Below are 143,581 nucleotides of genomic sequence, written 5' to 3'. Positions count from 1 at the left end.
GGTATAGAGTGAAGCTGCTGTAACAATCTGGGTGTTCGAGTCCCCTAAAGGGACACCGAATGAAGCGAAGCTATTGGGAAATGAAATTGTTTCCATGCTTCCTTCCAACAGAACGCTCTCTAGTCTTTCCTCCTCCCCCTTCTCTATAAATAAGTATATCCGAGTATTTGTTCACTCATTTTAACAAAGGAGGAAAGCCTGTTTTGATCTTCTTGGGTTTGATTCACCTGGTCCAGTGACCAAAGGGAGCATTTTATATGGACGGGCGTGGGTGTTTCCCAATGAACTTATGGTTGCCGGCTCCAGGATGGGAAATTCCTGGAGATTTGGGGGGTGGAGCTTGGAAAGGGTGGAGTCGGGAGGGGAGGGCCTCAGCAGTGTATAGTGCTATCGAGTCCAACCTCAAAAGCAGCCATTTTCTCCAGGAGAATGGATCTCTGTTACCTGGAAATCAGTTGTAATTCCAGATCTCCATAAACCCTTACAGATTCAAGTCTCACAAAAAAGCTGCAAAGTCCAGAGCAGCTTAGTTTGCAAAGATGCTCAATTTTTTTTGGCAACCAACCCAGCAGAGATCTCCTGATGCTCTGATCTGAGAGGCCTAAGAGATCATGGATGGTGCCCAGGGGAGAAATCCAGCAGAGTAAAGGCAGGGCCTGAATGCAGCCTGGCGCCAGCGAGCTACTCCCAAATGTTAAGGACAGAGGAGGGAGGTGTCTCCAGTTTTAGAGTTGTGAAGCATCATGCAGATGATGCAAAACCCTGGAGTAGCACTTAGTTGTAAAGGGGCCATGTCACATTCTTTACTAAAGGCTGACCTAAACCTTTGGAAGAGGTTACGTGGTGTAGTCCTCTTGGAAGTTGCCATCGAGGGTAGGACCCAACCAGCTTTTCTCCTGGTGAAAAAAGGCTGGGGGAGGGAGGTTGTCTCAAACCATCAAAAACGGCTATGCCGAGAATATACATTATCAGTAACATGAGTCAGGTAAGAATACAGACAGGTGCACCAGAGTCATGTGCAGCTGACTAACATATATGATACAAGAAATCCAACAGGAAGACATCCAACAGGTAAGTCCAGAGATTCCAAGTATTTGAATAAAGTCAGTCAAGATTGATAATATGTGTTTTCTTTCAGGTGGAGCTGTGTTCAAAAGCTGCTGCAAAGAAGCCCACCATGCCCGACAGACCGTGCCGGCTGAGTTCCGCTGTTTCGTGTTTCCCACGTCATCAGGGGCAACATTTAACCACCTTAAACAGAAATTAATTCATACTTCCAACATGCCAAAGTCAAGGCAGTCAATTAGTGTATCGAGTCTCACACGGCATCATCCATCCAGCTGCGCATGATTCTGGTGCACCTGTCTTTGTATTCTTACCTGACTCATTGTCACAGGCTGGGCCAGCCCAAGCAGGGTGGTTCAAGTCCAAACCTTAAAGCCAAAGTCAAAGGGGAGTTCCAAGAGCCAAAAGCCAAGTCAAACCGGTGGTCAGAGCACAAGATAAAGCCAGGAGTGAGTCCAGAGTCCAAAAGCAAGGTCAGGCACAGTCCAAGGTCAGGCACCGATAGTGTCAGGTCCAAAAGCAGGCACGGGCAAGGTTCACAAAACACAGAGTAGTTGCGAGCAGTAGACACATTGCTTCCATGCCCAGCAGTTCCTCCAGACTGGCTCTTATAGCCAGGCGTGGTTTTCAGCCAGCTGCTGGGGCTCTATCCTGCCACTACTCATCATCACTCTCCAGCAGCTGGCGTTGGCTTAAGAGGCGAGCACTGCGCCGTCTCTCCTGCAGTTCCAGTCTCTGGCGCTGCCTGCGGCGTTCCTTGGGCGTGGGTGAACCTGGGGGGGTGGAGGCTCTTGGCTGCGCTGCACCTGTAGAAGTCCCTGGCTGAGCTTCCTCTGTAGTATTGGGGCTAGAGGGTGCTGGTGCCTCAGCTGCTGGCTGTAAGCTCTGATCAGCCAGCAGCTGTTGCTCCTGATTGCTGGCTTCTGCTGAATCAGGGCTAGGGCTGGCTACACAGGGCTCCTCTTCTCCTGAGGAGTCCTGGCTGGCTACACAAGGCTCCTCTCCTCCAGAGGAGACCTCACTCTCAGACTGGGCCATGACACTCATGTTACTGATTGGATTGACTATTTATGAGAGTTGTACTCCATTATAGTATTTTTGATACATTTTGTGATTACTTTGTCCCTACTGGTGTGTTTTCACCTTGCTTAGTTACCTTTACCTTTGCCAATGTGTTCCTCTTTTGTTTTTGACAATATACATTATCGCTACAATCCTAAAGCATGCTTACCAAGCCAAAATCGGTGTGACTTGGGAGGTCCCCGAGTTGAATCTGCAGTTCTTCGGAGGCTGAAAGCATTCACAGAGAGGTTCCCATTCCACTGATGTGGTCCTGTTAGTTTCTACCCCACGAAGCAAACAGGAGGTTGGAGGAAGGGCCCCTTGTGGCTGCTTTTAGCCTTGTACAAACCTGCAGGAAATCCGAACCCACCTTAACATTAATCTATGGGCCATGCTACAAGTGAGGAATGACACTTGAATGGCAAGTGAACAGACTCACGTGTATTCCTCCCTGTTCACTTGCACTCCACTTCAAGTGTCATTCGTCTGACTCCTTCAATGGTTCCGAAATCACTGGAAGTGCATTGACTCCAGCTATTACTCTAAGGGCAAAGGAAAGACAAAGGAAAAAAGGCAGGTGACACAGTTCTCTTGCTGAGAATGTGTAGTTTCAGTCTTCGTAGAGTGCAGCTTGAGGCACAAATGACATCCCTGAAGAGAAAGCTCCATGAAGCTTAAAATGTGAGCTGTCATCCTTCAAAGCAGACCGGCTTCCTCAGGCAACAATCCATGCTTCACGTTCCATAAAGTTCCTCTTCCAACTAGGATGAGAAGTCTCATTCCTTTAGCCTGGAGAATACTTTTCAGCCATGCACATGGATTTCATTTCAAGAACTTCCTTTCCCCCAATTTTTTCGTGCAATTGCATCCTCCCAAATATACAGCTAAGGCTGCAGCGCAATGCGCCCTGCTTGGGAGTGAATTCCCTGGACTTCATGGGATTTACTGTCACTGGATTGGGTTGCCTGTGTCCCTGCTAAAATTAACCCTTGGATAGATAGAGAAGACCAATGAGACATGCTAAACACAAGAGTACAAGTGTATTTGGGGCTGGAGAATGCATTTCATTCTCCAGCCCAAACTAGGTTCCGTTCAGATTCTCTACTCAGCAGGTTCCATTCAGATTCCCTATTCAGCATGTTTTGAGTTGAGTCACACTACCAGTGCAATCCTAAAAAGAGTTACTCCAGTCTAAACCCATTGAATTCTGTGGGCTTAGACTGGAGTAACTCTTCTTAGGATTGCACTGTTTGAGAGCCAAGCTACAAGTGACGCCTGACACAGGTTGGACACTTGTCAGCTTCCCTCAAGTTTTGATGGGAAATGTAGGCAGCTCGGCAGAATGTTGGACAAGTGACAGTTGAAAAGTCCATTGGACAGCAGTCGGAGAGCCAAGCTGCAAGACCAGGACACCTACATTTTCCATCAAAACTTGAGGGAAGCTAACTAGTGTCCAACCTGTGTCAGGCATCACTTGTAGCTTGGCTCTGAGTCACACCAGGTGAGATGATAGGAAATTCACGTTTGGATCTTCCAGGAGTCTTTTTGTTATGCAACAGTACCTTTATTCCTTCTAAAGGTTAATGACAATATTAACGGCTCAGTTTGCCTAAACAAGATGAGCCTGACCTAGGCACTCTTGTACCTTGTTATCTGTCTCTCAAGGTCCTACGCCTCAAAGAAGGGCTGTAGTTGAATAAGAGTTGGGAGGGAGGAAGAAAGGACCAATGAAATGTAACTTCTGGAATATTCCCAAAAGAAGAAGATTCTAATAGTTATTATTGGTCACCTGATAGAGCAGGCCAAATTCTATAACCGAGCAAGGGTCGATGTACCCTTTTTTGGCATCCTAACTTACTTGCTTTCTACCAAGCTATTCAGTTGTTAGCTCTTAGTGTACCTGTCTGTGTGCCTATGCTACAACTCAAGTATCTGCTGTATGCTCGGGAATGAAGCACCATCTAAGCTCCAGATATTAAAAGTGTTATTTAGACAGCCAACTAGCTTTCTTATTTTAGTGCTATTTCATCTGTTGAGACTGTGCTGGCAATTTAACAACTGTATTCTCCTGTTCTTCAATCAAGATTTCCATATTTTTATAGCAGTGGTGCTTATTTGTGAGTAAGACTACTTGGAACACAGGAAAGGTTTGCTAGCAGTTTTGCCTGGTTTTGAGGGAAATCGCTCAGGGTCCTAAGTTTTTGGAGCTGGGAACAACATTTCTCCTAGGGGGTTTAGCCCCCCCTCCCAGAATCACTCTTTTTATTGGTAAATAGCAGCTGTGGGCAGTCTAGGGGATTGGGAAGGCTTTTCAAAATTTGTTCCCCTCAAGCTATTTCCCCCAATTTACTACAATCCAGCTTAGGGTCCCTCCCTGCTTTGCAATAGCTCCAGTCTGACTTGTGGCCATACACAGCCATGATTTATACATTGCTCTAACCTGGATGGCCCAGGCTAGCCCAGTCTCACCAGGTCTCAGAAGCCAATTAGGGTCAGCCCGGATTAGTACTTGGATGGAGGACCATCAAAGAAGTCCAGGGTGGCTACACAGAGGCAGGCAATGACAATATAACAACAACAACATTCGATTTATACACCACCCTTCAGGACAACTTAATGTCCACTCAGAGCGGTTTACAAAGCATGTCATTATTATCACCACAAGGAAACACCCTGTGAGGTGGGTGGGGCTGAGAGAGCTCCAGAGAGCCGTGACCAGCCCAAGGTCCCCCAGCTGGCTTCAAGTGGAGGAGTGGGGAATCAAACCCAGCTCTCCAGATTAGAGTCCCACGCTCTTAACCACTGCACCAAACTAGCCACCTCTGCTAGTCTCTTGCCTTGAAAACCCTACAGGGTCATCATAAATTGGCTGTGACTTGACGCCACTTGACACACGTATGTTGTCATTAAAACTGTTTAGGCGACCCAGTCATGAATCTCCCAATGCCTTCTCTGGTTTGGCACTAATGCTGCCACGCTGATGCATGCCTACATGGGAGTAAGACCCACAAGACTACTGAAAAACAATGTAAAGGACTCAGGCCCCCAGCCTGGCTGCTGTGTGGCAAATGAAGAGTTCAGGCCAGCCTTGCCCTCAAAAGCTTATGCAAGATTCAAAATTGCCTTGCCAGGTGCCACACAAGACCCCTGCTTGGTTTTGCTGCAACAGACAAACACGGCTTCCTTTCTTGAAATAGCAACAACAAATTATTTCACACAGAGGCTGCTCTATGCATTCTTCAGAAAACCCATCCGAATTGAGCTGAGCCCATAGCGAGCTCTCTGAAAGGATTCACCCGCTCGAGCCTCTTTTGGGTCTTCATGCCCCGGCAAGTCGAGAACTTCACAGCATTCTCTCACTGAAGGCACAGCATGAAAGAAGAGCCAAAGGTTAGGTTGGTGCAGGGCTTTTTTTCAGTGGGAACGTGGTGGAATGGAGTTCCGGAACCTCTTGGAAATGGTCACATGGCTGGTGGCCCCGCCCCCTGATCTCCAGGCAGAGGGGAGTTGAGATTGCCCTCCCCTGGAGGGCAATCTCAACTCCCCTCTGTATGGAGATCAGGGGGCGGGGCCACCAGCCATGTGACCATTTTCTCTGAAGGCAACCCACTGAGTTCCACCACCTCTTTTCCCAGAAAAAAGCCCTGGGTAGGTGGGTTGGGCCTGCAGGCTCTAGGAAGTGAAGAAAAAGAAAAGTTACAGGGAAAATAGAGAAGCCAACTTTTATATTCCCATAGGGAACTTTTATGTCTCTCTCTCTCCCTATAGTCTCTTGACATTCATTTTAAACCCACCACCATCAGATCTAATTAGATTTAGCAACTCTTTCCGTTCTCCATTTCAAAACTACAGACTTTGGGATTCTCATCATGTCCTGAAATGTTTTTTATTCTCCCTCCCGTAACACCTAACTTGAAATCTCACTTTTGAAGAGACCGTTGTGAAGTGGTTAGAACACTGGACTAGGTTAAGGGCAATCTGAACTTGCTGTGAAACTTACTAGTTGACCGTGGGCCATTCATTCCCTTGCCTAACCTACCTCAGAGGGCTGTTCAGTTGGAGAGGAGAATTAGGCCTGCCGCCTCAAGCTCCTTGGAAGAAGAAAGAGATTAAAAAATGTACTAAATGAACAAATGCTTGGTAACATTTGGGTAGCTCCATAGGTGGTAGTGCCATCACTGCAGGGCAATGCTCTTACAGTGTCCATTTTACAGAAGGTATCACCAGGGATTTTTTTTCTGGGGAAAGAGGTGGTGGAACTCAGTGGGTTGCCCTCGGAGAAAATGGTCACATGGCTGGTGGCCCCGCCCCTGATCTCCAGACAGAGGGGAGTTTAGATTGCCCTCCGCGCCATGTGACCATTTTCAAGTGGTTCCGGAACTCCATTCCACCAAGTTCCAGCTGAAAAAAAGCCCTGGGTATCACCAATTATGGCTCATCTCAAGCACCATTTCATGCCGCTTTTAGGCTGATTATGCACACGTTGGATAATGCACTTTCAATGCACTTTATCAATCATGTGAGGTGGATTTTTTGTTCCGCACACAAAAAAATCTGTTCCAAATGATCTATAAAGAGGATTGGAAGTGCATTATCCAATGTGTGTGGAATCACTCTTAATTCTCGAGCTTCTGGGAAGGGGGTTGATCATGCCTGCTAGGCAGAGACTGATGGTTTTCCCTAATGAAACTGAAAACTGTTGTATGTTACTCTAATACTGCCATTAACTTGAATAGTCACCCTGTGTTGTTCCTTACCAAAAAGGTATTACACCAAAAAGGTGCATTGTTCCTTTCCAAAAAAAGTATTACACTGGTGTCGCTTTTACATCAAAACAGTTGTGTGTGCAAAGATTTTGCACAGTGGCACGCAGAATACATTTGCCAAAGAAGGCTCTGACGTCTTGTTGTGGATTCCTTGGTCTTTATATATGGCCATCTGGATGGACTCCATGTCCACAGCAGTCCCAAAATGTTTAGTTAGCAATCCGCTGCTACAAAATGCACTGATGCTCAATCATTCATGAAGCACATTAATTGCACAAAGTGAGGGGACTCTTTATGTCTGCATTGTAAAGAGAATGGAGGTCAGCTTGCTGAATGGCTGGTTATGTCAGAAATGTTTTGTTTTCTCTAGAGGCAGGTCACAGTATGGTGGGCAGAACCAAAGGGAGATGCGAGTGGGGCAGAAACAGGGCATAATGCGTGTTTATGCCCCCAGGTTTGGGGTGTATCCTCCCATGAGGGTATGTTACCAGTGGCTAGAAGCCCTCAGTACTGGGTGTAAGGCAGGACTGGTTCAAAACATTGTGAAGCTTAAGAAGGAACATCCAAGTGGAGTACACGGCATGGGGAAGCTGCCCTGATCGAGCCTCACTGAAATGAACAGGAGCTGCAACGGAGCTATGCCAGTTACTTTCTCCGTGGAAAGGTCATATCCAGGGCTTTTTTTCAGCAGGAATGCAGTGGAACAGAGTTCTGGCACCTCTTGAAAATGGTCACATGGCTGGTGGCCCCACCCCCTGCTCTCCAGACATGCACGGAGGGCAATCTAAACTCCCCTCTGTCTGGAGATCAGGGGCGGGGCCACCAGCCATGTGACCATTTTCACCGAGGGCGATTTAAACTTTAAAAAACTCCCCCTTTGTTCCAGCTGACCCAAAGTGATGTCATTGTGCAGTCCTAGGAGCATGCACACCCTTTGCGCACATGCATGTGGTACCAGGGGCACCACCTCCTGCCAAGAGTTGCCCCCTGTGCTGGAAACCCATGGAGTTCCACCACCTCTTTTCCCAGGAAAAAAGCCCTGGTCATATCTATTCGCAGGCCATATCTATCTGCCATCCTGCTGCTCCCTTAATGGTGCCCAAAATATGCCACCCTGAGTCACTGCAGAGCCTCCTTGGTACACAGTGGTTAAGTGGTTTGGCTGGGAATCAGCACTCTGTTGGTTCGACTCCCACTCCTGCCATGAGCTCAGTAGGTGGCCTTGGGTCAGCCACTCCTCTCAGCCCAGCTCGCCAGCTGCATTGAGGGGATAACAATAACACTAACTTGTTCACCAGTCTGGGTGGGGCACTAATCTGTCTAGAAGAGTGGTATATAAGCGCAGTTTATTGTTGTTGTTGTTGTTACAAGAGCTATTGGCACAGGCCTTTGTATAAGAATAGGAGTGAAGATCCTGACAGGCTGAGAATGAACTCCAGTCCATACAGGCAGCCCCACCCCCAATAGCTCTTAGCAAAGCACAGTACTGAAGCAGATTTCTTCACACTTCTCAGTGAGGTGTGAAAGAGGAGAAACAGCAGTGTGTCTGCACACAGATTTACCCCGTGCTTTCCTCTCTTGACAGCCCAGTCCTACTACCAATAACATACCAATATGCAGGGCTTTTTTTCTGGGAAAAGAGGTGGTGGAACTCAGTGGGTTGCCCTCGGAGAAAATGGTCACATGGCCAGTGGCCCCGCCCCCTGATCTCCAGACAGAGGGGAGTTGAGATTGCCCTCCGTGCTGCATGCCGCGAAGGGCGATCTAAACTCCCCTCTGTCTGGAGATCAGGGGGCGGGGCCACCGGCCATGTGACCATTTTCAAGAGGTTCTGGAACTCCATTCCACCGCACTCCAGCTGAAAAAAAGCCCTGCCAATATGCCAATAATTGTTTAAAAAACCAGCAAAAACCATTCTGACAGAAGTGGGGACAGAGGAGGGCATGCAACGTGGGAAAAGGTACCGAGATGTGGTCAGGGAAGCCCCATTCCACACTTCTTAAAACCTACTTTGGGTTCAGTCTTTCATGAAAGAGGATACCAAAGGTAGGTTTGGGGAACCCCAGAGCAGAGATGGGGGAAAATTGAAAGGTTGGCAGAAGAGCAAGGATGTCACACAGAAGCCAAAATTAAATCTGCTGCAGTTTTGGGGTGGACAGCTTGACGTTGCAGTTAAAAAAGAGTATGTGTTATTTCCAAATCAGAAGCTCCCACACCTCTCAGAATATATATATATTTAAAAAAGGATTTCTTGGAGGCTCCCAACTTGATGTTTGTACAATCAAGAAACAATCAGTCATTTTTTGAATTCAGCTACATAACTGTTCGAAGATACAAAATGTTTTAAAACCCAAACTATCTTCAACATACCTTGAGGGCTGTGTCTACCGGTACCCATATCCTTGGATATAAAGGAAAAGCCACTGGGGGCTGGACGTCAGCAAATCAACAACCTGAGGCTGCGAAAATGAGTCCAAACCTGTCAACAAATTGGAACTAGGAACATTATTTCAAATCCCAAGGAGCCAGCATCCATTTTTTAGCATCCAGGCCTGTTATAAAATCTGAAAATATTTATTATTTTTGATATCAATAAATAACAATAACAACATTCAATTTATATACCTCCCTTCAGGACAACTTAATGCCCACTCAGAGCGGTTTATAAAGTATGTTATTATTATCCCCACAACAAAACACCCTGTAAGGTGAGTGTCATGTCTGAGCATCCATGCCAATGCTAAGGTTCATGCTGTACCTTGATGTCCCATTGCCAGTGCCATAAATGTTTCTTCTGTTTAATTCGTTCACAGAATGATTGCAGGTGTTTATCTAACAAACTGTAGAAGTTTTCAGTCCTCATGACCTTGCATACTACCTGCTCCTGTTCATTGCTATGTCTTGCTTTCCAGTGACTCAACCTGATAGTACAAATATGTGAGATGTTCTCACACAAAGTGCCTGCCAAAATCATGTTTATTGTTGGGAGGGGGAAGGAGCAACCGTATGCAGGGGCGGCGGGCCTATTGAGGCCAGGTAGGCGGTGGCCGCAGGCGCGGGGTGCCGGAGGGAGCGCCGGAGGAGGCTCGGTGGGCAGGAGCGTGCGCCACAAAGCACCAGCCTCCTATCCCTCCCACCCCGTGCCGCTGCCACCGCCAGCACAAGCCCCTGGCCAGGCACAGCCACCGCAGGCAGGGATCTGCGGCGGCGCAGGCAACCGAGTGGGAGAGCTCGGAGGCCGCCCGCCGCAGCAATCGGGCCGGCGGCGGCGCGTGCGCTCCCGTGATGACGTCACGCGTGACATCATCATGCAGGCCGGTGCGCGCGTGGGGGCGCCCGGCCGGCTGGCCGGCCACGAGCGAGGTAAACCCTTGCTCCGCCCCTGACCGTATGTGTTAAAAGAAAGGGGTTTTCCACAACTTCCCATTCCTGTCAATTTCTTGCCTTGCTGCTTGGATACTTACCTTGCTTCTGAGTAATCCTATGGACATATATATGGAAATGATTTGATTTCTGAATAAAACCATTTAACCAATGTTACAATGCTGCAGTGGTACAGGGATCTGTCTGCCATAGCCTGTCATCCATAGCCTGACAGTGGGTGGGCTGAGAGAGCTCAGAGAGAGCTGTGACTGGCCCAAGGTCACCCAGCTGGCTTCAAGCAGAGGAGTGGGGAATCAAACCCGGCTCTCCAGATTAGACTCCCGCCACTCTTAACCACTACTCCAAACTGACTTACGTTTCTGGATGCTGGCACTGCATTTTAAAACATGGAATCTCAGATTTTCCAGACTTGGTAAAAACACACATGCTGTATCCTTCCCACGGCTTCCTTTGTACAGAAGAAATTGAAACGCACTAAACATCCCTCATATCTGCAGGGACATAGGCAGGGCTTTTTTCTGGGGAAAGAGGTGGTGGAACTCAGTGGGTTGCCCTCGGAGAAAATGGTCACATGGCTGGTGGCCCCGCCCCCTGATCTCCAGACAGAGGGGAGAAAATGGTCACATGGCTGGTGGCCCCGCCCCCTGATCTCCAGACAGAGGGGAGAAAATGGTCACATGGCTGGTGGCCCCACCCCCTGATCTCCAGACAGAGGGGAGTTGAGATTGCCCTCCGCGCCGCTGGAGCGGCACGGAGGGCAATCTCAACTCCCCTCTGTCTGGAGATCAGGGGGCAGGGCCACCAGCCATGTGACCATTTTCAAGAGGTTCCGGAACTCCGTTCCCCTGCGTTCCAGCTGAAAAAAAGCCCTGGACACAGGGCATGAAAATCTAAGGTAAGAGCTGAAGGTACTTGCTGGGGAATGTGCAAATTCAGATGCACGCAGTGACTGCCGTTGCAAAGCAAACCTGGATTTCATTCGGTTGTAATTCCAGGGCTCGGATTTATAAGTGCACTGGGCCTTTTATCTGACCCTCGTGCTGCTTGTGAAATTAAACATTACTATTGATTTGCTATCTGCAATGAGAAGTGCTATTATGGTAAATACGATTACAAAGCCACAACAAAGTAGCCACATATTATATTATGTATTGGAGCTCAAGGACCAAGTAGAATTACTTGGTAGTTCCCTGCTGGCACTTAAGGGGAAAAAAGGACCAAGGGGCTTCACTACTGTGGATTCTGAAGCACCAACGTGTATGTTCAACCAACACGGAAGAACAGCATGAACAAACAGCTGCTAAGGACCAGAGAGACCAAAGAAAGGAGTGTGTCTGCTACCCATCTCTTTACAGCCCACAAATCCCAGGAAGTTGGTGCCCTCACATTGGAAACGGGAGATTAATTCGATCATGTATCACATTTACATTCAAGGAGCTCAACGTAGAAACCACCAGTACAGAGAGAATCACGAGCGTCAATAGCCAAAAGATACATCGCAACATATTAACTAAACAATAAATCAATTTTCCAATATAAATGTCTTATTATTTGTAATAAACATTTTCTTATACACACAAACTGCCTTCAGTATCTATTATTACATGCAAACTTCCCACCACAATGGCTGTACAAAAAGTGCTAGTGCATACGTAAAGTCCTATGAACAATCATTAAAGTGCTAATAAGGCAAGATAAGGCATATTCAGCAGCAATTCAAAGCATAAAGGTCATAGGAGAAATGCCAGGTACAGCACAAAGGGTGTAGATGGAAGGACCATCTGACGGGCGGACCGGTTCACTTTCTTAATCCCGTTTCTGTTCTTTATCAAAGATGGTTGAAGAGCCGATGTCAGTCCAAAAGCAAGCCATTCACGTATTGATCATAAAGACATCAAGAGGTGCTCCGAAGGAAGCAGCAAAGTAGAAACCAGGCAGGATTCCCCCCTGCCCCCCCCAAGTCATGATAGGCCAAGATCACTGCTAGATTAACCTTTATGGAGGAGTTGGAGAGACCTTGATCTTTCAACTCAACCGAATCATGCAAAACTGAGGGTCAGGGACAAGCCTAGGGTTTGATTCCATTGGTATGGGCCCACTCTGAAAACCAGGTTCATTTTGCCAGGTATGACCTCCTTGTAGAAGGCTTTCTTGCTTCCAAAACTGGGGAAGAAAAAAGTCAATGTGGGGGTGACAGTAGCTACGCTAAGCTGTGAGCCTGACTGTGCTTAGGTCATGATGAAAAATGGCCCCTTGGTGGAGATCTTGAGGTAAGGGACGTGTCCTGCCCTGGGCCACTGAGACAGTGTGGTGAATCAGTCTTGCCTTGGCCACTTAAAGCACTATTATGATTGCAGAAAAAGGCCCCTTATCATTTTGTTGAGAGTAGGGGGTGAGCAGAGGGAGGGGAGGGGAAGGCACAAAAGAGATGGCCGTTCCAAGGGACCCGGGGTGCATCCTTGAGAGAGGACCTCCCCTTTCCTGCTCGTGAGCAGGTCAGCATACATTTCCTGCTGGCTCAAGTGGCAAAGAGGTCTATGGAAGGGGTATCCCAGGCAGAGAAAATGGGTTGCAGGAATTTCTTCTGAATGGACCATTCATAATTCGGAAGATGAGAGCAACTCAAGGCATCTACTAGGACATTGTTCCTGCCTGTGATGTGGATGGCTCTTAGCTTCAACTGATGTTCAGGCCGAGTCCCAAAGTGCACCTTTAAGCCTTTGGTGGTATACTTTTCTGTGTAAGCTGCTTGTACACAGAGCACCTTATGGCGTTGTGACCTTCACTCAAACAGAACAGACATTTGTTGCGGCTTTTCAATTTGGCCATCTTTGTCCCACAGCGAGAGCATTTTTTTGAAGAGAGCCTTTGACACCATGGAATAGAAGGCTGCCGTTCACATCCAGAGAATGGGGCTGAAGAGTGGTGAAAAGAAAGTCCTTCTTCAGTGGCAACAAAAAAAGAACTGAGGGAGGAAGCTGAGGGAGGGAGCCCTCCCTCACCCATCCTTTTATACGCTTAGGGTTGCCAGCCTCCAGGTGGTGGCTGGAGATCTCCCGGAATTACAACTAATCTCCAGACCACAGAGATCAGCTCCCCTGGAGAAAATGGCTACTCTGGATGGTGGACTGTATGGAATTATGCCATGCTGAGGTTCCTTCCCTCCCCAAACCCTGCTATCTCCAGGTTTCACTTCCCCAAATCTCCAGGAATTTCCCAACTTGGAGATGGCAACCCCCGCTGTGCAGTCCCACATGAGAACTGTGCATCCACAGGCCAGCCATGGACATTCTGTAGCTTCTAAAAGCGTGAGATGCTCACCACAGATGTTATCTATGGCCGTTTTTACACTGCTTACCGGCCACAGAACATCGCACCAAGCTCCCGGAACGACAGCATCTTCTGGGCGCAATTTCACTTGCTGCGGGGAGGAGTGCGTGAAAAGGACTGGCGACTGCACAGAAGCCTTTGGTGGTTATACTAGCAGTGTCCCTTCTGGAGAAGGAATAATTTCACCACTATTATCCGTTTTCTAGTCATGTTAAAATTAGATTGCACTCAAGGCGGGGCAGCCCTTGAAGACTTCCCTGAAACGTCAACTGGCCCAAAACATAGGAGCCAGATTTTTGCCAGGGACAAGCCACAGTGAATGTTTGGCCCAGTCTCACGACAACTACCTTCAATTCCACAGTTTCTGGATGCAATAAAGTGCTGCTTTTTACCTATAAAGCTATGAAGAGTAGAGCTTTGGGCTATGAGGACTGGTTATGCTCAGGGCTTTTTTTCAGCGGGAACGCGGTGGAATGGAGTTCCCGAACCTCTTGAAAATGGTCACATGGCCGGTGGCCCCGCCCCCTGATCTCCAGACAGAAGGAAGTTTAGATTGCCCTCTGCGCTGCCGAGCGGCGTGGAGGGCAATCTCAACTCCCCTCTGTCTGGCAATCAGGGGGCGGGGCCACCAGCCATGTGACCATTTTCTCCGAGGGCAACCCACTGAGTTCCACCACCTCTTTTCCCAGAAAAAAAAGCCCTGGTTATGCTAATATGAACCTGACCAAGATCAGTCTTAGCGGTTGTTGTTATTGAAGTAAGGTGTGTAATGACGACTAAGGACAAGGACTTCTTGGGTGTGGCACCAGAGCTTTAGAATACTCTACCCGGTTTGGTTTGCCTGGCCCATTCATTATTTGCAATGTTCATCATGAGAAGACTTCTATTTGTTGGGTGTTTGGTTGATGCTCAGCTGTTTGGGTTTTTACAGATTTGTTGAATTTCTCGCAGCGGATTTTTCAACGTTCTTTTGTAATTGCAGCTTATACTGTTGATTGTTTGTATCAAGATGTTCTTAATTGACTGCCGGCTGCTTTGAGTACATTTTATTTAGAAAATCAAGGAGAGAGAAATTGTTTTAATGAATACTGAAGAAATCATTATGGCACAAATGAAAGTGACAGACCTCGGCCTAAATAAGGGTGCCTATTCCTCCGAATGACTGGCTGTGTCTCCCAGAACCTTCCTTCATCTGCACTCTGAAGAGGTTTTGTGTGTCCACAAGCCGGTACGCTCCCACAGAGAGGGCCTCCTCAGGGTGCCGTCGGTCAAACAATGTCGGCGGGTGACCCCCAGGGGCACCTGCCCTCTGGAATGAATTGCCCCCGGAGATTCGTAGGGTCCCTGACCCACACACCTTTCGCCATGCCCCTAAGACGTTATTATTCCAACAAGCGGGGCTGGCCTAAATGTGTTTCAATTGAGTTGTCCTGTTCTGAGTTAAATTATTTAATATGTTTATATTTTATATCCTTACTGTTTTATATTTGTATGTTTTATCTTTGCTGTACACCGCCCTGAGTCCTTCGGGAGATGGGCGGTATAAAAATTCAATTAAAGTTAAAGTTAAAGTTAAAGCCTGCACGCAAGGAACGCATGCTCACAAAGGTGTGCATTGCAAAGATACATGCTCTAAGGAGACAATTGTGGCTTGCTGCCACAGATTCCTGTAATGCTAAAGTGGAGTGTGTTGGAAGAAGCCCAAAATCCCCTGTGAAAGATTTGTCACAGACCATAGCTCAGCATTGGTCAAACCCCTCTCTGATTATTTATTGCATTTCTATCGCATCTTTCCAGCACAGAGCCCAAGACACCATGCATGGGGTACACTGGAGGTCTCCCATCCCTGCCCTGACCAGACCCACCCCAACTTATCTTCCGCAAGGCCGCTGCAATGTGTCCCTTCTGACAGTACATTGAGACCCAAGCTGATCGCCCGCAGAGACTTCTTGCCTCCCTTTGGAGTAAACGTCAGCCACTAAAAATAGACCCACTCCTCTATTTATCACATTCCGCTGCCATGACTGTCACATCTGGAGTTCCACAAAACTGCTGATGACTTTGGGGGATGGCTTCCTGTAATTTCTCATGCCTTAATTGAAAAGGCAGAGCGAGAATAATCTGACAGCGGCTTCATTCTGCCGCTGCAGAAATGCCATAATTCTGTTATGCCGGTACTTTGTTTGATTAGCATTAAACCTCAGATCATTGGGTGGAGGGGGACTGATTAAAAGGAACGAAGCCTGCCGCGGTACTACGTGCGTGCTCATCGCCATTTTGTCAGAGGCACTCAGACCTAAAGGAACACTTCACTCGTAGGCTGTTTTCACACTGCTTACCGGCCACGGAACATCGAGCCAAGCTCCCGGAATGACAGCGTCTTCCTAGCGCGATTTCATGCGAGAACTCCTGTTCTCGTGCGAAATCGCACCAGGAAGACGCAGTCATTACGGAAGCTTGGCACGATGTTCCATGGCCGGTAAGCAGCGTGAAAACAGCCATAGATAACATATGTGCACAGACCAATTTCTCACTGCAGGTCAAACTCCGTATAGACCACAGACCTCCATTAGTATTTCTGACATCAAATTACAGGTCATGCAACTTCAATTCAGTCTGAGGTTGTGTAAGGAAGGAAGAGGATGCTGAACACTCCCACATCTGTACAGTTGATTTAATAAACCCCTCCTCGTGCATCTCACCGCCTAGAGGTTATTTTTTCAGCTCTTTTAGGAATAACAGCTGGGAACTAAGCCTTTGACCATCTTTTTTTCTGTGGAGGGCTATAAGCAGAGCAAGGGCCCCAGTTTCAACTGGGAAAACTGAGCAAAGGGTTAAACATGCTTTTCCCGTTCCCCAAGTGACCCCGGTCTGTAACTAAATGCAGATCGATGCTGAGAAAATCCAATCACAGCTGTTTAACTTGTCACTTTGGATTCTGGGAAGGTAACTCTGTGTTTGGGTGTGCCTCCATTCCAAAGGGTTAAAAAACCCCTCTTTGCATAAAATTTGACATGAATCTCTTTCTTCTCCCACACATTCACACATGCCCCCTGAGTACAGCTTCTGGATCCCAACTTCTGCATAACCAAAACCTTCCTTCCCAGTCAGTAGATTGGGGGGGGGACCCCCAGATGATTATATTGGTCTCTTTTGAGCTGCACAAAGAAGGAATTTCTGGAGGCACGCTGAAACCAGTTTCAAACCTGTTCAGCCCTCACGGCTCCCAAGCAAGAAGTTGTTAATTCCTTTTAAGAATCTACCGACATCTAATGAAGACAGCTCCAAGCAAACTACCTTTCCCAGAATTCCTTTGTGAACTCTGGATGCTCCAGGGTTTGACCCAACTATCATTTTTGACACTTTTCTTTTTTCTCAGTGTGTTACTGGAATTGGTTTCCTTGCAAGTACAGGTGTTGTTGGGGGAATTAGCACGCAAGGAAAATGGCTATGTGAGAAGCAAATCTCCACCAATTTCTACCAGGTCCCCTCTCCAAGGTAGCAGACGAGGCTGGTGCTTAGCATCAAACAACAACTTTTATTAAAGAACAAAACTGCATGCACACACACTCAGAGTTACGAGGGTAAAATAATTACACACAAACACAGACAAACACACCCACACACACACACACACAGAGTCCTAGGAGGCTAGCCAGAAGTTGGAATAGAGTGTGGGGGGAAGTATATTTACCAATCAGAGGAGCGGCATGGTCCATGGAGGAAGAGCGCTTCAAACGGCAGCATTCTTGGCCAGGAAAGAGGGAGAGACTTAGGGAAGCAACCCTAAGGGAGCAGCGCTTGGACTCAGGAAGCATGCATGATTTGAATGAGACCAGGGCTCTACCTTTATAGGCAAAATGTGCCCTGAGGTGGGAGAGCCCACCTAGCCGTTAGAACAAAGGCTCCAACGGTCAGTTCCTGGGTTTGACAAAAGGGTTGATCACCTTGATCGGTAGCTGCCATGGTGTGTGAAAGCAAATGCAAAACATGTTCTAGCGCTGTACAAAAGGGACAGTTTATTAATGAGGTCCACCAGAGCTGAGTTGATGAATTTAGGTGGGGAATGTACTTTCCCAGGAACAACTGTATATACTTACGAATGTCATTTGATTAGCTCCTCAATCAAGGACAGAAGATCTCATCATGGAAGGAGGGAAAGGAATGTGCTAAGTGGGGATGACTCTCCAAGACCTTTGTTGCACTGGATTCCTTTGGGGCTAGAAGGATAGTATATCCAATCGCCTCTCAATCACTCTGCATTCCTCTGTGGCATTCCATGCATGCCATGTTCTCCTGGGCGGGACTCAGCAACTGTTAGAGGCTCTCTAGTGGCAATACCACCGCCATTTTAACTCCACAAGCAGCCATATATAAAACTGCTATTAAAATGGCGGAGGTCGGGCTGACTGCTTACAAGTGCCACCCTTTTTGTTCAACAGACCTGCTCGTCTTCAGATAAATGGAGTGATTTGGCATTCTCTGGTTTCCAGCTGAGATGTTTCATTCCAATTGGGCAGAATCTCTCTAGATCTAGTTTTCAAAGGATCCTAGCTAGGTTACAGGTCCACACATGCCAGGTTTGATCAACAGCATGGTGCAGAGGACCTCAGCACATGTACAAAGGATTAATGAAAGAAGAAGCTACAGAATGAGTTACAAACATAACACCATACTAATCCTCAATGAAGTGTACAAACCACAACTGAGCTGTATTACTCCAGAATTTGTGCATGTGCAAGCTTTCTATATGTTTTGTAGTACAGCCTGAAGTGGTCCAGCCAAGAGATCAGTTTACTAGCACTAATTTTATCCATATATGTTTTTCAAATCACCTTTATTGTCTGTATAAACGCTAAGTGTTTAGATCCATACTTTGCTGATTCTGAGAAACCATGGGTTCTCGTTCTATAGATAAAAAATCAAGGCAGAGAAGTTGCATCTGATGGAAAAGCAGCTTAGCTTCCTCTGTGTGTGTGTTGTGTTTTGTGTGTGTGTGTGTGGCCACACAGTGTATCCATAGCTTGGATCTGAACGCTGCTCGCTGATCCTAGCAGGCACGCTTCCCCCTGCATCTGTTGCTATGGAGCTTGTGATTCTCTTCATCAGTGTTCTCAAGGAGGTATTCATCTTGCCAGCGAGAGCACTCTCGGCAGGAAATGGGCCACATCAATTCGGTCATGTAACCTACTTCGTGCCGTGGCGAGTGATCCCTTCCTTTGGCCCTCCTGGCCTTTTCAGTGCCAAGCTAGAAGTGGCAGAAGAAGGGTGGGAATCTGCATGCATTTATTTCCACATCAGCACAGGACAGGGTCCAGGTCTTGGGGACCATGGACAAGATCCATCCCCCAGCCAAGCACCACCATGCTTCGTTCTCCTTCACTCCATCTCCCACCCCCCTCCACTATCTACTTCTCTGGAGTTGACGAAGTGGGTCCAAAGGGAGCACTCATTCTCCCCCCCGCCCAGTAACTCCCCAATCAGAAAGCTGCCCCAGAGGCCCATCTGACATTGCAGGGACCTCTGAGTTGATCTCCCATTGCTGGGTGGGAGATGATGGGCAAAAATCATTGGCCAGCGGTGAGCCCTTTGCCAGGCACACAGTCCTTGGTAGGCGCCTTACCATGCCAGCCAGTGACACCAAGCTCAGGTCTGCCCGTCAAGTGATAAACAGAAGTGAGGCTGGCTGAGAGAAAAAACCCTTCAAATGTTGGAGCACTCAAAGAGTTCAGGCTGCGGAGAGGCAGGGTATGGCACCCCTCACCCACACTGCATCCAAAAGAGACGCCGTCACTCCCCATTTTCTGTGCAAGTAGGCGGATGTGTGAATAAGAACTTGGGCTCTTGCTTCCTAGCAGCTAAGGAAGCCTAGGGTGTATGTGCCACTGATGAGCCTGATCTTGTCAGATCTCAGAAGCTAAGCAGGGTCGGCCTTGGTTAGTAATTGGATGGGAGACCTCCCACGAAGACAAGGGCTGTAGAGGCCGGCAATGGCAAACCACCTCTGATAGTCTCTTGCTATGAAAACCTGTCAGCTATGACTTGAGGGCACTCTGTCCCAGGAGGGCACAGAAACAAATAGATTAGGTTAGGGGTATAGAACTGGAGTGGGATTCAGTATGGAGGGGGCATGCAGGATTGGGTCCCTGTTGCCCCCCCTCGATATATTTCAGAGGTCTCTTTGACTCAAGGTATTTAGCCATCCCAAGCACCCAGAGGCATTTTGCCACCACCTCCTGGGCTCAATCCACTCTAGCCTTATTGGTATCATGGTGGTAGGGCATCCAGGAGATAACAATGGGCACTGGCAAAGCCCAGGCTCCCCTGCTGTGCCACTGCTGGCCCAGTTGAGGTGAATCCCAGATGTGCCTGAAGCACTCTCAGAGTTTATCCTGGATTCAGGCAATGACAGGTGCAAACCATGCTCGTCACCCCCTCCTAGCTAGTTGGCAGACATCAGTGCCCTCAGTGGGCTTTGGTGCCCCAGGCATCCAACCGGGCAATGAACAAGCCCCATCGGTACTGGAATGGCCAACTTTCAGGAAAAAGGAAACCAAGCAACCAAACAGGCTCTACCTTTCACATAAGTAAGGAAAAGACAAAGTTGCTTTGTAAGAAACAAACCTGCTCCCGACGTTCCTGCATTCTGGCCAATAAGCTCTAGGATGATGGACAAGCAGGGAGCTCTTATTTTTAAAGTTTATTTTATTAATATTTAATACACACTGTCAAGATAATGATGAGTAACCTGTATTTCTGTCCGGGCTTTACTGCAGTGATCTGCACCTCTCTGCAACCTTGCATCCCCTTTTACCTTCTCACCCGCAATCTGCTGAGCATAAGACGACGACTCCAGAAAGGCAGCAGAAGTGGTGGAGATGGGGGAGGAGTAAAGGAGAATCAGGCCACTTATGGGCAGTCAGATAGTGTATCAGTGGTCGTTTTCACACTGCTTACCGGCCACAGAACATTGCGCCGAGCTCCCGGAACAACAGCGTCTTCCTGGCACGATTTCACCTGAGAACGGGAGTTCTCATGCGAAATCGCGCCAGGAAGACGCTGTCGTTCCTGGAGCTCGGGGCGATGTTCCGTGGCCAGTAAGCAGTATGAAAACAGCCAGTGTGTCTGTGTGGGGGGGGCTCAGGCTTCCCAAATCCTGCTCACACTTCGATAACGTTTTAAAAATCCATCTGCTATATTTCCAGGGAAGCCTCTGTCTTTTTAAATATGGGTTATAGGCCTCAACAGACCTGGAAATGAACCTTTAAATTTCTTTTAAAACCTGATATTAAAAATGGTTTTTAAAAAAGATTCCACAAATGTAGCACTGGGGCCTTCCATTCAGACCGCTGGGAATTCTCCATGCTAAGGGCCAAGCTCCAAGTGACGAATGACACTTGAATGGCAAGTGAACAGACTCTCAAGTATTCCTCCCTGTTCACTTGCGCTCCACTCGACGTGATCAAGTGGAGTGCAAGTGGAGCGCAAGTGAACAGGGAGGAATACTTGAGAGTCTGTTCACTCGCCGTTCAAGTGTCATTCATCACTTGTAGCTTGGCCCTAAATAAGGGTGGCATTTGCTTGTGTCTTTCTCTCATGTTTTCCACTTCCTTTCTCATAGGGCCCTGCGTTACTTTTGGTGACCTCATGTTGTCCTCTCTCTGGCTTTCTCTCTCTGTTTTTTTTTCCTGGCTAGTTTTCTGAACCTGGACTGCTTCCACACACACATTGGATAATCCACTTTCAATACTCTTCAGTGAACATTTGGAACTGCTTTTCCATGGGTGGAACAAAAAATCCACTTCCAAAGGATTGCTAAAGTGCATTGAAAGTGCATTATTTAACGTGTGTGGAAATGGCCCTGGAGTTGTTATTGATGCATTTCTTACATTTTTATCCCACTATGTCTCCAAGGCTTTGAGGGCAGCATAAATCATTCCCTTCTCCTCTGCTTTATCCTCACAACCCTGTGAGGTAGGTTAGGCTGAGGGGGGTAGTGACTGACCTGAGGTCACCCAGACAGCTTCTTATCAGAAGTGGCCATTTGATCCCAGGAGGACTCTCAGAATCTAACCCTCTAATCCCTACGCCACATAGTCTCTCTAATTCCAGCTGGAGCTACTTTCAAATTTTCCTCCCAGAGACCAGTCTTTTTTGCTTATTGATGTCTTGAGAACAGTGCTGAAGGCTAAAAGTTGATATTGATCAATGTGTGTCTCTGAATACACTGTTCCAGAAACCTGCATTGAGTTCTGAGACACGGGCTTGGTTTATAGTAAATGGGGCCCTCAAAGAAGCACATTTCAAATGGAAAGAGTAAGGTTTGAGAATATCTATCTATCTATCTATCTATCTATCTATCTATCTATCTATCTATCTATCTATCTATCTATCTATCTATCTATCTATCTATCTATCTATCTATCTATCTATCTATCTATCTATCTATCTATCTATCTATCTATCTATCCATCCATCCATCCATCCATCCATCCATCCATCCATCCATCCATCCATCCATCCATCCATCCATCCATCCATCCATCCATCCATCCATCCATCCATCCATCCATCCATCCATCCAGAGCTTTTTTTCTGGGAAAAGAGGTGATGGAACTCAGTGGTGGAACTTAAGACAACACAATGACATCACTTTGGGTCAGCTGGAACAAGGAGGGAGTTTTTTAAAGTTTAAATTGTCCTCGGCGAAAATGGTCACATGGCCGGTGACCCTGCCCCCTGATCTCCAGACAGAGGGGAGTTTAGATTGCCCTCCACGACGCAGCGCCACATTCCTGCTGAAAAAGAGCTATCTATCTATCTATCTATCTATCTATCTATCTATCTATCTATCATCAGCCATCTTTAATGACTTATTCCAGTGATCCTCAACATGGTGCTGCTATTACATTGTTGCCCCCCTGATGGTTTTCCTGGCACTCATTTGCTTCTTCCTGAAAGCAGTGAGCCAGTTCTGGCTTCCCTGCACCTCAGTGGAGTGAGAGGTGCTTCAGAAGAACCCAGGAGGCATCCATCATCTTAGGATCCACAGAAAGCACCTGTCTGGGAACAGCTGCTTCTACCGTAGCAGAAATGTCTGGTTTGCAACCTGCCAGCATTTGGAGATGGGTGCCCATTCTCTGTTCTCAAACTTCCAGAAGGGCCCATAGGCGTAACAAGCACAGGGGCCCTCTCTGCCCAGATTTTGACGGAAGTACTCTTACCCTAGAAAGTGGAGAGACTCCTTACCTGCTTGCGTGAAGTGGAACAGCAACTCTGCATGGCTTCTCTGAACCCAGTTCCCTGAAAAAGAATCATGAATGGATCTTTGTAGGAGGTGAATGGCAAGCAGGGCTTGGGGGTTTATGCAGCTCTGTAGCTCTAAACCTTGGCCCAGTGCAGACATTATACCAACAAAGAGTAATGAAAGGAAGCTCAGCTATAGCGTTAAGTGATGTATGAGAAAGCCAGACCCTGGCCATTTCCAGACGTGCTTATAGGGATGTCCCACTCATGGAATGCTGGTGGCTTTTCCTCATGAATCCAGATGTCTCTGTTTGTGAAATGATTGCAGGCTGTTTAGTTTCTGTTTTTTCGGCACCTTTTCTGGGATCGCACTTTCCCGCGGTTCCAGAAAAGGCACCAAAAAAACAGAAATCAAACCGCCTGCAACCATTTTGCAAATGGAGGCACCGCAAGTGTTCTGTGAGTGGGATGTTCCTATTAGGACGTGTGGAAATGGCCTGGCTGTAGATGTACCCTTAATGGGCCTTAATGGTTGGGAAATGGCTTTGTCCAACTTTGTCCAACTGTTTCAGTGTCTGATGGAATTGACCCCCACCCCCATCCCAAGTGAAGAAAGGAGACAAATGTGTGTGAAAAGCAGTTCTTGCGGAGCGAGGGAAAGAATAGCAAAGAGCCTTTGCTGGGAAGTGACCGAAGCTTCTTGAGTGTGCTCTTCCTTTTCTGACGATTTGATATGGGGTAGAAGGACTGCTACCCTGCAGGAGTGCCTGTTTGCCACCCTCCTGGGCTCTACTTATCAATAAAGCAAATACTAGAAAAATGCAATAAGCCTCCAGTGCCCTCTCCTCCAAAGAGAACCAACTTAGCTAAGTGCTACCCTAGGAAGTTCTCAGAGAAAAGGGAGGATAACATGTAACAGCCCTGAGTTTAAATAAAGCACGGATAGCTGTGTTTGTGTTTAAATATATCCATCTCACTCGTTCTCTTTCTTCCCCCCAAATCAAAGTTTAAATGTTAAGTTCCTTGGAGCAGGGGTCTTGGCATTCACTTATGTTGCTTTCTACAGCATGTTGATAGTGCAATAGATATTAGTAACAACTATAATAACAAAGCCCTGAACTGCATAGCCCAGGAGAACCTGGTCTCCTCAGATCTCAGAAGCTAAGCAGGGTCAGCCTTGGTCAGTAATCGGATGGGAGACCTCCAATGAAGACCAGGGTTGCAGAGGCAGGCAATGGCAAACCACCTCTGTTAGTCTCTTGCCATGAAAACCCTGCCAGGGGTCGCCATAAGTCAACTATGACTTGAAGGCAGGGTTTCATTTTTCATGATACCAAGGCATTTTACAGAATTTAGGTCAATATTAGCCCCAGCCCAAGCTTACTGAATTGGTGACGAGCTACATCAAATGAGAAACTTTCCAACCTGGTCTCAGGGCAGATCAAAACATTTTCTTGTGAGCAAATTGACACAACTGCAAGACATACCTCTGCACGGGGAACGCCTGGTGGGAGGTGGCAAGTACCTCAGGGCAGGACGGCGTTGGGGGTCTACAAAGAGAAAGGGAAAGGCTTCTCAGGAATAAGCAGAGGATGGCAAAACAACCACAGTGGCTATTGCTTGGACAACTGTGCAGCTAGCAGTGAAAACATCAGCGGCTCCCTGCTGCTGTTGGGCCCATGTTCTTGCTTTCCAGTTTACTTCTGAACCAGACTCAGATTCCATTTTGTTCTTATGGCTAACAGCTGTCCAGAGAACTCATCCCCCAATGATTTTTTAAATATACCATCAACTCCTGATCCCCTCTTGCAGCAGTCAATTTCATAAGTTATGTATGCATTGTACCAGGGCTTTTTTTCTGGGAAAAGAGGTGGTGGAACTCAGTGGGTTGCCCTTGGAGAAAATGGTCACATGGCTGGTGGCCCCGCCCCCTGATCTCCAGACAGAGGGGAGTTGAGATTGCCCTCCAGCGGAGGGCAATCTCAACTCCCCTCTGCCTGGAGATCAGGGGGCGGGGCCACCAGCCATGTGACCATTTTCAAGAGGTTTTGGAACTCCATTCCACCATGTTCCTGCTGAAAAAAAGCCCTGCATTGTACAAAGATGTGCTTTTTCACTTCTGTCCTGAACTGACTTCCCATCACATCCACAAATATTGCCATTCCCAGGCTCATTCAGTCAAAGGCAGGACTGCTGAAGGCCCCAGGCAAACCTTCCTTCTGCCTCCCCCACAGTGGAGACCCAAACATCATATATATGCAAAATACAATGACTTACCCGTCTCTATGGGCCATCAAGCTGAGCCCCAGAAATCTGTCCCCCCTCACCTCTCCTGCTTGGCAGGCTCGTTCAAAGAAAATCAAACCTAGTACTGATACCATTGAAATGTATGACTATTCAGTAGTGATCCCAGACCCCCAGTGGGGGCGGGGGATCTCCCGCCCCCGCTCTCCACACCCCGCCCCTACTTACCTGAGCAGCGGAGGGTGCGCACCTTCCTGGTGCGCTCCCCTGCGGTGCGGCACGCTCTCGTGCGCCGCAGCTGCTGGGATCGGGCCCGTTTTGGCCCGGATTGGGGCTGCTGCGGAGCGCAGGAGCACTCCTGTGCTCCACAGTGCTCAAAACAGGCCCATTTTGGCACAGATCGGGCCCATTTTGAGGCACTGCAGCGCCTCAAAATCGGGCCCGAACTGCGGAAGGACAGTCTGTTTCGGGCACGTTCTGCAGTGCCTGGGGCCATGCGATGACGTCACCCCTGAAGTGACGTCATTGCACCGGGGGGGGGGGGCGCGCTCAGCACGCATGCACCCCCTCTCCCCAGAGGTCAGTGCCAGGCTCCTGTCCCCCGCAGGGAGATTAAGGGGGCCTGACAACCCTAATAATCAGGGAAGAGGGAGGGGGACACAAAAACAGTATCATAACTTCAGTCCGCAAGACCGTGAGCCTGTCAGCCTCTCTCTCACAAAATAGATCTCTTTTTTTTTAGTATCAAATTATTACGATCACACCATCGCCTTTTCTTCTATGTGTCAACAGTTAATTAGCTGGCAAAGACAGTTCTGAATTATAGAAGCTACGTCAGACTTTGAATCCTCGTTTGGCATTTTAACTTTTGACTGGAACTGGATGCAAAGAAGGAAGAAAAAAATACTAATGATGTGCCCAGGCCGGCAGCGGCTGCTTGACAACGAGGCAATGTGCTGCCTTTAGGAGGCAGATTCTGGGTGCCGATAGGGGTAAGTAAGTGGGCGGCAGGAGGTTGGGGAGTTCTCCTGCACAATCTCCCTTATCATTAACAGGAGATGCATAACAATACGGTCCTGTGAGGGGACAAGCCATTGGATTTGCCTCCTCAGGGAATAAAATGTCTTGGGCCAGCCCCTGCCACCTTCTACTGAAGAGTTTTGTGAATGGAGGAAAATATCCCACCCAGGGCTTTTTTTCTGGGGAAAGAGGTGGTGGAACTCAGTGGGTTGCCAGCACAGGGGGCAGCTCCTGGCAGGAGGTGGTGGCCCTGGTACCACATGCACACACGCAAAGTGCGCACACGCTCCCAGAACTGCACAATGATGTCATTTTGGGTCAGTTGGAACGGGGGGGGGGGGGTTAAAAGTTTAAATTGCTTTCAGTGAAAATGGTCACATGGCCGCCCCTCCCTTCCCTTTGCCACTTGGCGCGGAGGGCACTCTAAACTCCCCTCTGTCTGGAGATCAGGGGGCGGGGCCACCGGCCATGTGACCATTTTCAAGAGGTGCTGGAACTCCGTTCCACCGCGTTCCAGCTGAAAAAAAGCCCTGATCCCACCCACTGCCTACACAATCTTTCTTGGTGAAGAATAGGACTGCCTGCTGGTAAGTCATCTTAGGGGTTGATGCCATCACTCTCTTGAGATCGCCAGAGTTCACCCAGGGTGGGGGGAGGGTAGCCTGGCCTGGCCTGGCATTGCCCCTTTCGCGCACCCTGATTGGGGCATGGGGAAGGCAGGGCAGCCTGGCCTGGTATAGCTCCCTCCTCAGTGCCTCGATCATGGCAGGGAAGGGCTGGGAGGCACACCCACCCATCTCAGCACCTGCCCTCTCTACTCCAGGGCTGGAGGCTGGGCAGGCAGGCGAGCCTTTCCTTCCACCACTGGGATCAGTCAGCAATGAAAGGAAGGGAAGCTTGCAAACCCTTTGGGCCAGCTGGCTGCCCCAATTTAGGGCCAGTGGCTTGACAGATGGGTGGGCGCTTCTCTTCGCTGGCTGATCCTGGCAATGAAGGGAAGGGAGGCTTGACTGGCTGTCGAGCTGCTTGGCTGCCCTGATTTGGGGCTGGTGGCTTGGCATGCAGGTGGGCCCTTCCCTTTGCTGGCCTATCACAGCGGCAAAGGAAAGGGAGTGGGGCTATCCTCCCCGCAAGCACGCAGACTGCGCCTGAGCCCCATAAAATGTGAGTCGTCAGGAACACAGCTCTTCTTTTATGTTTAAGGATTACATTTAAGCTCTACTTCCTGGCAAACCTTCAAACTGGGAATGATTTAAAACCCTGAAGATTCAATTTAAAAGCCAAGTGAATTTTAAAGAAAAGCATGAAAGTTAAAAGTCCTTACTTAGTTGTACTTGGTAACTTAAAAAGTCTGGTACAGGCCTTTCTGTTGTTGTTTTTTTCACAATGTACCCCCCCAAAATGCTGAAAAATGCTTTCAGTGGCACATGTGGTTTTGTGTACATTTATTTATGTTTAAAAGGCACAGCCACTGATTTACTGACAGCGAAAGAGATCAAATGGGTTGGGAGGGGGTACTTGACAGGGTGCTTCATTTTAACAAAGAAGAAGAGAAAAAAACATCAGAATCCATTTCGAAAATGCTCAATAAAATGGACTTCTTGAAAGCACCATTGTCACTAAGCACTCCCACACAGACAAGTGCATAATTATAGGTTTTAGGCCAGCTCTGATCAGGCTTTCTTGGCAATGAGATTAATTATAGATCAAAATGAGATTGTTACCACCAACCTGGCACACACAAGGAAGCTATTCATGTTTGTGTTTGCAAACTGAACTCGTTGCACGTGCACTAAACATTTGGGGGTTTCACACGGTGCTGAAATTATGGTGCCACCCTGACTTCGCACTGAAACCCCCGACAGAATAATCCTGCGCCTTGCCTTGGCTTTGGTACAACGTTAAACATCACAGTGTTTTCTTTTTCCCTAGGATCCTGTCGGGGCAGCCGGAGCTGAATGGATCCTGTTTAGCCACCAAGCAAATAAGGCACAGTCTGGCAACAGATAAAGTCGTGAAAAGAAGAGCGAGACGTTTGTTTTCAGGGCACTGGGGCCTAGGGTTGCCAACTCCAACTTAGGAAATTCCTGGAGATCTGGTGAGTGAAACCTGGAGGAACCTGGAGAAAGTGGGGTTTGGGGAGGGAAAGGACCTTGGCATGGCATAATTCCAAAGAGCCCACCCCCCAAAGTAGCCATTTTCTCCAGGTGAACTGATGTCTGTGGCCTGGAGACCAGTTGTAATTCCGGGAGATCTCCAGCCCCCACCTGGAGGATGGCAACCCTACTGGGACCTAATCTGCAGGCCCCCCCCCCTTTTCAAAATGGTGCGGATTGCGCCTGAATGCTTTGATCAGCAGATTCACTGGCGGAAGTCTGATAATTAACTGGCGCAAACCTATTTGCAGTTTTGAGGCTGTGGAACTATGGGGTAGACTCACTCATTTTTTAAGCCTATTTTTGGGTGCCATCAGCATATTTGGGTGGCAGAGATAAGACAAAAATCACAGTGACTACATGGCTAAAGGACAGTGGGGAATTTACAACGTCCCGTGCCTCTCTTGATACGGGGGTCTCGGTGAGAACAACCTGACTCAGATCCACGGCCAGTGGCAGAGGCATTGCAGGGGGAGTAGGGTTGCCAGCCTCCAGGTAGTGACTGGAGTTCTCCCGGAATTACAACTGGTCTCCAGGCCACAGAGATCAGTTCACCTGGAGAAAATGGATACTTTGGGGGTGGATTCTATGGAACTATGCCATGTCAAGGTCCTTTCCCTCCCCAAACCCCACTTTCTCCAGGTTTCTCCAGGTTTCACCCCCTAGATCTCCAGGAATTTTCCAACTTGAAGGTGGCAACCCTAAGGGGGAGGTAGTCTCTGAGGGATCAGATATGGACCCACAGCCTGGTCCCAGCACTTCACCTCCCTCAGCTTCCCAGCCCTGGGCCAACAAAAGAGAGCCAGGCACTGGCCAACTCTCCCCCCTCGTCACCAGAGGTTTGGGAACACCATCAGAGGAGGGCAGGGAGAGCCCTCCAAACCAGAAGGCACAGTGCCCGGCTAGCAGCACTAGCCGAACATCAACAGTAATAATAACAACAGCATTTGATTTATATAGCGCCCTTCAGGACAACTTAATGCCCACTCAGAGCGGTTCACAAAGTATGTCATTATTATCCCCACAACAAAACACCCTGAGAGGTGGGTGGGGCTGAGAGAGCTCCAGAGAACTGTGACTGACCCAAGGTCACCCAGCTGGCTTCAAGTGGAGGAATGGGGAATCCAACCTGGCTCTCCAGATTAGAGTCCTGCTGCTCTTAATCATTACACCAAACTGGCTCTCAGTGATGATGAGTGCTTGCAGGAGCAGGACTGAGACAGCTGGCAGGTGCACAATGCAGCACAGGTGGCCAAGCAACACGAGGCTTAAAAGCAGCAGAGAAGAGAGTGGCTGTGTGGAAACAACGTGTCCGCTTAGTATTGACTTTGCTGCTTGTGTTTAGAACTGATTTCTTCCTCTCTGACCTCAGCCTGTTATTGTGGATTTGGACACCCCTTTGGACTTGAAGCTGTGAATGTTGTCTAACCCATGCCTGAACCTTGGAATCGTGATTTGACCTGCTCCGACAACTTGGGAACGAACGAACGAACGAACGAACGAACGAACGAACGAACGAACGAACTAACTAACTAACTAACTAACTAACTAACTAACTAACTAACTAACTAACTAAAACAACAACAACAACAACAACAACAACTGCACTTATATACCTCTCTTCTAGACAGATTAGTGCCTCACTCAGAGCGGTGAACAAGTTAGCGTTATTATTATTCCCACAATACAGCTGGGGAGCTGGGCTGAGAGGAGTGGCTTCCCCAAGGCCGCCTACTGAGCTCATGGCAGTGATCTATGAGCCAAGCTACAAGTGACGAATGACACTTGAATGGCAAGTGAACAGACTCACGTGTACTCCTCCCTGTTTACTTGCGCTCCACTTTCTGCACTAGAACCCCCCCCCCCCATTTCTGCTGCAGGCATTGAGGACATGTCAGTTTCATTAGCTGCTGGGCTGAGATCACCTGAGTTTTCTCAGCTGATGGGCTGAAGACCCCTCAGGGCCAAGCTAGAAGTGACGAATTACACTTGAATGGCAAGTGAACAGACTTGCATGTATTCCTCCCTGTTCACTTGCATTCCACTTGCATTCCACTCAATCACTACGAGCGGGACCACAAGTGACGCCTGACACAGGTTGGACACTTGCCAGCTTCCCTCAAGTTTTGATGGGAAATGTAGGCAGCTTGGCGGAATGTTGGACAAGTGACACTTGAAAAGTCCACTGGACAGCAGTCAGAGAGTCAAGCTGCAAGACCAGGATGCCTACATTTCCCATCAAAACTTGAGGGAAGCTGACTAGTGTCCAACCTGTGTCAGGCGTCACTTGTGGTCCCGCTCTTCGTGATCACTACGTGATCAAGTGGAGCGCAAGTGAATGGCAAGTGAACAGGGAGGAATACAGGTGAGTCTGTTCACTTGCCAGGCAAGTGTAATTCGTCACTTCTAGCTTGGCTCTGTGTGAGTCAGTAATTGGGTCAGTCTGCATGACGGAGGCCTGCATCCTTTTACTCCATAAAGTACTGTATGCACTGATGGTGCAACCACATGAAATAAAAGGAAAAATAAAATTCTTCTTTGCTTCTCAGTGATGTTAGCACTGACGTGTTGTGATTTGGCGCACTCTCCTCTGCGCGTATGGTAAGGGTGGAGGTCAGTTCCCCAAGCACATAAAACATTGCAACTGTAGGTATATTCCCCTCCACCATTACTATGAACAATGACCTTTTAAAATGACAGTCCACACTGAAGTAGCACTTTTACAGACTACTCACGCGTTATTACCTCAGTAATCCTTATAACAAGCCTTTCAAATAGGCCATTATTATCCCCAAACTGTCCGTGTGGGATTGGTTGGCTGGTTCAGCGTTTGAATCAAGAACTTTCTGGGTGGAAGAACATGTTATAAATTGTCCTGTTTTTAATTTTTTTTTAGGATGACTTTATTTGGAGGCTCCCATTGGAACTAGAAGTCTGTTGTGGGGGGCAGAAAGAGGTGTCTTCTTAACCCTTTCCATGTGATTTTTTTTCCACTGAAAAACACCTCTCACCATCTGTTTTGGGCCGTGCAAAGGAAAACCGGTATCTTCTTCACAGCAGAGGCACAAACAACTGATCGTAGTGCATGTGTGTGTGCAAGGCTTTTTTTCTGGGAAAAGAGGTGGTGGAACTCAGTGGGTTGCCCTCGGAGAAAATGGTCACATGGCTGGTGGCCCCGCCCCCTGATCTCCAGACAGATCTCAACTCCTCTCTGTCTGGAGATCAGGGGGCAGGGCCACCAGCCATGTGACCATTTTCAAGATGTTCTGGAACTCCGCGTCCAGGGTCTGAGAGCGGGACCACAAGTGATGCCTGACACAGGTTGGACACTAGTCAGCTTCCCTCAAGTTTTGATGGGAAATGTAGGCATCCTGGTCTTGCAGCTTGACTCTCTGACTGCTGTCCAATGGACTTTTCAACTGTCACTTGTCCAACATTCCGCCAAGCTGCCTACATTTCCCATCAAAACTTGAGGGAAGCTGGCAAGTGTCCAACCTGTGTCAGGCGTCACTTGTGGTCCCACTCTGTGACACAGCCCCCGGCCTCGCCGGGAGAAAACAAGGGGAGACAGCCGGGAGGGGGCTGCCCTGCCACCCCAGCCAGCAGCCAGGGCCAGAACCTGCCCACCCCAGGGGAAAGGGGTGAAGGGCCAAAGCCCCAGAGGGCTAGAGGGGGCAGGGAGAGGCCAGCTAGTCCCACCCTCCAGGGGGAAGATAGGGGGCTGTGCAGAACAGAGGGGGAAGGCAAAGGCAGGGTGAATAGGGACCCAGCAGCAGCCCAAACAGAGCCCTTACCAGCCAAGGAGGAGAAGCAGCCACAGCAGCTCAGAGCCACGCCCCAGCCTCCACCTCAGCTTGAAGACAGCAACCTGGCTCAGGAGATGCTCAGAACCAAGCCCCTCCAGGTGGAGCTGCTGAAGGCATTCGGTGGGAAGAGCTGGGCAGCCAGCCAAGGGGCCACAGCTGGGCCTACCTTCAGTAATCAGCTCAGCCAGAGAAGCCTGGCAGCCAGCCAACATGATGCAGCTGTTGCTGATCCAGGCAGCCCAGCCAGCTACCCCAACTGCAGCAGCTTGAGACGGCTCAGGCCGATGCTGGGAGGCCAAGGAGGGGTGTGGCCTGGCAGGCAGGACCTGCAAGGAGGGTGGGGCGGTGAGAGAAGGCCCTATAAAGGTTGGCTGGGAAGAGCTCTGGGGTGGTGGATGTGAGTAAGGAGTGATGGTGTGGAGTGGAGCAGTGTGAGAGCGGAGGCTTGGAGGAGAGTTCTGGGAGGAGGAGATGATTGAGGTATAGATGGATACTTGCCATTTGGGGATAATATGCTGTAAGTTTTCTCAGGATCAGGATGGTTCTAATGTACAAAAGCTAGAATGCCCAAACTCATAGTACGTAGGATTATCTCCACGTCCATGGGTGTTCTCTCGGTGCGTATATGATGCAACTGTGTACGGGTAAGCTGGATGTTCATGTATTATGTTTGCTATTATCATTGTAAAGAAATACACGTAAAGCCAGGAGTGGCTTATATTGTATGGCATTTATTTTTTGAAATATAGAAATAGCTGGATGCCCCTGAGGAAGTCCTTATGGACGAAGAACTATAGGAAAATCTGCTGGTCTTAGTTCTGGGCACCGCTGGGCTTTCCAACTTTCATCTTTGGACCAGCCACGTACTTTTCCATCTTGGCATTTGAAAAATTTAAAAAAAGAAAAAAAGAAAAAAGCTAAAGAAGACACGTTATTTTGAGTCTTTAAAGACTTTTCCTGCTGCATTGCCATCACACCCTCAGGTCCTCTTGCAGAGGACTCTTGTTTCTATGTATTATGAATAAGATTGCTGAAAAATGTTGAAAAATGACATGATATGTAATATGATGTAATTATGTATTATTGTTAAAATCACTTGAAAAGGTTTATAAACTGTTGCACTTTTGACCACCTTTATTTAGCTACCCCAACTGCAGCAGCTTGAGACGGCTCAGGCCGATGCTGGGAGGCCAAGGAGGGGTGTGGCCTGGCAGGCAGGACCTGCAAGGAGGGCGGGGCGGTGAGAGAGGGCCCTATAAAGGTTGGCTGGGAAGAGCTCTGGGGTGGTGGGTGTGAGTAAGGAGTGATAGTGTGGAGTGAGAGTGGAGCAGTGCGAGAGCGGAGGCTTGGAGGAGAGTTCTGGGAGGAGGAGATGATTGAGGACAGAGGGGGTGAGCAGGCCAGGTTGAGCAGGCCAGCGAGTGGACTGAGAGGGAGTCTGGGTGATGTATACCGCCCCTCCTTCCGCAGAGCAGGGTCCTGCAGCATCCCCGGCACCCCTCTGACGTCAGGGCCGGCCCAGCCGGCGCCCTGCCCAGCAGCAGTGGCGGCAAGCCCTGACAGTCCTTTCCACCGTGTTCCTGCTGAAAAAAAGCCCTGTGTGTGTGTGTGTGTGGATTTTTAGTGGAACAAATAGCTCAATGGTAAACAAACACTCTTTCCTCAAGCCTGTCTCCTGATGCAAACAACTGTGACTATATTTTCCCCTGAACAAAAATGTCTCCAAAAAAAGAATCACAGAGCAACATGCGTCAGCTCTTCCTTTGGCCTTTTAGCCATCTTTTTATCCTAGATCTCCTTCAGGCTTTAGGATTTTAATGCTTTAGCAGTCAGGAGCTTAGGTCCTGCACTGCCCTCCTGCACCCAGAGCCTGGAGCAAGCTGTTGGTATAAGGAGCCACGTGAAAACTGAGGTCTGGTTCTGGTTCAACGGTGGATGGCAAACTGCTTTGTATCTCCACTAAGAAGCCTTTCTCTGCCAGTCCGTTCATCAACCCGAAGAAGTTGCGGGGGGGGGGGCGGAGGGGAGAACATGAGATTATTTTTGATATAATGTAGTAGAAATGCTGCTATACATGACATTCATTCTGGGTCACAGTTTCCAGTTGCCTGCACAACTCACACCACATCATATTGCAACACGTGCATAGCAGAAATAACATATTCTGCCATGAAAATCCTCAGGAGCTGATAGTACTCTGTGTGTCTGTGTTATGTGCCATCAAGTCACCCCCGACCTACAGCAACCCAAAATGTCCTCTCATTAACAAACTTGCTCAGATCCTGCAAACTGGAGGATGTGGCTTCTTTTATTGAGTCAAGCCATCTCATTTTGGGTCTTCCTCTTTTCCTGCTGCCTTCCACTTTTCCTAGCATTATTAACTTTTCCAGGGAATCTTCTCATGATGTGACCAAAGTACGATAGCCTCAGTTTTGTCATTTTAGCGTCTAGGGAGAATTCAGGCTTTATTTGATCTAAAACCCACTTATTTGTCTTTTTGGCTGTCCGTGGTATCCAGAAAACTCTCCTCCAGAACCACATTTCAAATGAATTATTTTTCTTCCTGTCAGCTTTCTTTACTTTCACATTCATACATGGCAATGGGAAATACCATAATTTGGATTACCTCGCTCTTGGTTCCCAGAGAGACATCTTCATCTTTAAGGATCTTTTCTATTTCCCTCACAGCTGTTCTTCCAAATCTCAATCTTCTTCTGATTTCTTCATTGCTGATAGTACTAGTGGCATCAATTGAGGAATGCGGCTTGGCTATTAGAAAGGTTTCAGCAACCTCGTGTAATATTCTTCTCAAGTGGGACAGCCGCCTACTCCAATTACTTCCAAGTCTGTATAAACACACCAGAAACATATGGATTTGGGAGCCGATTCAGACAACTGCTCAGGGAACAACTCAGTTGTTCCCTGAGCAGCTCCAAGCCAGTGGACCAGAAACCGTGTAATGGCAAAACCCAGGTACCTGTCATGGCACAAGCCAGCCATTTCCATTGTAAGTCATTCAGCTTGTAAATTATCAACAGAGCAAAGCAATGTTAGCTGGGAAATGTAGTTTTAAAAGACAGAGCCAGCAGAGAGAACTCTTCAGAGGGGTTGTCAATTTCATTTTCGCCTCCCTAAGGCTCTGTCAAGTTCACCTCTCCAGTCTAAAACTGTATGGGATCTCGATCAGAGGGCAGCGAGAAATGGAAATGGGCTGGAGCTGCCTTCCAGAGCCAGGTTTGGGCCTGGAGAAGTTATAATGGGCTGAAGTTTCCCTTCTGGCATTTCACAGCCCCTTCACACAGCTCCAGTGTATAGCCAAGCCTTTGCCCTGCTGCCGGCTCCGTCTTTTGAAACTACCCTTCCCGGCTACCATTGCATCTCCCGATATGAGATCTTCACATGTCAGATGTCTTGTGCAGAGAGACTCTTAAGGTAGATGGCCATATGACAGCAATACTGATTCTGTGAGCCAGTGCAGATTACAAGGGGGAGGGCAGAAGGAGTCGCATCAGTGCTTGGTTTTTGTGGCCAGGGTGGTGCTGATCTCCACCTTGGGGGTTGGGTGGCGGTTTTCCAGAGGCTGGTTTGGCTAGGGATCCTGGAGGTGTTTCGCCAGCTTCTGGGCATGGAGCAGGGGTCACTGGGGCAGTCGGGGGGGGGGGATTTGTGAATTTCCTGCATTGTGCAGGGGGTTGGACTAGATGACCCTAGAGATCCCTTCCAACCCTAAGATTCTATGATATATTGATCCAATTTGGTAGGTAAGTTAGGTAAGCTAAGTTAGAAAGGCATTAATTTATAGACAGAGTAAAGTAGATTAGATGTGAGAGACCTGCATTTAGGATCGTTTTTAGGTTTTTTTTTTAAAGCTAATTAGCAAACCCATGTGGCTGAAGATAGGGGAACATGAATGCATGAAGCTGCATCAACCTGCATCAGGCCATTGGTCCATAAAAGTTAGCATTGCCTACTCCAGCTGGCAGCTGAGCAGGGTTTTATGTAGTGTTTTTCACATCACCTATCACTAGATCCTTATAGCTGAAGATGCTAAGGATTAGAACCCAAGACCTTCTGCATGCAAAGCGGATGCTCTACCACTGAGCCATGCCCTCTCCCCTCTTTGCAGAGGGTGTATAACCCCTTCCACCCACATGTCTTCCATGATTTAAATTGCCCCTCCTAAGCTGCAATTAGCTCCGCAGGGCTATGGGAGAAAGACAAGAGAGGCACTGTACTTTTCTCTTCCTGTCTGTTATACAAATTACAACTTTGAAGGGATGATTTAAATTACAGAAGAGACATGGGAGGCAGGGGTTAAACAGGCCCTTCCTTAACAGCCCTTCTCAGATCTTCAGAAAAGTCTACAATCGTCTGCTCATTAGCTTAAAAAAAGTGAGATATCCTAAGCAGCTCTTTCGCAACACATCTTGTTTGACGCATAGCATAAGGCAACACCTAAGAATATGCCTTTGTTCACTTTTAAGAGAAGATATGGTTATCCACTTAGGGACAAACGCCAAATTGGGCTTGCAAGACGTCTGTTGAGATCAGATGCCGAAACTGGCAAGCCAGGGCAGTTGCTTTTCTGAGGAGATCCCGTATTGCCGATGACAAACTTGCAGACATTTAAAGCTTTCTGTGGGATGTAAAAGCAACAAGACAAACGTTTGGATCAGCAATCTATCTTTGCGTCACCAAGCGGCAACTTCCTGACAAAACTGGCGTAAACGCAGCAGTGAATCATTGTAGTGAATCACTGCCTTAACCTCAAGAAATATTCTTGGAGCCATCTGGATAGAAACTGGAGTGTTCACGTAGATCCCCAAAATCCTTTAGCCTGGAGGGTTAGTTATGGTGTGCCCCCCATCCCACTAAATGAAATAATGTGTGCTTTATCTGGGTAATCAGTTACGACCTGTCCACACAATCAGTTTTTCGATCAAATGTGTGTTGGATTCCCATTTGTAGCACATGCTGCACAAGTGCTGCACCCATGTAGAAGATAGAATGGCAGATGGACTTATCTTCTAGCTGTACCACAAATTTTGTTAGTTTTATAGGTGCTACTGGACTCTTGCTCTTTTCTACTGCACCCATGTAGAGTTTTTGTTAAGACAATATTGAGTTTCCAAACAGCCAGAGTGCAAAAATTTGCACCTGGAAAATGCAAACCCATAATAGTCTTTGAAAATGCAGGAAGCATGGAAAGATTCAATGACTGGGTTGCTCTTGGTGGTGTTGATGAGAGCTTTGATTTTGAGGAGGGATAATGGCTCAGCAGGAGCACACATGTTCCACGTACAGGCTCAGGGCCAAGCTACAAGTGACGAATGACACTTGAGCGGCAAGTATATTTCTCCCTGTTCACTTGCCCTTCACGTGCGCTCCGCTCGATCCACTTGCCGTTCAAGTGTCATTCATCACTTGTAGCTTGGCCCTTAGTCCCTCAGTCCCTGCCATCTCCGGTTAAAGGCTTCCAGGTAGTCAATGCTGGGGAAGATGGACCTTTCTCTGCCTGGCCAGCCTGGACAGCCATAGACAAGTTTCTGTATTGTCTTTAAGAGCAGGCCCATGTAACGTGCATTACAATAGTTTAGACTTGAGGTAAACATAGCATGGATCCATGTGGCCAGATCAGCTGACTCAACAACAATAAACAACAAACAACAACATTATATACCACCCTTCAGGACACCTTAATGCCCACACAGAGTGATTTACAAAGTGTGTTATGATTATCCCCACAACAATCACCCTGTGAAGTGGGTGGAGCTGAAGAGAGCTCTGGGAGAGCTGTGATTGACCCAAGGTCTCCCAGCTGGCTTCAAGCGGAAGAGTGAGGAATCAAACCTGGCTCTCCAGATTAGAGTCCTGCTGCTCTTAACCTCTATACCAACCTGGCTCCCTCAAGGTAGGAGGCCAACTTCTGAGCTAAGTGGAGTTGGTAGAATGCCTTTTTTGTAGCTGCATTAACTTGCTTGTTAAGACACCTAGTCTCTTAAGGGAGTCAGTGAGCATCCGCTGGACTCCATCAAAGTTGTGGCGGGGGCGGGGGGATAGCATGTTCCTCCAGCCCTTCCCATTCCAAAGCAGCATTTACTTCCATCTTGTCAGGATCGAGTTTCAACTTGTTCACCCTTAACTGTTTGACCAAAACAGGTTCAGGACATGTGTGAGAGTACAAGGGAATGGATAAAATGCAGGAGAAGCACAGAAAGATCTTTAACTTTGTATCAGTTTTATCTACTGAGAAAGGCGTTGTGCTGGTTTTCTCTTGTCCTTTACCTGGTTTGCTGGCATGCTGAGCAACAGGGTTTTTTTTCAGCTGGAAAGCAGTGGAACAGAGTTCCAGAACCTCTTGAAAATGGTCACATGGCTGGTGGCCCCGCCCCCTGATCTCTAGTCAGAGGGGAGTTGAGATTGCCTTCCGTGCCGCTGAGCGGTGCGGAGGGCAATCTAAACTCCCCTCTGCCTGGAAATCTGGGGGCGGGGCCACCAGCCATGTGACCATTTCGCCGAGGGCAATTTAAACTTTTAAAAACTCTCCCCTCGTTCCAGCTGACTCAAAGTGACGTCATTGGCCCTGGGAGCATGCGCACACTTTGCACACGCACATGTGGTACCAAGGGCACCACCTCCTCCCAAGAATTGCCCCCTGTGCTGGCAACCCACTGAGTTCCACCACCTCTTTTCCCAGAAAAAAAGCCCTGCTGAGCAAGAACGTTTACTCGGGTGACAGCCACAGCTGCCTGACTCCCTACAAAGCAAACCCTCTTCAGATGCCCGTGGAAGCACACTGCCATAGGCATAAGGTTGTGCTGCGGGTGATGCTACCCAAAGAGCGTCACCTGGGGAAGTGGAAATAAGCATAAGGAGGTCACCGGATCGATTCCGAGTGGCTCTTCGTGCTGCTGCAGAGACTTTTTCAAAAGTGACTTTAATCTCAACTAGAAAGTTGGGCAAAAACTTTTTCCAGGTCATCCTTTTTTTATGATCTCATCTACGTATGAAATCACAGTAACGGAGGTGTTAGGACTCAATTGTTTCTGGAACTTCTCTGCAGACAGCTCCAGGCAGAGGGCCAAGTAGTACTAATTAGGTTACAATTTATTTATGATTTAAGGTTCTTCACCAGCAAGCTAATTCTACAAACGCCTCCAAATTGTATCAGGGCATCAATTAGTCATATATCTTGTATCTAATTGCCGTTTTTTAAGAAGAAAAATCAGACCCATGCGTTTGAGCATACAAGATACATAGCGATTTCTCAGCAAGAAAAAAAGAGGAAGTTTAACGGTGTTTCCTTTCTCTTCGTCTTAATCTGGGCGTCGAAGGAGCCACTAATCATTTACAGTAAGAGACTGCCAAATCCTAGAAGAGGCAGGATCCACACAAACAGACTTGTCCTATCTTGAAAAGCTACTGCTGAAAATAAACAAACCAACCTCTCCTTGGGAATATCTATAGCCCACTAAAACTTTGCTTGATGAATTGCTAAGGTGAAATGCACACCAAAGACAAAACATCTATGTATGACAGGCAATATTTAAATGGGAATCTTTTCCCAGAAGGGAAATTTTATGTCCAGGTTGGACAATTAATAATAGTCGTAACTTTTGTAGTTATATTCAGGGCTTTTTTTCTGGGAAAAGAGGTGGTGGAACTCAGTGGTGGAACTCAGGACCGCACAATGACATCACTTTGGGTCAGCTGGAACAAGGGGGTAGTTTTTAAAAGTTTAAATCGCCCTTGGCAAAAATGGTCACATGGTCGGTGGCCCCACCCCCTGATCTCCAGACAGAGGGGAGTTTAGATTGCCCGAGATTGCCACTGACCATGTGACCGTTTTCAAGAGGTGCCGGAACTCCGTTCCACTGCGTTCCAGCTGAAAAAAAGCTCTGGTTATATTCTTAATTTTTGTACAATGATGGGATCAGGTTATTGAATGTGAAATTGTCATTTATACAATCGAATTTATAGGAGGACACATCAGTACTTAGAGCACATTGCACTTGATTATTAATTATTCAAAAATATAAAAGTTTCCTATATTTGTGGTTAATCAATTGCTTTAAATAGGTTCGCTTAAGTGCAATATGGAAAAGGTTCTTTAGCCCGGCAGGGTAGTTCCCTCTAGGAATTGTAAAGGGGAAATGCACAGCATGAACACTGCACATCTGGCAAGCTTTTGCTTGAACGTTTTCCAAATAAAGGCCCAGAAGAAGCTGAGGGGACTGTGACCTGCAACTGTCACCTGCAAGGACGTTCCTCTAGAGAACAGCCACTTCTTTCTCCGCATAAAGCAGGAGACAATGGCAGTTATTAGGGGTGTGCAAGCCAAAAAATTTCGGCTAAAGCCGAAAGCCGAAAGCCGAAAGAAGAATCTCTTTCGAATAATCCGAAAGCCGAAACGCACATCCCTAGCAGTTATTCAAGTACCAGTTTGCTCTTTCTAAAAAAAATTCTTCTCCTCTTTGTGGACCCAAAGTGGCGTATATCATTTTCAGGGGAGATACCAGCGAGTCCCCTTTTCTGAAAGACATGGTTTGTGTGGAGCCAACGGCCCAGATACCATCCAGCATATAATTTTGGAATGCCATTTATATGTTAGGTTGCGGAGAATGCTGTTTGAGAGGTTGCCAAAACATATTGAACACCATAACAATCTATCCTTTTGTCGTTTTCTGTTAAAGGATAATGATACAGTGATTTCTAAAGTGGCTGCAGAGTTTTTAGTGGGTGTGCTTAAGATTCATACAAGTTTTGTATAAATATATTGACTTCTGAAATTTATGTAATTTTATAGTGACTTGTTTGCTGTCTTAGATCTTTGTATGCCATTAAAGGTACTTGAATGAATGAAAGTATATCATTTTCCTCTCCTTCATTTTTATCCTCACAACAATGCTGTGAGGTAAGCTAGGTTGAGAGAGAATGATCAGGCCAAGTTACCCAGCCAGCTACCATGGCAGAGTGGGGATTTGAACTCGGGTCTCGCAGATCCTGGCCTGACACTCTTACCACTGCACCGCACTGGCTCGTGACAAGAATGAGTGTGGTTTATTCTCCAATTCAAATGCTCCCTCCTCCTCTGCTCACGGGTAGAGCAAAACTGGAAGGGTTCAGGGCTTAGGAAGTCTTTGGTCTAACCATAGTTTGTTGTGACATCCAAATTCGGGTGTTGCAGCATGCTAGGGCTTGTTTCTTACCCAGTACCCTGGAATCTGAACTGGGATCTAACTATGGTTTAGAATACCAGTTTGTCAACAAAAAAACCCTCTCAAAAACTACAACCTATGCCCTTTATTGACTTTCTGTTTGAGATGAAGAAGAATGAACTGATGACTTGTGGGTTTGATTTCTATATATCTGGGAAAACTAAATAGAAGGGGGACTTATTGAAAAGGTAAATTTTGGAGGTATCAAAACTACAAGTATAACATTTGTAAAGATATGATCGGTGTTGTAGAGAAAAATGGAAAATGACTTCTTAAATATTATTTTTCTTTTTTTCTTTAATTTTTGTTCTTTCTCTTGCTTCTTATTTCTTTTTCTTTTCTTTCTCTTTTCTTTTCCATTTTATTGAGTTTTTAAACTTATCAATAAAATAAAAGGTGTTCGTGGAAAACAACCTACAACCTATATTTGGACATAACAATAAATTGTGGTTGGCTTCATGCAGGCAGGGGAGCAGGCAGGGAAAGACACGATAGGCTTCCAGGCTTGTTCATGACATCGGAATACAGCTGTAGTCCGGTTCTATAGCTCATATTACAAATCGGCTGGGGCTGTGACAAGATGCAACTCAAGAAATGGAGAAATAGGATCTATCAGGACAGCCTGCTACCGCTCACTCTCACAAATATGCTGAGCTTGCCAAAACAACTAATGACAACTTAGAGCTGGTATGCCCAAGGAAATCAGTGCATCTCATCAGTGGGGCACTCCCCAGCTCTCCTCTTATGTCTTAATTTGTGTTAGCACAACAGTGAAACAGTCTGCATTTTCTTTCTTTTTGCAGAGCATTTACTTTATGTCTCCACCTTTGGTGGAGGAGACAAGGGCTGCTGGAAGTATGGATGGTACCCTGTCTTGCAAGTCGTTCATTCCTTGGTTGGTATCTGCTTGAAGGTTTGAGGGCTTAGGTAGTCCAAAGGGATAAAAAATACAAGCATCTAGAAAAATCGAAGAGTCCAGTAGCAACTTTAAGACTAACCAACTTTACTGTAGCATAAGCTTTCGAGAATCAGTTTTCTTTGTCAGATGCGAAGAGAACACATCTGACGAAGAGAGCTGTGATTCTCGAAAGCTTATGCTACAGTAAAGTTGGTTAGTCTTAAAGGTGCTACTGGATTCTTTTCGATTTTGCTACTACAGACTAACATGGCTAACTCCTCTGGATCTAGAAGCATCTAGAAAGTTTGGTGTAGTGGTTAAGAGTGGCAGGACTGTACTCTGGAGAGCCGGGTTTGATTCCCACTCCTCCGCTTGAAGCCAGCTGGGAGACTTTGGGTCAGTCACAGCTCTCTCAGAGCTCTCTCAGCCCCACCCACCTCACAGGGTGATTGTTGTGAGGATAATAATAACACACTTTGAAAACAGCTCTGAGTGGGCGTTAGGTTGTCCTGAAGGGCGGTATATAAATCGAATGTTGGTGTTGTTATTATTAAAGACCAAAATATTAAGCAGTTGTGATCTTCGATTTAGGCACTCTGTGACACAAGCAGGGATGCCATGAATTTAGCTGCACGCATGCTCGACAGTAGAACTTAACTATGTGTTGTGGCATCATTCGTGTATCCCCCTGTCCTTGCTTCACACCATTGGCTGCCACTGGCAGGATGAGCAAACACTTCAATGTGGCAGATGTTCAACAGAGGGCAGGAAGAGAACATGGTTTGGTGGTGCAGCACGCTGTCATTTTTACACTGTGAGATTAAGCCCAAAGTGACCTCAGGATCTCTTAGGCTGGGGCAGAGGTTCAGTTGGGCTCCCTTTCTTCAGTTATAAAAGCAGAGAAAGATCCAAAATTGTTTCCGTGGAGAAATGACATTATTAGGACTGTCTGAATGATAGCCGTGGTTTTAAAAATCTAGAAATTAATCTTTACAAGTGTGTTAGGCCTGCCCGCTGCCCCCTGCTAGCCTATAGCACCCCTTACTTGCGTACTCCCCCTTTGCTCATTAAATTGGACCCCCACAACCTTCTTTTTTCTACATGATGTTGGGTTGATCTGGGCTTTGGAATGGCAGGAAGGGTTGCTGGCATGACTAACTTGGATGAAAGGGATGTTTGATGAAGCAAACCGTGAGACGTAGTATGTCTCCACGGCAGATAAAATGTCACAGCAGAGCCGAGACTTCGTACTGAACACAACCCAATTCTTTTTAACTTTATGGCGTTACATTAAAAGACCAGAGTGTGCAGGCAGCTATTTTTTTTAATGACAGCTGATAAAGGTACAAATGATACCTATTCACACTACTTCGTCTCCTTGATTAAAAGCCTTCAGAGTCATCCTTTAGGGTGACACATTTTGATCAGCCGCTGGGCAGAAAGATAGCTCCGTACAGCGCACCAGAGTGGGTAGCAGAACCCATTCACAAGCCACTCGAGGCATTTGGCTCCATCAGTGGCCGTTTTCACACTGCTTACCGGCCACGGAACATCGCGCCAAGCTCCTGGAACGATAGCATCTTCCTGGTGCAATTTCGCACCAGGAAGATCCTGTTGTTCCGGGAGCTTGGCGCGATGTTCCGTGGCCGGTAAGCAGTGTGAAAATGGCCTTTGTTTCCTGTAGTTATGCATTTAATACTAAATGCATTTAGTGCATTTTTATCCTGCCCTTCCTCTAAGGAGCTCAGGGTGGCATACCTGGTTCTCCCCTCCTCCGTTTTATTTTCACAACCACAGCCCTGTGAGGAAGGTTGGGCTGAGAAAGAGTGACTGACCCAAGGTTGCTCAGCCAGCTTTCATGGCAGAACTGAGATTCAAGCTGAGGTGTTCCCCGTCTGTCCAATACTCTAACCACTGTACCTGGCTTGCCCTCATCCTGAGAGTGGTTCCCTTGGTTTGTTGCATTTGCAAGCAGGATGGAGATCCATTGGGTTTTTGCAAGTGTCGTGCCTTCTGTCATGAACGGGTTAAGCTTAAGTTTCCGCAAGCTAATGACAGCAAGTTTAGCATAGAGCCAATTAGGTGTAAGCCAAAGAAGGGGAGTTTTTATTCTTAATGAGGTTACCCCAGGGGTCATTTCATAGAAAAAGAGCTGGAGGAACTCATTAGCATAACTCATTAGCATATGCCACACCCCTTGCCATCACCAGAAATATATTATTAGCATATGCCACACCCCCTAACATCACCTATCCAGGCTGTTTTAGACCCAATCCTGGCCATTCAGGGCCGAAATTGGGCCCAAAATGGCAAAAAGGGGCTGAAAATGGCCAAAAAGGGCCCCAAAATGGTCAGGATCAGGCTGCTGCTGAGCGGGAGAGTGATCCACCACCCGTCAGAGGCCCAATCCGGGCCGTTTTGGCCCCAATCCAGGCCGAAACGGGCCCAAAATAGCCGAGGGTCAGGTGGGTGGGGCCACCTGACATGTGACCTCTTTGGAGAACTACCAGAAGTGCGTTCCTGTGCGTTCCCCCTCGAAATGAGCCCTGGCATCAGGTATGCAGAGCAGCAGGAAAAAGGGAACAAAGAAACAAGACGGAGCATATCAGAGTTAGTTAGAATGTTGTTGTTTTCCGTGTAACCCTTTCCCCCAATTCTAGAAGTAAATTTTTTTCTTAGAAGCTAAAAACACACGTGTCTGAGTTGCTTATTCTGCCGTGCTTTATTTTACTCTGCTAAAATCCAACACGGTCCCTGCCGCAAAGCATCTCTTCACAGCACACTCCCTCCAAACCAGACAGACAGCTCTCTGTACACTTGGCTGTCCGTGTGAGGCAGGTAGACGAGGGGCTGGGCTGGGCTTGTGCAGTAGGTGGCATTGATAGAGCAGCTGTTGGTCACACGGGCCAGCTGGGGATCAGAAGGCCCTAGGATATCTTGCAGGACGCTCCGGGCTTTGGACCCTCGCAGGCTGACTGCTAGCACTGGTAGCTCTTTTTCCAGCGTATAAGAAGGCGGCAGCGCTACTGTGGAAGAATGATGAAGATGAGTTAGCTAACAGAATCTGAACTATCCTGGCATTACAGTTTTGTGTCATTACCCATCTATCTGCTTCACCGTTGTGCCCTGAGTGAGGTCAGGATTCTCCACGCATTCCCCCACCAAACAGCAAAATAGAGGGGCTAGAACTTTCTCCCTGTTGTGCAAATTTTCTATTTGCATTTTAAAAAACTTCAGTGGAAACATGAAACTGAAATCCCCCACCTGCAGGACTGAAGTGGCAAAACGCCCTCTATCACCTCTGGGAATAATGCTCAAAAGAGAAGTATCAGCATTTTATTTACTTTATATTCAGGCCTTTTTTTCAGCAGGAACGCAGTGGAATGGAGTTCCGGCACCTCTTGAAAATGGTCACATGGCTGGTGGCCCCACCCCCTGATCTCCAGACAGAGGGGAGTTTAGATTGCCCTCCGTGCAATCTCCCCTCTGTTTGGAGATCAGGGGGCAGGGCCACCGGCCATGTGACTATTTTCGCAGAGGGTGATTTAAACTTTAAAAAACTCCCCCCTTGTTCCAGCTGACCCAAAGTGACATCATTGTGTGGTCCTGAGTTCCATCACGGAGTTCCACCATCTCTTTTCCCAGAAAAAAAACCCTGCTGAGAGCCAATATAGTGCCTTGAACACCAAGATTTTGAGTGCTCTCTCTCTCTCTGTCTCTCAGCTGGCTGCTACTGGCCACCATCTTGGGACTATGTTACAGCAGGGCTTTTTTTCAGCAGAAATGCAGTGGAACGGAGTTCCGGCACCTCTCGTGTCCAGTGGCCCCGCCCCTGATCTCCAGACAGAGATGAGTTCCCCTGGAGGAAATGGCCGTTTTGTAAGAGGGCCCGTGTGTTTCTCCCTCATTTCCCTCTTCAGAGTTCCACCACCTCTTTTCTCAGAAAAAAAGCCCTGATTATGTTTATAGTCCACCTTCCTTACTGTTACTCAGGGAGAGTTACGCAACGCAGGACAATGCAATGGATAAGACATCTGGTAAACAAAATGACAGGAAATTACAGAAATCTGTAAAAAAGTGTTAGATGTGATCCCTCTCGTGGATATACATCTTAATGCGGTGAGGGGGTCTGAGTGTGTCAGGGAAGTTGAGAGCAACACCGTCAAGAGCACAGGCTTGGTCAGGACTAGTCAGACTAAGATGTATCCACCTCCTTCAGGAATCAATGGTCACATCAGCGTAAGGGAATTGACTGTTCCAATGCTGATGGGAGCAGAGGAAATCTTGAAGGTTAGCTACCGGGCAGCTGCAGTAGTGGAAGGTGACACGGGCAGAGGATCTTTCACAGACAACGGCAGTAGCACTGCAGCTAACCCTGGTTAGTAATGTGCAGGAGAAGGCAATGGTAAACCACTTCTGATAACCTCTTACCTTGAAAACCCTCTGATTAGACAATCCAAAACAAAAGACAATTGGACATTTTGGAGGTCTTTCATTCATAGGGTTGCCATAGGTCAGAGGCGACTTGAAAGCACATAACACACACGTATTAGAGGTGATATGTTAACAGTGCCAAAAACCAGAACGACACAGAAAACTATGCAGTGAGCAGGATAATTCATACAGCACAAACGGATAATATACGCACACACACAAATAAATTATACATCAGTTTAGCCCACAGCCTCTTTCCCTTTATTAAAGTATCTTCCTGAAGCATTGCATCATAACATTTTATTTATTTAAAGCATTTCTATGCTGCCTTTCAACCAAACTCAGGGTCCCTGAGATGGTGAATACCAAAACATTTCGAACATTAAAAACAGCACATGATATACTATACATAAAGCATTTAAAACCAAACACATAAACAGGGAGGGGGGTTAATAAGAGTTAGTGAGGAACACCAAGCAAAATGTATTGCCTTTATCAAAATGACCTCCCGAACAATTCGCCTTTACAGAGTTTGCAGAATGCCAGAAGTTGGGGAGCCTTCCCGATCGCTTCAGGAAGCCCAGTACAGAATGCTGGAGTCACTACAGAGAATGTATGGGTAGCTGTTGGTGTTCATAGAATCCTAGAGTTGGAAGGGGCCACACAGACCATCTAGTCCAACCCCCTGCCCAGTGCAGGATCAGCCTAAAGCATCCCTGCCAAGTATTCATCCAGCCTCTTCTTGAAAACTGCCAGTGAGGGGGAGCTCACCACCTCCCTAGGCAGCTGATTCCACCTTTGGACTACTCTGACCGTGAAAAGGTTTTTCCTAATATCCAGCCGGTACCTTTGTGCATGTAATTTAAGCCCGTTGCTTCACGTCCTACCCTCTGCTGCCAACTGGAACAGCTCCCTGCCCTCCTCCAAATGACAGCCTTTCAAATATTTAAAGAGAGCAATCATGTCCCCCCTCAACCTCCTCTTCTCCAAACTAAACATTCCCAAGGCCCTCAGCCTTTCCTCGTAGGGCTCAGTCTCCAGACCCCTGATCATCCTCGTCGCTCTCCTCTGCACCCTCTCGATTTTGGCCACATCCCATATGGAAGGTGGCACCTGCAGAAGGCCTGCTCAGATGACCAAAGCCATCACGTCAGGGAATAGGGAGAGAGGCAGCCCTGTAGGCATGATGGCCCAAGGACATGGGGGGGGGGCTTTTATGCAATAGCTCATATCTTGAATTGAGCTCGGTTACTGACAGGCCGCCAATGGGCTGACTGCAGATTCAGAATGGGTGTACTACACACGCTCTACCTAGCGCGTGACGATTGCCAAGCTGCAGCATTTTGTATCAGCTGTCTCCAAGTTGACCTCAGGGGCAGACTGGGTCCAACAGGGTGGAAAAAGCGAACTAAGCCGGGAACAAATTAAAGAGTGTGGACAGAGGCTGCATTTTAAAACCACAAGGGAAGGTCCTTGTTGAAATTATCCTCATGCGTTGACCAGTGTGCATTCACCATTATCGGAGGTCGTGGAATACCTTGCCAGTTAACATCTATCCCCAGAGGATTTTTAGAACAAAATGCAAGATTTCTGAAGCCCTGGTGGATTCACTTGTTGGTTGCTGGGTCTATTAGTTTAATCATGCCTTAACCTTTTTTATTTTTTATTTTGTTTTATTGAGCTCGTAAGAAGCTTTGGGGAGGGAATGCAGCATGGTATACCTGATCTTGTTAGAACTTGGAAGCTAAGCAGGGTCAGAAGTTGGATGGGCAACCCCCAAGGAAGCCTCTGCAGAGGAAGGCGATGGCAAACCACCTTTGTTTCTCACTTGCCTTTGCTGGGGTCACCATAAGTCGGTTGCACACAGGGCTTTTTTTCTGGGGAAAGAGGTGGTGGAACTCAGTGGGTTGCCTTCGGAGAAAATCATCACATGGCTGGTGGCCCTGCCCCCTGATCTCCAGACAGAGGGCGATGCGGAGGGCACTCTAAACTCCCCTCTGTCTGGAGATCAGGGGGTGGGGCCACCAGCCATGTGACCATTTTCAAGAGGTTCTGGAACTCCGTTCCCCCGCGTTCCAGCTGAAAAAAAGCCCTGGTTGCACATATGCACGCAAGAAACTTTGAGCTGACAGGAAAGGCTAAAGTCAGGTCTACCACGGCGGCGATGCAGTCCGAGGGGTTCATTCAGGCCTCTTACCTGTGCTAGAGAGCAATACGTTGCACGGAGGGTAAAGCAGGCGGAGTCCACAGATGTCCAAACCAGAGGCCAGAATCAGCTGGAACGTGTGGTGGACGGCTACGGGGTTTCTGAGCAGGGTTTCAAACAGCAGCGCCATGGCAACCTGGGAGAGGGGCAAAGCAGAAACAGAACAGACGGTTTAAGGGCTCGGAAGGAGACAGCGACCTCCCGCTCCAGTGAAGGGCACTTTGCCAAGCTCCCTCCCGCCCTCTCATGGTGAAGCCCTCATTGAGTCCTCTGTAAAACCTTTCAAAACGTAGGAAACAAAACATAAAGAATGAACGGCTATTGTTAAGAATGCCCCAAACAATCCAGCTTTTGGGGAATTCATGACAAACGGAGCAAACACATATGAAGCTGCCTGATAATGGATCTTCAAGCCTCAGTGGGTCATGACCACCTACAGAGCCAACCTATGTAGGGGGCTCATGATGACCCCCACCATGGCGTGAAGACCGCTGAGCTAGGTTGAGACCAATATGTGTGGATAGTGTGCTCTTTGAAAGGAGATGTTGCTGGTGCATATGGGCAGAGAGCAAAGGTGCCATTCCTCTGCCTTCCTTTCTTTGCAGGCAGTCCGAGAGGACGAGCAAGAGGACGAGGCGAGATCGCTCCGGGGTGGAGTGGATTCCTCCACAGCTCTGACCCGCTCGGTTTCTTTCTCATTGCGGTAACCTGCGGCATGGCTCGTGCTCCTTGCCTCTCTTGGGTCTGCTGCCTGGCTTTGGCACCAGTGAGCCCATAACTCAAGACTTTCCCTCTTCCCATCACGTGGTTACGGTGAGCTGCCTGGGAGGTTAAAATGTGGACCCCGGTCTAGAAAGGGTTGAAGGCCATTGACCTCAAGCCAGTGGTGCAGGCTAGGCAGTGCAGTGGCTCTCCAGTGTCTCCAGCGGAGGGAGGAGGCCTTTCCCGGCTCAGCTGCTGGAGATACCAAGGATGGAACCTGGCAATTTCGGCTCTCTGCCACTGAGCCACCCCCCTCCCCACCCCCCAACTCAATCCCCATCTGGCAAATAAAAAGAAATTAAGGTTTCAGTCCCAAAATACGTAAGATCAGGGCTTTTTTTTCTGGGAAAAGAGGTGGTAGAACTCAGAACCGCACAGTGACGTCACTTTGGGTCAGCTGGAACAAGGGGGGAGTTTTTTAAAGTTTAAATTGCCCTCAGTGATAATGGTCACATGGCCGGTGGCCCCACCCCCTGATCTCCAGGCAGAAGGGAGTTTAGATTGCCCTCTGTGCAGCGGCACGGAGGGCAATCTAAACTCCCCTCTGCCTGGAGATCAGGGGGCGGGGCCACCGGCCATGTGACCATTTTCAAGAGGTGCCGGAACTCCATTCCACCGTGTTCCAGCTGAAAAATGCCCTGCTTAAGATGGTGTAAACATTAGATTCGCATCCAATGTCTCATCAGCCAGTTCACCCACTTATTGACCTTTTCCTTTGGACACTCTCTCCTGCTTCTCCTGTCCCTGCCCATTTTGTGGAGTACGGCTATGAGACAGACCAACTTTTTGCAGATCAAGAACCCCAGCTGTCAGGTGCATGCCACCATAGTAAGCATACCTGCTGAAGTGGCTATATGCTGCGCTTATGAGAACGGTAGCTCTAGGTAGGAAACAGAGCGACTTTGCTTCATGCTCTGCTTTTGAAAGTATACTGCAAAGGAGCTTGTTTGTATTAGGTCACATTAGTTTTATATCCCTGGAAAAACAACAGCTGGTTAGCTGGAGGGACCGAACAGGAATCTGAGTGTATGTCTGTGCCTGGATTGGCCTCCAAGAACCAGCTCTTTTGTTAGGACCGCAAGTGCTCAATGAGTTCATCATTATTGGGCACCTGAAATGGAGTGTTGCCAAATGCTAAATTCCTTGTAAAGGTATATTGAGGTTTGCTCCATTATAATAAACACAGTTGTAAATCTACCAAAGTAATAAAAAGCTCATTCAGCTAGAAAAATAAAACCCATTCCGCTCCATTGAACTCATGGTGATCCCTCTATATTAATCCCTTCCTTTAAAGGCCAGATAAGGAAAAAAATCTTGCAATCAACCCTAGGTAGCAATAGTAGTAGTAAGAAACAATAATGGTTAATAAGTGAGGCACGGCTAAAGCATCTGGGTTTTTTTGGTTTTTAAAAATGACAGGGGGTGATGTGACAACAGCCTATGAAACTATACAAGGTGCAGAAAAAGTGGATAGAGAAAAATCTTTTTTCTCTCCCATCATACTAGAACTCAGGGTCACCCCTGAGTTAAAATGGACAATGGGAAGTGTCGTGGCCCAGTCTGAGGGTGAGATCTCCTCTGGAGGAGAGGAGCCTCATGTAGCCAGCCAGGACTCCTCGGGAGAAGGGGAGTTCTGTGTAGCCAGCCCTAGCCCTGACTCAGCAGAAGCCAGCAATCAGGAGCAACAGCTGCTGGCTGATCAGAGCTTACAGCCAGCAGCTGAGGCACCAGCACCCTCTAGCCCCAATAACACAGGGGAAGCTCAGCCAGGGACATTCCAGGTTATGGGTGCAGCGCAGCCAAGGGCCTCCACCCCTCCCAGGTTCACCCACACCCAAAGAATGCCGCAGACAGTGCCAGAGACTGGAACTGCAGGAGAGACGGCACAGCGCTCGCCTCCTGAGCCAACGCCAACTGCTGGAGAGCGACGATGAATAGCGTCAGGATGGAGCCCCAGCAGCTGGCTGAAAACCACGCCTAGCTATAAAAGCCAGTCTGGAGGAATTGCTGAGCGTGGAAGCAACGTGTTCACTACCTGCAACCACTCCGTGTTCCGTGCACCTTGCTCGTGCCTGCTTTTGGACCTGACGCTATCGGTAACCGACCTTGGACTGCATCTGACCTAGCTCTTGGACTCTGGACTCACTCCTGGCGTTATCTTGTGCTCTGACCACTGTTTGGACTTGGCTCTCGATCCTGGAACTCCCCTTGGACTTGGTGTTGAGGTTTGGACTTGAACCACCCTGCTTGGGCTGGCCCAGCCCGTGTCAGGAAGTACTGCTTTCATGCAACATGTAGTTAACTTGTAGAAATCACAAGATGTGCTGATGGCCACTTGCTTAGATGGGTTTAAGAAGGAATTGGACAGATTTAGGGAGGATAGATCTATTGTTAGCTATTATTTATTTTTTAAAAATTATACCCCATATTTCTGCCCTCATAAGGAACACCAAGGTGGCTAACAAATTAAAAACATACATAATAAAAATCACATCTTAAAAACTACTAAAACCAATAAAACGCACATCATTAAAACAATCAAAATCAGAGAAAATACACATAAAAACAACAGTTAAAACATTGGGCAAGAAGACGAGATCAGTGAGGGAGCACCAAATGAAACCAAAAAAAAGTCTTCACCCACTGGTGGAAGCTGGCAACAAAAGGGGACAGACAAGCATCCCTGGGTAGGGAGTTCCAGAGTTTTAGTGCCACTACTGAGAAGGCCCCCTCCCCAGTTGCCACCCACCTACTGTCAGAAGCAGAGACACCCAAAGTAGGGCTTCCTACGATGGTGGTTAGACAGGTTCATAAGACAGTAAGCAAGCCACTGAGAGGTCAAAGAGAATCAATAGAATCACATTCCCTCTGTTGGTCTCCTGGGTTGTTGATATGATTTCCATATTAGCCATGATAGCTGAACAGGGCCTCTGGTTCAAAGACACAGTGCTTCTGGTTGCTGGATGCTGGGGTGGGCTCTTGGCCTGCAGGCCCTGCTTTTTGGCTTTCCTGATGCATTTGACTAGCCATTGTTGGACTAGAGAGGGGCATGTGGCATGACTGCTTCATTTTTATGGACCAGTGCACTGACTTGGTATGAGGCAACTGTATCAACAGGGCTCATTTCAAGGAGGAATGCGCAGGAACGCAGTTCTGGCAGTTCCACAAAGAGGTCACATGCCAGGTGGCCCCGCCCACCTGACTCTCGGCCATTTTGGGCCTGTTTTGGCCTGGATTGGGGCTGAAATGGCCAGGATCAGGCCTCTGACAGGTGGTGGATCACTCTCCCACTCAGCAGCAGCCCGATTCTGACCATTTTGGGCCCCTTTTTGGCCGTTTTCAGCCCCTTTTTGCCATTTTGGGCCCAATTTTGGCCCTGAATGGCCAGGATTGGGTCCAAAACAGCCAGGATAGGTGATGTCAGGGGGTGTGGCATATGCAAATCAGTTGTGCCAATGACACATTTCTGGTGATTGCAAGGGGCATGGCATATGCTAATGAGATATGCTAATAAGTTCCTCCAGGTCTTTTTCTACAAAATGACCCCTGTGTATCAATAACCTTTGAATGTCCTTGAGCTGGAAGAAAGGAACACATTATGCACATTCCGAAGCACCTTGGTTGTATAATGGACATCACACGCGGTTCTGGAATTTGTCAAAGCTCCCTACCCCGTTCCAAACCAGCTGTGGGGTTTGTGCTGTGTGTGTTTTACCTCAGTATCTGTATCACCACTCTCTCTGATGTCACTGCCGCCAGAGAAATATTTTTCATCAGTCTCTACCGTCTGCCAGTAAAACCCAGCTGGCACCGCACCGGCTTCCTCCACCGTCTGAAATGTACAAAAGAAGAGCTGTTGTTTGTGAATTATCTCAATTCTTCAAAGCTGGGATGGAAAATAAAGACAGCCAGAGCGAATGCCAAGGATGGAAAGCATAAGAGGAGATGGCGCAGCAGCGGCATTAGTCACTGACACCTCATTTCCTCAACCGACTCGGCAGATATGAGGAAGAGCCAGCTCAATCCGATGGCACGGTTGGCGGTAACTGACTCTTGGGGGCCAAGTCTGGGGCAGGACCAAATCCCATAACTTGCATTCAGAATCCTTATTGACTTTCTAACCACAACCTGTGCAAGTTCCACTGAAATGAAAGAGACGAGGATAACAGCATAACCATGATCCATTAATTACAGTGAGGTTTGCACAGGGAATTTTCCCAGTGCTTTGTGTCCCAGTAGTCAGATCTGTCCCTTTCCCATTCTGTCGCCCTTAACGGCACTCCTGATCTTAAAATAAGGCCACCTGTCTTAACAAACAGTGCTACTGAAAAAGAGATTTCAGTGAGGGGAAGAAAGTATGCATATCCCTCTGCTAAGGAGGGGGCCTCAGTTTGTCTGCATTTTGCAGAGAAAAGACATTATTTGTATACAGAATCCCCCCTTGATAAAGGACATTTTTGAGTGTGTTTTGTACTCAGTGACCTCTTCCTAAGTACAAAAAGGAATGAAGGAAACAGCCCTTAGCAAAGATCTATTTCCTTACTCGTTTTAAGAGACACACTGATTGATTTTTGTACCCTGAAGGCCCTGCCAAAAAAACAAAAAATTTAGTAGAGACTGAAAAGAGACAAAACTAATTTTTAAATATCATTAAAGTGAAACCTGGAGCCACTCTTCTGTTTGAGTCAATATCTTGAAGACAGAAGCAAAACATTATGTACAGCCATGTGGAGGAACTGCAAAGTGCAGTAACATTATAATTTTAAATGCAGGGAGGAAAAACAAAAGCCGGGAAGGAGCCTCGTGGGCTGCTTCTCACTGGAACCTGCCTGTAAATGATGCCTCTCCACCATCACTCGGTTCATGTGGAGGAGTGTATTGTATGACTCGGTTAAGAAATTATTGACACTCTGGTTTATTTTAACTATGGCTAGCTTGGGAATCCGAGATGCAGCTCACAGGTGATCCTTCAAACCCTGGTTTGCCTCATCCAAGTCTGCCTTTATTTTATTTGCACTCTGTAGGCCAGGGAGGATGTGAAGATGGTGCTGGGCGGCAAGCTAGGATGCCAGCAATCGTAGATCATGCAACATCATGGTTAAAATTAACTATGGTGAACAAATCAGGGTTTTTCACATCCTGGCGTGACAGACCTCAAATAAGCATAATTGGCAGCGTGGCCTGGGTTCAGGGGAACACATTAATAATAGGCTGATTCCGCACGGCTTACCTGAAGCTGGGACGTTGCGGAACATGCCGGAAAAAAACGTGGAAGATCGCGTTTTCTCATGCGAGTTTTGCGCGATGTCGCCCAAAACTCGCATGAGAAAACACGATCTTCTGCGTTTTTTCCGGCATGTTCCGCAATGTCCCGGCTTCAGGTAAGCTGTGCGGAATCAGCCATAGTTAAGCCATGGTTTTTGTGAGATGCCTGAAGAGAACCACAGTATGACAACAGAAACCCCATGTGACACAATGCTTTGAAACACAGTTAACAGCATGGCCAGTGTAACAGATGATAGTTATTTCTGACAGGAATTCATGCTCCAGAAAGGGGGGGGGGGCTCATCCCCACAGCTTATTTCCCAGATGATGAAGCAATCAGCAGCTGTTACTGCTTTTGGATCCCGGATTAAGTACCAACTTTTGTTAGCTCTTGTCATGGTTAACACCACAGTGCCAATGTAATGGTTCACTGGAGCCAGGCCTAGCTGGGAGAACCTGCCGTCCGGAAAGGAGTGGAGCACAGGAAGGCAATGTGACACCCCGTGGCCTGTCTCTTGTTCGTTTACCTCTGGCTAAGCAATTGGCTGGGTTACGTCTGCTCCAGCCTCTGGTGGCAAAGCCCAGAAATACCGAAGTGTGGAAAGGGTACCTGAGGCTCTGAGTGAACCGTAGTGATGTCACTTAGGCAGATGTCAGGAATCTGAGGAAGAACAGGGTACGGCTGATCCTGCAGGCAGCCGGTGGCCAGCTCTGTCTTCCACCAAATAACATCCGAGAGAGAAGTCTGGGAGAGAAATATGGAGGTCTGCTGGCAGAATAGAGATGTTCTCTGAAGGGATTCCTCAAGCTGCCAGAAGGAAATATGGTTAAAGTTGTGGCTAGAAACCAAACTCCTGTAAAACAGTACAAATGGCAGGCTGGGACTCAAAAGGCGAATTTGCTATGCACAGTGCTGTTCAGAACTAGTACTTAACTGGATTTGCTCTCACCAAACAGCATTCCTTCTAGCTGGCCCTCAAACAGTACCGGTGCTTGAAAGTAAAAGTGCCACTGTCCAAGGGTCAGGAGGCTTTCCTTACCAGGAAAGGCAAAGGTTTGGGGGAGTTTTAGGTAGAAAAGGGGGCAGGATATGAAAGAGATTTTTAAAACGGAGCATAGTGTGGAGAATGTCGGTAATGGGACCCTCATTCAAACGTTTGTGGATAAGCACAAACTGATAACATCACATGGCCCAAGCAAAGCAAGATACAGTGAAGGAGAAAAGCTACCCCACTACCCATCCCCCAGTAGAAATACATTTACAGATGTGGCAGGCAGGCAGGTTTGCCTGCCTGACATTAGGTGTGCCACCAGAGGGCGCTGCTGTGGAGGGAAGCTCAGATGAGGCAGCCAGACTTCCAGAGAGCGTGTCACAGCAGAAAGCCCAGGCTGGGATCAGGTGCAGAGAAGGTGGCAGTGCCCACCCCCCGACTTCATCCAGCTGGAATCAAGAGCAGAGAAGGTGGCAAAGCCTGACCTACGCCTTCACCCAGCTGAGATCAAGAGCGAGGAGGAGCAGAGAGGGGGAAATGCCTGCCCCTCGTCTCCTCTCAGCTGGGATCAGGAGCGGAGCAGATGGCAATGCCCGACCCCCACCTTCACCCAGCTAGGATCAGGATCAGAGCTGGTGGCAATGTCCACCCCCCCTTCACCCAGATGGGATCAGGAGTGGAGTAGGTGGCAATTCCCGCCCCCTCCATCACCCAGTTGGGATCAGGAAGGGAGCAGATGGAAATGCCCATCTCTTCTTCACCAAGCTCAGATCAGGAGCAAAGCAGGTGGCAATGCCTGCTTCCCCCTTCCCCTGGCTGGGATGAGCCATGGAGCAGGAGAAAATGCCCACCCCCCTTCACCCAGCTGGGATCAGACACGGAGAAGGTGGCAATGCCTGCCTGCTGCCCTCACTGAGCTGGGATCAGGTGCAGAGCAGGTGGCAATCTCCGCTCACCCTTTACCCAGCTGGGATCAGGCATGGAGCAGGGGGCAATACCAACTCTTCACCTTCACCCAGATGGGATCAGGAGTAGAGTAGATGGCAATGCCCACCCCCTCCATCACCCAGTTGGGATCAGGAAGGGAGCAGGTGGAAATGCCCATCCCCTCTTCTCCTAGCTTGGATCAGGAGCAAAGCAGGTGGTAGTGCCCATTTCCCCCTTCCCCCAGCCAGGATCAGGAGTGGAGCATGAGGCAATGCCGCCCCCCCCATTCAATCTGCCCTAATCAGGAATGGAGCAGGCAGCAATGCCTCCCCACTTCATCCAGCCGGAATCAGGCGCAGAGTAGGAGGCAATGCCCATCCCTTCTTCACCCAGCTAGGATCAGGAGCGGGGCCAGTGGCAATGCCCACCCCTGCTTCACCCTGCCGGGATCAGGAGTAGAGCAGGTGGTAACGCCTGCCCCCTCTTCACTCAGCTAGGTTCAGGTGCAGAGTAGGAGGCAATGCCCATCCCCCGTTCACCCAGCTGGGATCAGGTGCAGAGCACATGGCAATGCCCGTCCCCCTTCACTTGCCCGGCATCATATGCAGAGGAGGTGGCCATGCCCGCCCTGCCCCGCCCCCCGCCATCTAGCTAGGATCAGTGACAGAGGAGGAGGGAATGCCTGCCCGCCCGCCCTTCCCTTTCTAGAGTCCATTGTATTTTTCCCACAACGGGCTTTGTTGCCCATAATTGGAGAAGGTTATGTGTGTAAAACAGCGATGGATTTTTGAAAGCTTGGTTGAATCTTCAAGGAACCTTGAACTTGTCACTGGATGAAAGGTGGCCACATAAATTTATCCAGCTCCACTGTAAAATGTCCTAAGCCAAGTGAAAGGAAATAGGAGGCACTGATTCCCTAGGAGATTCTTTCCGAGATAAATCTGTCAGATTTCTTTTCTTTATGAGGTATCAATTAAGGCGTTTTTAGAGGAGGTCGCAGTGCTGAGAGAAGAATTAAATCCGAGCAGCTGATGTTTCCTCCAGAGATGCTGCAGGAAAAAGCGTTTATTTGCTTTGTGTCTTTGCCGCCACTGACATTTTGGAAAGATCTGTGTGTGTTTTCCATCATATCTGGTGTGGAGTGTCAGCTGTACAAAACCCTCAAGTGAACAAGGGCAACAGAATTCAGAGCTGCTAGAAAGGATACCTTTGTAGCAAGAGGACAAGACCAGTAGCGTACTGTTCACCCAAGATGGATGTACGGGAAATACAGGTCTTTCTATTGGATGTCTGGTTTTACTGTATTTTAGCACACTGTTGAACTGATGCCCTGTTATGGCATATTACCTATGACAACGAAACCTTTAAAAAACCCATGAAAGTGAGGAGTTAAAGCATCAAGGGACAATTATGGTCTTTTGAAGGGTTCTAAAGAAATTAAGTAAAATAAGATATAATTAAGATCTTTACTGATAATAAGAAAAGAACAACTTTAGCATAGAAATAAGGTATGATTAATAACGGGGGGTTGGAGTGCTGTTGGAAGTCATTATCGAAAAGGGGGGGAGGGGAGGGGAGGGGGAAATATACACAGGGGAATTGAAATGGAATGTATTTGTATTTGAAATTGATTATATATTGACCCATCCAATAAAAATCTATTATTAAAAAAAAGGAGTTAAAGCATCAAAGGTTGCATCAACAGCAGCTACTGGCTACAGCCACGTTAAGTCTGACCAACGCTACCCACCCCAAGTGGCAAGGCATCGCAGAAGTTTGAAGTTCATCTTCTTTTTCACTGCAACCAATCGCAGTAACAATTTCATGCTCAGCTTGTAATAAAAGTGAGCTTTATGAGATGGGGGGAATATGCCTGATGAACAGGGGTCATTTCATAGAAAAAGAGCTGCAGGAATTTATTAGCATAACTCCTTAGCATAACTCCTTAGCATATGCCACACCCCTTGCCATCACTGGAAGCGGTTCATTAGCATAACTAATTTGCATATGCCACACCCCCTGACATCACCTATCCTGGCTGTTTTGGACCCAATCCTGGCCATTCAGGGCCGAAATTGGGTCCAAAATGGCAAAAAGGGGCTGAAAATGGCCGAAAAGGGGCCCAAAATGGTCAGAATTGGGCCGCTGCTGAGTGGGAGGGTGATCCACCACCCGTCAGAGGCCCGATCCTGGCTGTTTGGGGCCAAATCCAAGTCGAAACGGGCCCAAAATGGCCAAAAATCAGGTGGGCGGGGGCCACCTGACATGTGAACTCTTTGGAGAACTACTGGAACGGCTTCCCTGTGCGTTCCCCCTCGAAATGAGCCCTGCTGATGAACCTATTCTATTCAGACATCGATAATTAACAGCGAACATAAAACTCTTTGACCCTCGAAACATCCCACATGACCCCCTTGAAAGAAACTCTACCCTACGCGGTCTGGCTACTGCTCCTCCTTAACTGCCTTTGCGTCTAAAAATTCCAGTTTCCCAGAAGGGGCCACCACTTCGGAGTCTTTAATCAAACATCTGATGTAAGTTGTTGTGGGTTTTCCGGGCTGTATTGCTGTGGTCTTGGCATTGTAGTTCCTGATGTTTCGCCAGCAGCTGTGGCTGGCATCTTCAGAGGTGTAGCACCAAAAGACAGAGATCTCTCAGCGTCACTGTGACACTGAGAGATCTCTGTCTTTTGGTGCTACACCTCTGAAGATGCCAGTCACAGCTGAAGATGCCAGTCACATCTTTTCCACACTGTGACACTGAGAGATCTCTGTCTTTTGGTGCTACACCTCTGAAGATGCCAGTCACAGCTGAAGATGCCAGTCACATCTTTTCCACACTGTGACACTGAGAGATCTCTGTCTTTTGGTGCTACACCTCTGAAGATGCCAGTCACAGCTGAAGATGCCAGTCACATCTTTTCCACACTGTGACACTGAGAGATCTCTGTCTTTTGGTGCTACACCTCTGAAGATGCCAGCCACAGCTGAAGATGACAGTCACATCTTTTCCACACTGTGACACTGAGAGATCTCTGCTTTTGGTGCTACACCTCTGAAGATGCCAGTCACAGCTGAAGATGACAGTCACATCTTTTCCACACTGTGACACTGAGAGATTACTGTCTTTTGGTGCTACACCTCTGAAGATGCCAGTCACAGCTGAAGATGACAGTCACATCTTTTCCACACTGTGACACTGAGAGATTACTGTCTTTCGGTGCTTCACCTCTGAAGATGCCAGTCACAGCTGCTGGCGAAACGTCAGGAACTACAATGCCAAGACCACGGCAATACAGCCCGGAAAACCCACAACAACCATCGTTCTCCGGCCGTTAAAGCCTTCGACAATACATCTGATGTAACTTTCAATTAAATGCCTGCACCACCACCAACCCCCAAATAGCAGCCACCGCTGTTACTTCATGGGTTCTCGCACAGCTGAATTCTGGACTGCCAAAGATAAATGCTTGCTGCTGCAGAGGAGGGAGAAGTATCAAGAATTGGGAACATTATTTTGAATATCCTGGACTAAGTATATTATGAAATAGATGGGACTCCCTCGGTACATTAGGGAAGATGCTTCGCTAATGAGTTTGGGGCCATAGACTTCATCACTATATTGCCTTACATAGTACCCGCTGCTTTCAATATGTACTCCCATGTACCACCAGTGCTCCATGTTGTCTAATGTTAGTCCTAGAATTGATTATGTTCTGCTTCAGTATTTTTTTCTACTCTGTATTGGATTCTTGCTAATACGATGTCTTTTAAACTTGTATCTATTTACCCTACGGTATTATTTATGAAATGTCCTTGATACTGATTGTACTAATCTCATACTGTGTAATCCACCTTGAGTCTCAGTAAGAAAGGCGGACTATAAATGACATAAATAAAATAAATAAATAAATAAAATACATCAGAAAGGGCCCACATACTGTGATTTTGCTGAACCGATCAAAATATACTGATGTCTCAGTCACTGCCTTTTTTCTTGGCTATGCTCTGTGTAGCTCCAGATAAATAACGAGCATCCAGAGGCCCTATTTCTCTAACAGCTGTGTTGACCTTTTGAAGATCTGTTCATGGTCAGATTATAAGGTTTTGGTTACTTATGTGGGACCTGTAGTCCCTACACACTGTAACAGGTTAACGAAGCCACACTTGAATAAAATCTCTGACATCTGCAGGATCATAACTAAGCTACAAACCTGGGACATGTCATTTTGAGAACTGACATGGCCCACCACAAGCACTGCAAAGTGTTCAACCATATTGCAGATGAATCATAGGCATATTTGCACATGGAAACCCAACTCACAATAGGGGAAGGATGTGATTTGTAGGGGATACGCAGCAGGCCCTTTCCACTGAGACCTGCTCCCCCCATCTTCCCCCCATCCTACGGTCACATGCTTGCCGTATTATAGGGGAATGTGGCTAGAGAAATGTGCAAGCACTCCACACTTGTCACCTTGCAGATGCAATCAACTGGTAACAGGCTGTTCTGATAAGGCACTAGGTCTGGCCACAGGAGTCTCTTGTTCGAGATTCAGAACGCCTGGCAGGGCCACCCTGCTTCATTTTGCTCAGCTAGACTTAAGACACACAATCACGATGCTGTGCTTGTCAACTCATAGACACCAAGAGTGATACTCCAAACTTACTTTATGCTTCTGAAGTCCAGAGCTGCTCTGTTTGTCTGACTCACAGACCGGGATTAAACAAGCACGCAGCGCCAGGACACCCTTATGCCAAGCTTGCTGCAGCCCCAACACGTGGAATGGAGCTTTGCTTTCTCCTTTATCTCCCAAACTCGGTACCTGTAAATGCATTTAAACAGACAACTTGGACAAATCGGTCACAATCACAAAATAACTAGGCCAGAAGTGTAAAACCTGGGGATCAGCCAGGGAAACAACTCAAGTAGCAGAACAATATGTTGTGAGGCACACATCCAAAAAACCAGTCCCCCTTCTGGAGAGAACGATTTTCCTATTTGTTTCTGACCTCCCCCCCACCCCCAATTATTGGGCCTGTCTGAAATTACGTTTACCTTCACAGCAGGCTTTTGATGTCAGCTAAATAGGGATTTCTTTTTTAAATATGAAAGCCTTTTCAAAATATGTCCTTGCCCTGATTTTAAAATCTATGCCAAACCATTTGTATTGTTTCAATGCTTTTATGAATTTGATTGTTATTAACTTGTGAGCCGTCCCCAGCACTTTTCTTCAAAGTGGAACCGTGGCATGAAAAGGGCCTAAATAAATAAGGGCCTTTTTGCAGCGGGTGGTTCTGCTCTAGAGTGACCGAGAAAGAAGGGGCAGGCCTGATTCTCAAATTATAGTCACAGATATCAACCAGCAGCTGGAAACAGGTTCGGCTTGGGCTCCAAAGATGTCTCTTCTTCTCGTCTCCCATATATCTATAGTCTGGGGGACAATGCAAAGTATACTCCAGCTATTGCCTTCACTGAAGGGTTGGGTGTGTCTTTGTGTGCATGCACACAATGTGCGTCATTATGCACAATGCACACTTTCCCTCCTTTGGGCAATCTTAAACAATGAGCAATAGGAGCAGCTTGGTGCTTGGTGGGGACCGACTGCCCACAGTGCCGCTCCCTCAAAGAGGAGAAGAAGAGCAGCTTCCGGCCATCACTTGCACATGCCCTCTCTGGGGCTTGGGCAGCTGACTTCTGGCAGCAGTGATAACAACAACGACATTCGATTTATATACAGGGCAACATTCAGGACAACTTAACACCTGCTCAGAGTGGTTTACAAAGTGTGTTGTGATTTTCCTCATGACAATCACCCTTTGAGGTGGGTGGGGCTGAGAGAACTCTGAGAGAGTTGTAACTGACCCAAGGTCAGTTGGCCGGCTTCAAGTGGAGGAATGGGGAATCCAACCTGGCTCTCCAGATTAGAGTCCTGCCACTCTTAACCACTACCCCAAACTGTCTGATGGGTCCCAATCGCTTTGCACGAGGTGACGGCCGCTCTTTGCTTGGCCCCAGTTTTAGGGGGGCTGTGATTATAGAGCCCCATCTTGGATTTTTGCCAAGGGTCCCAGAATCATTAAAGCCACTCCTGCCTCCCCCAGGCCCTTTGTAACATACAGGCCTTACTGTCATAATGGCAAACTAGTAGGGTCAGAAGTTGGAAGATGCTAACAGGGATTCTGCAGCAGACACATTGCGCCTCCCAGGCATCCTTGCAATTTACAAGCTCTCCCTCTGCACACGCTGTACCCCTCATAATGATGGGTATTTGCTAATAAAAAGCATATCTGAGAGACACATTGGCTATGTGGGCCCTCCCAATCCGTAACTCTGATTAGTTTGCTGTGGCAAGGATAAGAACGAAGAGTCCTCATCAACTTCATGTTCTCTGCCGCAGCTACATAGTACATTGCCTTTATTGACGATAATGGGGTCGATAAGCTCCACTAAAAATCAATGCTAAGTGATTATGCAGTTCAGAGGAGGCGGCGCATGGCTTTCGGCAAGGCTTCATAGCCTCCCCCATAATGCACGCTAATAGGCACAAGCTCATCACCTGCGTCCCATTTTTCACTCTGAACAAGGTGGAAAGGCGAGTTTCCCCCCTCCCCTCTTCTCTGGTTAGGGGAGCAAAATGTGCTACTTAATTTAAAGCTCTCATCTGATGCAGACTCTAAAAGTAGCTTATCAAGTAAAGCTGCAAAGAATGAGGGCCCACAAAACATCTCACTTGCCTGCCTTACAACCGTTACATGTCTATATCAGGCATTTGCTGTTTAAAGGGAAAACAAGGCAAGTTTATCATGCTTTCCTGTTGGGTCAAGCTGTTTCAACTCACCAAAGGTGAACAGGCCAACGGATATTTCCATGTATTTTACACAAGCAAAACAACCCCCTCCCCCCAGCATAATAGCCTAATATGAGTGACTGTCAGACATGTAATGATTATTGTATGTTCCAGACAGCCAGCATGGTATAGTGCAGGGGTAGCCAAACTGTGGCTCGGGAGCCACATGTGGCTCTTCTAGACATATTGTGCAGCTCCCAGAGGTCTCTGACCGTGGCTGTGGTCATACATTTTATTTTATTTTAGTTTATTTCCCTCCCTCCCTTCCCTCCCTTTCCATGTCTTTCCCTCCCTCCCTCCCATGTCTTTCCCTCCATTTTTCTTTTTTCCTTCCTTCCTTCTTTCTTTCCAATAAAAATGTTCGGGTTGCCAGGTCTGACTCAGAAAATACCTGGGGACTTTGGGGCTGAAGCCTAGCAAAGATGTGACATCACTTTTGTGATGTCACTTCCAAGTCAAAGGTCAGGTGATGGCTTTTCCCAAGCTCCACCCCTTCTGATGTCACTTCCAGCATACTGCACCAAAACCCCACCCCTTCCTGTGATGTCACTTTCAGGACACTCCCCCAAACCCACCTCTTCATCTTACGTCACTTCAGCGCATCATGTCTTGTGGCTCTCAAACATCTGAAGTTTATTCCATGTGGCTCTTACATTAAGCAAGTTTAGCCACCCCTGGTATAGTGAGTGGTTACATTGGCCGGTTCCACACGGCTTACCTTGTTCTGGAAAACAGTGAAATCTCACGCGAAATCTCGCGAGAAGACGCTGTTATTGCGTCTTCTCGTGCGATAACAGCGTCTTCTCGCGCGTTTTCGTGTGAAGTTTTGCTGTTTTCCGGAACAAGGTAAGCCGTGTAGAAACGGCCAGTGTCAGACCAGGATCAGAAAGATTCAGGATCAAACCCCAACTCTGTTACTGAAATTTACTGAGTGACCTTGGGCAAATCACATGCTCTCAGCCTAGCCTGCCTTGTTGTGAGATTAAAATGTGTAGGGAAGAACAATGCAAGTTACTTGGGGTTTCCATTGAGGAGAAAGGTGGGGTATAAATGAATTAAACAAATATATGTATTTTTAAAAACATTTACACCTGCCTTTCTGTATTAGTTTAAGGTAGCTTACAATCATAGGCATATTATCACACAGCTTTAAAACCACAGCATACAAGCCTATAAAAACAGGAGCTATTAATTGCTAATTAAAAACCAAGAAAAAAAGAAAAGAAAAATAAAAGTACACTCACAAGCTAGCCCAATTTAATAACTAACTGCTAAAGTCCTTTCGCGGAAAGTTCCCCTGAACTGGCACCACCGGAGAGAGTACCTTGCGCACTGCTTCTGGGAACCTTTTTAAAAATGATATGAAAGTGGTAGATGGTGAGCACTACCCTCAGCAAAAGTGCAACAGGTAGAAACCACTGCAAGGTGCAGCTGCCACAGATGTGCATACATGAAAAGGCACGTGTGGGTTCAGCCGGAGTGCTCCCTACCTGTCCAGATAGTTTGATGTCTCTGGACCCTTAATGCCACCCAAGAGTATAATGTGTTCCTTCCACCACCACCCCCAGGTCCCGGCTTGATTTCTGCAATGTGATGGGGCTGGCCCTGGGAAGTGCTCAGAAATGTCACTGTTTTGAAAAAAAAAGTGTTTAAGTCATTACTTGGGGCTTGCCACAATGACTGCATTAAAGAACGAAGTCAGGTTTTAATGGTTCCCAGGCACAATTCAAAGTTCTGGTTGCCAATACCTAATCCGCCAAAATCGCCATCACGACATTCTCTCATGAATACTCTGCAAACTTCCTTTTGCCTCCTCAAAATGACCACGTCATGCAACCACAGCCTCTCTTTTCACTGCAGAATTGCTCTTCAAGAGGGAGAACATGTATCCCCTCCCGATGTCTTTTACTTGTTTTAGTGACTGTCATAAGTATTAAAGAAGTGATGAAAAGAGTAGGATATAGCCAGATTAATCTTTAAAAGCGAGATCAAAGACTCTAGGACTCTATGAAGGAAGACACACACCAGGTATCCTACTATATAAAAGGCTAAGCGTATTCAATACAACTCACTTCCTACCCTGGTGCGCCACCAGAGGGCACTGCTGTGGAGGAAAGCCCAGATGAGGCAGCCAGACCTCCAGAGAGCGTGTCACAACAGAAAGCCCAGGCTGGGATCAGAAGGGGAGCAGGTGGCAATGCCCGCTCCCGGTCTTTACCCAGCTGGGATCAGGAGCAGAGCAGGTGGCAATGCCCGCCCTCCACCTTTACCCAGCTGGGATCAGGATCAAAGCAGGTTGCAATGTCTGCCCCTTGCCTTCACCCAGCCTGCCCTTCACCCAGCTGGGATCAGGAGGGGAACAGGTAGCAATGCCTGCTTGCGGCCTTCACCCAGCTGGGATCAGGCATGAAGCACCCCCTGCATTCACCCAGCTGCCTTCACCAAGCCCACCCAACCTTTACACAGCTGGGATCAAGTGTGGAGCCGGGGGCAATACCCGCCCCCCTCCTTCACCCAGCTGGGATCAGGAATGGAGTAGGTGGCAATGTCCACCCCCTGCCATCACCCAGCTGGGATCAGGAGCAGAGTAGGTGGAAAGGTTCTTCACCCAGGTCGGATCAGGAGCAAAACAGGTGGTAATGCCCACTCCCCCCTTCATTAGGCCGAGATCATGAGCAAAGCAGGTGGCAATGCCTGCAGAGTAGGATATAGCCAGATTAATCTTTAAAAGCAAGATCACCCAGGTGGGATCAGGAGCAGAGCAGGTGGCAATGCCCACCCTCGCCTTCACCCAGCTGGGATCAGGCGCAGAGTAGGTGGCAATGCCTGCTCCCCACCTTCACTCAGCTGGTATCAGAGCGGTGCAGGTGGCAATGCCCACCCGTTTCACCCAGCCAGGATCAGGTGCGGAGCAGAAGGCAATGGCCGCCCCCCATTCACCCGACTGGGATCAGGCACAGAGCAGGTGGCAATGCTCGCCTCCTCTTCATTCAGCCGGGATCAGGTGCAAAGGAGGTGGCCATGCCTCCCCCCCTCCCGCCTTCATCCGGCCAGGATCAGTGACAGAGGAGGGAATGCCTGCCTGCCCGCCCTCCCCTTTCTAGAGCCTGTTGTATTTTTTCCCACAATGGGCTTTGTTACTAGTTGTTATATAAAGTATTTCCTGCTCCCGAGCAGTAGGACGATTCTGTAGCTGCCTTTATGGGGTCAATTCCCATGTGCAGAAACAGTACTGGCAGCACATGGCATTATTGTTGTATCCGTTCATTTGCAGATAAACAAAAATTGAGCAGCGGGCAGCAAGGAAACGCTCAGGCAGCTGACGCTGGCCTTTTGAGCCACATCAAGTTTCTCTGAAAGCAAACAACATGCCCTCGGAGCATCACGTCCCTGACAGCCGGCTGCACAGTTCAAGGCCTGGTCTTCTTTACCAGCTGCATTCCAAAACTCCCCCAAACTGCTCTGACCCAAGCAGGCAGAGGCTGTCCAGCACCTACTAGCCATCAGTCACCAAAAGCTGTAGGGCAGGCTATTGGCAAATCATTAAAATCTTACAATCAGCGATCCAAATCAGACAACACACTGGCAGCTCTGTCTCTGGAGGAGCACCCTTTGGTTATTTAATTATTTGTCAGCTGCTCAGGTGCCTCATTGCAAATCAGAACCATGGCGCAAGAAGAAGGAGATAGGCCTCCTCAGGGCTTTTTTTCAGCGGGAACGCGGTGGAACGGAGTTCCGGCACCTCTTAAAAATGGTCACATGGCCGGTGGCCCCACCCCCTGATCTCCAGACAGAGGGGAGTTGAGATTGCCCTCCGCGCCGCCGAGCAGCGTGGAGGGCCATCTCAACTCCCCTCTGTCTGGAGATCAGGGGGCGGGGCCACCAGCCATGTGACCATTTTCACCAAGGGCAACCCACTGAGTTCCACCACCTCTTTTCCCAGAAAAAAAGCCCTGGGCCTCCCCCTCTCACTTCATTTTCCCCATCTAATGAGTTAGATATCAGTTCCTAATGAGTTAGGGACCATAGACTTCGCCATTACATTGCCTTACACATTATCTGTTGCTTTAAACATGGGCTTCATGTTGTTTAATGTAAGTCCTAGAATTTACTACATTCTGTTTTAGCAATTCTTCAACCCCGTATTGGATCCTTGCTAATGCTATGTCTTTGTAAACATGTATTCATTTACCCTATGGCATTGTTTATGGAAATACAGTTGACGCTGTATGGAAATGCCTGCCCTTGTCCTTGCTTCTTACTGTACTAATCTCACACTATGTAAACCGCCTTGAGTCTCAGTGAGAAAGGTGGACTATAAATGACATAAATAAATCTAAAACAGCCCTTGGTCCTGTTCAAGAAACATTAGGCCATGGGTCTCCAAACTTTTTGAGCCTGTGGGCACCTTTGGAAGTCTGACATAAGGTGGTCGGAAGAAGCACAAAATGGCTGCCATGGAAGGTACAGGTGTGCCCATTAGGGTTGCCAGCTCCAAGCTGGGAAATTCCTGAAGATCTGGGGGATGAAACCTGGAGAAACCTGGAGAAAGTGGGGTTTGGGGAGGGAAAAGACCTTGGCATGGCATAATTCCATAGATTCCACCCCCCAAAGTAGCCATTTTCTCCAGATGAATTAATCTTTGTGGCCTGGAGATCAGTTGTAATTCTGGGAGATCTCCAGCTACTACCTGGAGGCTGGCAACCCTAGTGCACACACACACCCTTAGTGTACAGGAGAAGAGGAGTAATTTTTAAAATACACTGGGAAAGAGGACTGAGAGAAAAGAAACCAACACTGTGGTGGCAGCTCCCACCAAAACAATGTTATTTAAACCAGCACAGCCAATCAGATCTCCACTGGCCAATCAGAAGCCATGCTGGGCCCCAACCACTTTCTGTAAACACTGAGTCGGGCACCAGGTACAGTGTCAGAGCGCCAATGGGCACCACATCGGGGACCCCTGAATTAGGCCGAAATGTTTGCCTCAACTGGGTTAAGCAGCAGCTCCCCGGGGCCATTTTAAAAAGGAAAAACAAATGCATATGCCTAATAACAGATTTTTTTTAAATGGTGGGTGCTCTGGATACACAGCTCCTAGTCCCTCACCGGATTTGGCCAAAGCCTGCCTGTCGGTTTGTGTGCCCGTCTGCCCATGTGCCTCCCCCACTGTATTCTACTGAGCAACACAAGGGAGCCAGAGCCATCAGTTATAATAGCAGAAAATTGTTTCCATTGATCCGCTTATGACTCTTTTCTGCCAGAAACAGCTATTTATTACATTGATCTTTTGCTTATTAACTCTTCATGGACCCTTTAAAACAAAAGCCGATTAAAAAAGGCCACCGTTCTCTCTTGACTACATATTTTTATTAGGAAGCAAATACCGACATTAAGCAAGCAAGCAAGCAAAAAACCATCACCACCCTTTCATTCTAGCCTGTCACATTTAATTATCTTCAGCTTGTTTCTTCTCCTTATCCCCCCCACCTTCTTTTACGTGACTTGAAAACTAAGAATGCTATTTAACCCGCTGACTTCAGAAACTGCTTGAGAAGATTATAAGACCCCTGCTTTGCATAAGCTCAGCTGCTGCTGTCACGGGCGAAGGAAGCTTGAGAGATTTAGAGGAGATACTTCCCCCCTGAAATTTGGGCTGTGGGGGACACCATACTCAGCCTTAGCTGTGTTCTGCTGAGCTATGAAGACACTGCAAGCTCCAGGCAGAAGGGGAGAAACCGGGCAGCATATTGGGCTGGCTAGTTTTCTCCCTGCTCCAAAGTAGATTCTGACAACAATTGGAGGGTCAGGCATATCAGCCCTGACAGGCCCCCTAAGGTTCAGTTCGGAGGACACGGTGTGGAAGCCCAGGGGTTGGCGGTGCCTCATAATTCAGAGGGTGGAACCTTCTGGGATGGAGTGGAACCAAGTCGAAAACAGCTCTCAAGCCAAATCAAAAATAGCATGGCCCCCAGATTGTGTCTCCTGAGATTCACAGCAAACTCTTAAGATACGGCAACCAGAATTGTTATAATAAGGGAGCCTGAAGATACTAAGTTGGGAGCATTACAACAATATGAAAGGGAGGAAACAAAAGGGACATGATCCAGTCAAATTTAGACACTCTTACTTCTCTCACTGTTGTCCTGCTTTTCCTTCAAGGGCCTCAAGACAAAGTCCTTGGCAACGTTCCCCGTGAGCTGTATTGGTTGCCAGTGGAGTACCGGATCAGGTTCAAGGTTCTGATATTGACCTATAAGGCCTTGTGTGGACTGGGGCCAGCGTACTTGAGGGACCGTCTCTCCCCGTATATTCCCCGGAGGACCCTCCGATCAGGAGAAAAACAATTGTTATCAGTCCCTGGCCCCAAGGAGGCCCGCCTCGCCTCACCTTGAGCCAGGGCTTGCTCAGTCCTGGCTCCTACCTGGTGGAACGCTCTGTCTGCTGAGACCAGGGCCCGGCAGGATTTACTATCTTTCCGCCAGGCCTGTAAGACAGAGTTGTTCCGCCAGGCTCATGGCTGAGGTTGGGCCTCCGCTGGCCGGAGGATGCAACATCTACCCCCCCCCCCCTCCCTGTGAAAGCTGCCCACCACTTTGTTTTTCAGCTGCTGTCGCTGTGTTGCTATATCTTAGTTGTACTGCTGTATTGCTCGTTAATAGCTGTATTGCTGCTGCCAGGCAAAGAGTGCTGCTATTTTTATATGATGTTTTAATGTGGAATGTTTTAAAATGATTTTAAGGTTGTTATCCGCCCTGAGCCCGCTTGCGGGGAGGGCAGAATACAAATATGATATAAATAAATAAAATAAATTATATCCTAAAAGCAACACTGTGGTCACGTTGTGACCTTCATAGCTAAATAAGGTTTCGAACCCAGGTCTCAGCCTGACTCTCTTGACATCTGCACCACACTGGCTCACTGACCGCAAGGAGAGAGATGGGTTAAGTATGTATATTACTTTCCCGCTGAGTTCAACAGACTATAAACATGCTTAGCTCTGCCTTGCAGTCTAATATATTTAAATTAAAGTTGTTTAGGCAACACTTTAGCCAATTAATTAGTTTAATAAACTACCAAGTGCGTGTCACTCAAAACGGTGCTTTGTGCTCGTTTTCCAGAACACCAGAAGCAAGCTGGTGTCTCAGGATCAAACAGAGTCTGATTCCGCACACGTTGGATAATGCACTTTCAATGCACTTTATCAATTGTTTGAGGTAGATTTTTTGTTCCGCACACAAAAAAATCCATTGCAAATGATCTATAAAGAGGATTGGAAGTGCATTATCCAACATGTGCAGAATCCATAAGAGTAAGGCTCTGGAAGAGCTGGGACTGGATCTTCCCAGGATTCTTTTTTAAAAGGGAAATTTGCATTTGGAACATTTAATGCTCCTCTCTGAGTGGTTTCACCAATCCAAACTGATCTTACTGTCCTGAGCTTTTATTAGCCCTGGAAATGGAGGGAAAGACCCTTTATTTGCCTGTCATTTTTCCCTTCCCAGGCAAACAACAGCCCAAGTGGGGTTGTAAATTGCATGGGATGGAGAGGTTAAACCCCCCATCTCTCTTCACCACAGCCCTGATATAAATGGATCTGCAAATTTCTTTTGAAAATACCAGGAACAGCCAAACACAGATCTTGCAACATTTACAGCGCAATCCGAAACAGAGTTATTCCAGCCCAAACCCATTGATTTCAATGGGCTTAGACTGGAGTAACTCTGCTTAGGATTGCACTGTTAGTTTAGTTACTGGGCAACTGGGTCAAAAACAAATGGTGTGCTTTTGCTAATATTACTGTAAGTGAAAGCGTTACAGGTCTCAATTTTTTTTAAAAAAATGTAAACCGAAAGCTGCAAAATCCTTAAGGGGACCAGGCCCCTCCTAGCTACAGCAGACCAGAGAGTGTGGCATTCTTAACACACACGCTAAGAGTCTCTCTGCACGAGACATCTGACATGTGAAGAACACATGTCAGGAGATGCAATGGTAGCTGGTAAGGGTAGTTTAAAAAGGCAAAGCCAGCGGCAGGGCAAAGGCTTTGCTATACACCAGAGCTGTGTGAAGGGGCTGTGAAATGCCAGAAGGAAAACTTCAGCCCATTATAACTTCTCCAGGTCCAAGCCTGGCTCTGGAAGGCAGCTCCAGCCCATTTTCATTCCTCGCTGCCCCCTGGTTGTGATCCCAGACGGTTTTTAGACTGGAGAGGTGAAACTGACAGTGCCTTTGGAGGCGAAGATGAAATTAACAAACCCTCTGAGGAGTGATCTCTGCAGGCTCCGTATTTTTAAATTACACTTCTCAACTAACATTGCATCTCCCCACACTTCATAGAATCATAGAATCACAGAATTGGAAGGGGCCTTATAGACCATCTAGTCCAACCCCCTGCCCAGTGCAGGATCAGCCTAAAGCATCCCTGACAAATATTAATCCAGACTCTTCTTGAAATCTGTCAGTGAAGGGGAGCTCACCACCTCCCTAGGCAGCTGATTCCACTTTTGAACTACTCTGACTGTGAAAAAGCTTTTCCTAATATCCAGCCGGTACCTGCGCAGATCCATCTTGTGTAGACTCTAAGAGGAAGAGAATGAAGTGGACAGAGCAGGCTTCGGATGTGGCACATGCCGCCCCTCCCTTGAAGGAGGCCTCTGGAGAGAGCGCTCACTTCGCATGAGAGCAATTATTGAGAAAAGGGGAGGAGGCTGCTGATCTGCAGGCAGGCCGACACGGGACAAGAAAGAATACTCCAAGTGTGTGTGTGGGGGGGAGGGGGGGCGACAAGGGGAAAGACTCATGAGGAAATCTCCCCGAAGAGAGAAGGAACTGAAGAGTAAATGACACAGGATGTTGGGAGCCAGGATCAGACAACCTAGTGGGTATTTTTGGCACAAAAAGCAGCTGAGGTAAACATGATATGCATGATGGGAGTCACACCAAGGGGGGGGTGCTAACTCTCCCCCTCGTCTCCCCACTTGCAAATTCCCCCCCCCCCCCGCCCCAGGCTACTTTGCAGCATTGGAAGAGAAACATCAGATTAACCAAGTATGACCACTGTGAACTTGGTACATTCCATTCCCTTATTCATTTATTCCCTCTCTTTCACCTCAATGGAGATGCAAAGCAGCTCACACCATCCTGCATTCCTCCATTTTACGCTCCCGAAAACCCTGCAAGGTAGGTTAGGCTGAGTACGGGTGACTGGTCCAAGAGCACTCAGCAAGCTTTCAAGTGGCAGCGTGGGGATTCAAACCTGGCTCCCCCAGAACCTAGTCCAACACTCTAACCACTGCACCACACTAGCGCTCAATAGATATCTTTCTACAAAGTACCCTCCTCCATTTTGACAGAACTCCTCCACCTTCCATGCTAACTGCTCCCCCCCCCCCAACCTGATCACAGCTTCAAAATCCACTCACGGGGCCGAAACCACTGTTGTATTTCCCATCAGCCCTCACACTCACCAGGGACAGCAGCCAGGTCACAACTGCAGGGTAGATGTTGGCAGATGACACAGAAGTTTCTGGGAAGGAGCCACTCTGCTGACAACCCCGGGAAACACATCCGTAGCCAGACAGCTCGACTGTCAGCTGAAGCATCTTGCTTTCCAAGCCTTTGGGTCCAGGCAGTGAGCGGACCGGTGTCAGATAAGAGGCCTCCTTTTCAAAGAGAGCAGGGATATCAAGATATTGTACACTGTTAAATAGGGTGGTGGGGGGGGAGGCAACGGGCATGTTTGATTAACATTTGTCTGCAAGCTGCTGTCCGGGCAGCCGATGGGAACCTTGGCACTGTAATTCCCTTGGACATACTTAGCTGTACACCTCTGTGCTCAGTTAGCTTTTATAAGAAAAGCATTGAGGTTGGATTTCTAGGTAGGTTTCGGTATCTCTGATTATGGAACTCAAACACTATTTTGTCTGATTTGCCTCAAATATTTATACCCTTTTCACCATTAGGAAGGAAGCTTACAAGAAGAAAAACGATACTCTTAAAAACATAATAGGCCAACAAAGTCAGCCATAAAAACAAAAAAAAAGCAACAAAGCCATACAGCAGCTTACATTAGAACCAACCATCATTTAATCTGCTGTTTGCGTTTCAGCAGCAATAGCCCATTTAGGATCGAGTACCCCAAAGCAGGGGCCACCACTTAAAAGGTCTCCTTACACACAGAGCAACCCACAAATAGATGTGTAAACAGGGCTTTTTTCTGGGAAAAGAGGTGGTGGAACTCAATGGGTTGCCAGCACAGGGGGCAACTCTTGGCGGGAGGTGGTGCCCCTGGTACCACATGCGAGCGTGGAAAGTGCACGCACACTCCCAGGGCCAATGACGTCACTTTGGGTCAGCTGGAACAAGGGGGGGGGTTAAAAGTTTAAATCGCCCTCGGTGAAAATGGTCACATGGCTGGTGGCCCCACCCCCTGATCTCCAGACAGAGGGGAGTTTAGATTGCCCTCCACGCCGCTGGAGCGGCGCGGAGGGCAATCTCAACTCGCCTCTGTCTGGAGATCAGGGGGCGGGGCCACCAGCCATGTGACCATTTTCAAGAGGTTCCGGAACTCCGTTTCACCACGTTCCAGCTGAAAAAAAGCCCTGTGTGTAAACATGCACAGCACATGTATCATACAAGAAACTTCAGCAATGGGTCACAGGGGCTGGGATCAGGCTGGGAATAACAGCATCACAAGTGTGGTTGTTCCCAATTTTAGACTTTATATCAACAACTTACTGAGTAATTGCATACTACATACGTAATTATATCTTCAAGCATCAGGTTTTTCTGCTGGGGCTGCAGAGCCCTCTAGCATCCCCTTTTCCAAGCCCCAGCACCACGTGAATCTCAGGATATGGATTGTCAAGGGTGGGCTGACCCTGGACTCCCCCAGTACCCTCTCTTCAGAGGTGGGCCCAAGGTGGCTGGGCTTTCCTTTCTCCTGCCCCACCCTCCTCAGAGGCTTTAAGGGGCTGCTGTGCCTGCCTGCTCAGGCCCCAAGGAGCCCCCGGTGCTGCCAGCCGCCTCCTCCTCCTCCAGTCTGTTCCCAGCTGCAGCCTATTGCCCGATCCCTGCCTCTCTTCCTGAGTCATGGACAGGTCGCACAAGGCTCTGGGACTGCTGCTGGGGCACCTCCGGGTGTGGCGCTACTCTTGCTTCCTTCCCCACAACCGCTGGTTGAGCCGCCTGTCTTTGCAGCGCCTGGATGAAGCTGCCCCATGCTGGAGTTCTTCTGAAGTAGGTAAGCATGGGGGTGGGGCTGCCACCTCTGGACATCAAGAGTGATTCCGCACACGTTGGATAATGCACTTCCAATCCTCTTTATAGATCATTTGGAATGGATTTTTTCATGTGCGGAACAAAAAATCCACCTCAAACGATTGATAAAGTGCATTGAACGTGCATTCTCCAACGTGTGCGGAATCAGCCCAAGTTTGGTGGGTTTCTTTCATGTTTGATCAAATCATTTATTGTTATAATATCCAAAAGCCGATGCACTGAACAAATTTCTCTGAATAAAGAAGGAATAGTCTGTGAAATGCTGTTGGACATGTAGGTCTGCACAGCTTATGATCCGTAAGCCAAACACAGTTGACTGGACGTTGTGACTTGCCCGGTACGGACTGACACCCTACCCCTGCCTGGCAGTCCCCTGCACATAAAAACCTAGCTTGGTTTTAGCCCAGCTAATCAAATAGTTTTTTTTTTTAAAAAACCCTCAAAAGATAACCATAAGTTCTTGTGGTACTTTACAAGAGAACAAAAAGCAATCAGCAGTCGCCGAAACATTTATTGTGCTCGATTTGCATAATTAGCAAACAAATTACATAAACTAGGCTGCCTGAATTTGAGGAATAGGAATATGGCAGATCCCTACCGATCCCCGCTTCCTCGTGCTTCTTACATCCAGAAATCTAGCAATTATGTCAATCTCTCCATTGAAACACAGCTAAATTTTGCCACCCAATAAAGACATTTTGAAAATGTCAGCTGTATGTGCTTTTCCATTCTTTAGGGAAGGCTAAAATAATGACAATACCATCTGTTAGCAGATCTGATGTTCCACATGAAGTGGTAAAATAAAGCCTGGAACCACAAGGAGAACTGCTTGGCCACTGAGGAAAAGGGGGCGAGGGACCTGTGTTCAGCTGCCCAGGCATACTAGTTACCATTGGACAACGGAAAGGCGTGCAGCATTGATAAAAATGGTCTGCCCGTTAAAGCTCCGCACTTATGAATTTCTATTTCATAATGGTCGTGGTTTACAGCGTATTAAACATTTGGAGGTTACATGGCCTTGGTTAGTAATTGGATGGGAGACCTCCAGCGAAGAAGGCCAGAGAGGCAGAGGCAGGCAACGGCAAGTCAGCTGTGGCTTGAGGGCACTCTCCACCACCAATCTGAAAAATATTATTCTATCAGAACGCTAATGGGTCGAATCACAGGGATCCATCCCATTAACAGTGACACTTTCTCCCAGTGTAAGAATCCTTCTGCTGACCTTGTGCCAGGAGAAAACACTGCTGTTAGCGGATCCCATCTATTGGAATTCCTGGGGCCACACTCGGCTGCAGATTTGCTAACCAGGCAAGGAATGAAATTCCCCTTGCGAAATAGTTATTCGAAAACCCTGCCCAAACAGAGCAGCAGAAATGTAAAAGCTTGATGTGTTCTCCTCGAAGCCCATTGTCGTATATGCCTGTCTTCATATGTGCCATGAATGTATTCTGTGTTATGTACTGGTCCTCCGAGGGCATGAGAAGTTTCTTATTGATGTTAAGGCAGTAGGTTATCTCACAAGCATTTACTTTCTCTTTCCCCGCTGCCTCCAGCAAGTGTCCTTGAAGGCTGGCTGCGGCTAGCTCGAAATGTATCTTTCTTGGGAACTGAGATGATTTCATTCTTTGTTCTGTCTAGCCTAAACCTAGCTTCTCGCTTTCAGCCCCCCGGCTCCTTCATGCCCAAAACTTTAACGGTCCCTATCCTGATGGTGGGAACCTTCCCTATAACTAACACTACCAACCCCATGTACGTCACTTCTGCCAATTCAGTAGTCTGAGTACCTTGAACTTGATGAATCTCTAATAAAGTTACTTCAACCAATACCCCTGTGTGTTTGCTGTGGAGATCTCAGGGATTCTACCTGCCAAGGACTGACACCCATTTCCTCAAGCACCTGTGGCAGGGTTTTTGCCATGATTCCACAGCAGTGCAGAAGAGGTAGTACGGAAAAGCTCCAAGACTGGCTGCAGAACTGAGCAGCCTTTCAATTTTCACTTAATTTTTATCATCAACACATGTCTAGTTCTTACTATTAAGGTAATATGCTTGAGTGCACGAGCAATGCTTGGTAAAATTTCAGAAGTCACTGTAGTAAGAGTTTAGGGTGCCTTGCATAATTCCTTACCCCAGAAGTAGAATAAATTATGCAGAACGTGCTTTACTTGCATTATTTATGGATGGTGGAAATTAACACGTATGGATCCCATATATAACATCACATTGTTTAAGAAGAAAACAAGCATTTCTTAACTCAGAACAGTGACTAGTTTGTTAGGATCTCCTCAGAACTGGAGGGTGTACGGTGCTGCTAGTGACGGCTGCACACGAGATCAGTTTCATTAGTCTATCTGTATGAAGAATTTTTCGTGCCATTTGCTATGGGCATTTGCTCACAAAGGGGACACACATTCCCCCTTGAATCTGTCATTATTACTTGTGCTCCCATTTTAATTATTCCTTTCCATCCCTGGCACATAGGAACACTTTTACCTCTATAAAGACATAGATGCTTTTGGCCTATTGGTCCAGGTAGGAGTCTTGCATTGTTCTTCCTTCTGGTGAAACTGCATCAGAACCTTAGTTAATTATGGCTGCACTCCTAGATGCCCGTATGTGCAGGCGAGTAGGGGAGAGGCGTCATGGGGCTGGTGGTGTTCTGAACATTTCTGATCACCCAGCTGAACAAGTACGTCCATTTTAAATGGAAATGGGTGATTAGCTATAGTAAAAAGCCTTCCAAATGTATTCAGGTGCATTCACACTTCTCCCCGCCCTGTCCCCCACACATATGGCTGTCTAGGATTGAGGCTTTTGGAGAATCATTTTTACTGCTAACCCATCCAGAGTTTCTTATCTACCCGTTCCTGCATTGCATGTACATGGCCAGCTGTTCTTCTGTGAAAAAGCTTCGAAAGACCTCCGCTGTGCTGGTTGAGAATAAGGCCACAAGCAATTCTATCTCTGCCCCTTTTTGCAAAACGGATTTCACCAGGAACGGTTTGCTTACTACCTCTGTTTCCAGCCTCTCTGACATTCAGTGGGGATGGATCAGTACATGGGGACCTCTGCTGGTCACCTTATCTATTGTGATGAAATTCCACAGGCTGTTTGTTCATTTTCTTACGGATGTTAACCTTCCCCCAAGCCAAAGTAATAAGTGGTTTGGTCTGTCAAACTCCATCACGACTATCTTCAATAATAAAATGAAAAGTTCACTTTAATTAACTCTGAGGAATTGAAGAAGACTCAATTTGTCATATTTTTACTGGCACTGCTTAAAATTATAATTAGACAAAGAAGATGGGAAAGAGCTAGGACTTTGGAGACCCTCAGGAATCTTTTCAATTTTTTTTTATAATTGAGAACTCGCAAAGGCACATCTGAGTCCAAGATATATATGGCGGCGTTCATTCTCCAGCCCAATCTATTCATGCCAGGGGGATAAAGGTTCTTGTAGATTGTACCGGTTCTGGCAGCGGGGGCAGGCTGGGAGGTCTGAAAATTTCCTCTCCTAAAAAGAAATCTCCTTGCTTCTGCTAGTATATAAAAGAGAAAGACAGCCTTGTTTTTTCAATGGCACTGAAAAGTGCCAACGCTCACCCACGGCCTGAACTGGTACAGTCCAGAAAAGCTTTGCGCATGTTCCTAGATGTTTCCCTTAAGATGTCAACAACCAGATCCTAAGACTTGAACAGCCAGTAATAAGTAATGGGACACAGAAAGGCTATAAGGGTCAACTCTCTGCTGAGAAACTCTCAGGATCCAACTTCCTTCTAGGTACCAAAAAAGCCATTTATTTCTTTTTCCATCACATCCACGTGTGCCCAGGCACAGAGGATGCTATCTGTGAATCTAGCCATTTTAGTCAACTTATAGCACCCTCAACCACCTGGGATTTATTTATCATCCATTCTTGAGCCAAGGCAGTTGCTTTGTTAAATAGAACTAACTTTCGGGAACAACCCCCTATTGTATATGGAAATAAGGAAAGAATAAGGGGCCATCTAGTGGATGCCTGAAAAACTGTCATTCTGTGGAGGTCTGAAGCTTCTCCAAATGCGTCAGGCCTTTTTACACAAGATGTCCCCCCTCCCCAAATCTAGCCTCTTGCACTATATAAACTAGTGTACATTGACCTATGATATTGTACATGCACGCTGCAGGAATCACTGGTGTGTCGTGATGGATACACATGAAGGAGAAGATGTATGGATGCCAATGAGCACTTGCAAGTTATGTATTTCATTTGGAACAGTAATCCCCAATGTGACTGCCACGGCATTTGTGTTTCTTGGCATCCATTTGCTTCCTGAGCTTGCGGGGGGGGGGGGCGGGAATCCTAAGCATCTTCAATGACACAGGGGAATTTGGGCCACTGTCTGCTGGAAGAATAAGAAGCACAGTGCGTAACTGGTGTGTCACAGCTGTGCGCTCTTGATCATATACAGAGACTTTCTTATGCCTTTGCACTTGGCAACCTCTGCCCGTGGCTATGCAGGGAGAGAACTTGTTGATTGGCTGGCTTTGCGGAAGTCATAAAGTCACCTCCCTTCCACCTTCCCATGTGACTGTGAAGAGGGCCAATAGACTACCCTTGGAGCAAATCACCAAGCCACCTCTCTCCCACCTCTGTCCAGCTGTGCAGAGTGATGGAGGGCTGTCCTTTGCACATAAAATGATGATGCAGTGGGAGGAGGAGTTGTTGTTTTCAAATATACTACTCCTATGCATTTTGCAGATGCTTCTTCTTGAGTGCTGTACAGTATGTTGTTTTAAGATCCATATCTCTATTTTTAAATGGCTCCTGTATTATATTTGTATTCCATGGTTTTGTGGTTCTGTACATACACTCTCCACACCCTCAGTATTTACTTTCTTTTAATGTATTTTTTAACTCTCTTTTTAATGGTATAATATTTTGTACTGATATTCTTATAGATCCCCCTAAGAGGAATCAGAAAAACACATAGGGACCATATGCTTGAATAAACCGACTGCTTTCCCCACGGCACTATTTTTTGTTCTTTGCTTTGTCCCTTGGTGCAGCCCTCTTAGCTGGCATTTGGATTGTCCTTTGTGACAACCATGAAGCTACTCACTCTGCTTCTTGGCCAGAATTTTTAAAATGTTTAAATGAATCCCAAATTGATTTTTTAAAAGGGGAGGGGGGCTGCAAACAAACAGATAAACATTCTGGGTGTCTTCAAATGTCTTAGAAAGTCCAAAGCCAGTTCAACATGCAGGGACTCCCAAAGGTTCACAATAAAGATGAAGCCAGATGAGTGCCAGTAGAAGAATGAGTACAGGAAGAACCAAAGAATGCCCCGCTGTAGGAAAACACACATCCATTCTTGGAAGGAAGTATAGCTGCAAGCAGGGGTCATTTCATAGAAAAAGAGCCGGAGGAACTCATTACCATAACTCATTAGCATATGCCACGCCTCTTGCCAGCACCAGAGGTATGTCATTAGCATAACTGATTTGCATATGCCACACCCCATGGCATCACCTATCCTGGCTGTTTTGGACCCAATCCTGGCCATTTAGGGCCAAAATTGGGCCCAAAATGGCAAAAAGGGGCTGAAAATGGCTGAAAAGGGGCCCAAAATGGTCAGGATCGGGCTGCTGCTGAGCAAGAAAGTGATCCACCACCCGTCAGAGGATCGATCTGGGCCGTTTCAGCCCCAATCCAGGCCGAAATGGGCCCAAAATGGCCGAGAGTCAGGTAGGCGTGGCCACCTGTCTTGTGACCTCTTTGGAGAACTGCCGGAACTGTGTTCTGGCACGTTCCCCCTCGAAATGAGCCCTGGCTGCAAGCAACTTAACTCTTTAAAACTTACAAAGATTCCAATGACAAACTACGCATCCACAAATTGCCCACTTAGTGGTTTGGGTTCTCCCAGAAAAAAACAACCACATTTTGCAGAGCTTTTCTGGCTGGTCACCTGGAAATGATTCACAATTGCCACAGGCAACTGGGCCAGTGATTATTTGCAAGCTTGACTTATTCTGCATCCTGCTTCAACTCCAGACGCTGCAAGCTCCAGAGTGCTCCTCCTCAAAGAGCACCAGACTTCTCGTCACTGCTGAAAGGGATACCACGTCAAGGGACAGAGTCTGTGCAGCTCCCGATTTAACTCAGCAGACCATACTGAATTCCCAGATCCATTTATGCGGCACCCAAAAAAGAGAACTGAAACAGAGTGTGAGTCTACCAAAGATCAGGGAGGGAGATGCCTCCAGAGGCAGCGCAGAGGGGGTAAGCTAAGGATAGGGAGAGACCACAAAGTCTAGATTTCCCTAAATGAGCTGAGACCATTAATGTAATTGCTAATGTACTTTTTTTTCAAACAACAAAAAAGAGCATATTACTTTCTAAGCACCTTCATTAGGCAGTGAAGAGCTTCCAAGCGCCTCCAGGGTAATTACTGTTCAACTCAATTACTAAGGTGCATTATGAATAGCCTAAAAGATTTCTATGTTCCTGGTCTAAATGTGTAGGACAGTAATTCTTAAACTGCAGGTACACACTAGTGTATTGGATCACAGTTACTTAGCATGTCGTGAAAAAGAAATTATTTCATTAAAGGCTCATGGGATCTCAAACTGTCCAGCTACAGAGGATGCTCCTGCTGCGTTTCTGTATGATTTACCACCCTTGCTCGGTCTGCTTCCAATCAGCCTTTGCTGAGGGCCAGTAATTATGCTAGGCCCCTGCACTGAGCGTGAGCAGTTTACTCAGTCAGTTCTCCTAATGCCGAGGTGCCTCAGAATTAGAGAAGGATGCATGTTGCATCTCTGCATGAGTTGCTGCTCTAGGCTTGTATCCATCTATCCAGACATTTTCAACTAAAGAGTTCAGAAAAAGCATGCGTGGTTGTTGCCAACCCCAGTTCCTCCACACAATATTTCTGCAAGGTAAGTTAGGTAGAGAGTACTGGGCTGGCCTGGCCCAAGGTTACCCAACGAGCTTTGCGGCTGGGTGGGGATTTGACATCAGGGTCTTTCAGGTGTTAGCCCGACATCGTAACCACTATGCTGTATTGACTGTCTAGTTTCCTTTCGGTAAGGAGATGTGGCTATATCAGGGAGTCATGGGAAGCAGCGGTAATCCTTACCTATACTAAAATGGCAAGGTATGGAGTACAAGGATGAAGTATCTCGACCATTTTAATTGAGGGGGGAAAGTGTGATTCAAGCATCAGAAGTCTAGGAAATGCGGGATTAGGGCTACTAAAAATAGCACATTTGAAAATGTTGTGCCTAGATATATATATTTCTATTAGTCATGCTCAGATCCAAATCTCTAAGGGATGTGGCTGCCAAATTATAACTGCTTTGGTTTCACATGTCAAAACAACTTAAATCTTCAATCCTTGAGTGTATCCAGGAAAAAGAAGCAAGAATGACTGTTCTAATCTGAGACACTAGAAGTGCTGCTGTCAGAATGTCTTTTAGGCCCTTCTGGAAGAGGAGAGCTGTGTATGGCCTGGAGAGGCCGCTGCTTCCTTTCACTTAAATGTTTTATTAATAGTTGTTTATGAAGAATAAGGGTCTGTCAGGTGGAATTGCCACTTGTGGATTGCAAGCCAGGTGGAAACTGCTAAGAGGTCGGCTCCCACTTGGGCTGGATTGCAAAGTGGTCTGGAACCAAACAGGTGATATCTTTATAAATGACCAAGATGAAAGAATAAGGGAATCTGACTTATCAGGTATGCAGATGGTGAGAAACTCTGCAGGACTGTTAAAAAAAATACTTCAAAGGCTGAGGAAGCATTCAAAATGATCATGATGAATGGGAGAACCACAGTGGAAAGATTAAAAGGAAGAAAAATGTCGAATGTTTGAAGGGAAGAGTTTTTTCCTTCTCTGTTTGGAGGGTGAAGACAGAAAAGGAATGGGCAAGAAGTTCTCCGGGGGAAAGGAGGTCTTTCAGCAAAGTTGTGTCACTCACAGTGTGGAAGAAGACGGGTATGTGCTCTGCCACGGGCTGCTTCCCAGTGATGGACAACTGTGGCTTTGATCTCTCCAGCTGATCGGGGAGTCTCTGCCGCCTCTGCTTCTCTTGGACTGGCTTTTCTTTCTGGTTTCCTTGTGTCCTACAAAATGCAAATGTGGGCAAGTCCACTGATTTCTAACCTGCTCGGAGAATCTGCCTCTTCCCACTTGTAACGCTTGTGGCCCGAATGTCTTCTGCCTTTGGTGCTCCATTCCTCCCTCCTCCCCAGTGTGGGCTTCCTTTGCTTGACGTTAGGGCGCCTGCACTGCATGTCACAGATGGCAGGTTCAATCCCAGGATCTGAGCGAGAAGGTGCTGGGAAAAGACTTTTCTCTACCTGACACCTTACAGAATGCTTAAAGAATAGAAAATACGGAACTAGATGGAGTAAGGACCCAATTCAAGAGAAGTTGTTTGATATCCCTCCTCCTACTTGAAAACCAGAGCGGCTTGCGACTCTATGGTGATCTTTTACTATAAAAGAGGATTAAAAACTATTGACTGGGCCAAGCTTTTTCAGACAATACCTTGGGAAGTCTGTTCCTTTCTCTTCCAAAGACACTTGTGGCCCTTGCCCTATTGCTTTCTCGAGTTCTCTCGAGGAGCTGGTAGTGCTGTTAATATCACCAGTGAAGGGGAAGCTCCTTGCAGTAGAACCAGAATTTACTGGGCCCAGTGATGTCAGCCCCCGCAGTTTCAAGCACCGTCTTTTCCTGACTTTTGGCAGACCAGTTTCTTCCATTGTTTTGATATTCTGCCTCCTCCTTTTGTCTTGGATGATGGCCTCCGAGCCCTTTGCAAAAGTCTGAGATGTCCCTTGGCGAAAGTTACGGAGCTGTTGCAGTAGGAAGCACTTCCCAGTGAAATCTTTGCTAAAACGGAGAAAGAAAACATCCTGGCTAAAAACAGCAATAACAGTCCAATCCTAAGAACACTTTCCTGGGAGTAAGCCCCATTGAACAGACTTCAATAGGATTCAGAGTAAACCTGCTTAAGAATGCTCTAAGACCCAAACTCTATGGATGCTAATTGGAGTGGCAGATAAATTCAAGGAGTCCAGGCACTGCAATAGAATGAATATCACTGAAGGATAGCAGACAAGTTACTGTCAGGCACCTTACAATGCCATACAAATTCAGAAAAAGCAGAGAGTGGGCAATTATTTGCAGAATTCAGCTCCAAGATTATATGCTGATTCATCTGAAGCCCTTTATATGCCACACGCACACACCTTTTTCAAAGCACTCAAGGGTGCTCGCAAATTAATAAAATACAGTCATGATAACATTATAAAAACCTTTCAAGCAGTAAACATTCACTTGACACAGAATTCCACATCAAGGCAATAAATTAATTTTAAAAGACCTTCTGAAATACGCAAGCAGCAGCAATACCCTTATCAGGACTAGAGATGGGCACAAACCAGAATACAAACCAAAAAACCCCACGAACCAACCCGGTTCGTGGTTCGCAAACCAGTGGTTTGTGGAAGCTCATTTCCACGAACTTCCACGAACTGGTCTACTGGTTCATATTAAAGGGGCAGTTTAAATATAAACTTTTCCTACTGCTTGCATATAAACTTTTCCTACTGCTTGCAAGTGGCAGGTCCCTTTAAAAAGCCCAACCCCCCCCCCTGCTAGCTGACAGTTTAAAGGGACCTGCCCCTTGCAAGGCAGGAAAGGGCCCTTTAAACTGTCAAATGCCCTTTTCCCTGCTGCTGCTAAGCAACCGGAAAGGGGCATTTAAACCGCACGAACCACGAACTGGTTCATGAACTTGCCCCAATTCATGCCAGTTCGTGGTTCCTGGTTCGTGAAAACCCATGAACCACGAACCTCATGGTTCGTTTTGTGGTTCATGACTGTGTCTAATCAGGACTGACTGAAAGTCAGCAGCAAGCTAGCTTTTGAGTTTCAGAGAACCCTCTTTTGGGTGGGTGGAGGGGTTGGAAGGGAAAAAGATATTGCTTTACATGTGGCACAGGTGAGACTCAGCTGCAATATGCCACAGCCTTAAAATGGAGCTTTCGGAAGTTTTCTGCAGACTATGTTGGTTGGTATTAAGTGCCAAAGACTGGACTGTGCCAAAGCATGCTGGAATGATGAAGCAGTGACTGCTCTACTTCTGACAGCCGGGAAGCCAGCAGTTATTTGGATCTGTCTCCAACACCATTTGGAATATACAAGCCCCTTTCACCAAAAAGGGGAGCTGATTTATTTTGTACCGTGATGGTTGAGAAAACTCTTCCATTCTCTCTCTCCCTTTTCCTCTGCCCATCACATTTGTATCTTCTTCACTTTCTGCGGAGCTGTCGCTTGAGCTACAACATGAATGAGAAAGCTCATTACTCTCCCTTTCCATTACTATTTCTGTTCCGTGTTACAGACCCTCCCTCCCACCCCCAGTCCCATTCAAGCTGCATCAGAGCTTCTGCATCTCCTCTACAAGAAAAGTTTTATGGAATAATAGCGGTCCCATGAGGAACTGCAGAGGAGATGAATGAATGGGAAGTTCCCTTCCCTCAATTCTCTCCTTCCAGGATAAGCTCTTAGGGGCTTGATGATGCCAGTCCCCCCAACACAACACACTTTTAACAAGTGCTTAAGTCTCAGGCACCCTGGAACGTGATCAGACCTGACCAGGCCACTGAGGAGGTGCCTTTTTTTCCAGTCATTTTTTGCCAGGGGTTCTGATTTGTCACTAGAGATCTGTCCGGTTGAGCCACCCCACCCCCAGCACAAGAATCTTCATTGCGTGACTGAAGGTAAGCTGTGTGTATGCACTTTTTTTTTTAAAAAACAGTTTAATTAAAAAGACATCTTGTTAAGCAGAACTTCTGCCTGAAATGTTGAAGGGTTACTAAGAGTTATGCATGATCTCGCTCACTGATAGTTTGTGGTTGGAGCCGCCTGTTTTAGCAGCCGTTTTGTGACTGCGCCTACCAACCTGTGTACGAATTCCAAAGGTGCTCACAGGCTCAGAAAGGCCGGAGACCTCTGATTAGAAAAAGGGAAATGAGTATAGGGTGGAACTGATAAAATTATGTTAATTTCCTTGTATTTTCTCCCTTGCCTCTTTGCTGTTACTGTATTCCATTACTGCTAAAGAGAAACACTTAATAAAAGGTCGTTTTTCTTGGCTGCTGGTAAGTACGCACAGTGCAGCCTCCCAAGTTTTCTCTTCTGCTACTCCTTTTGAGGGCTATTCAGCCTCCCCAATGAATTAGAAAAGAACACTTTTTTGTTTGAATGAAGGTTAAAAGGATTTCCCCCGCAAAAAACGTCCTTAGGTGAGGGTGGTTTACCGCAATCACCACCCTGGCTACTGTTCCATCTGGTGAATCTCAAGCTGACTTTGATTCTTATATTATCACGTTCTTTGGTTAGTATTGTGGGCAGTCCTGCCCTCCCCCCCTGCCCCTGGTCTCCCCCTGCCCCTGGTCTCCCCAGGGTCCATCCCTCTTCAGGACCCAATATACTTGAAACGAAATTCTGATATCTACACTCACAATAGAGTGAACAGAGAACCTCCCCAAATACTGCTTTGACATTATCTTAATATAGCTCTTAGATGCAATTTGATATAGATGGGGCTACAAAGGATAATCTCCATCCTTTTTCTGCTAAGCTACAATATTTAACCAATTAGAAGACCTTCCTTGAAATATTTTTTTATCCCCAGAGTATTACATGCAACTGCACAAAAAATAACTTGATCTTTATCGCTTATGATAAAGTTTCTTTTTTAAATAATGGAGGATGTAATTAAGTGGCTCTGCCTGAAGTCTCTAGTAGACTCCTCTTTACTCTTGATTAATATTATCCTTGGGCCCGTTTTGAACTCTCTTTATTAGTCTGATGCTGGGAAATTTTTTTTGCATCTTGAGAAGAAAACAAATAATCAGCTCCCTTGAGATCCTCTGTCAGAACGGTTTGTCTCTGTAAAAAGTGGCAGTTTCCAGAATTCACAGAGTGGCTTCTCTGAGCACAACTTCACTTAGTAGGCTCTCCTGGATTTCAGTTTTCCATTAAAGGCTGCATTAAAGGTGGCCTGTCAAACCCTGAGTTCATCCTTGATTTAAGAAAAAGATTAGCTTTGGTCACAGTATGGGTGTAATGTAGCTTATGTATCAGGACGAATATGATATAATCCTATTTGCAGAGGTTGACCTAACTGAAGACAGAAAGTCCCAGTGATTTGACAAGACTGATTGCAGAAAAGCAGCTATGAGGTTATTTTGGAGGAAAAAACTTTCAGGTAATGCTGAGCCAGGGTGGACAGCTTGTGCACAGCTGTTCTGTGACACAGTTCTCTTGTGGAAAAGGAGGAAGGTGTTATCTTTTTGTAAAACAGAGGCCGGCCCCATACAGGCCTACTTCCTTTTAATCTGAGCTCCACCCAGCAGAGTTGTAACTCTAGCGGAGTAGAAGTTCTCTATCGAGATATCATTTGGACTCTAGTTTGAAACTGGATCTTGCATTTCTCAATTTCTCTACTAAAGCATGTCAGCTCTCTTCTAGAAACTTCAGTGAATGGACACTTCTTTGCCTAGAGTGGTCTTTTCGTCTGTCACTTGGCACACCTGTTCCAGTGAATACTAAGCCAGCCAATTCCCAGCACGCCAGCAATGGGAAAACCCACTCCAGAAGTCCAGCACAAGCAAAACATTTGGGCTTTATATAATCAATTGAATGGATTTCTTTCCAGAGCAATCCTAAACAGTTACATCCTTCCAAGCCCACTGAAGTCATCAGAAAAGTGTAATTCTGAGTTTCTCTACACGAGACATCTGACATGGGGACGCTCAAATGTAGGGAGATGCAATGTTAGCCAGGAAGCGTAGTTTAAAAAGACAGAGCTGTGGCGATCACTCTTCAGAGGGTTTGTCAATTTAATCTTCACCTCCCTGAAGGGGAGGTGAAATTGACAGAGCCTTCACGGAAGTGAACATGAAATTTACAAGCCCTCTGAGGAGCAATCTCTGCAGCTCTCTCTTTTTCAACTAAGCTTCCCAGATAACATTGCATCTCCCTACACTTGAGCATCCACGTGTAAGATGTCTTGTGTAGAGAGACTCTCAGTTAGAACTGCACTGATAACCAGCACAAAAAAGCTATTTAATTAATCAACAGCTCTAAAAACTATCCCACACAAACGCAGAGGTTGGTGTGGTGGGACAGTCCAAGCTTCTTGAATGCTCTGGACCTCTGGAATGGGATGGGTAAGTTGCAAGTTATCTTATGTAGTTTTCAATATTGCAGATCCACATATAATCAAACCTTCAGCACAGGCACCTTTTTGCAATTTTGAAGAAAGAGTAAGAGAACGAATCCAAGAAAAAGTTACTATTCATTTCAGAAGGAAAGGGCATGTCAGCTTTCGCCTTTTTTGTTACTACAGTAATGCAACAGGAACCAAAAGAGCCTCAAAGAACAGGCCACCTCCTTAACTAGCATTTCCAGATCAAAATGATCCCACCCTCCAGTTTAGCAACAGACGTTCTAATTCAATCCTCTTATTATTTAAACCGATTAAAGCTTCTGGCCTCAGTGTTTTCACCCTGCCCTTCCAGTGGAAATCAAAGCTCAGCCCACATCTGATTTCCTTCTAGTGAGAATAAAATAGGCACCTGTCCAAACTGGGAAAGATCAGGCAGTTGAGTCATAATGGCTTGAAGACTGTAAATCTTCGAGTTGCTGCTGACCCCCAGGATGGATTAAAATGTCATTTGTGAACCAACGGGCAGGATAAAGAGGTCTCCATTTTATTATTTACATTTTATGGGGCTGGGGGTGTACAAAGAGGGTCTTCATGTTTTAGCGGCTGCTGTCGCGTATTCAGCTTGTATGTTACATGCTGGCAATTACCTTTGTGCTCCATTTGCCAATAACTCGCACTCCTGTGATTCCCTTAAATCAATATATACGGTTGGTGGTTCTGGAGTATATTGTAATTCCATTGGAGTCGAGCTTTGACCATTCGTCAAGGGTGCTAGAATGGGGACATCTCTGAGAAAATAAATCATTGCACGAAGACGTTATTCACAAGATGCAAAATACAATTTTTGCGACAGCTAAAAATGCATATTGAGCTTTGCAATCACTTTATTGCCTTAATTCTACACCCTCGCAAAGGAGATTGGGATCCATTTCCCATTATGGGTTGTCAGTAATAGGCAGGCCTACACTATTGACTGATTTATGTTGATATATTTTATCTTGCTGCTTCCTACCCTCCTTCTGAAGGTCCCAAACTTAAGTCTGCTTCAAACCCATTCAGCCATCCCTCTTTCTTGCCAAGAAGCACTGGAGACTACAATTAGGCTGAAAGGGCTAAGAAGCTCTAACAAAGAGGTTTCGCATCAACTGCAAATCCAAGCGTACTTGGCGGAACAGCATTAATGTTGGACCAGTCTTAAGCAGTTGCAGTTCGAAGCATAAATGTGCCAAAGATCCCGAAGCAAGGGCTCTCCTTTTAAGCTTGGAGAGTTGCCTTAAGAAACAGGAAGGAGAATCCTTCCATCGTCGTCAAAGGACAATGAATTGGGCCTCTATCTCCAAGGGGCTGCTGGATCAAGAAAGGCGCCGGTTTTTGTGAGCTTTGGCCGCTACCAAGTACAGAACGTTCCAAAGAACGCCTGCCACATCTGGCCTCTTGTGCTGCTGCTTCTGGCAGGGCTAAAATTTTGAATGTGTCCAAGAATCCTCAGCAACGTCAAGATGACTTGCCTGGCTTGTGGCTGCCAAGAACACTACAGCCCCCACTTAAAAAAAGATTCCCTCACACTCTGCTCCCTCCCAATACATTTAGAGAAGAGTGACATACGAAGGAGGGAGGGAAGGAACTCTGCCTAAAAGAATACAAAGCTTCTCTAGGAATGCACAGTTGCTGAGAGCCAAGCTACAAGTGACGCCTGACACAGGTTGGACACTTGTCAGCTTCCCTCAAGTTTTGATGGGAAATGTAGGCGTCCTGGTTTTACAGCTTGGCTCTCCATTACAGCTTGCAAGACCAGGATGCCTACATTTCCCATCAAAACTTGAGGGAAGCTGAGGAGTGTCCAACCTGTGTCAGGCGTCACTTGTAGTTTTGCTCTCAGTTTAAACCTTTGCTTATTTGCTCTCTCATTGCAGGAGGACGCATGCTATTACTTCACATTTTACCCTTTGCGAGTGAGCAACTGTAGATGCCTAGAGAGAAGTTTAGCTATTCCTGAAACTCCAACATTATATGCATTGAGAGCAAAAGAGCAGGAGATGGGTGGGCCTCTCAGCCCCCCACCCAAGCAACCTGGACAATTTTGTATTCTGTCTCCCCCAACTACCACAGTAGGCTCAATCCTGCTTATCACAGCAACCCCCCCCCCCAAAAAAAACCCTTAAGTGAGCCCTGGACCACCACCAATTCCTAGGCAGTCTGAATCATAAATGCTGACAATGGATGCTCATAAACGGAGAAAAGGTAAGAGAACTGACCTCCCGTCCCCCTGACACTCATTAAAATGGGGAAGCTTGGCAAGCCGCCGCCTTCGGTGCATGAAGAATGCCCTTGACTGCTTCAGACACAGTTCTTCCAGCTTTCCCATGAGCTTCGTTTGTGACACAGCCCTGTAAGATTCTGAAGACAAAATACCGGAAAGAATCACCGGATCTTGCATTTCAACATGAGCATCTTTCTAATTTCCCACAAAGAGTGGGAATTGGCTGGTTAGAGAGCAAAAAGGGGGTTTTGTCCACCAAGAAGTGCAGCATTAATTACAACCACGGCTTCTCAGAGGTGAGGCAGGAAGCTGGTTGAGGAGGATGCGGAATGAGCATGGCAAAAGATACTGCCGACAGGTAGCCTTCTGGCAATACTACAAGCCTAAACAGGAAGTAATTTAAATACAGAGGCTATGGCTCAGTTCAGACATAAAAAACAACAACTTATTTTAACTATGATTACTATGTGGAATAAGGGTTCAGCTCACAGAGTATCAATCTAATCCTGGTTTGCCTCAATGAATGCTAGCTTAACCCCTTTCACTCTGGCTGGGCATCTTTGTAGCCATGGAGCACACAAGGGCACCCTAAAGGGACAAGTCAGGATGAAAACAGAGGGTCGAATCTGGACTAAATTGGCAATTTCCACCAATTTCCCGCTGCAGATCCTCCTCAGGTTGTTCTTCAGGGTTTCCTACACCTCTGCAGCAGCATTTCCTGGAGGCTGCAGTGGGGGGCAGAAAAGTTCCATTCTGCCGTTGGAAAATTTAGTCTGGATCCAGTCCAGAACATCTGCATTCATAAACTGCACGAAACTGCAGTTAGGACTAATTTGGTTAGTAAGCTACATTCAAGCTGTGGTTTCAGATCCTGGTTTGATGTACCCTAACAAACCAGTTAGTGGAGTGACCTGTAAAAGGAGGAACACCCCAAACAGTTAAATATTACGAAAGATATTACGAGTGAGTCAGGGAGATGTAAGTGAATAGCAGCACAATTCCAGCCCCCCCCCCCAAAGTAGGGGATTTTGAGGTGGAGCAGGGGCTGAATCTGCTAGATTTTTGTCCCCTACGGGATTGTAATCATAGTTGTGGACCAAGCTTGTAATGTGATCTCTGTTCTTGTCTTTTTCCGCGTAAGTTAAAATGTATCGAAACAGTCCTACATATTCTCTTTTATTGTCCATTTTATGCAAATATTCGTTTTAAGCAGGGCTTTTTTTCTGGGAAAAGAGGTGGTGGAACTCAGGACCGCACAATGACGTCACTTTGGGTCACCTGGAACAAGGGGGGAGTTTTTTAAAGTTTAAATCACCCTAGGTGAAAATGGTCACATGGCTGGTGGCCCTGGCCCCTGATCCCCAGACAGAGGGGAGTTTAGATTGCCCTGTCTGGAGATCAGGGGGCGGGTCCTCCGGCCATGTGACCATTTTCAAGAAGTGCCGGAACTCCATTGCACCGCGTTCCAGCTGATAAAAAGCCCTGGTCTTAAGTATCTTGACCCCATTCTTGGAAATAAGACGGGTCTGTCTGATTACATTAAAGCCCAATATATCTTGAATGACGTCTTTTCTGGTACAACCGAGAAGGCCGCTTTGTTTCTTTAATGTGCCATTAAGATCTGTCAAGATCACACATAGTGATGTTGCAGTGCCATAACTAAATTTTATCTGTATCACTTTTTATCCTTTTATTGTAACAATTCTGTAATTTGTACCAGCTCATTTTTATGCTATTATGCCATTAGAGGCCAGATTGGGATTTGCTCTTGTCAGCATTCTTCTGCATTCCAAATGCCAGGTACACATTTTCCAGCAAACTCAAATGCTCATTTCACCTTGGTCTGTGGAAGAGAAAGCCACTCCCGCTGTTTGACTCCTACTACCGTTGCTTTGCACCTCCAAGTCTTGCAGGACCTTGTTTAGATCCCACTTCTCAATGCCCTGAAAGGAGAACAGTTTGCAATTAAACTTGTGCTACTGCAATGCTTTCGTTTCAAAGGTTTGTGAATTTACAGCAATGGACGTCTGCAGTATAAAATATGGAGATACAAATTGTTTTTGATGCTGTCATCATGCCAGGGCAGTTTCAATAGAGACGAGATCCTAATTGCTTAGCGAGAACTGGGAGAAAACAGACAGCTATAGTACCTTTCTCTAGCTCAGTGTTTCCCAACCTGTGGGCCCAACCCAAAAGTGGGTCATGAAGCCTGTGAAAGCGTGTTGCAGGCTTCTGTGATTTCATTGATTTGTGCATGCTGTTTTGTTTATTAATATGGGTCATCATACCAACTAAAGCTGGACTTGTAGATCAGCATATCAAAAAGGTTAGGAAACACGGGTCTAGCTTACACTGTGTCATCCAAACGATGTAGAATCAAGACGAGCAAGTGCTAGTAATTGTAATCCCAAACAAATTCTAGGTTTCTTTTATACATTCAGGATCTTGAGGTGGTAAACTGATTTTGCCAGCTGGAATGAAGAGCGCCTGTTTTGAATACCACACTACATAAAAATCCCCCACGAGGAGGAAAAACTGCATTTTACTCCAAGAAATGCTGAGACTCAAAGCAGATTACAAAATATGAACAAAAAACTGGATAAAAAACAGTATAAAGTATTCTGTAAATAACGCAGCAACTGGATGAGAAAGCATGAGAAAATTTCAAAGTAAAAAACCACCTAGTGGATCAAGGAGAAAGATTCCTGAACAAGTTAGTCTATTTGAAGGGAGTTTTTACTATGAAGCATGCTGGGTGATCTTAGACAGACACTTTCTCTTCACCAAACATGCTTCAAAGAGAAACTGACAGTATAAAATGGAACTACAGAGGACTCCCTGATCTCCTTGGAGGAACAGAGCATAAAAGTGTGCTTGCTATAATGCAAGATTTAAAAGTTAAAAAAGGTACTTCCCACCTGTAGTCTGAAATGGTACGGCCTCAATCTCTCCATCAACCAATATGAGATGGTAGAGGAAACTATAATACTTTGGACTGGAGTAGGCAGAAGATCCCATTTTAAGATGGATTCAGTTTGAAACACTTTTGACCTTGTATAAGATGGCTACTGTGATGTCTGAGAATCTCTCGTTGATATATTACTTTTGAACAAGGGTTTTTGTTTTGTTTTGAACAATACCACACTACAGTCCAAAACATTTCCTCCCTCTCTCTATGCAGTCTGACTCTATCACATTGTTCTGCTGTGTGTGTCGCCCAAGCCTGCTGATCAGGCTTCAAAGATCGAGAGCTCAAGTTCAAAAGGAGTTATTATAAGCACCTTCTAGCTCTCCTGCAGAATGGTGCAATCAGATTTCATCCATGTTCCCAAATGTTTGTTTCCAGCACACATATATTCCAAAAAAAAAAAAAAAGTTCATTGGTACTTTAGAATAAGATCACAGTAAAGAAGACGCTTTGGTCTGTTTTTCTCCTGCGAACAAGGCCCACGGGTCTACATCACAAAATGACAGTTTCAGGGCAGACCATAAGAGCATTTGTCATATCGCTCTGAAGAGGACGTAAACTGCCAATTACAAATGAACAGTGTCACAGTTACAACAAACATGTAAATTTAGTCCCTTTCATTCGTCTCCAAACAGTGTCAGACACTGAAAGCTAATGTGGATCCCATTGTTATAATCTCCTTTGCCTGTCCCCATTGTCTAAGAGCCAAGCTACAAGGCGGGGAGGGAGGGGTTTTCTGCGGTTTGCTGGCGGATAAACCTCACAGGAGGCAAGGAGCCCGGAGTAGTGAGACTTTAACACTTCTGACATTCATCAAATTCTCTGATTAAATGTGGGATATCTGACTGCAGCTGGAGAGACGAGCCAAGCTACAAGGGACGCCTGACACAGGTTGGACACTTGTCAGCTTCCCTCAAGTGTTGATGGGGAATGTAGGCGTCCTGGTTTTACAGCTTGGCTCTCCATTACAGCTGCAAGACCAGGATGCCTACATTTCCCATCAAAACTTGAGGGAAGCTGACAAGTGTCCAACCTGTGTCAGGCGTCCCTTGTAGTTTGGCTCTGACTGGTTGAGGCAGCAGAAAACATCTCCCAAGAGACTGGAAGAGGAAAGGGAGGTTGCTGCTTTTTCAAAGGACCTGGGAAGGATCCTTAACGGCTGCACACAAAATCGCTACAGACATGTGATCTCTCCGTCAAAAGTTATGAATTGTTTTTTAATAACTGAAATATTTTCACACTACATTTGTGAGATAGATGAACCAGGAAAAAACACTTGGTGATCATTAAGAACGAAGAAATAGTGCCCACGGGCACCATATTGGGGACCCCTGCTTTAACTGGAGACATGCAGGATTGAAGATGGGACTGTCTGAATGAGCCACAGCTTCCCCAACTCTAGAGGTCACATGGACACTTTTGCAGGTGGTCATTGCTTATTCACGTCTCTACACACCCATTGAAAGGAAGATGTCTTGTCAACAGAACCGGTGCTATGCCAGCTGTCCTTCCATGACTGTGACAATCCAGCCACCACCTTTTATGCTTTCCATCCCGGGGCCATCCATCTACTGCCCTGACCAACCACTTTGCACTGAGCAGTACAACCCATGTGCACCAGCCTGCCAGGCAATAGGCAGCGGTGGTTACGGGTCCCTCGCTACAGGGGGTGCCTCCAGTTCTCGGGTGACAAGTATTTATTCCCAGAAGTCACTGCAAAGAAGCAAGGCTGACTGCCGCTCTTGCCAGTGATGCTCAGTCTCAATGTCACAACCCACAGAAGAATGCAGAAATCAAGATATTTAATTTCCTATGTAAAAAACCTTTCAACCTTCACTTTGGGGAAATCGGTTTATCAAGTTGCAAACAATACAAAGATGGAAGTTTGTCAGCAAGCCTTTAACTGCTGTCTGAGTTGAATTAACAAGAGTTCAATTCCCCCCCTGAAATGTCCAAGTGTGGAATTGTGCATCTATTGCAAAATAAAGTTCTCAACTTACCAGGAAAAAAAAATAGATGAACCAGGAAGTTCTTGGTTCAAATTTAGCCTCTAGCTGGGGACTCACAAGAGATCTATCACATGGAAGAGAGTGAGGTGGTAGAAGGGGCCGTATCCCTGCATGAGGTGGACGGCGGTTTGCAATGCTCTCCTGCACGAAAAACTTCTTGCAAGTAGAAAACTGAGAACGCCTCCAGATGGTCTGGCTGGATCATACCTAATGTCTATATATACACAACGTCGGGCTGTGTGCATGCTGTGATTTTGCTTGAGCACAGCAAACCTGTGTGATGCAATAGAAATCAGCTTCCCAAGAATCTTGGCTTTCATTATAAAACAGCAAACTTCAAGCCCTTATGAATGCAAGGATAGGCTTAAGAACGTGCGATCGCATTCGCCAGAAAGATGGTTATGAACGGCACTGATCAAAGGAATGCTGCTTTCTTCTTCCATGACTCACAGAAAGAGAATCAAATATTCAGAACATTTTTTAAAAATAGAGTAAATCAAACTAGCTCCTAAGTCCCAGTGTGAAATGAAAAGCCAAGGGCTGGACTAAAGAAATGAGAGACCTGGGTTCAAAAACTCCACTCAGCATGAAGTTTGCCACGTAACCAGGGCCATTCACTCTCTCTTAGAGCCAAGCTACAAGTGACGAATTATACTTGCCTGGCAAGTGAACACGCATGTGTATTCCTCCCTGTTCACTTGCCCTCCACTTGCGCTCCACTTGATCACTGCAAACATCTTCTCCACAGTTTGACACTGAGAGATCTCTGTCTTTCAGTGCTACACCTCTGAAGATGGCAGTCACAGCTGCTGGCAAAACGTCAGGAACTACAATGCCAAGACCATGGCGCTACAGCCCAGAAAATCCTCTACAACCATCGTTCTCCGGCCATGACAGCCTTCGACAATATATCAAGTGTAATTCGTCACTTGTAGCTTGGCTCTCACTGTCAACCTAACCAACTTCACAGGGATTTTGTGAACACACAATGGGTAAAGGGAGCACAATGTATGCTGCCTAGATCTCTTTGAAGGAAGAATGAGATAGAAACGTGTAGATAAAGAGTCCAATCCTGTGCAGCATTACTCTGGTCTAAGCACACTGATCTGAATGTGCCTCCATTGCAGTGACACTGGACACGGTTGCTCTGTAACTTCCTTAATTTGCACAGGTAAGCTTTTCCAGGCCAGAATTTGTGTTCAAAAAACACCAAGGTAATTCAGACTACTTAGAGTCACATATAAGAACTATCGAACGCACTGGCTCTGAAGCAATGCTGTTCAGTGCTGTGATTTTCCAAAATAAAAATATAGTAGGTGTTTGCAACTGACCCATATTGCACCACGTGGCTAGGGACAGCCAATCAAAGAGCTGAAAGTGGCATGACAGGGCCTGCCCGACCACTGATGGTCAATCAGGTTTCGAAAGCATGGCAGAAACTTGGAAGACTTAAGAAACGGAGACATGATTGGGAATGAGTGTGCACACCTAGCACCAACATGTCTGCCATACTATTTGGAACACAGTTAAACGTGCTGGTTGCTTCCAGCCTTTCTCAGCTTGTAAGAAAGGAATTCATCATGACATGGTCAGCTCACATTAGACCTGCATCTTCCATTGAAGATGACCAATTTCCTGCCTATAAACAATCACTGACTACAAAAGAAAAACAAACCAAGCTGCTCAGCTGAAAAAAAGGGAACAATATGACCACACGTACCTCCAAGGCAAATAATCCCAGCTCTTGCGGGTGCTCTGCTGAAACAGCCCCTCGCTCACTTTCCCCTTCGGCCAGCCTTTCTAAGTTGTTGTTATTGTTTTTCGGCTGTGGGCCGCCCAATGTCACCTTGGAGAGTACTTTTGTTTCTATTAATTTCCTACGTTCCTTTTCACGATTAATTTCACTTTGTTTTTCTTTTTCATTAAGAAAAGGTGATTGTTCTGCCGATGGCAAATCATCAGGTGTCAAAGCCCGGGTCTTCTCACATTTCTGGGGCACTGGATCCTCCTCTCCAAAGATTCCCGAGATGCCCTCCTCAGGTTCATGCTCATGTAGAGTGAACTCTGACGGAGCTGCGCCTTGTTGGTTTGATGGTTCTTTTATGGCAAGGTCACAGCGACCTCTGTGTAGGGGGACATGCGCCCTTGATCCAGACTGAGGGACACTCTTTTCTTCGTGAAAAGATGAGCTATCCACTTCTTCATTCCAGAGCTCTTGTGGACGTCTCATGAATGTAAACCTATTCTGTATGTATGGAAAAAGACACAAATCACAGTTCTGCAAAGAAAAGAACAAGTATTCCAAACCAGAAAAGCTTGTGATTTCAAATATCAAATAACTGCACGTTAGGTCTTATTGTCAAAACCAGCAGACAGCCTGCTTTTGAATGGGAGGAAAGGGTCCAGGTGATATAGGAAGGTATTGTACATTGTGCACTCTTAAGAGTGGAGGTCAGGCTTTGCTTTACCGTTCTGTCTCTAAGTGCACCTTTTCGCTTTTCCCCACAGAGCAAATGGCTGTTGTTCATATATGGGGGGAAAAAGGCTTGCAATCAGGAACATCATGGTGACTGGAGCCAAACACACACATACACAAATGCACACATGGGTAGCCCCAGGATCCTTGTCATTTTGGGGCCTCCACTTTGGTTGTAGCATGGGTTGAGGGCTAGAAAATGGAGCCTGCGCCCTGCTGAAGTTAAGCTAACAGCAGAGACTTGTTGAGCAGCTGCAGCAGCCATACCAAAAACAAGGTGGTATGTCATTCAGCAGCAATGGAAGGCCATTCTCCCCAAGGACTTGGGAGCATCAACCCTGAATAACTGGGCCCTAAGGAACAACCCAGGTCTCCAAGACAATGAGCAATGGACTGACCCCAACTAGTTCCTCCTCTTATCTTAGTGACTGCACAGGAAGATTTCTGCCCGCTCCTTAATCTTGTTATTCGCCCAGCCTTAGGTCTGTGTTTCTCCAAACCTCCCCCAGGGAACATTTTGAACTTTTGTGCAAACCAGGAAAACTTCCCTTTTCAGTGTCAGCCTCCTCCCCACTTTAGACTGGGTGATTCTCCACTATTAGGTTTGCTGATAGCCTTAATGCAGGGGAGGATCTCACAGGAGCTCAGGTTTATCACAGTCCCCTCATCCTCCCAGAGGCAGCCATCGGCCACTTCCAGTCCTTTGTTCACTTACCATTGCCTCACCTTGTGACCAGCACATTTCCAGTTCATGAACACCTGTACTATAAATATAGCCCCCACATCCCCAGTACTTGGCAGCTGTTTTTCCAGCTACTGTCCCTACGTGGCACAAGTTCCTTGGAGACACGAGCTGGTCGGTCTCCGTCTCTACACCCCACTCTTCTGCTCTTCACATCAGGACTCTCCGGGATTTCCACATTCTACAGGACAGGTCATATCCTCCCCCCTCTTTTGTTGTTCTCACAGGCAGGTAGTTGTTAGGAAAAGGGTTTTGGTTTGCTGCTTTGCAGTCTCTTTCTTTCTCCTCTCATTTCTTGTATATCTATAAAACCTTGTATATCTAAAAAAAGGTTCTATAAAACCTTGCCATTTTAAGAGTGCTTGTTCCTCCCAGTATAACTGGTTAAAGATCTCAAAATATTGTTTTAAATACCCTGCAATGCACATGCGTGTTCTGGGCCAGCAAGGAGACGCCTTTGCTTGTTACAGGACCTCCATGTGTATAGCAATTCGGGTAACACAGGGGAGCCAAGAAAAATAAAGGTTTGCAGTGGAGCCAAAGGCCATAAATTTCAAAGAGATGTCTTGGATGTGGCATTTCCTCTATGACTGATGGATGCTGCCATGAAGTGAATGCACAGTGAAGCCACAGCGGTGGCTGGAATTACTGCTGAACTCTTGTGAGAATTTGGGAGCAGCAAGAGGGGCTGGGGGCTTGCTGCATCACCTTAAAAAATGGCCAGGGAGGGGACCAGTCAGAAATCTCCAGGCTTTCGAAAGACGCGCAAATCCAAGATGGTTAGGAAAGGATCTGTCAAGAGAAATGGGCTGCCTACAAACTGCTCGGGCTCTCAAGCTGAGGCCATCGGGGGTACTGGGCCAGGACAGCAGGAGGAGAATCGAAGACCTGTAAGTCGGATATGTCCGGAGAAACGTCTTCCAGTTCCTCAGACAAGTCAGGAATCAGGTTGGATTGATCTCGCTGGAAGATGAAAAGGTCCCCGTCTTCATCACCATCAGACTGTCAAACAGCATAAAGAAACAGAGTGAGACCCATTCAGTGACAAAGCCAACGGAAAAGGGAGTTGGACCTGGCAATTGTCCACCCCCTATTTGCTGGCCATCTTACTAGTCAGGATATAGTTATGAACAGGGCTTTTTTTCTGGGAAAAGAGGTGGTGGAACTCAGTGGTGGAACTCAAGACCGCACAATGACATCACTTTGGGTTAGCTGGAACAGGTTAAAGTTTAAATTGCCCTCGGCAAAAATAGTCACATGGCTGGTGGCCCTGCCCCCTGATCTCCAGACAGAGGGGAGTTTAGATTGCCCTCCGCGCCGCCCCCTAAACTCCCCTCTGCCTGGAGATCAGGGGGCGGGGCCACCAGCCATGTGACCATTTTCAAGAGGTGCCAGAACTCCGTTCCACTGCATTCCAGCTGAAAAAAAGCCCTGGTTATGAACCTCAAGATATTTTGCAGTCATTTTAGCAATTGTGCCCATGCATCACTGCTATGGCCTCTAACCTCATGCAAGAGCTACGGAATAAGCCTGCTTCCCTCTTTTCTGTCTCTGCACTCTTAAAAATGGGGCAGCAAACCACACACACCCTATATGGCCCTGTGGAGAAGCTGACCCAGAAGTGGCCTCTGTCAACCTGGACATGACCTCCCTCTGTAAACACCAAAGTGCTGCTGGGTCATGCAGAAAAATGTGGCTGGGACTATTCTCTGACACAGGCAACTATAAAAAAAACCCAGGACAATCCCAGAAGGGAAGGCTGTAGGGCAGAACAGCCTTACTTGAAAGTACAGAGCATCCCAAAGGGCTTTCCTAGCCCCAAAAGACCACGCACTAGACCATGCAATGGACAGGACTGGAGCCAAACTTGGATGTATCCAACCTCACTATGAATGGAATTGGAAGGATCTCTCTGTGCAAATCCTTGCAGAGATAATTCTGATAATGCCTATGATGAGGTAAGCTTCTCAAACCGGAGACCCAGGGATACAGGACTTAATGGCCCAGCAAGCTCATCCCAAAGGCTAGGGCTGTACCATCTGAGCTCCCTTCCCCAGCAGTTGAGGGCTACTGGCTTTCTCAATTCTCCCAAGATTTTGCAGAGTCTGGTCGCTTTAGTTGCCAACAGTTTTAGCCAGGGCTTTTTTTCAGCAGGAACACGGTGGAACGGAGTTCTGGCACCTCATGGAAATGGTCACATGGCCGGTGGCCCCGCCCCCTGATCTCCAGACAGAGGGGAATTTAGACTGCCCTCCGCGCACCAGCGCGGAGGGCAATCTAAACTCCCCTCTGTCTGGAGATCAGGGGGCGGGGGCCACCAGCTATGTGACCATTTTCACCAAGGGCGATTTAAACTTTAAAAAACTCCCCCTTGTTCCAGCTGACCCAAAGTGACATCATTGTGCGGTCCTGAGTTCCACCACCTCTTTCCCAGAAAAAAAGCCCTGGTTTTAGCAGAAATAGGGGCTAAACTGTCGTGAGAAGGCATCTTTGTGAGAATCTGGGGACTGGCACACACAGCTTTTGGAAGGCAGGGCAAATGAGGAGGTAAGGATGATTATAAATTCTGGCTCTCGGGCAGAAGCAAAAGCCAGGTAGACAACAGGTGTGCAGGGAGCACCTCCACAAAATCTGCTGCCTCAAGTATCCACATTATACCCACCCCTGAGCTCCATTCATTTACATGGAACAAAGGAATGTCTGCATCTATGGTACATAAACTGTAAATCAATTTTAAAAATTCAAGGCAACTGAACAATATTACTTCTTAAGATTGATGTGATAAACCCCATTGCAAGGCAACTGAACAGTGCGGCTTCATACGATTAACGTGTTAAAACCTCATTAATTCAAAAACAACAATCTCTGGCCGCAGGCAAGAAAACCTTTTCAGGTCTTAGATGCTATTATTATTGCCACGAAACTCCCTGGAATCTTAGATAGCTGAACAGAAGCTTGGTTTCAGACATAACTCAAAACTGTAGTTCAATTTAGCTATATGTAGTTTGAAAAACCAGGATTTGGCTTGCAGAGGGTCATTCGATCCTGCTTTGCCTCCATGAATGCTGGTTTGGTCACTTTCCCTCATCTCCCTTGCAGAGGCCGGGCTGGTATTCCAACTTAAATGACAGCAAGAGCAGCCCCAGGAAACAGACCGGAATGAAGCCGGGATGTCCAGGCAGCACAAGAAACAGAGGGTGGAGAGCCAGAATGGTTAGTATCCAACTAGATCTGGGATACCCAGGAGCTCAGTGGCCTCTGGCCGGTTGCTCTCTCATTCCCAAGTGTTGTTGAAATGAGGGGAGAATTACTTATGCTTCTCTGAAAGGATCTCAGAGGAAAATAAAGGATTTATTTTCTTCATTTATAGCCCAAGTTTAGACTCAAGGCAGATTACGAAATATAGAAATCAGTTCAAACAAACAGGAAAACCTCCAATAAACACTGCAGTAGGACTAGGATTACAGGACTGGAAAAGAAAGCAAACAAAAACTGCTTAAGGCAGGGATGGGCAAATTGCAGCCCGCGGGCCACATGTGGCCCGCTACAGAGTTTTTCGTGGCCCGCCAAGACAGTAGAAAAGTGTGATAGGGTACATTTGTCTCATTAAACTGGTTCTAAAATTAAATGTGCTTGCCACTATAGATGATATGAAATTAGCACAATAAATAAATTGAATAAAACTACCACTATTTTATTTAATTTATATTTATTGATTTTTATGATACAATTTATACCTTTTCTGAAATGCAAAGTTAACTAATGAATGCAATCATTTTAAAAGGTGCGGCCCTCCGCTAACCTCCGCTCCCACAAAGTGGCCCCCGAGCCAAAACAATTGCCCACCCCTGGCCTAAGGCATGGCATACCGTAATGAATAGAGGGGGAAAGGGTAGGCAAAGAACATGTTAGCCAGCTACTGGTGTTCCACTGATGCCTCTCCAAAAACACAAACTCTTAAATTAAACAGAACATCATTCGAATGAATGGATGAATTTATTTGCAGTCAGAGACTATAACAATGACAATACGTCCTTATGAATCAATAAAATGATTAAATCCAGCATAAAAATGTAAAGAACATAAAAAAATACATTTCGCATTTAAAATCTTATCTTAAAATGTATATAGTTCTCTGGGAACCGCAGGAATTCTAATATTTAAAACACTGACATTAAAATAGAACATCATTCTAATGATCATCTCAGACCTCAGAGAGCGACTCTGAGAACTGTCTGGATAGTAAACTTTATAGTCTATTAAATAACTCACGATTTAATTTAATCACATAATAGCATGAAGGTTAATTTGACTTCTGAGAGCACAGAGACTGCCTCGAGACATCTTTTATTTTTGAGTCTTTTTAAAAAAATTAAAAATTGTATTTATTTGTGCAAAGCAAAAAAAGGAAGAAAGAAAACAAAAAAGCGATGCTGGCAACTCTATACATAAGCTTCTATAAAAGGTCTCTAAATATCTAAAAATAAGTCCATCCACAATTATCATCTATATGCAATATGTTCAAAGGCTAATAAATTTATAAAGTCCTCAATCCAAGGAGTTACGGGAAGTGGGCTGTAGTATTAATTTTATAAATATATTTATATATACTACAATACCGTGGTATTAATTTTATGAATATATTTATAAAATATATGGAAAGGGATTACACACAAAAAATATAAATAAAAATATAAATATCTTTTTTCTGCCACTGCTGATTGACTATTGAGAATGCAGGCGCTTGAAAAAGTAACCCAAGAGAGTGTTCTCAATAAGCAAACAGTGCAATCCTAAGTAGACATGGGCACGAACGAAAAAAAACACATGAACAAGCTGTTCGCTGTTTGTTGCCATCCACGAACAACGAACAGCAACGAACATGACCCTGTTCACAAACATGTTCGTTGTTCGTGGCCCCTTAAAGATCCCTTTAAACTATCAGCTGGCAGGTGGCAGGGGGAATCCCCCCCTGCCACCTGCCAGCTGATAGTTTAAAGGGCCCTTTCCTGCCACGTGCAAGGGGAAGGGCCCTTTAAACACCACACAAACTGACCTTTCCAATGTCCAATACCCACCAAATTTGCAGGGGACATAGTCCTCACTGTCCTCCAACGACCCCCCAAGTTTCAGATACCCCGGGAAAGGCATGATCCATGGGTCCTTCCCTTTCTTGTCATTTTCTCTTCACAGTGGCAAAAATGGGACTCTCTGCTGGAAGTACTTTGAAGGGTTAAAACCAGAAGGAAAGCCAGAAGGAGTTCAGACAGAGTTCAGTCCCTGCCATTGCCATGGGAATTAATTGAAAGGCTCCAGACTGTCTGGATTGATGAAGGCTGACAAAGGCAATGAATGAGGCTTGCAACGACCAATTGTTCGTTTAGAATGGAGCCACACGAATGGCTTGTTCGCGAACAGACGAACGGGCTGTTCATGGGGTTTTTCCGTTCGTAATGCTGTTCATGCCCATGTCTTATCCTAAATCAAGACCGTTATCTTGGGAATATGCTGCATTGAACAGACTCAAGTAGGACTCTGAGTAGACCAGCTTAAGCTTGCTCTCAGAGATGTTTCTGGTTGTAGGAATTAACCTCATGCCCTCCTTAATTCTGGCTGTTCACTGGCAAACTGTGAGTCAAAACCCACCCTCCTAGAAACACAGCAAAGGCCAAAGGCTGCGTGGGCAGTTCTTTTGAGAATGAAACAACAGTGCTGCTTACCACTGAGATATCAGAGTCCATCGACGGAATCTGATCTTTCACAGCAGACAGGAACCTTCCCCATTGGAAAGGAGCTATTGGAGGGTCCGGTGGGCCGAATTTTTCCTCACTTTGATTTTCGGATGCCATTTGAAGTCCTTCACAAACAACTTCTGCCAAGGCAGAGCTTCAGAGGACAGCACTGAAGAAAAAAGAAAGGAAGATAAGAGCCAGGGGAGGGCTGTTTCCATAGCATGTTGGTCTTGCACTGGTATGAGTCCTGGGCTGAAATCCCTACTTAACCGTGAATCAAAGGTGGTGACATAGGACTAGTCACAATCTCTGGCCTGAGCCAATCCTCATATAATAGGAAGGAGAACAGAATTTTACTACAATCATGGCAATGAGCTTATTGGTAAAAGAATAGACTATTATAGGAATACGGTAGTTTGTTTGTTTGTTTTGAAAAAAATTTTATTGGGTTAGAATCAAATATTTAAACATTACAATCAATCAATTTTCCCATTTCCCAATTTCTAACCCCCTCCCTTTCCCCCCCTTTTTTGTTGACTTCCAACAGTTTTCCAACCCTTTGTCCCTTTTCCCTTACTCTTTATATATACCTCTATCTTACAAATGTATATTCTCCCTTTATTCTAAGCAATACTTCTTAAACTATTTTTAATACTCTGTACCCTAACTATGAGTCCCTTTTTCCATAATGGATAAACAATTTATCCCATAATTCCATTTTCAAATATTTCTGTATAACGTAAACTATATAAGCCATACATTCATATAAATCAACCAGCTTAACTTATACTCTGTATATTATTCATTCTATCTTCTTCTTTCTGTTTTAGTTATATTTGTTTACATTAATATTTCTATTCCCTTCAATCATACATCTATATATAATATCGATCAATTTGACTCATATATACCTTCAGATAAACATATTCAGTTTGGTACATTGTACAAAATCAGAAAGAAAATATTATTGGTTAGTCAATCCTTATAATTAACCCTTATGATTAATTATTTTCTATCAATATTCTATTTATTATTCTATATATATCAATCTAATAACATAGCTGCTTAGAGATTCACTTTTACCTCCTCTCCCCCCCGGTAAAGTCACCCCCCTCTGCAATGTATTATACTTCAATAGTTCTCAAACTGCCACAGTTCTCCTCCCACCTCCCATTTCTTCTCCAAATATTGTTTCAGCTTCTCCCAGTCTGTGTTAAACTGTCCTGGGTCCAGATTTCTCAGTTTTCTTGTCATTTTGTCCATTTCTGCCATATACAGCAATTTGTAAATCCAATCTTCAATAGTTGGCACTTCTTGTACTTTCCATTTTTGCGCATACAAAAGTCTAGCTGCTGCCGTCATGTAAAATATCAACGTCCTATGATGGGCTGGAATTCCCTCCATTCCCAAGTTTAGTAGCAGGAGTTCTGGGTTCTTATTTACTTGAAATTGTAAAATCTCACTCATTTCTCTTATTATTTCCCCCCAGTACTGCCTAGCTACCTCACACGTCCACCACATATGGTAGAGGGAGCCCTCATGCTTCCTGCATTTCCAGCATTTATTAGAGGTGTTCACATTCCCTAGCGCAATCTTCTTTGGTGTCATGTACCAACGATAAATCATTTTGTAAATGTTCTCTTTAATGCTGGTACATATCGTTGTCTTCATTGTAGTCTTCCACAAGTATTCCCATGCCTCCATTGTTATTTCTTTGTTGAAGTTTATGGCCCATTTCACCATTTGTACTTTAACTATTTCATCCTCAGTATACCATTTCAACAGTACTTGGTATACCTTGGATATTCTTTTCTTGTCCTCTTTAAGAAGGGTCTGCTCTAGTTCCGAATTCTCTGTTCGTATACCTCCCTTTACAGAGTCCGAATTATATAAATCTCTTATCTGTCTATACTGGAACCAATCGTAATAAGGTAATAGTTCCTCCTGAGTCTTTATTCTGAGTTTAGATGCTTCAGTTCTAGTTATTTCTTTGTAAGTTAAGCATTGTTGCTCATTATCAACAGCTCTCGGATCTATCACCTCATATGGAACTACCCACAAAGGGGTTCCTTCTTGTAAATAAATTCTATACTTCTTCCAGATTATATATAAACTTCTCCGTATATAGTGATGCAGGAACATCGAGTTCGCCTTTACTTTATCGTGCCATAGGTATGCGTGCCATCCAAATATTTTTTTATGTCCCTCTAGGGCTAGTAGTTTCTTGTTCTTTAACGTCATCCACTCTTTCAACCACACAAAGCAAATTGCGTCATGGTAAAGTCTTAGATTGGGCAGTTGCATTCCGCCTCTTTCTTTTGCATCTTGTAAAACTTTCATTTTCACTCGAGGCTTCTTGCCTGCCCATACAAAGTCTGATATTTTCCTCTGCCATTTTTCAAATTGCTTAGAGTCGCTGATGATTGGTATTGTCTGTAGCAAAAACATTACTCTTGGTAACACATTCATCTTAACTGCTGCAATCCTTCCCAACCATGACAAATTTAGTCTGTTCCATTTAATCAAATCTCTCTCTATCTGAGTCCATAATTTTTCATAGTTGTTTTTAAATAAGTCTATATTCTTAGCAGTCAGTTCGATTCCCAAATATTTCACCTTACTTGTTACTTCACAATCCGTTATTTCCGTTAACAATTGTTGTTTCTGCTTAGTCATGTTTTTACATAATATCTTTGACTTCTTTTTATTAATATAAAAACCTGCCAAGTCTCCAAACTCCTTAATCTTATCTATCACTTTTGGCATGTTCTCCAATGGGTCCTCTACAATTAACATTATGTCATCCACAAATGCTCTGACCTTGTATGAATAGTCCTTTATTTTTATTCCTCGAATTTCTTCATCTTGTCGTATTTGTATCATCAAGATCTCCAATACCAAAATGAACAGCAGTGGAGACAACGGGCAACCTTGTCTTGTTCCTTTACTTATAATCAATTTCTTAGTCGCTTCATCATTCACCACAATTGCTGCAGTCTGGTCTCTGTAAATTTCCTTAATTGCTCTAATGAATCTTTCTCCCAATTGTAGCTTTTCCATAGTGGCAAACATAAAGTCCCAGTTTAAATTGTCAAACGCCTTTTCAGCATTAACAAAGAAGAAACCAACCTCTTTATCACAACGCTTATCATAATATTCAATAGCATTAATCACTGTCCTTAAATTGTCTCTGATTTGTCTGTCTGGCAAAAAGCCTGCTTGTTCCTCCTCAATGACTTCCGAAAGCCACCCCTTCAGTCTCTCCGCCAGTATCTTCGCAACGATTTTATAATCGTTGTTAAGTAACGATATGGGTCTATAATTTTTCACATTAGTCAAGTCTTGGCCCTCTTTGGGGATCAATGATATATTCGCTTCACTCCAGGTTTCCGGAATCCTTTGATCCCTAAAAACTCCATTGATCACCTCTTTTAGGAATGGTGTCAATTCATTGGCCATTGTCTTATAAAATTTAGCCGTAAGTCCATCTGGCCCTGGCGCCTTTCCTAGATTTGCAGATTGTATTGCCTTGCTTAGTTCCTCATCCGTTACTTCACTGTTCAATTTATTTCTCCAAGCTTCCGAAATTACTGGAAGTTTCATTTTCTCCAAATATGACGCTATTGACTCTTTATTTACCTCTTTCTTATTGTACAACTTAGCGTAAAATTTGTAAAAGGCTCTACTAATGGTAGTCTGTTCCAAATACGTTTTATTGTCTTCGCAAATTTTATTTATTGTTTTCTTTTCCTTTCTCTTCTTCAGTTGCCATGCCAAATACTTCCCAGGTTTATTTGCACCTTCAAACGCTTTCTGATTCAATCTTTTAAGGTTCCACTCCAATTCTTTATTATTCATTGCTGTTAACTGTTCTTGAAGTATTTTAATTTCCTGATATAATTTCTTTTTCCCTGGTCTCTTTTTTAACTGTATTTCTTTGGCTTTTATTTTCTCCTCGATCTCTTGTCTTTTCTCCTCTTTCTTTTTTCTTGCTCTACCATTTAAGTCCATTAGTATGCCCCTTATAACCCCCTTATAAGCGTCCCAAACTTTGTCAGTTGGTACTTCTTTATTTACGTTGTATTGTATGAAGAACTTTGTCTCTCTTCTCAACATCTCCATATTCTCTCCTTCCTGTAGCAAGTCCTCATTTATTCTTCATGCTTTCCTTTTTCTCCTTTTCCCTAATTTCCACATAATTGGGTTGTGATCTGAGCCTACCATCGGCATTATTTCTACCTCCTTAGTCCATAACGCTAAGTCTTTTGAGGCCCAGATCATATCAATTCTTGATAGTGTACAGTGCCTTGCAGAGTAAAAAGTAAATTGTCTACTTTTAGGATGTTCTCTTCTCCATACATCTTCTAGAGTCTCCTGTTGTATCAACTCAAAAAAGAGCTTTGGTAATAGTCCTCTTTTCTTTTGTGCCGTTGTTGTCTTTTTATCTAATTCCAAATTTGTCACTCCATTGAAGTCTCCAGCAAGAATTATCTGGTCATATGAAAGATCATCTAGTTGCTTCCTCAAATCCTCAAAGAAGCTTTCTTTTGCACCGTTAGGTGCGTAAACTCCGACTACCAACACTCTCTTTAAGTCCCAGGTACATTCCACTGCTATAAATCTGGCTTCCACATCTTTCATTACAAATTTTGGCTGTAGCTCCTCTTTTATGTACAACACCACTCCTCTTTTTTTCTTGTTGGAGGCCGCTACAAATTCCTTGCCCAATTTTCCCAATTTTAAATATTTTACATCCTGCTTTCGAATATGGGTCTCTTGCAAACAAACAATGTCACATTTTTGTTTTAATAGCCAGTGGAAAATATTTTTTCTCTTATTCGGTGAGTTTAGTCCATTTACATTCCAAGATAAAACTTTACACTCCATACTCATAATCTTGTTGGTAAGTCTTTTTCATTGTCCCTTATAAATCGCTCCATCTCTCGCTCAGATCTAATGCGCTTTTTGGCCCCTCCAAATTCAAAGGACACACCTTCTGGAAGCTCCCATCTGTACCTGATTTTCATGTCCTTCAACATCTGGATTAGCACTTTATATTTTTTCCGATCTAGTAACACTGATCTAGGTAATTCCTTCATTATGATAATTGTCTTGCCATCAATCTCCAATGGATCTTGAAACTGTTTAGTCACAATCTTCTCTTTCATATTTCGTGTCGTAAACTGCACAATCACATCTCTTGGTAATTTCCTCTGGGTTGCAATTCTTGAGTTTACGCGATATGCCACATCAAGGATAGCCACAACTTCCTCCTCCTCCTTCCCCAGGTATTCAGCTAACACCTCAGTCATCTGTTCTTGCGCTGTCTTTCCTTCCACTTCCGGCAAGCTGCGAAATCTCAGCTGCTTCTCCATGTGTCTACTTTCCGCAACCGCCATTCTTCCCCTCATCAGTCTCATCTCTGTTTGTTGCGTGTCTGCTAAATTCTCCATCGCGCCTTCTACTGCTTTAACTCTCTGCTGCGTTCCTTGTAATTCATTTTGTATTGTTTCCATACCTTTCTTCACCTCTGACAGCTCCGATTTTACTGTCTGTTTAACCTCTTTAATCAACTCCAATTTCGTGTCCTTAAGTTCTTTAATCACTTCTAAAAGTTTTTTGTCCAGGTTTTCTATTGCCGATTGCCACTCTTTTTTCGACATCGTGGGGCTTGCTTTGGCTCGCTCCCACGAGTCCGCTCTCTTCCTTAGCTCCGTGGCGTGAGATTTAATATCTTTTTATTTCAAATGTCCTGGTCTTCTTGCAGAAATTAAATTTTAAAGAGTCCAAAATGTCGGGCGTCTTTTCTCTATGGTTTCTCTATGATTTTGTAAACCAAGATGGCCTACTTCCTTTTCCGCTGAGGCCGCGACCCTTCCCCTTTCAAAGATGGCGATTCCCTTCTTCCTGCCCTCCAGCAAGGGCCGCTTCTCTCCAGCAACTCTATTGTTATTACGCACTTCCTGTCTCCCAACTTCCCACAGTAGGTCTCGCGATGGTATCTTTTTCTCACAGCTCCATAACCGCAAGTATTCAAAACAATAGTCCAATTCCTTTAATAACTTCTTTAAACTTAGTCTCTTTTCAAATACAACTCTTGCCGAGTCTTCCCCTCTTTATCATTAGCCCGTTGCAGTTTGAAAATCTACTTTTATCAATCTGTCCCGAGGAATACGGTAGTTTGATTTGCAGTTTGAACACTAATATTCCAGAACTAGAGGATGGCTGCCACAATAATATACTAGCTTCTCTGTCTCAATTGACTGCTAACATGGTTAAGATCAGGGCTTTTTTTCAATGGGAATGTGGTGGAATGGAGTTCTGGCACCTCTTAAAAATGGTCACATGGCCGGTGTCCCCGCCAAGCGGCGCGTAGGATAATCTCAACTCCCCTCTGTCTGGAGATCAGGGGGCGGGGCCACCGGCCATGTGACCATTTTCACTGAGGGCAATTTAAACTTTCAAAAACTCCCCCCTTGTTCCAGCTGACCCAAAGTGACGTCATTGTTCGGTCTTAAGTTCCACCACTGAGTTCCACCACCTCTTTTCCCAGAAAAAAAGCCCTGGTTAAGATGTATACCTGGTACAAAATCCTAAAATGTCTTTTCTGGGAATAAGCCCAATTAAATAAAATTGGACTTCCTTCTGAATAGATCTACTTAGACTTGCTCCCTCAGACATTAAAAAAAAACCCTCAGGGTTAAAGGCAGCACACAATGCTTCAGCCTAACCAAAGAAGACCACATTGGCATGTAGAAAATCCAGGTTCAGATCCTCACCTGGCCATGGACTTTTGCTGGCTTAACTTGGGCCATTCACACCCTCTCAGCTTAATCTACCTCACGGGATTGTTTTGAGGAGGAAAGGAAAATGATGCAAGCTGTTTTGGATCCCCATTGGGAAGAAAAATACAATATTAATATTAATATATTTTGCTACTACAGACTAACATGGCTAACCCCTGAGTATTAATAAATAGATACATTTAAACAGGGCTTTTTTCTGGGGAAAGAGGTGGGGGAACTCTCACCCGGTGCAACTCCCGGCAGGAGGTGGCGCCTCTGTCATTACATGCGCACGCGCAAAGTGCAAGTGTGTTTCTGGGACCATGTGATGATGTCACTTCCAGGAAGTGACGTCATTGTGCACAGTGCAGCCGCCTCCCAAGAGAAAGAAAGAGGAAGGGAAAGAAAGGAAGGAAGACAGACAGATATGGAAAGACGGAAAGAGAAAGGGAGGGAGGAAGGAAGGAAGGGAAAGGAAGGAAGGGAAAGAGAAAAAGAAAGAAAGAAAGAAAAAGAAAGAAAGAAAGAAAGAAAGAAAGAAAGAAAGAAAGAAAGAAAGAAAGAAAGAAAGAAAGAAAGAAAGAAAGAAAGAAAGAAAGAAAGAAAGGAAGGAAGGAAGGAAGGAAGGAAGGAAGGAAGGAAGGAAGGAAGGAAGAAATCAAGGAAGAAATCAAGGAAGAAATCAAGGAAGAAATCAAGGAAGAAATCAAGGAAGGAAGGATCAGAAAGCGGAGCCACACAATCTTAAAGCACATGTCCTCTGAAGCAAATGCACTCCCTGCCCCTCTGCCCCAGCTGTCCTGCAAGTACTTACACGTGAGCCAGTCCTCTGTGCAACGAATGGGGCTTCCACCCGTGCAAACACACCCGACGCAAGCTGTGCTTCATGCCACGAGCGGCTCTCGCCAGGTGTGTACTGACCTACCTGGGAGTAAGCCAGCAAGCAGGAAGTCCAGGGCCACTTCTGCCTCGCTGCTTCCTTGCTCCTTCCTTTCTCCTTCCCCAAGTGCCCTTTCCAGGCACTTCAGGGCCAAGGCGGCATTGCTGCGAGTGTGGGGCTGGCCAAGGGTGGTGCCCGCAGAGGAGCACCAGGCATGGTGAGGGAAGGTGGGCTGTCCTCGGTCCTGGACCCGCCCATTCCTTGCTCCATCCTTGGGAAAGGAAGGGGGGACGCGCTGGATGCATCGATCAGGAGAACCACCGGCCTGCCCACCTGCCTGCTCATCAAGTGATTCCAGTCCCCAGCACTGGCTCTACCTTTAAAGGAGCCCAGGGGAGTGAGTGAGCGTGCAAGCCTCCAGGAGCCACCAAATATGGCTCAAAGAGCTGCACGCAGCTCACAAGCCGCCATTTGGCCACCCCTGCTCCAGAGGAACTGATCTCTGACTGGAGATTAGGGGGCAGGGCCAGCAGTCACGTGGCAAGAGGTGACGGAACACCATTCCGCTGCGTTCTGGCTGAAAAAAAGCCCTGCATTTAAGAGAGCACTCAAAGAATTTTTTTCTCAGCAGCTCAAACAGAATATAGGTATTAGTTTACAATTAAACTTTAAAAAAACCCTGAAGGTACCATAATTTTTTTGGCTTATAAAAAAGAAGCCCCCCCAAATGGAAAGATTTCTTTGATTATGTAGCTTGGTAAAGGTAAAGGTAGTCAGTCCCCTGTGCAAGCACTGAGTCATTGCGAACTCATGGGGGGGATGTTGCATCATGACATTTTCTTGGCAGATTTTTTGTTATGGGGGTGGTTTGCCATTGCCTTCCCCAGTCATCTACACTTTACCCCCAGGAAACTGGGTACTCATTTTACCAACCTCGAAGGGATGGAAGGCTGAGTCAACCTTGAGCCGGCTACTTGAACCCGGCTTCCGCCAGGATTGAACTCAGGTCATAAGCAGAGCTTGGGCTGCAGTACTGCAGCTTACCACTCTGCAATACGGGGCTCTTTTATCTAGCTTGAAGCTAAGAAAAATTCAGAGTAGTTAAAACGGAAATAAAGTAATTATAATACTGAGACCTTTAAAATGTTGAGAATAAAATATGAAGTATAAAATATGAAACAGATGACTGATTAAAGACTATTGATATGAAATTTTCCAACTATTGAAGATTGGATCTACAAATTGCTGTACATGGCCGAAATGGACAAGATGACAAGAAAACTGAGAAATCTGGACTCAGGGCAGTTTAACACAGATTGGGAGAAGCTGAAACAATATTTGGAGAAGAAATGGGAGGTGGGAGGAAAACTGTGGCAGTTTGAGAACTACTGAAGTATAATAAAATGTAGAGGGGGGTGACTTTACCGGGGGAGAAAGAGATAAATGTGAATTTATAAGCAGTTAGATTAACAGATTGATATATATATAGATATATATAGGTTAATAGATAGAACATTGATAGAAAATAATTAATGACAAGGTTTAAATATAAGGATTGAGTAACCAACAGTATTTTCTTTCTTTGATAAGATCTATATAATGCACCAAACTGAATATACAGAAGAGTCAAATTGATTGACTATGTGATGAGCTATATAGAATTACCATAAAAAGATAGAATGAGTAATATATAGAGAATAAGTCAAATTGTTTGATTTGAATGTAAGATTTTTATGGTTTATGATATATAGGTTTATGATATGTAGAAATATTTAAAAATGGTTTATCCAAGATGGAAACAAGGACTTACAGTTTGGGTACATAACAAGAAAAGTAGTTAAGGATGTACTGCTTAATATAATGGAGAATGTATATCTGTTTTAGATAGAGGAAATTAATAGAAGTAAGGGAAAAAGGACAAAGGGTGGGAAAGCTGTTGGAAGTCAACAAAAGGGGGGGAAAGGGAGGGGGTTAGAAATGAAAAATTTGGGAAAAACTGAATGTAAATGTAAAAATAACGGATTCTAACCCAATAAAAATTTTTTCAAAAAAAAAAAAAAAGATATGAAATTTTTAGGCATAAAATTTTCCCCGGGACCTGGCCACAGTAATCCATGCAACGGTCACCTCCAGGCTAGACTACTGCAACTCACTCTACGCTGGGCTGCCCTTGGGCCTGACCCAGAAGTTACAGCTGGTCCAGAATGCAGCAGCACGCGTCCTTACTGGAACGCCAATCCGAGCACACATTCATCCTGTGCTGTGCCAGCCGCACTGGCTCCCAGTGGAGTTCCGGATCCAGTTCAAGGTGTTAACCTTGGTGTTTAAAGCCCTTCATGGACTGGGACCTGCATACCTGCGGGACCGCCTCTTCCATTACATCCCCTGCAGGGTGTTGCACTCCGCAGACAAGCAACTCCTGGTGGTCCCCGGCCTGAAGGACATCTGTCTGGCCTCAACCAGGGCCAGGGCTTTTTCTGCCCTGGCCCCAGCCTGGTGGAACACTCTCCTGCTGGAGATCCGGGACCTGTTACAGTTTCGCAGGGCCTGTATAACAGATGTTCCGCCGGGCCTTTGGCTGAGTCCCAGCGAGTGTCCCCCTTCCATCTAAGACCACCACTTTTTCTGGGGCTGCCCTTGGCCATCTGCTATTCCCATATACGGACTCCCAATACTTGTTTAAATAGCCTGCTCCTGGACTATTTTAATGATTTTTAAAAAAATTATTGATTTTATGGTTTTGTGACTTTTAATGTATTTTTTAATGTTGTTAGCCGCCCATCTGTGGGGAGGGTGTGGTATAAATCAAATCAAATCAACCAATCAATAATAAATAATTAAGGAGAGGAAGAGGAGAAATAGTTGTGTTGCCACATATTTTGAATAAACTTTTCTGTTCATAGATCCAGAGGAGTTAGCTGTGTTAGTCTGTAGTTGCAAAATAGCAGAGTTAAGAAGCACCTTTAAGACTAACTAACTTTATTATAGCATAAGCTTTCGAGAAAAACAGCTCTCTTCGTCAGACGCATCTGACGAAGAGAGCTGTGGTTCCCGAAAGCTTATGCTACATTAAAGTTGGTTAGTTGTAAAGGTGCTACTGGACTCTTTACTTTTCTGTTGTAGTTCAAATTTAGTATTTTGCATTTTCTATAAGTTTCTATTGCTATTTGTATTTTTATTTTCAATTAATTTTTTTCTAAAAAGCTTTAGAGCACCAAATCTGCCCGCGGCTCCTGAGAAGACAGAAACCAAAAGGGGGAGAGAACGAAGTGTAGGGCGGTAACCATAGCAACGGGGCCTCCCTTCGTCGCGCGAAGACCCGCCTCTGGTGTTTCCATGACAACTGGACGCCAACGGCGCCAGCCAACCAACCGACCGCAACCGCCCCCCTCCCAAACTGTAGGAATAAAAAAGGCGGTCGAGGAAGCTGGACGGCGCCCCCGCCTTTCTCCCTTCGTGCCCCGCTCCCTCAGCCGTCGCCCGCCTCGCCCAAGCTCTATCACTGCCTCCCTCCTTCCCTTCCCCGCGATCACGACACACCTCTCAGAAACGGAGCGCTCGCTTTGGCTGCTCGCCCCGCCCCGTTCTCTGTAAGTCCTGGACGGTTAGTTAAACTTGAGCCTCGTGTTTAATTTATCCCGCTCCCTTCCAAAGGCAGAGGCACAGAATTCCAACGAAAGATGAGGAAACGTGAAAAAAGCACTACTGTTTTTGTTCGGGGGCAAACCTATCCAATGTATTTGCATACACTCTTTTTTTTATTCTGCCAGGATCTAAGCTCCACACCGTTTGCGCGCTCTGACATCTTATTTGCTTGCTTGTCAATCTTCACTGCTCAGGAAACAGGAAGCAGGGGGGAGGGAGAGAAAGCTGGGGTCGGTTTTGGATTGGTTGGGTTAAGAACGCGCCCCGCGGGGCAATCTGGGAGTTGTAGTTTTCGAGGGGATGTCGCGAGGCGCGAATAGTGGCTTCGACAGTTCCGGCATCCTCTGCGCAGCGGAAGTGAAGGAATTTCTGACTGAGGTGAACTGAGGGAAACAGGTGAGAACCGGCGAAGGCTGGATTTTGACAGAGAGCTTTTATTTGCTCGGTGAATCTTTTTCTAGGTTCCCTGAGGTGCAGGAGTCGCTGCTTAGTAGGTGGAGTCTTCTCGGGGGTGAGGAGCAGATAAGGGCTGAGATGGCGAACTCGCGTCTGGGTTCTACCCCTTTAGACAGCAAGTTTGAGAAGTCCTTGCATGTAGAAAGCTAGCAGGTCAGGGTCATGGTTTGTTTTCTATCCAAAAAGAGGAGCAGGTGTGATGTCTTAGTTGTATTTTGTGTGACCACATGAGGGGAAACCAAAACTTACACTCACAAACAATGAAAAATGAGTGAACAATCTGTTAGTGGTTAACATACAAACTTATGCAGCAGATATACATCAAAATATAACTGGATCCAATAACTACTATGAGAAACTGTATGTGATATGTGATTGTTTTTCTATAATATGTTTACCACGTCTCATGTAACGTCTCATGTACTTTGTAATGTGGGATTTTTTAAAAATGAAACTCACCAGGTTTCCTGTATTTTTGACATTCACGGTTTCTTATATATAATTATTGGATTCAGTTCTATTTTGATATATATATCTGCTGTATAAGTTTGTATGTATACAAGATTTTTTACTCATTTTTCATTGTTTGTTACTCTCTTACTCATATTTCGTTAATTTAAAGAAGTCCTGCTCTTTCTTCAAGGAGGCTCTTTTCTCCATTCTGTTCTTGCAGCGGAGAGAGGATGATTGAACCAGGGTTACCTAGTACGTTTTGCAACAGGTGGCGATTTGAACCTGGTTTCCCTTTTTAAAAATTGATGTTTTAAAAAGAAGACAACAGGGTATGTGGACTGTTCGAAGTTATAAACGATTCTATTCAAATCTGCTTGGCGTTCTGAGCAGGCTACAAGTAAGAGGCTCTGGGGTCATAAGCTGAAATACCTGGTTTCGCTCTGCCCATCTTTCTTAAACATGCAGCCTGACAAGAGAGCTCTATGGAACTCAAAAGCTTGCTTTTGGTTGGTCTTATAAGGTGGTTGTGCTTAGAAGTAGCTTGCTCCTCTGTGTAGTTCCCCCCCCCCACTCCTTTTCGTGTTGAGGTGTACTCTATCCTGTGAGGCAGGAATACGGACATCTGTCTAGAGTGCTACAACCATGCTGACCATCTCAGTGATGACTGTGTTAGATTACATTCTCGAAGACGTGTGAGCAGATCTTTAGTGTTTTATTTATTAGAAAATAGCAGCTAGGGAAAGAGGAATTTTATCTGGTATGCGAGTTACTCCTCTCCCCAGTGCTGTTTTCCTGGCTTCCAGCAAGCCCTAAGCTATGAATATTCCATGATTCTGTATAATAGCAAAATTCAGCATCCTCAGCTTTAGTTTAAAACCAAAATAAACTTTCTGGCCCTTATGATTATGCTTAGAAATAACTTGCTTCTTTATGTAGGGTTATGTACGCTTAAAGCAATGAAAGGGGTTATGGTACCTTTTAAATATTAACAGTGCTATTGTGGTACAAGCTGTAGTGTGCCAAAGCCCATTTTGTCTGAAGCTTCAGTAATGTGTATGTATGTATTTATTCTGAGCATAGTGGTTAAGTGGTTGGGCTACGAATCAGCACTCAGCTGGTTTGGATCCCACTACTGCCATGAGCTCAGCAAGTGGCCTTGGGTAAGCCACTCCTCTCAGCCCAGCTCCCCAGCTGTATTGTGAGAATAATAATAACATGGTCCTTGTTCACAGCTCTCAGTGTGGCACTCATCTGTCAAGAAGAGTGGTATATAAGAACATTATTATTACTACTAAGTCTGGTGCCAAAACTGCATATGAATCGCAGGTTGAAGCATCAAATGGCAGCTCCCTTGAAACTCTGAAGCATTCTTATTGAATGTCTTATGAGGTTGGAATGCTTCCCCTGATGGTCTCCTTTTTATATACCTGTCTTGAATGTATTTAAAGTTAAGGTTGAAAACTTGTTGGTGTTGCCTGATGAATTCATCTTGGAAGCTGAGAAGGGAATGTATGACTTAGTCTGATTTCCAGTGGGCCCCTGCATATGGGTTTATATTATATGATGGGAAAACTATGCAAAGGAAAGCAGAGTGGCAGCGATTTTCAAAATTCATAATGGATGTTGATTTATATAAAAATAAAAGAATGGAGTACCCACAGCCCATCCTGTAGTATCAGTCTATCAGTATGAGATGAAACATAAAGGAATGGCCATCCTTTTCAAGGTTGTCATTTAAATATTAGGCGAGTGAGGTTTTCTATGTGGGAGAGTGCTTCAGAAGCCTTCCCACCGCCATAAAACTGCTTAACTACTATTTGTGCTACAATAGACTTCTTGGTGTCAATTGAGAAGTAGTGCCAGCTACACAAATAGGCTTTAGGCTTGCGTGTGTCCGGGTTTGTCAGCAAACCACAGTTTTACTGTAATCGGGCTAACTATGGTTTGTTGACCCCTTCCAAGCCAGAGTTATGGACTGTGGTTGGATTGTGGATTGCATTTCTGGTTTGATGGGGAACCACAAGTCATCATTGGCTGGTTTGGATGATTGGATGGCAATCACTGATTTTCTGGCAACCAGGAAATGTGGGAGGGGCGCAAGAAGAGGAGGTGCATAGTGATGTGCACTTGAGGCCCTTTTGTACAATGCCATACCTCAGTACAATACTGTAAGAAGCCAGTGAAAGCTACTTTAATATCAAGTATAGTTAAGTGGCTGTATCAAAGAACGAGAACACTCGAGAAGCACTTACTCCCACAGAGAGCACCTCCATCTTCTGATGCTTAAATCATGGCCCTGAAATGAAAAAGCTAAATAGCTACCAACTACAAGATGCTGAGTATTCAGAGTTAATTGTCAGGCGTCTGTCTTGTTCACAGTATGGTTTTCTCAAAAGTCAGAATTCCCAAAGGGAGTACTTTGATGTTCAAAAGCTTATGGAGCAAATTTAACATGTTTAGGTGGACTAGTGAGCAATTCAGTGCAATGCATTATGAAAGGATCACTGCCTTAGCAAGCATGATATAATTGCCTTAAACACACACTCCTGTCTGGTCTTAGTGGCATTCATTCTCTACCTCTAGGGTTTTCACTCTGTAGTTTTCTGCCTTCACTTCATATTTTTAGCTCTCTTACCTGTCCCATGTGGGAGTTTGTGTTTTCAGTTCAGTTCCAAGACTTGCTATAAGCCCTTAAAGTGGGCTGTCCAGACAGTCAAGAGCCCTTCTCCATACATGGAATCATTAATGCCAAAGCATCCAGGCACTGCTCTTGAGTTGCAGGCAGTGATTTCAGTGCAGAGTTTGAGACATTTTCCAAAGGCAGCAATAACAATATTTTGTAGTGTGTGTTTTAGGGTAGCCCTCTTCGTACTCCAAGGGGAAATTTAGCTAGGGGTTTAACAACAGAAAACACAGCTTGCTAGACCAGACAAGTACTCTACCTAGTTTAGCCTCTTGTCTCATACAGCAGCCAACCTCTTTTCCTAGTGGGCCAACAAACCGAGCCTTCACCCTCGTCTTGCCACCCAGCTCTAGTATTCAACCTCTGCATGCCGAGGCTCACTCGCTTTATTCTTAACGGATGGTAGCCATTGATGGGCTTGTCCTCCATGAATCTGTCTAATCCCCTTTTTAAACCCATTTGTGTTCATGGCCATCACTACGTCCCCAGGCAGCAAATTCCACAGCTCAGTGACTTGCGTTTAGAAGGCCGCACCTCTCACTTCCAGCCCTGTAAAGAGGAAGATCATCCAGGGCAGGAGTGCTAATACCTCCAGGAATTTTTGTCAATACCTACCTACCTACCTACCTTACTTCCTAGCTTTCCTCTTTTGTGAATGGATATTATTGGCAGGAGCACCAATATATGGCTGGGATTTCAGAAGAGCTCTAGTGGAGCTTGAATGGCAATCTCTTGCAGCTCATCTGGATACCATGAGAAAGTTTAAGCTGCTGATTTGTCCAGACTCTAGCAGGGTCTTAATCCTAAGGAGTTGACTTGTGTGCTTTGCCTCCCCCCCTGCCCCAGGCTATTATGTCAGAGCTAAGTGATGAAGCTAGTGAGTCGGAGCTGCTGGACCGCAGCCTGTCCATGTGGCATGGGCTGGGTCCAGTGGTCGGTCACCAAGAGTTGGACGTCCCGCTGGACCTTCACACAGCTGCCTCCATAGGCCAGCATGAGGTGGTGCAGGCATGCATTAAACGGTAAGTAGTAGTAACAATTAATTGCTTTCCCGCTTAGACTTCCTGTTTTCCTTGCCTGGTTTTTTGATGCTGTTAAGGTTATGCCAATAAAGGTTCTGTTTGTTTGAAGCAGTAAAAGCCTCGAGAGGAAGCAATGTATTTTTTGGTGTTTTTAGCAGCGCACACTGCTACCAAAAATATTTTTTTTAATTGTTGCCATTTCGAAGATGGTAAACGGGGAAAGTTAGAAAACCAGTCTTTGGTATGTCAAAACCAAAAGTTGCATAACACCTTTTCTTCAAACCAACCAAAACAACACAAAACAGTGTGCCACCTTAACATCGGGTTAGATGTTAAAAGACAAAAAAGGGAATGGTTTGAGGAGAAAAATACGTTTTTAGGCTTTGTTGCTCAGTCTTGTCTGTGCTGTAGAAAGTCTTTAGGATGCTTAGCTGCCTTCGGTAAGCATGGGATGTGGCTGGCTGGTGTCATATGGTGCCTCTGGCATGATAGGAAGAGCAGCACGAAAAATGAAAGCAGCACACTGAAAACCAGCAGAAGGTGAAATGTGTCTCTAGCACCAGAAATGTGCCAATCATGGTAACTTAGGAAAGTTTGCTCCTCATGAGGAAACTAATTCACCCCATTCATTCCAGTGGGAACCTAGATCTGAATCAGCGGAACTGCGGCGGCTGGACTGCCCTGATGTACGCCTCCTACATTGGCCATGACACCATTGTGCAGCTGCTGCTGAAGGCAGGTGTGAACGTGAACATACCAACCCCGGAAGGGCAGACTCCTCTCATGCTGGCTTCTAGCTGTGGAAACGAGAGCGTTGCCTACTTCCTCCTTCAGGTAGGGTGTATGCGGTAGAGACCTTAAGAAGCATGGCAGGGTGGGGAGGAATGAGCAGGAATAAATTGCTAGTTAGCACTTGGTTGTTATTACCTTGCTGTCTCCAGCCTGTTTTTACACCCACTATGCCATCATTGTAGCTAATGCATCAATAAATGTTATGGGAAATTTGGTTGTTTTGCTACCGAGAGGCCTCCCATGATTGACGGGTGTAATGATTCCAAGTAAATGTGTGCATGTATCTTTAAATGCTTGATGAGATAGGTGAAGAGTGGGGGGTGAAGGAGATGGATGAGTGAGTGATATGATTGGTTGAAGACTGAGAGGGTGGGCAGAGTGAATGCAGTTTGAGACTGAGAGTGGAGAGAAAAGGGGAAGTCAGAGGAAAGCAGGCTAGCTGTGTGCTGCCTGAGTATGTTGAAGTGTTTATGAGAGAAATATAACCTGTGTGGAACCTGAACTGAGCATGTTTGTGAAAGGACACTCAGTCAGGGAAAGAGAGAGTCAGCTGTGTGAATTAGAGTAAATGAAGTAACTTTAAGAACCAAGAACTACTTTTATGAAACCAATACTCTTCTTGAAAAATAAACATTTGTTTTGTTATATCCCAGTGTAGCTGTCATTGCTATATCCCATTCATATCCTCAAGGCCACATAGAACCACAAAGGAGCCTGACGCTTAAACACGTTACCAAAGGGGACATTTGAATAAAATATTTTGGAATAATAGATTCCTGGTGGCAGCAAACTACCCAGAGGGTGTAAGGGGAAGATTAAAAGAAAAATCTACCCCAAAGAAAGTAAGGTCATAACAATGGGTTTAGCCATTCACAGTGTTCCCATGTGCAGATCCCCCACAGTAAGCAAGAGGGCTGCTGCACCGCCAGCTTCTGATGTTCTGTCTCTTTGTCACATTGCAGCATGACCGTGAACAGAGCCAGGCAGGGATGTGCACACTGGCTGTGGCTCTCATTCACTTCTATGGAACAGAGTAAGAGGGCAGTAGAAGGATTCAGAATCTGCCCCTCCTACTCTGCGCTGAGATGTTTTGCCATTGCCTTAGAATGCAAACATTGAGTGGCTCTAGAGGGAAGCATAACCTTTTCTCATGATCAGGCAACAGCTGTGTAGAGCACACACCTGCACACTTAATTGGAGGCACTAAAGAGTAGCCACCACTGTTCTCTTTGCAAAACCTAGAGAAACTCAGCAGTCTTCCAATCCCTGCAGAAGGGGCTCCCTTTCAATGCAGCAAAGTGTTTTAGTACTGAAGGTTAACGTGGGTGTAAAACAGCTGCTGCTGTCTGGAACATTATGTGACCATCCTACATTGTTTGTATACCCTGGCTTTCCCCCTCCCCCACTGTCTTTTTTTGGTGCAGGGGTGGGAGAAGTAGTCCTGTAACCTCTGCTCTTTATTACTTTACAGCAAGGTGCCGAGTTGGAGATGAAAGACATCCATGGCTGGACTGCCCTCTTTCACTGCACCAGTGCTGGCCATCAGCAAATGGTGAAGTTCTTACTGGACAATGGAGCCAACGCCAACTGCAGGTGAGGCAGAAAATGAAAGGCCTGCTTTGTTGCAACTGTGAGCAAGTCTGATAAGCCAAACAAGCCGGCCATGGTGTACCAAAGCTGCCTGCTTTAGTGCAACATGGAGGTAGAAGAAGAAAAATGCCATAGCAGGGAAACTGCCTTGTTTTCTTCAGAGATGGACAAACCTCTCCATTCCGTAAGTGTTTTGTACTTTTGTCTGTGCTCCTCTCTGGCCTTCCTTTGTTATTTATTGCCACTCTTGATCATTCGTCTGCTGAGATTCCTTTTCTTCCCCCATCTTGCTCTCACTGAAGGCTTGCTTCAGAGCCCTCTGTGCTCATCTTTTCTTTGTACAACAATCTTGCTTTGAACTTAGCTTTTCAAATTTAAACTTGCTGTCCTGCCTGCCTGCCAAGGAAATTCCATCTCTCGGTCTGCTCAGATTTTCTCTCTCCCTCTCTCTCTCTCTCTCTCTCTCTCTCTCTCTCTCTCTCTCTCTCTCTCTCTCTCTCTCTCTCTCTCTCTCTCTCACACACACACACACACACACACACACACACACACACACACACACACACACACACACACACACACAACTCACTTCCGTTTCTTATTCTTGAGAATCTATTTGAGAATCCCATCTCCCCTCCCCCATTTTCTTCTGTGCAGCATTTTGCAAGAAGTAGCAGATATTTCTGTCCTGGACTTTCCATCTATCAACACGAACACATTTTTTGTCAGCAATGGCCCAGAGGCCATGATGCCTTCATGCTTATCGTATGAACCTCTTGTTTGTGATTTGGTGTTTCCAGATTTTTATGTTAGCAGGTGCTGTAAAATAGCACCTCAGTGGATGGGGCTTTCTGTTTTGTAAATGTTACTTCAGCTCTCTTATAAGCTCCAGATTATGGCCTTGTTCTCACTGGGATGGCAAACCCTGAGTCTGAACTGTACTGCTATGCGAAAGCCCTCAGAATATGAATATTCTTCCATACAAAAAGTTACCTGCACACAGATAACTAGCACCTTGGAGGAAAAGCGAGGGTAGAACACGTTTCCGTGGCAAGCTAGTTTTCTATCTGAAGGGCTTTTTTAAATCTAGAGAAACAGTCCGTTATGAAGGTCTCCATCTGCAGTGGCACATCCCAGGTATAGGTTTGCTACCTTATCAAGGACTAGGCCAGTGGTCCCCAGCCTGCCCCCCTAGATACTGTGGCACTGCCACTGGATTTTCCAGTGCTGATTTGCTTCTCACCCTGGTTTTTCCTCTGCCTCACTGGAGCAGATGAAGTCAGAAACAATTTACTTCATAGTAGGAGGATTCTTGGCTTGCAACTTCCCAGCGTTTTGTGATTTTTTTTAATTGGCTCCGTGTCACCATTTTGTGATGATGCCCATTCCATGTTCTCAGAATTCTGAATGTGCCCACAGACTCAACAAGATTGGGGACCACTGGAGTAGGCATAAGTTTTCTTGAAGCGGCACTTTGGTTAGAGCAAAGGGTGGTGGGCCAGACCTAAAGTGGGCAACTTCTGTGACCGTGGATGCAAGGGCTGGCGGCCAGATAGGATCTCTTGGGAGTTGGACTTCTCCTTTTGGCTTGCCCGTATGCTTAGTCATCAGTCATGTGCAAGCGAGAAGCCAATCCAACACGGTGCACAGTACAATGTTAAACCAAGCAACGCCAACTTTGAATCTGAATGTTCTTTATGTGCCTCTTTCTCGCTGTGTGTGACCAGCATATTCCCTGTGACCCTACACCTCTCCTGACACCTGCCCCGGTGTGGGCTGTTATCATTCTGTTGTCCAGGGAGCCCCTCTGTGGATACACCCCCTTGATGGAAGCGGCAGCTTCTGGCCATGAGATCATTGTCCAGTATCTTCTCGATCATGTGAGTGTTTCTCAGTTAATCCCAAGCACCACTGCCCCAGCCTCTGGGTGAAGAGGCCTGGGTCTCCCTTTGCCAAGAAAATTTTTCATTGCACTTTCGGATTTGTGGGGTGCAGGGAAAGGGGAGCAAAGAGACCATTCACCCACACTAACTCTTCATGTCCTTTCTCCAACTAACTTCTGTTATTCAGATTGAGCCCCCCCTTCTCTTCTTTATATATAAACATTTATATATAAACATTTAATAATAACAACAACAATAATATTCAATTTATATACCGCCCTTCAGGACAATTTAATGCCCACTCAGAGCAGTTTACAAAGTATGCCATTATCCCCACAACAAAACACCCTGTGAGCTGGGCGGGGCTGAGAGAGCTCCAGAGAGCTGTGACTAGCCCAAGGTCACCCAGGTGGCTTCAAGCGGAGGAGTGGGGAATCAAACCCGGCTCTCCAGATTAGAGTCCCACACTCTTAACCACTACACCAAACTGGTTAGAAATCATTACATGGAAACATTGACTACTTCTTTCCTGTTGAAAAAATGTACCAATCTGACAATTTGTTTGTGGTTTCCAGCGTTACCGCTTTCACTTCCTTGACAATCCACATCACATCCAGGGTTTCTTGAGAATCATCCATAAGATGTCTTTCAGGCGTTACAAATGCCAGGCCCATCAAGGTGCACAGTGCGTTCACAAGTACTTTTTCATCTCTGGCTGAACTGTGTCAAATTTCATCCTCTAAATAATTGTCCGCAATTCTTGTCCTCCAGCTGAAGTGTCCCTCTTTGATCTGCGTTCTGATATTCCCAAAGTAGCTCTTGAAAGTAGCAAATTTAAAAAGCATCAATTACAGAAGGCTGGCAGAGAGCTAAGAAAGCACACTAAAACTCTCAGGACTGAAATACATTTTTTTTTTCAAGCAAAACGTTCCATAATTTAACAGTCATCAAGATGTAAATTTCGTCGTGAGGAACCAATTGTCAAAGCCGGCATTCAAGGCCTGGAGGAATAGGAAGAATTTGTCAGTGCCACTTAAATTTTTATCCTGCCTTTCCTTCTAGGATCAAAGGGCAACACATGGGGTCCTTCCCTCCCCATTTTATGCTTGCAACAGCCCTGTGAGATAGATGAGGATGAGAGAAAGGGGCAGAGACTCACTGGTCACCTAGTGAGCCTCCTGTGCAATATTCGAACCTGGGTTTCCTAACAACTATTCCCCACTGTCTCATAAAAGGCACAAGCAACTCATGTCCTTGGGTGGATTTTGTTGTGTATCATATATACAAGCAGTAGGATCTGAGTCCAGTGACACCTTAGAGACCAACAAGATTTTTAGTGTACCAGCTTTCGGGTGTCAAAACTCCCTTCCTTAGATACTATCTGAAGAAGGGAGCTTTGACTCTTGAAAGTGCCAATGGACTCCAATCCTGCTGTTCTACCTACCTGAAATGCGTATACAAACACACCCTTCAAGTCCTTCCTGATTGCTTGACCACGTGGATCATTTTCAAACCTGTTTGAAAACTTCCTTTCTGTTTCTTCCCGGCAGGGCGTGAGGGTGGATGTAAGAGACAATACTGGGGCCACAGCACGAACCTTGGCCATGCAGTATGGACACACAAAGATTGTTGGACTGATTGACCTGCACATGGCCCCTGTACCCAAGGTCCTTTGCAGGGGCCCAGGTGACTGACTCTTTTTCCAGGCTTCTTGTGGCAACAGAGCAGAGCTCTGTCTGAGCCACAACTTGCTTGAGTAGGATCGTTTGTCTTGCCTCCTGGTTTCTATAGACTTTTCACTGTACTGAAGATGAACTCTTTTTTTAACCTAGAAATTACTTTTAAAGCCCTGCTTTTTCTGTTGGGAATGTAGCATTTTAAAAAGGGCTCAACCTGACCCGAAAGAACAGCATGTTATGCATAAACTTAGAATCTGTGTTGAGTTATAGTTTGGTATAGTTACCCAGGCTACTTTTCATTCTTTAATCACTTAACTCGCCCACCCCTTTCGAAGGGTTATTAAACTCTTCCTTACTAGTTTGCCTAGTGGTTTTCAAGAGTTGATCTCTTTGTAACTCTGCATCATGCTTATTGGCATCATGCCAGTCTTTGTTACTCTGGTTAAGTGTGCTGCTGATGTAAGTTTTAACCATTGGCATGGCCAGCAAGGTGTGAGAGGTGGGATTTACAGCAGAAATGAGTGTGATTGCTGAGTGATTCAGGATACTATAACCCAGGCTAAAATATCGGAGCTTGTTGCATTTATGCGGACTCTAGATTTGCTGAATGTTTTCCTTGTGGACCTGTAGGAAAATACGAAGATCTGAGCTCCTCGGATGAATCCTACTCTGCCCCACAGAGACAGAGGCCTGCTCGCAAGTCCAAGGGCCCAAGTATCCATGAAGGGCCCCACGCCTTGGCCAAGATAACTGCAGTCAGGATTGGAGGGAGGACCCAGTTGCATTATAGTGAGTTTCAGTTCCATTTCGGGTCCCAGTCCTCTAGGCTCTCAGATGAGGGAGTGGAAGGGCTGCTCATTACATTTGCTGATGATACCAAATTGGGAGGAGTAACAAACACCCAAGAAGATAGAAATAAAATTCAACAAGACCTGAATACTCTGGAGAAGTGGGCAGCTGTGAATAGGATGCAATTCAACAAAGACAAGTGCACAGTATTACAGCTGGGCCACAAAAACGGGAAGCACAAATACTGGATGGGGGATACACTTCTGGACAGTAGTATATGTGAAAGGGATCTTGGGGTAAGAGTGGACTGTAAACTAAATATGAGCAGTCAGTGTGATGCTGTGGCAAAAAAGGCAAACTCAGTTTTTGATTGTTTCAAAAGGGCCATTGCATCGAAATCGCAGGAGGTCATAGTCCCTCTTTATACTGCCTTGGTCAGGCTGCACCTGGAGTACTCTGTGCAGTTCTGGAGGCTTCACTTCAAAAAGGATGTGAACAAAATCGAGAAGGTGTAGAGGAGAGCGACGAGGATGATTAGAGGTCTGGAGACTGAGCCCTACGAGGAAAGGCTGAGGGCCTTGGGAATGTTTAGTTTGGAGAAGATTGAGGGGGGACATGATTGCTCTCTTCAAGTATTTGAAAAGCTGTCATTTGGAGGAGGGCAGGGAGCTGTTCCAGTTGGCAGCAGAGGGTAGGACCCGAAACAATGGACTTAAATTACATGCACAAAGGTACCAGTTGGATATTAGGAAGAACTTTTTCACTTTCAGAGTAGTTCAAAAGTGGAATCAGCTGCCTAGGGAGGTGGTGAGCTCCCCTTCACTGGCAGTTTTCAAGAAGAGGCTGGCTGAATATTTGTCAGAGATGCTTTAGGCTGATCCTGCACTAGGCAGGGGCTTGGACTAGATGGCCTATATGGCCCCTTCCAACACTATGATTCTATGAGATAACACACTGCTGTACTGTGGGATTACTGAGAAGTCATTGTCTGTGTAGACAAGCTGGTCTGGGGTAACAGAATGTCAGACCAGGGTCTGGGAATCCCAAATTCCCATCTCCTCACTCTGCTATGAAGATTGATGGGTGATGTTGGGTCGGGCAGTCACTCACTCAACCTGGTCTACCTAACAGAGTCGCGCAAGGACAAAATGGAGGGGGTAGGTGGATGGGAGGAACCATGTACACAACCCCTCAACTCCTTGGCGGAAAGTGGCTGATTCCTTGCTGGTCCTAAGTTTGTGACGCAGCTGTGTTGGTATGTTGATTTGGGTGTTTTGTAGACAAGCAGCGAACAAGCACGATCTGTACTTTATAAAAGGGAACGTTCAAACTGTAGTTCATCGCTTAGCGGTTTTATTGCATCATTTTTATTTCCCAGCCTAATTCAAATCGCTGGCCTTAAGTGGGAGAACGATCTGGGGGTTCGAGGCTCTTAAGGGATTGCCCATTCCCACATCTACTATCCGTAAATTAAAATCTTTTGAGATCTCTCTTTGTATTTGTTTAGGGATTTAGTTTTAAAATCAAGGCAGTTCACAAACAAAAAAGAACTCCACAATACATTTGAAATCCTAAAAAGCACTTCAAATCCAGCTCTAACCAAGGGATAAGACAAAGCACATCCCCTTTCTTACTGTGTCCTTGACAAGGTGTACTAGATAGTGTGTGACTAAAATGGAGTTTGGCATTCCATTCGTTTGTTCACCTCTCTCTTCCTCCCTCTGTCTCCATTTTCCACACAGAGCAGGTACCTCCAGAAGGGTACGTGACCTTCAGTGACGAAGGAAGCGGCCCTGAAGTAGGAGACCTCCGGTACAGAGACGTCACCTCTCCCATCAACGAGCGTGATGTGGAAAGCAGCAGCAGCCGAGGTACAGCCTCGTTGGGGGAGGGAGAGGCTACACCTTTGCTCCTACCCAATCAGCCTGCTATTTTTGGTTATCTCAATTTCCCCTCTGGGCTTTCACGCTCAGACATCCAGGAATGTCTTAGAATCCAGGCAGATGAAAACCGATCTCTTCTTGTAGGCGTTCTTGATGGCAGCAGCATAGATTTCACCCTTGACTAGATGATCCAAGAGGTTTCAATTGGTAGACATCAAAACATGTTCAAAAGCAATTCTGTGAAGTAATTGTTTCTCCTGGCATATTCATTGCAGACCTTGTCATTTTACAATATAAAAGCAACCATTGGCATATAGCTAGCTGTACAGTTCTGAAGATTTGGGAGGGCTTAAATTTTCCTAAGAGGGGGAACCGATTTCTGCTAGTTGCCCCCTCCTGCTGCCGCCCACTGAGCTCTCCCCTGAAATTTTGTTTAGGGAGTCAGTGGAACCTTGGGAACAGCATAGGAGACCAGAGACAGGGTTCTGCAGTGGAAGGAGGGAGGCTGTGGAAATCCACCTCTCTCTTAAAACCTGAATCTTAAGTCTTCAGAGTGTGTCACGGGATACAGCCCATTGTATTCTAGGAGCTGGTGAACATATGTATACATGGCATCCGAAATTAGAAGATGTGTCCATTTGCAGGTGTGTTGTCTCAGTACAACTGGCAGTAGGATTGGAGTTGGGGTGGGGGGGCTACTTGTTCTCAAACTCCCCTCAGCTTCTCATTCTCTTGCCAGGGGCCAGGCCGGTTTTGCTTTTTGTCATGGTGCTGTTCTGGGAAGAGGGGGATGGATGTGACCCCGCAGTTGACCTCTGTCTAAGGGCAGAAACCAGAGTGTCATTCCCTTGTTTTTACAACTCCTGGGCAGCTGGTGGTGGGGTTCTCATTGTCTAGTTGGGGCCAGGCTGGTATTCTCCTTGCCCTGGTGCTCTTCCTGGCCCGGAAGAGCACACCTTCCGGCTCCCCGATTACATCATCATGGTATCCATGTCCACGTGTCTCCTTTGCCAATTCCTTTACTGTCCCCCCAGATGTTGGCAGCCCTGCTGCATCAGCAGCTGGCTTCTGGACACAGAGCTGGCCATCCTGTTTGCATGTTGCCAGAGCCTGCAGTTGTTGGTGGTATCTGGCCCTTTTAGCTCCTGTGGAATATCCAAACCGTTTCTTTCTGCATTTTCTTTTAGTTTTGTGCATGGAATGTGTTGTCGCATGGTCCTCCCTGTGCACAGGAGTTGTTTTAATTCCTACAAAGCAATAGCTTCTGTGTTGCATGTTCCTGAAGTGACTGAGTATTGCCTACTGATTTGACAGGGGAGTTTCTCCCCCCAGTGCCACTTTGAACCCATGTGCTTAGCACAGCATGTGACACACACGTCCCTTAATTGTTGTGTTGTGTCACTCTTGAATTGTTTGCTATTATTGCTGTTGCTTTAAAAATATCTTTTATTACTGACATTGTGCTTATGGATAGAAAAATGGGACAGTGATGATATTTAAATAATAGTAATGTGACCCAAGACACTGTGGTGCTGCTAAGCACCAGCAGAGACACCCCATTTCTCATCAGAACATTCCAAAGTTTGCATATTTAACAAAAAATTATGTAGCTGAAATGATTAGGCACAAATGGACGCAAATGGAACATGTCCAGAAGCACATGATTTGATTGCTTATCATTGGATTTCTCACTGTTGCGGGGGTGGAGGGTCATGGGGAAGGAAATGAGGTCAGAGAGGGAAATCTCCCTGTCTCCTAACTTCTGTCTCTCCCAGAAGAGACTTCCTCCTTCACTAATGACCTGGACACCATCCGGACCACAAGCAGCAGCAGTGAAAGTCTGTCCAAAGCGGTCGAGTTCGGCAGCGAAGGCTCTGTGGAGAGCAATGAGGTATGCAATTTTGCTGCTTTTAACAAGGGAAAGGGCTTGGAGGTCTGAACCCTGACGTTTCTGGACACAGGTTAAGTGCTGGCAAGTGGAGTTTCTCCCATCAGTTGAGTGGCCAGACTATATTGTGTACATGGGGTAGAACTTGTGGGTGAGAAAGCGCTCCAGTGGGCTTTAGAGAAGCTCATGTCCCCTGTGCTGCTGTTTCATCGTAAAGGAACCTGGACTCATCCTCCTTGCTTACGATGGGGAGAAGAAGGGGTGTTAGAGAACAGGGGTTATGCCAGTGCTGGAAAATGGGGAAACCATTGGACCTGTTCAGTCCATGCAGCACAGCTTTAAAATTATTTGTTGTAAGCTTCTGCACATTGCTCTGCTGCTTTCCCATCTCCTCCCCCCCCCCCCCGCTTCCAGGCATCCCTTCCAGGCATTCCCCTATCGTTGCCATCCCTAGTTCAACATACTTGACACGACTACGATGAAGACAGTGTGAGCTCTGAGTGGCAGAAAAATCCTCCCTCTGTGGCTCTTTCACATGTGCAAGTTGCTGCTTGATATTGCTTCAGACACTGCGTAATTGACATGCTTGTGTGAACTTGCCATTGTTAGCCCAGTCGGATTGACAGAATGAGACACAAGAATAAGTTTACTTCAAACGCATTGCATCTTTTATCTCTTAAATCTTTTTAACTGCTCTGTAAGATAGGTCAGTACTGTTCACATATTACTGATGTTGGGTTGTGGTGGAGAGAATTAACTAAGTCCCCGTGGAGAGTTACTGGTCTGAGATGGATTTTAACTAGGGACTTCTCATCTTGCACTTAGCCTCTGCTCTGTACCTGATGATGATATTTTCACTGGCCTATTTTTTGCAGGACTAGAAGTGAGCTTTCCAGTTACAGTCCTTCAAAAATTGGTGTCCAGCACATCAATAAAGGCACAGCATTTTTTTTTTCTGCGAACAGCCTTGCTTTCTCTCAGTACTTAATTGCTGGCAAAGTGATAAATTTTGTCTCAGAAGCATACACCCTGGAAAATTTTGTTCATCTCTCAGGTGGTACTTCACTAAAATTTTGTTCTGCTCATTCTTGTGGCTTTGTACAGTGATATATTCTTGTTCTTCCCAGCATGTCATCTTGTGTATTTCATAGGATTCTGACCACAAAACAAAACTATCCCAGCGGAAACATGCAAAGAGCTCTGCAAGAGTGAAGAACCATGACAGCGACTGCCGCTGGTCTTATAAGTCAAGGACACCGAGTCAGCATTGCATCTCCCGAAACCCAGAAGCCCCGTCTTACACAGGATCACAGGTAACCAGAGAGAGATGGCTGGAAAATTGTCCCGGAAGGAGAGCTGAAGGCCAGTGTGTTGCATACAAGTTGCTGTGTGATTAGAAGTGTGTAGTTTTGGAAGGGACAAAATGAGGGCCCGGTGTAGTGTGGAAGAAGGAAATCTGAAGTGAGTCTTCCTCAAGGAGCTGTGGCAGCTGAGTATTGTCATTGCCAAGGCTAGGACTTGCGCAAGGCCATTATTGCTTTTTATAGTGTTGAGGTGGTTCTAGGTGATCTGCTTTGACTCTGTGGCTGTTCAGAGTGACAGTGTGTAGACCAAACCCTCGCCTGGCCCCAAGTGCAGGATCTACTCTGGGTGGCTTATAAGTGCTTGTTTCCCAGTGAATTAAGAAAGTACTTATTTTTTTTCCAGAAGGGTTGGTGTAGGCCAAGCGAGACATGACAGGCATCTTAATTTTTGGCAGTAGATGAAGCACGTGGGTGAGGGGAACAACACCCCGCCCTCCTCCCCTGCAGGAGTTCCCTATACTCCATTGCCCCAAGTAGTTTTCTTTGAGCTTGGCCTGGGTACTAGAACAAAACCAGGCTGGGAGAAGAACGCTTCCAGTAAAGCTGCGGAGGGGCACAGGTTTAGTTCCCCTCCTCCATGCGCTCCGTTTTCCATAAAGCAAATAAATTAAAAATGCACCCACAATCCACCCCTGCTTGCAAGAGGACTGAGACAATACCAAATTAAAAAAAATAATACTCTCCTGTCATCTAGCTTGGCTTCTGTTTCAGCAGAATCAAAGCCCAAACAGTATAGAATCTGCAGCAATGTAAAGACTAGGCGGGTATTTATTGTGGGATCAAATTCTGCAAGTTTGTTGCTCACTGAGTGAAAAAGCCAGGCTTGAAATTCAAAAGGCATTTAGTACTATGGTTTTCTGTGATGGTCGGGGTTTTAAAAGTTGTTTAAGAAGAGGTAGCGTGCTGCTTAATTCAACCAGACTGGTCTTATTCATAGAAATAAGAAAACACATGATAATTTTGTGAATGGGACTTTGACTATTCGGGTTTATTTCACGGTTACATAAAATTGTCGATTGTTATCAGGCAAAGGTGTTTAATTTCTATTGTAACCTTTTTAGTACCTTCTTGAGCTTTGGCTCTCTACACTTGGGTGACCAATAGGAGGTTTCCCACTCAGGTTTTGGCCCAACCTTATATTGACAAGTCTGAACCCAAGTGACTTTCTAAATGCAGCTGTTACTAGAGGTGTGCAACAAAAAATGATTCGGATTTCCTGCTTCAGAGTTTCCAAAGCGGGAAAAAGAGTCAGAAATAAGTGATTTTGCTTATTGACCTGCTTCAGTATGCTCTATAAAGATTTGGGGCACACTGGAAAGCAACACTTTTCTCGCCACTTGCAAGCGGCAAATAAAGTGTTGTCTTCAGTCTTCCTGCCCTGCCACTTATTTCAACGGATGGGGGACGAGGGGTGAAGTAAGCGGCAGGGCGCTTAAGTTTCAAACCCCGCGTCGCTTCCTTCAGCTGATAGACGGGGAGCCGGCTGCTCCCTGCCTATCAGCTGAAGCAAGCAGCGTGGTTTGACCCAAAGCTTTCCAAAGCGACCGAATCACATCGGAAAGCTGATTCTGTAATTCTGAATCAGGCTAGCAATGCTGGGCCCATTTCAGGAATCCTGAATCTTTCCTAATCGGGTCCGATTCAGGTGTTTTTTCCAAATTGGAATCCCGAATCGTGCACCCCTGGTTGTTACATACCAGACATCAGGGAAACACAATAAAAAATAATGAAAAAGCCTTCCTAGAATCCTTTTAAAACAATACCACTGTTAAGATGGGAGTGAGTTCATAGAAACAAGTTGTTAGCAGCCTTCTGAGTCCCAAAGTAAAATCCCAACACAGTTGCCATAATACCACTTAGAATGTGTCATTTACTTAGCCCTAATAGGAGAGTTCATACCTAGTCGCTTTTCTGTTTAATACAAAGGGAACAAATTAGTTTTCAGCTGGTGATGAAAATCTTTTGGATGCAGCCAAAGCCCCTTTGAATTCTGCCAAAGAGGTGCATAAATAGGGTGTGCATATGTGTTGTCATGTCCCTGTGTAAAAGTAGAGTCCTCAAGACTGCCCTGTTAATGGCAACCAGTGGTTGCCTGCTCGCCGCCAATGGCAAGCACTGACCTTCTGCTGAATGTGTGTCCTCACCTGATGTAGCAGGTGATGTTAGGCATGGTATTATTTAGCTGGCTGACATCTCTAGCCTGACATAAAACAGGTTGGTACCTTGTTGCTTGCTTTGCAGGGCAGGGGTAGCGGTAGTGGGCTGTTCCTCCCCCATCCTTGTGTTTGAGTGATACAGCGTCCAGCACGATCCTCCTTGTGGTGTTGGAGCTGCCGTGTTAGAGGGTGTGAGCTCCTGGGAAACTAAGGGGGATGCAGGCGTACGTAAGTGAGGCCATCCAATACTGAGCCATGTATTTGTTCTTTCTCTGCTCGCTGTGCCTGGGCTGCCAGGATCTTGCCACCTTCCTGGAGCAGATTGGCTGTTTGAAGTACCTGCCAGTGTTTGAGGAGCAAGACGTGGACCTTCGCATTTTCCTGACCTTAACAGAAAGTGACTTGAAGGAGATTGGCATAACGTGAGTCCACCAGAGCGCTTGCCCCTGCAGGCCGGAAAGAGGTTTCGGTTGCTGCATCGCCTCTTCTTCAAATGCATCAGTCCATGTCTCTTGGGAGTGCCGTCTACGTGCCTGCCCCATCAGATCACATCTATATGGTAGCTTCAGGGGCTCTTCGTTTTGGTATTTTCACTTACAAGAGGACATATTCCTGGCAAAATCATGTACTACTAATCCTGGGAAATTTCTGTACTTCCAGACTTTTTGCTCTGCCATTTGCACATTGTACTACAGGGTTCCCCAAGGTGGCATCCGTGGGTGCCCAGTCACTCGGCAGTAGTTACCTTCATGCCCATTTGAGCTTTTCAAAAAGTGGGTGGGCCGTTGTAAGGCAGGGCGGCCTTCATTCCAATGAAAGGGGTTTCCATGTCTGCAGTAACAGGCAGCCACTGGAGGATCAGGACTGATAAGCTCCTGGGCTTTCCTTAGTCAGGATTCAGTTTCATTGATGCTTTTCCTTTCCAAGTGTGAAGAGAGGGAGGAGTTCCATTTGGCTGTGCCTTCAGGGGCAGCAATTTTGATGTGGTGCTCTCCCCCCGCTCTTAAAATTCCAGAGGTGCCTGCTGGCTCAGACAGGTTGGGGCCCCCAGCGGTACTAGATACATGTAAATGAAGCAAGATGTGTGGTGTAGAAGTGCAGAATATTGAGACACAGAAGCCGTCTTTGGATTGTACTAAAGAATAGGGACCTTGCATGTAGACATAACACCAGGCAAACCTTGGCAGAGGAATGGTTGTGTCCCAACAAAATAGTGCCTGCAAACTTTTCCCTGCCCCCCCCTAACAAGAGAAGAAAGCAACAAGATGGGAACCTGGGCGGATTGCTAACCCATTGCTGCTGGTTTTCTTCCAGCCTCTTTGGACCGAAGAGGAAGATGACGTCTGCCATTGCCCGATGGCACAGCAGTGCGCAGCCTCCAAGTGATGCCCTCGAGTTGGCCTATGCAGATCGCCTGGAGGCTGAAATGCAGGAGCTGGCCATTCAGCTGCACAAGGTACGCTCTTTTGTGAGGCCAGTGTGGTTATGCATGCGGAAAGCAGGAGGCTTTGGAGTAAGGGGCTCCTTCATTTAGACAATCAAGAGATCTGATCCTGTCAGTTTGGGCAGCCCTTGCCACGCTCTGCGTGTGGGGTGGGGGGGGGGGGTGAGAGAGATGCAAGATTAACCTGTGATTCCTAGGCAGAACAGTCTTGTGTGGCATTGGGTGCCTAGCAGTGCCACTGACTCCTGCAAATCCCTTGCAGAGGTGTGAGGAGGCGGAAAATCTGAAGGGACAAGTGTCCCAGGAGCAGGAGTTGCGTGCCGTGGTGGAGAGCTGCCTGATGGAGCGGGACGTGGCCTGGAGCGAGGCCCAGGCAAAGCTGCAAGAGGTGCAGGGCATCACTAGGAATGCTGGGATCCTGCTGGAGCAGATGCGGCAAGTCCCCCCCCCCCCAGCCTCTTTTCTCTTAGTTCATCCTTCCCTGCAGGCCCCTTGCAGTGGGGTATGTTGCAGAACCTGAAAGGGGAGAAATCCAAGCACCGGGCAGCTGATGCCTGAGAATTAAGTCTTCCTTCCTGTCTTCCCTTTGACTGCCCATGTGGCAGAGGCTGAGTCCCCATCCTCCTCGGAATGAGGCAGAGCTGCACCAGTGTGGTGCCAAAAGCACAGGGGAAAAGTCAAAATGTGGTATTGGGGGTGGTGGTAAAAATTGCACCTTTAATCAAAAAGCGAGTTTGCTCACAAGTGTTCGGGCAATCGGGAAAACCATAGAATGGGCCGGTTAAGAGGGCCAGGCATTATGGGTGAGATTTTGAGCCCTGACCGGTTCTGCGGGAGCAGAATTAATGAGGAGAAATACTGAAACTTGCAGCACTCTGCAAAACAAGGAACTTTTCTTGCCGTTACATAAATGCTCATGTTCTCCAAAACAAGTTCCTGCTCTGCATTGCTGATAGTCTAAAATTTTGACCCAGGAATTTATGCCATTGTGCCTGGAGTGTGAAAGTTGCAGAATTATGGCTTCACTTGGTGCAGAATTTTCATTTCTACATGAAGGAAGCAGTGCATGCGGGCCTAGAATAAAAAAGGTGGCTCTTCCAGGCAGATTCCCTAACTTTTCAGCTCCACCTTCTCTCCTCTGTCCCATTTCAGTCACAGGCGCCCAGCTCATAAGTAGCATCCCTGGGCCTCTTGCCAGATTTCACTCCAGAAATATTTACATGGTGCTAGAAGGGGCGTGACACAGTCCCAACTTCTCTGCACACGGCTTCTGCTCATTTCTGAAACACCCCACTTGACAGGAGTCTTTCTCTTGGTAGGGCCTGCCAGGCGGAGCTGTCATCTCGGCTGACGCAAGAACACAGGGCTGGTCGGCTGCTGGAGGTTACAGCGCCACTGGAAGCCAGTAAGTTGGGGAGGAGGTGTCGTTAGTTGCAGAGGACCAATATTGAACATGTAGTAATGATGGAAGCGGTAAGGTACTTGCACATCATCGCATTTCATAGACCATGTTAAAAATCTAATGAAGGGGAGAAAACTTTCTGATCTACATAATTACGTTATATAATCACTTTTTCTTCTTTTCTGTACCCCCCCCCAAATATTATCACTTTGTTTTTAAAATAAAAAATATATAATAAAAAGGCCAGGTTCCTACCGACATCACCAACTTGATATTGCTTTTCCTGATGCCATCTGGTTTATATGTAGAAAACCCCCCATGGATTGGTTGCTTCCCTTCCCTAGAAGTGAAGCCACAGAGGAGAGAGCTTTTCACCACTCCCTGGCTCACGGGAAACCCATTAAGAGCAAGATGAAGTTGCTCGGGGGCCCAGATTCAACCTGCCAGCCTCCAGCTGGCCTTCCCTTCTGAACACCACTGTCCTCACCCATCCACCTCCATGGCTTTCACCATCCACATTTGGCACGGCACAGCCCAGTTGCGGACGGGCGAAAATTCTCCTCCACCAATTCACTCTTTCTCCTCCTTTAGGCCCTGCAGGATGGTCCTCCACTTTGAAAGTCCTGAGCCTGCCTGAGCTGTCGACTCTTCTGGAGGAGTGTGTGGGAGAAACGGGTAAGGTCTGAAAAGATAATCCAGTGCTCAGACTCCCTTCACTCGACAGCTCTTCATAGGCAGTGCTGTGCGATGGTGGATGAGTGGGAAGGGAGGGGCCGTTCATGTGAGGCCATGCCAGGTAGGGACAGGGTCCCCACCGGTGTAGATACTACTTTTGGCTGCTGCAAAAATGTCTGTCCCCTGAAACCTGTGGCGATAACAGCTTACCTGTTCCCTTAGGGAAAGCCCTTCGTTCTGTCAGCCAAAAGCTCGAGAGACTCCAGAGTCCCCAGAAGGGCAAGGCACCCCAGAAACAGCCCTAGCAGCAGTGGAAGGTGAGTGGGAGAATTTATTGGGGGGATTTGGGGAAGAGGCTGTGGCTCAGCGGCAGAGCCTCTCTTTGGCAAGCAGAAGGTCCCCAGAGTCTTCAGTTAAGAGTGTAAGGTGGTAGTGATAGGAACAGATAGTGGAGAGAGCTGCTGCCCGTCCAAGTAGACAATACTGACCCCAGTGGTCTGATTCAGTGTAAGGCAGTTTCACGTGCTCATGGGTATCTGGGTCCCGCTGGCTAGCAGCTCAGTGGCACACCAGTTCCCACTGCCTGTCCTCCTGTAACACTGTTTGCGAAAACTGTGCAAAATCAGCATTGAATAGGGGCACATCTGCTCTCCCTGTTTAAAAAAAACCTGGTTCATGAAATTCCTTTTGATCCGAAACTGATTTTTTTAGATCTATGGGGAAATCTGCACATTCCCAAGATTAGAAAGGAACTCGTTGCTTCACTCTTTATTGCTGCCAAAAGTGCTATCGCGACAGTTTGGAAATCAAAGAGACCACCAACAATTGAGACTTGGTTTTCTAAAATTTGGAACCATTTTATTTTAGAAAAAATAAGTAACGATATACAAAATGCAGAACAATTTACAGAAAATACCGGTTTTATTGACAAATGGCTTCCTTTTTTGGAATATATAGAAAAACACGATTTACAACCCAACTCAAAAATATTACAAGTTGTGACAAATAATGGCTACCTTTCGTTCTATTAACCTGTCTGCATAACTGAGTTGTCATAAGGGTGCTTCAATGTTACTCTTTAAAAAATAAGGTTTATAATGTATTGTATACTGGATTTTTGACTTGACTTGAAAGATGTTTTTGATTGTAAATGATATGTTGCAACAAATGTTCAATAAAAATTAAAAAAAAAAAAAAACCTGGTTCGAAACAGTGTTATTCCCACCCATCTTAGGAACTGCAGAAGGTGCTAAGATAGCTCAGTCCCTTAGACCATCTTGCTGTCTGGGCTTCCTTGATGGGGGGTCATGATAATTGGGTACCTTTGATCCCCACTTTGAATTTGTGACATAGGCAAGCCTTAACAAAGCCATGCCAGCATCCTTGTAATACAGTGGGAACCGTGAAAGAGGGTTTCAGAGAGTTTTAAAATGGGTAGGGCAGATGGAACCTAAAACCTTGCATTTACCCCATCCAGTACAAGTGCTAATTCTTTGAAGGCCTTTTCCTTTTTTATTTTTTATTTTTTTGCAGGGGTTCTGACGTCGGGTGAATGTTCCACCCGGAAGCTGTATTTGCCTGGGAGCGTGAGCGCAAGAACCACTTGGACTCAGCACAGGCCGTCTGCCCAGAGAGCTGTAGGTTCTCGTCCAAGGGAAAAGAGTCAGGCTGCTGCGTAGAAAGGATGTCCTGTCTGCTAGGTGAAGCAGGAATGGGCAGGAGTCCCGCCGCCAAGCCAGAAGAGATGTGAGTGTGCCCCTTCAAAGCCAGAGGCTCTAAGTGAGCAGGTAAAGGCAGTTCGGTATCTCTCAGGAGCCCTCCGACACTATCCATTTTAGCAACTGAGGATCCACTCTCTTCTCTGTCCCCCTCACTGTACGCATCCACGGGGAACAATCATAGCAGAGTGCCTGCGCTTAGGGAATTCGTCTTTTCATGTGATCTCCCCATGAGGCTGGCAAACCTTTCCTGGTCCCATCCTGTTGGGCTGCAGTTTACGGCACAACTGAACAGGTGCTGTGAGAATGGAAGGGACGCTCATAGAGACACTAGTTCTGCTCTCAAATCTGCCTTAGTCCTTCATTAAGAGTTGTTGGATAATCTCTGTTAAGAGGTGAGTCTTCTGCAGCAGCCGCTGGGTCTCTCTTCTCATCAACTTGGGACATGTTTCCCCGCAACCACAATTCGGCTCTTGTCATCTTAACCTGAGGTGCTTCCTGTTGTCACAAACCAGAACTGAATCTCTTCCTGCTGACTTGCCTTGGGATATCCCAGTTCCTCTGCAGCCCTGTGAACTCGGCCCACTACCGATGGCGACTCGTTCTTGTTTTACAGAATGCAGGAAGTGGCAGTAGAGCCTCTGCCTTTTCCAGGGGCGGTCTCCTTCACTGAAGGCCTCGTTCCACTTAGAAAGCAGAATTTGGGGTAGGCTGGGGGTATTCCAGGCTAATGACGTAGTGTCTACAGATCGTGGTGCCTCAGTGGAGAGGGTTCCTCGAGGCCAGCAAGATACATCAACTAGCAAGGCTGGAAGAAGTGAACATGTTATGCCTTTTTTCTTCAGCAAAGCCTAATAATTTCTTACAAAACCTTAACCTTGTGTGTTACTGGTGCACAATCGTGATTTGTTTTCCATGTATGTTTAGAGAGGTGTCAAAAACGTTATGTGTAATTGAGGCTAACGTGTTCACAAGTGTTGCTGTGAACAGGAGAGGCCGCAGCTCCTTATCTATTTTGTGTGTGTGTGTGTGCGCGCGCGCGTGCGCGTGTGTGCGTGTGTGTGTGCATGCGTGCGACAATCCATTTCCAGGCACCTACGTGAGACCCTAACTTGTCATGCAAACAACGCAGAAAGAATAATAAGTTTCTAAGAAGACAGTGTGTATAGGCGATTGCTGGTAGAGAGCCTGCTGTGTTCTGCATCTTGAGCACAGCTCTGTCCTACCTCCTCTCATGTGCATCTGTGCATCTAGGCCTTCATATCCTAAGGGGCCCTTTATTGAGCCTATTGATCTGTGACCGAAAGGAAGGAGGCTGTGGCTCAGTGGAAGAGGGCCTGCTTTGTGTGCAGAAGGTCCCAGGTTCAGTCCCCAGCATCTCCAGTTTAAAGGATCAGGCAGTAGGTGATGTGAAAGAGCTGCTGCCAGTCCAAGAAGACAACAACGACCTTGAAAGGCCAGCTTCAGGGGCTAAGCCAGCCACATATGAGGCTCTCCGCCTGCAATCTGAAGTGGCAGCGCTCAGCTGCTGCTTGAGGGAACTCGGGAGAGAGGCAGCACACCTATGAAAAGTGTAACTTGGTTTTCTGGCAGCAAAAGTGTTAAATCTTTACGCCAGTTTGGCATAGTAGTTAAGAGCGCGGGACTCTAACCTGGAGAGCCGTGTGATTCCTTGCTCCTCCACTTGAAGCCAGCTGGGTGGCCTTGGGTCAGTCATAGCTTCTAGGAGCTCTCTCAGCCCTAACCACCTCACAGGGTGTTTTGTTGTGGGGATAATAATGACATACTTTGTAAACTGCTCTGAGTGGGCATTAAGTTGTTCTGAAGGGAGGTATATAAATTGAATATTATTATTATTATTATTATTATTATTATTATTATTATTATTATTATTATTATTATTATTATTATTATTATTATTATTATTATTATAAAAAGAACACCCAACTTTGATACAAGGAGAGTCTTCTTTCTGGTCAGGTGTCATTTGGAATGGAGTTGGATGATGGTGGTCAGAGCCCTTCCCATCCCCTAACTTCAGGGGGATTGGAAGGGGGGATTGTGAAAGGGGTCTTATTTACCTGTTGGCTACATCTCTGTCAGGATGACGAAGGAAAGGGGGGGGAAGGCCTTGTCTTTTCCTCTTTTTACATGTTAGGCCCAAAATTGTCCTGTACTGCTTTGGGAATAAACTCATTGTGGATTAAGTGTGCTCACGGGTGGGCCCTTCATCGCTATGTCTTCCATGTTGGCTTGAGAAAAGGGCAGCTGCCATTTGTTTGTGCATTTTGACTTCTCCCATGCTATTCTGGAAACATTCACGGGCAGCAGAGTGCAGCACTGGCCCGACCTGCCTCTCCCTCCTTTCAGCCATTTTGTGGGCACTGCTGCACGTCACCCATGAATCAACCTGCCCAACACTGTCTTCGTGGCACAGCAGCTTGACCCAGTGACATTATAAGCAGGAGAACCTCCCTGGAGGGGAAATTATTCTTCCTCATCACTTTGTCATGCCAAATACCATTCTTGTTGTTTTTAAACCCTTGCTGGTTGCAGAGAAGTACTTGCTGGCAGGACTTTTTTTCTGGGAAAAGAAGTGGTGGGACTCGGTGGTTGCCAGCACAGGGGGCAACTCTTAGTGGGTGGTAGTGCCCCTGGGTACCACATGTGCATGCGCAAAGTGCGTACATGCTCCCAGGACCACACAATGACATCACTTTGGGTTAGCTGGAACAAGGGGAGAGTTTTTTAAAGTTTAAATCACCCTCGGTGAAAATGGTCACATGGCTATGGCCCCGCCCCCTGATCTCCAGACAGAGGGGAGTTTAGATTGCCCTCGGTGCCGGCGCGGAGGGCAATCTCAACTCCCCTCTGTCTGGAGATCAGGGGGCGGGGCCATAGCCATGTGACCATTTTCAAGAGGTGCCGGAACTCCGTTCCTCCGCATTCCCGCTGAAAAAAAGCCCTGCTCGCTGGACTTCTGGAATGTTTTCGGGTTTACATCAGCCCCAGTTATGGGAGGGATGTCCCTCCACACACACAGTTTTCCCTCTGTAGTTCAGAAACATGACTCTGGTGGTATGGGGGGAAATAAATGCTGTATATGCAGAAGGTCTCAGACTCCGTCCTTCCCCCTTGAGAGCAATTTTCCTCTGATCTTAGAGGAGCAGGCAGCTGGAGTAGGGCAGGACAAGGGGGAGAGCATCTGCTTTGCGTGCAGAAGTCCCCAGGTTCAAGCCCTGGCACCTGCAGCGAAAGGATCAGTTGGCAGGTGATGGGAAAGAACTTTGCTGGAACCCCTGGAAAAGCTCTCTGTATTGAACAGACAATATTGCGGTAGCTAATGCAGGGATATGACTCATCCTACAGTAGTTTCTATCCCATATACTTCCAAGGAACAAAAATCTGAGAAGGAAAAACTTTAAGGCACATTTTAGGAGTTTCTTAAACACCAAATAAGTGGCTCTCACGCCTTCCTTTAATGCTACCCTTGCCCACTGCATGCGACTGAGAAAAGAGTACAGCATGGCTCCGAGGTGGCCACTCTTTGGAGTTAAACAAAGTTGTACAGTTGTATCGATCCATGCCAGATCTCAAAATAAGACTGGAATGTGTATAAAGCCTTTTATTTGGACTATCCAAACAGACACAGAACATTGTGCAAGCTTTCAAGTTCCCCAGCACTCTTTATCAGGTGGGATGTTTGGCCCTAGCCTGACTGCCGTAGCTCTTCGTGTCCTCCCCCCAATTTTACCATTAAAAAAATGCTAACAAGTTCTTTTGCTAACAAACACCCAGTCATTGTCAGGTTTTTTTATAGTTTGTAAATGGTGGTTCTACTTCATTGCCTTCTGACTTGAATTTACTGCTTTATTTTGCAGAGAGTACTAGTCTGGAATGACTTCCCATAAAGCCCATTCCTAAATTTTTCATATGAACTGTTTGAGTTCTGTGGTTAAACAATTAGAGAGAGACTTTTAAAAAGCTTCTTTGCTCAGGTGTCTCTGATGTGTTAGCTTAACAGTGTTTCAAGGCACGATTTAGACCCGGAGCAGAGTGCTCCCTTGGTCC

General features: G+C 46.2%; 2 protein-coding genes across 3 annotated transcripts; one reads left to right on the top strand and one right to left on the bottom strand.

The window, feature by feature from the left end:
• Positions 1-44,967: 44,967 nt before the first annotated feature.
• Positions 44,968-104,440, bottom strand: DNAAF8 (dynein axonemal assembly factor 8). Its single transcript, XM_054993662.1, has 15 exons — positions 104,312-104,440; positions 99,480-99,593; positions 97,094-97,618; positions 92,234-92,339; positions 90,392-90,533; positions 88,784-88,924; positions 85,141-85,236; positions 83,441-83,785; positions 82,869-83,013; positions 73,099-73,293; positions 61,451-61,606; positions 55,473-55,670; positions 53,313-53,429; positions 48,827-48,971; positions 44,968-45,221 (listed from the first exon to the last, which is right to left on the bottom strand). The coding sequence occupies exons 1-15, from the start codon at positions 104,438-104,440 to the stop codon at positions 44,968-44,970; spliced, it is 2,808 nt and encodes a 935-aa protein (XP_054849637.1).
• Positions 104,441-115,984: 11,544 nt separating this feature from the next.
• On the top strand, positions 115,985-141,336 carry ANKS3 (ankyrin repeat and sterile alpha motif domain containing 3). Of its 2 annotated transcripts, XM_054995671.1 has the most exons (17): positions 115,985-116,029; positions 120,072-120,247; positions 120,883-121,081; positions 122,511-122,632; positions 124,428-124,509; positions 126,063-126,198; positions 126,822-126,980; positions 128,723-128,851; positions 130,639-130,754; positions 131,903-132,064; positions 134,569-134,693; positions 135,586-135,727; positions 135,978-136,150; positions 137,035-137,120; positions 137,709-137,792; positions 138,015-138,109; positions 139,326-141,336. In XM_054995671.1, the coding sequence occupies exons 2-16, from the start codon at positions 120,078-120,080 to the stop codon at positions 138,095-138,097; spliced, it is 1,968 nt and encodes a 655-aa protein (XP_054851646.1). In that variant the 5' UTR covers positions 115,985-116,029; positions 120,072-120,077; the 3' UTR covers positions 138,098-138,109; positions 139,326-141,336. The 2 variants fall into 2 exon arrangements, with proteins under 2 accessions (XP_054851646.1, XP_054851647.1); XM_054995672.1 differs by lacking the exon at positions 139,326-141,336 and having other exon boundaries at positions 135,978-136,103; positions 138,015-138,096.
• Positions 141,337-143,581: the final 2,245 nt, after the last annotated feature.

Source organism: Eublepharis macularius, chromosome 12 (assembly GCF_028583425.1).
Source record: "Eublepharis macularius isolate TG4126 chromosome 12, MPM_Emac_v1.0, whole genome shotgun sequence".
Lineage (NCBI taxonomy): Eukaryota > Metazoa > Chordata > Lepidosauria > Squamata > Eublepharidae > Eublepharis > Eublepharis macularius.
The sequence above is the reverse complement of the archived record's forward strand: the minus strand, read 5'-3'. Positions and strand labels throughout refer to the sequence as shown.

Bases quoted from the DNA above. Each gene is read 5' to 3' on its own strand.
- DNAAF8 (XM_054993662.1), bottom strand. From the start codon at position 104,440: ATGGCATCCGAAAATCAAAGTGAGGAAAAATTCGGCCCACCGGACCCT. The intron at 55,671-61,450 runs GTAAGTTTGGAG...TCCTTCTGGCAG, and splicing joins CTGGACTTCAGAAGCATAAA to CTTGAGGAATCCCTTCAGAG. The intron at 53,430-55,472 runs GTACCCTTTCCA...TGTACATTTCAG, and splicing joins CGGTTCACTCAGAGCCTCAG to ACGGTGGAGGAAGCCGGTGC.
- ANKS3 (XM_054995671.1), top strand. From the start codon at position 120,078: ATGTCAGAGCTAAGTGATGAAGCTAGTGAGTCGGAGCTGCTGGACCGC. The intron at 135,728-135,977 runs GTACGCTCTTTT...AATCCCTTGCAG, and splicing joins TGGCCATTCAGCTGCACAAG to AGGTGTGAGGAGGCGGAAAA. The intron at 137,793-138,014 runs GTAAGGTCTGAA...CTGTTCCCTTAG, and splicing joins GGAGTGTGTGGGAGAAACGG to GGAAAGCCCTTCGTTCTGTC.